Source organism: Botryllus schlosseri, chromosome 2, assembly GCF_051294905.1.
Source record: "Botryllus schlosseri isolate E-star chromosome 2, Bs_hap1, whole genome shotgun sequence".
Lineage (NCBI taxonomy): Eukaryota > Metazoa > Chordata > Ascidiacea > Stolidobranchia > Styelidae > Botryllus > Botryllus schlosseri.
The window spans coordinates 4131054-4239543 of record NC_137237.1 but is presented as its reverse complement, the minus strand read 5'-3'; the positions used below and the strand labels follow the sequence as shown (position 1 = coordinate 4239543).

Here is a 108490-nt window from a genome sequence, read left to right as displayed (position 1 = left end):
AAAATGAAAGTTCCATGGCAGCGGTTTTCAACCCGAGTGAATACACGGGAAAGTTGCGTCACGGCTTTCCTCTCTGCCGAATTGGGTCACTGGGTCGTTGATTCGAATCCTCGAATCTGAATCGAGCATTAATTTTAATGATTCGCGTCACGCAGTGAGATATGATATTTTCGAATACTAAAATTATACGTTTCGCGACGAGAACGGAAGACATCATGCTCTCCGCCCAACAACCAGAGCATGACCAATAGCGAACCCGAATAGGGGCGCAGGAGGGCTATTACACATGTATTTGGTATGATCGAAAAAAGATATCAAATTATCTTTGATGTGGTGTGGTGTGTAACCTGAATTGCTTTCTTTGTGATCGCTAATGATGTGATTTGCGATACTTAAACTTTCCAAATCATCGAGACTGTTGTGACCTCAGTAGGGTTGCATTTAAAATAAAAATAAATTTAAAACAAACAAGTTTAAAACAAGGCCCTTGTTTAAAACATGTTTTTTATTGTTTTGTTTGTTTGTTTTTCACGCCATGATGTCACGCAGAGTCAATTTTGACGTCATATTGGATTGACATTGACAATTGAAACTATTGGGTAAATATAGCTCCTTTGACGAAATATCTGTACTATTACTGTTGAACCGACTATTTTGAGGGTTTCAACCATTCCATATCGATATACGTCGGCTATATAGGGTAGTAATTGTCCGTACGCTCATACAACATGCTGTATGAGCAATTATGGCATAATTTTGCAATTAAAAAAACAAAAACAAAATTTAAATGCCTTTGTTTAAAACATGATTTAAACAAAGTGTTTTAAAACACCGTTTGTTATAACTGCAACCCCGGACCTCCGTTAGTGATACTCGAAAACTCGACTCGAATCGATTCAGAATCGAATCAATCGGGTATAGTTTGTCCAGCCCGTCCTTATACGTACTTTAACCCACGATTCTGTGAATCTGCGTATGTAACGCAGATCCAATACATTACTAATTTACCTAAATAATTTGAGTTAAGCCCGGTTAGATTCCACGGTTTCCCGTCCATTGGTGTTTGGAGCTCCGGGATTGCGAGGGGGGAAAATGATGGGACTGAGTCTGTTGACTCCATAATCCTGTGGCTGCGCCGTCAAAACACCACCACGGCGCAGAAGAAAATATACTGACTATATCACTACACCTCCCTATCCGCGTTATTTAATTGGCATCGCGAGGTGCGTATTTACAAGCCAAAATGTGCCACGGTTTTAAAAAAGTGTGGAGAGTCAACAAGCAGATTGGTCACATGAAATAAGTTCAGCACTGTACATTCTGAGCAAACTGGATTCTGTAATTCCACGATCTTGGAATTTTGCAACATTTTGAATTTATCGCGGGGACTCGAGCGTTAATGAGTTTTCAAAGGGTGCCCGTCGAGAGTCGATTTCTTTTCTTCGCGAAGATATACGCCTTCAAACAATTAGTAATATTTAACTAGCAAAAATCAGTTCCAGTACTCTATTCCCGTAGTTGGAGCCTCGAAACCTCAGTTGAACAGGACATAAGTCACAATTGAAAAACATGTTTCCCAAAGGCCATGAATATGTTGAATTTATTTAAATTTTAACGAACTGTGCTGGTATTTGAAAAAGCATGTAACATCGCGCTGTCATTGAAGAATCACCGCGATGAAAAACATGACCTAAATCACTTGGGAATAATTATTTCTTCGTAAAAACAAATTCCTTATTACTTGCAATTCCGTTGGAGGGAGGAACACATCTATACAAAGTTATGAGTCTTCTCTGGTGTTGACTGTGGGAAATTACGATTCTGCATTTCGTCGATGCACGGTGAACAGCATTTGACTAATGCGCCTGCCATAACGATACTACCGTGGGAAATTATTTTGGATGCGCCCTTCGCCACATGTGGAGCCTGTCGCTTATTCGTTTCAGTAAACTTGTGCAATATCGTTAACGACAACATCTGCATGAAAAGCGGCAAAATCAAACAAGGACAGTTTTCACAGGGAGTACAAATGGATGTATCACTGGTGCAAGGATGATGACTTACCTTGCGGCTAGCTTTCCCATCAAAGTATGAACAGAAAATAGAAAAACAACAGACACGAAGAGTATGACAAGGCTGGAGGTCAATTCAGCATTATGATAAGCAACAAATGAACAGCAATATGATAAGGACAAAATATGCCCTTTTCAGCGCAATCCTATCCCAAACAAATAAAGTGCTGCAGACTTTTGTCTGAATTACACTTTGGGTTGATTTTAAGTTTTAAAGGTCCTTTTATATTTTCTTCTTTCACTTTTCATTCAGTGTGCAATGTGCATGACTTCTTTTTATATCGCTAAGGCCAGGTGGGTGTCTGATTTCGAAGACTGCTCCAAGTTGTTTCGACACCTTCCTATCTTTCATTGTGTCTCAGGCTTGTGCCTTGTGGTGTATTGAAATGAAGAAATTGTAAGCAATAAATTGAATTGAATTGACGCCAACTAAATTTGTAGTTCTTGCTTCGTACAAATTGTTTAATAGTCCAGATTCATACGGTGGTGTGATTTGATGAGAGGTGATAAGTACCAAGGACGCATTTCACATGTCAAGCTATTAGCTATCAATGAGGAATATGCGATGGTCCAGGAAGTATCTCACGATGTTATCTCTTATCATCCAAATGGAGAATTACCAACATCACATTGATAGCAGCTGCGCACGAACAACTCAACAGTGCCGCAGTTGAAACGTATAGTTCACTGTAGAGCTTATACATGCTGGCACTCAATTCCCAACGCAATATATGATAGCAGGCGACCGTGTTCACACTTTCGTTGCAAGTAGCAGCCGTTGATGGGAAAGACTGCCGACGTAAGTTTTCACTTATCGGAACGCAAGTAGGTTACAAGCCATTAACAGATCACAGGTTGACAGGCGCTGGTGCATTGGACTACTTCAGAAACTATCGCGATTTGAATCCTCGCTTGACCGTACAACTTAATCATCACAGAACTATAGGGTCATTGCCTTAAATACGTGAAGCTAACTAAAGTGAAATGTAGTTTATTTCTCATTGCAGAATGGTAATAATTATTATTCTTGCACTGGGCGCGCGAAGTATAGACTGTCGATAACCTGGCCGTACAATAGGCAGTGCAGGTCAGTCAGGTCTAGATGGTTTTGAACAGATATTGGCTCAAAGTGATGAACGGGAGGGTATCAAATGACTGTATACATACAAGCAGTGACAATCAAATTAGTTTCAATTTAGACTTAACGACGGATCAGGCCGTGTTTCAATCACAAATATATCTATTGTAAATTATTGAATATATCAATCAATGTCACGTTTCCACTTCAGTGTTTGGTTTCCTCGCTGCGCGTACGTTCTTGTTATAGTACTATTTATTGTGACTTTTCTTGCGCTAACGTCCAACATACTTTTTCCCCGTCGCAACCATGGACGCACACCAACATTGATATCGGTGACAGGCATCAATATTGGTATTGTGTATATGAATATCTCAAACATTTTTTTATTATGTCGAATGTCGCAAAAACTTCTTAATTATGTCTTTTTTCGACAAACTCTGGGTTTCGGTACGATATTAAATGTCAGCCGACAAATAGTGTGCTATTCATTGAAAGTTCTTGACTGAATTGTGAATTGTCACCCAGATGATCTTTGGCGAACATATTACCAGTGACGACGACAGGCCAACTTCTGAATGCGATATCAAAGAAGTGGTACGCTCTATGTTTTCGGGCATCGGAGGAGCTGAAGAATCCAAACTCCATGTCGCCGCTAGACGAGGCAATCACGAACTGGTGGGCGTAGACATCATTTTGGGATTAATTTATACGTTTACAGACGTTGAAATTGGCAAAATATTCTTATGGTGATTAATGGTATTCTTACTCATATATTCGTGGCGATTAGTAAGTTAATTTTTCAATTGTGGTGACCATAGTCCAGTCGCCAGGAAAACGCATTTGAATAATGTGTTGGGCGAAACAATGGTATAATATAATAAGTGGATGTACGGTTGGCACTGCCATAACAAGACCTGTTTGTAACCCTGGTATATGCGGCGTCCCCACAAGGCGAAGTTTTTAAAGTCCGCTAAGTCTCAAATTATTGCGACTGCAGTTGGCATTTAGTGAACCGCTTTTTCAGGTTCGTTCACTATTATCTGGTCGACCAATCAAGCCAAGACAGTTACGTAAGTATGAGAAAGCAACTAGGGATAATAATATGCCGAATTCATTTCACTCGACACGGTCAGTCGGAAAAGATATAAACCCGTCACGAGGCACCATACCAACTCCAAATTGATTTGATAAAATCCGTGATTGATCCAAATTGATTTGATAAAATCCGAGATTGATGCTGATCGATCAAAGGCCATTAATTCTGCCATCGGCAAACATCTGTTGGATAATCCGATTTGTGCGAATAATTATCGAGACGACCGATTTCGAATCGTAGGGCGAGGTCGCTCACAATTCCATTTGTGTGCCTTGGAATCAACTTTTATCAAAATACACCAACCAAAACTCTGTCAACAAAAGGAGTTCGCGTACCACCTAAAAATAGTACATTGAACGCTCTCTCTTTCATGCTGGTGACGTCATATTTTGTGATACGATTGTTGATATACAATGTTCTTTCCAATTCTCTACTAGTTGCTGACGATTACCCCTGACGAGTGTCAGCCGAAAATATTCGGGTTCATTTCAATATGAATATACTATTTAATTGAACTGTTATACCACAACGATATGTTTGTTGATAGGAAAGTGGGTGAAAGGATCACGGTGCACACGGCTTGCTTGAAACTCATTCGTTGAGCATAGTCCAGGTTTATTAAACATCCGCAAGATGCCGACATGTGTTCAATTTTCAATTGGACACTATGCCCAATTGCCCAGTTTGCCCAGCCTATACGCCCATTACTGGACCCACAATAGCAGCATTTGTGTACATATAAAAGTTTCTTGGCCTGACGTTATATGAGGAATAGAGGATGCGGTCACTTCTAGAGAAGCACGCATTCGTTATTAAATTGAATGCGTTTATTGCGACATCGATGCCTTGACGAGGGCACGGGGCATGTTTTATTGCATATGCGCAAAGTTCCAGCCTAAAACAACCGGGTTAGGCAAATGGAAATGCCGTTGAATTCCATTCGGGCAGATATGCAATTGTGCAATTTGTAGGTTCAAAACTATAGCTTCGAACTTCCGAACTACCAAACTATAACAGGTGTTTAATCCAACTCACTATAACGCCCATACCGAGCCCAACCGCTCATATTGCATAGCAAGAGAGTTCGTTTATTTCGTCCATTATGAAATACATTATAGTCAATATTAACAACCATGCAAGTCATGAATGAGATAAATTTCTATAATTGTCAAACTTGTGTTTAAAAATATGTTGTTGAGGGAGAGTCACGCATATATATTTGTAAGTACCGTAGGCCCCGTAAGTACTGATGATCAACTTCTTCAGTTAAGTAGGAAAATAAAACGAGCTAGGAAATAACGAAAATTGAAATATAACAGCACAACACTAAAATGAAGGGAAATAGCTTCCACTGTTGACAGTGTGATCTTGGGTTCAGAAAATAACAATTTGACCTAAGGACACATATCTGTTTGTTGCATACTTTCAGACATTGACATGTCGCGACACCCAGATTTGTCCTTCGACCGGGAAGAGTTTTACGGCGAGATCACAGAAGCAGGCGAGCGTCTCGCCAGGGAGTCACTGAACAGGAGAGATAAATTCGGCTGTACTTCCCTGTGGATTGCAGCGTCCAGGGGTCACTCAGAGACCGTGAGAGTGTTGTGCGAGTCTGGAGCCGAGTGAGTAGACGGTTTACATATTATAGTTGCTCTTTCAGTTCTTGTAATTCTGATCTATATCTCACACTTCAGTCTTGAAATTCCTAATGTAAAGGCTCAGACAGCTTTATTCGCTGCTGCAAAACATAATCACGTCGCTTGCCTCAAAGAACTACTCGATGCAGGTACCGGTATACCTTTCAGCTTTCCTGATCTCATCTGTTCTCCCTCCCTGCCTGTATCTCTCCCTCTCTCTCTCTCTCTCTCTCTCACTCTGTCTATTTTGCTTGCATGGAATCATCGTAGCAAATGCTGCACTGCACGAGAGTTATACACTTAAAATATTTTCAGCTTCAAATTAGACTAGAATTTGCATTTTATCTACTTCCAAATCAGATCATAATTAGAATTGCTGAATTCGCAAAAACTTGGAAATTGAAGTAAATTCCGAATTATAAAGAAATACAATTAAAATTAAGTTCTGCTCATAACAAATCGTAGTTTATTTACATAAGCATGGAATGGCAACTGTCTGTACGGCAAGTTTGGGTCGTTTGGCACTATACAGTTCTTCTGTAGCATTTTCATGTAAACCAAAAATTAGATAGGAATTATAGAGCATAGAAACATTTCATCAGGCAACTAGACTCACCGTATCGTGTTATCCAAGTCTGCATTGCAATGCTGCTATTAGGACCGGTATGTTTCCTAATTTTTATGTTATACTTACTCGTAACCTTCAGGTGCTAATCCAGAAGGGAGCATTCTCAATCTATCCACGCCGATCTACATCGCCGCTCGTGAAAACTTTGTAGAAATCCTGCGTCTCTTGATAAAATACGGGGCTGACGTAAATGGACGAAACGCCAATTTGATAGGCAATTCTCCGCATTTCGGGAGCGTTCCTCTCTACATGACAGTTGGTACATGATTTGATCCTCGTCCCCGTATAAACACTTTGAACGTGTCTTTTCCATTACCACGCAGTCTACCGCAATTTCGAATGCTTCAAACTGCTAATATTGAATGGCGCTGAGCTTCAGACCAGCAGTAATGACAAAAGCCGTGGATCGAACGCCGTGAAAGCAGTGTTACGTCATCAATGCGACGTCCGCTTCCTAAAACTGATTGCGCTGTGTGGCGGATTTCAACACGGCGACAGGACATACATTGACGAGGCTGCAAAAGTCTTTGGTCAGTTCCGTCACGGTCAGTCTTCGATGAGGCAAGAATGCGTGGCATTCTTACAGGAGCTGTGCAGTAAGCATCTCTTTCTGGACTTGTTTAGTGTCATGCAAACGAGTGAAACGACCTATTCATTCTTTTCATTTCTAGAACAACCCATGAAACTAACGCATCTTTGCCGCATTTCAATTCGCCGCAGCCTGGGTCACAACCGATTGCGTTCCCTCAAAGATCTGTACTTGCCCGCTTCGATCAAAAGATTTCTTCTATTCACTGAACTCTTACGGGACGAAGTATCTATATAAAATAAAATATATGCATACTTTAGTATGCAGTTCGACGCGTATCCGCAAGTTCATGTGATTCACAGCATAAAAACGGTTTCCGAGTTGATACTTTTCAGCAGTAATCACCCTCAAGTGCTATGATATTGCAGGTGAATTTCAGTCTGCGCTATGGCCTAACTTTTTGCCATTATGGATCCCACTTTGTTTCTTACATCGCACTGTATACGTGACGTCACGGATATTTCGCGCCCATGCCTCTAAAAGACACTGTCCACCTGAGTGTCCAGTGTCCACATGGTCACATTGGCTAAAATTTGAATTTGCGTATGATTTCTCTCAAGTTTCATTGTCTGATTTTATTATGCTGAATAATGAATATAGGTTTAATCTCTCTATATACATTAAGTTATTGCGTTGTAAACTTTTGTACCTCCTACTTTTGTACCTTTGTTCAAATAAAGACACAACGATGCTACAGGAACCACGTAACATGGATAGTCAGAAGTGTCTGGGGTCAAACTTCGTATATGCGACATTGCATCGTCAAATATAGAGTGACACAAAACACCAATAGTTGTTAATTATAACTTTCATTGAATGCAGCCCTGTTTGTGTGATTCATTCTTGGTCAGATATATTCAATCAGGCCAACGAAAGTGTACTGGATCCACGCGGGCAATTATTGAAACGTTTCAGTACACATCGATGCACATTGCACATGCACACGCACAGCGATGATGAAGTATATCGTAAATCTCCAATTCTCCATATATGCCAGTATAGAGCGATCCGTAAGAGTCTTTGGTTTGACTTTGACATTTAGAAAGATAGGTTGGCTGCTGTAGTTGTATTTCCTTGGGGTCTGTAAGATTACATTCAATTTGACTATCGTTGGCATATACGTGTAATTGTTTTGAAAGTCGTACCACGGGGTTACAAGTTCACTAGATATAGTTTCTTGCTGCATTGTTGCCGCGTGGCTATATACCAGAACCAGAGTTTTAGGTAGGCCTATGTTGTCTGGGTAATTTAGACGCTATTAGGACTTTAGTAATGACGGCAACAATCTGTCTACTGTAACGGATGAGTTTTATGCTAAAAAGAAGCGGAAAATGTAAGAAAATGACACACCACATAATCACTATTTCTAACGAGCAGTACTATCGGTGGTGACCAATGAGCTTATTCGACATAACTGCACTTGGTGGCAGTTGAGTTCCAATTGATAAGCTGACACGAGTGATTCATTACAATTGGTCAAGACTGGTTTAGACCACGCAGATGGCCTTCGAGCAGTCTAGTTGAGATCTCGTTGATACTTTTTACATACAGAGTAACCGTATGGGCATTGGACATGGGAACATATGAGCCAAGATTCTTAAGCCATTATACCAGGGGCCGGCAACCTTTTGTATGCAGCGCGCCAAAATGTCGAAAATGTGAAATTATTACAAACTGGCGTGCCAAACATTTTAAATTTTGTCATACTTAGCGTTTCAAGCAAGGAATCCCATCAACCGGTTATCTGCACTTGGCAATGGCATCGGTTACGACAGTGATTCTTAAATTATTGGGCGCTGCCACACTATACATATCGCTGTACGTACTATTTGCACCGTTTATTTTTAATCGCGCAATTATTCTGTGGTTGCTTTGGTCATTTCCAAGCAAAATGCGTTCGCTATACCATATCCAATGAGTGACAAGCCAATCAATGTTGTTACGATGATATGTACTAACGATGAAAAATGTTTCTGCCCCTGTATCAGTGTATCATACAACTGATACAAGTTGGTTTGATGTCACATTAAGGTTGGTCTGGCACTAGGTTGACTGCTAAGCTTCAAAGGTCGCGGTAAAGCGGTGAAGGTTGCCGTTGCTCCAGATACATTGGAATCACTTACACATATTTAACGAAACTAAAATAACATCTACTTTCGTGAGATGAGAACGATTCCAAATCCGCATGGAGACACGGGGCTCATTGTTTTCCTCGGTGGGTATCACTTGATACGTAAGGGCGCTGGACTATTCGGCGCTGGTCATTTCCGACACTGGACAAAGAAATGTCGAACGTTTTGGCCAACATGCGGCGATTATTTTTGTTTCAAGGTTTTATTACCGCCAATCATTCAGCAGCACACACACCGCATGGAGTCGCGTGGTCGCATGTTACCAAAAACGTAAGGTCGATGTCGTGTCTTCTATAGCGTGAAAATGTCCTGCGTCAAAATGCCGGCTCGTATAATAGTCGCGCTCCCGCAAGCTGCACATTCCACAAGCACACTCCTAGCCTAAGCTCCAAAACGATTTCATGCGATGTTAAGTTGCCGTTCTTTCATAATTGCTAATACGGTTGGACTCATTTCTGTACATTATACATATTTTGGGGGGTTTGCACATTATAATTATGAAATCAGAGCCCAATAAATCGCGCGGAGCGCGGAAAAATATCAAGATAATTAAAATATGCCAAAAAAAATCTCTTTGATGTTGATTTACGAAATAATATTTGGTCGCCTACGAGGTTTGTACATTTTAAAAACTTATATTTCACTTTTTGCTAAAACATGGTTATAATATGACGTTTGCGTCAAATCATTTGGCGTGCCATGAAAAATCATCTCGCGTGCCACAAATGGCACGCGTGCCGAGGTTTGCCGACCCCTGCATTATACGATTCAGGCACTTTGAAATCAAAAGCGCCGAACCTGCGTGTGCACTGTGCAGGGTACTCCGCGCGGACCCTTCGATTTTTTAAAGTAAAAATTAGAACTAAATCAGTCAGTCACATGAAATTTCCCCCGTGGTCACTTTCAAGTAAAAGTCACATAGATCTGGCATGTTCAGCTGTGCAAGGGTTTGCAATTGGGACGCGAAAGCCATGTTAAAGTTAACCTGTGAGAATTTTGAATTGCTAGACTTGAGCAAAGATGTTGCCATCTGCACTGGACAAGTGAAGATCCACGTCCCAACGGCCTTTGAATGTATTAGCATATCTTAATCAGCGTGTGCTGAGAATGTCCGCGTGACTTTCTAACTTCTCTTTCCGCCGTTTCCTGAACTATCAAGGTTCGCATACGCCACACGCACGTGAACCGAGCTCACGCACCGTCCCTAGACGGTTTCCAATATTCCACATGACGATTGCACAAATCAAACATGCTTTTTGTTAACAAGTGTAAGGTTATGGGTTACTGTGGCATGATGTCGCGAAATGTGTTATTTACAGCATTCAAGGTGTACTTAGTACTTATGATATAAATAACGGTTGGCGGCACAATAGAGAGATTGGTTGACAAAAGATTGTGGCCATTTCGACAGAGCGAAAATTGCGAGCAAGTTTAAACTTGCGTGATTGATAATATGACAGCTTACAGTTTCGCATTCATAGCGACTCCGAATATCTTTTGAAATTAAAATGCAGTGACATGTCATCCGTCATATAAAATGAATTTCGGGTCGTCCCGGTAGTGTTTGCATTGTCAACTTCTCTCGGGGCTAGCAAACAATCTCCACCACTTCCGTCCTTATACGTATGGGATAATTATACGATATTTCAGAGGTACGGATGTAGTCGCAAGTCCATAACAGTAGACAACCTGGGACAAACTTTGATAACTAGAAAGTTTTCAGTTTTTCCAAATTAGAGTAGAATTAGAATTATAGCTACTCATTTTTCAAATTAGATTAGAATCAGAATTATAACTACACATTTTTTCCAAATTAGATTAGAAGTAGAATTACTGAATTCGCGAGAACCTGGATATTGAATTAAGTTCAGTTCATATCAAATGAAATCTAAATTCCTTCCCACAAGCACGATAATGGCAAATGTCTGTAGAGCAAGCTTGGCTCGTTTCGCACGGCAATGTTCAAGTTCAAGTCTCGCCTGGGATCGCGAGACACTAGATTTCTGGTCCAGATTTATCAGTGAAATCCGCCAATGACATCGTTTCAAAGCCTTTTTCTCGGCTCGCGTGTCGAAACACCAAGTCTCCAAACCGCGACTTCAAGACACCTAGCGCCATATTGGCGAGGATTTAAGATACTGACTGTCATGAAATATAGTGCCATAACAGCGAAGCATTCAAAATAGCGAGCGTCAAAACAGCTAGTGTCAGGATAGCCATTCACTCAAAATATCCAAGCTATAACTTTATCACAAGCTAACCTTATCTCTAACCCTAACTCGATTTAGGGAGGGCCCGGATGTCATTTGTTCAACCATTATGTGCTAAAGAAGCAGTCAGGTGTAAGGGGTTTAGGATTTGGTAAACGTTTGAATTGAGTGAAATGACTACTATTGGAGTGACTGTAATATTCTATTGATGACTTGATACGGAGATCAGCGGAGAAAACTACACGTGGTAGCTTATGAAAATGTGATGAATATTTTGCGCTTGAAAGACATCGGCACCTTAACAGCACTTTGTCAGCCCCTCCCTTAAAAGGCTTGGGATCGGTCTTGCTGATAAACGCAACTTCAGGGAGCTTATGCCACCAGAACACGCGATCGGTAATATCACACATATACAATAATCACATGTACCACGTTGGTATATTCTACCTGAAACTACATCTGACATCTTCCGCAGTAGGCTACTAAACAAATCGAACGTGCGTATACAAAACTCATTGGCAGTGATATAGGCCTACGCATAAGCAGTTCATTTCACGCATGCAAATGAATGTGCTTGGACTTTACTTTGATGTAGGTAATAGATGACAAATGCGCGCTATTAATTGTCTTCGCACCAGCGATTAGGACGAGGCAAAGTATTGCGATTGTCCGATTAATTATTATCGTCACTTGAAAGATATTAGAATCGCTGGTACGTAACATACTAAACTAAAAGGGAACCTACTTTCGTCAGGTACCGAATGGCTCAGTCTACGCCGGTCACAATCGATATTAAGATGACCCCACTTTTTGGTATAGTTTGAATCATTTCTATACATGTGCTTGTGCAGTTTGTGCACCCTACAAAATCGGTGGATCTGGTTACAGTGTTTTTTTGTGGTATTCATTGTGTTTTTCGACTGCAATGATCTATTACACCAGGCCGATATTCTTTATTTTGATTCCGTAGCTGCCGACTTGTGACATGGCCCACTTCAAGGCTTTTCAAGACAACGCTTAAGCGGATCAGAAGGCGAGAAGCCTAGATAACCTCTAACACTTGGGAAGGGATTTTTGAGTCGACCTCGACCGGACTCTATCCCGCCACTTAATCCAGTTACAGTAAATCTTTTGAAACGCGAAGACAAATTTTCAAGTTGAATATATCCAACCCTGTTGATTTATCTACTAATTTCCGACCCCAATTCGAGCTTGGGCTCCTCATGGGTGGGATTCGGTCGTGTCGGTTAGGGCTTTGAAACGCATATGTCTGTTGGAGTCTACATTTCGTGGACGTGATTCGGAAAAATTACAGTAAGACAGCTCTGCGAATAGTTGTATTCGGAATTGAGGAACTATTTGCTGTGATATCCATAAAAATCACGATATTCCTATAACTCCTTTGTATCGTAATTTTATGAAACCAATGTTGACGTAAGGAGTGACATCGTCCATTTGCTGGAATTTCACAGTAATGCATTTTGTATAATAGAACGGGTACTATTCCATTGAACTCTCGTCTCTCGTAAAACCTGAAAAAATAGGTGTATGTAATTGGTAAACCCAAAATAAAGTACACGCGTCACGCGTCAGACAGCAGAATCAAACTGGCTACCTAGAATCAGATATTATTTCTTGTGTTTGTTAATTTTTAGACTGTATCATACTCTCTGTTGTGAATGACCCCATACGCTTTTAATTTAAGGACATCTGGCCTACAGATTAAAGCATACGCAGCATGGGCGACGAGACGGTGAGAGGATTTAATATCGAATTTAGAAAATAATATATGATAAATTTAACTCGATTTGAAATTCCAGCTCACAAATCGGGAAGTGTATAGTTTCCATTCCCGCCTTGATCGCGATATTTAATGCATGTTGTTAATTTCGTTAGAAAACAGGGCCAGGTACTGTCAATGAGCATGAGGACCGTGGGAAGTGGGGAGGGCAAATTGAATTTCTACTCTCGTGCATCGGTTATTGCGTCGGATTGGGAAACGTCTGGCGCTTTCCATATTTGTGCTACAGGAATGGTGGAGGTAAGTATTTTCTCATCTACCGAAGCGGTTCGCTTGAAGGAATCATTATTATTATTATTATTATCATCAACAACATTTTTTGTTAACTTGTACCCCACTGGGAGATTGGTTATGATGATCATGTTTTCAGGGGCGTTTTTGATTCCGTACGTCATCATGTTGTGTTTGGCCGGTATACCGTTGTTTTTAATGGAGCTCACCCTGGGTCAATTCTCCGGTCTTGGACCAGTGTCGGCTTGGAGAGCTAGCCCTGCGTTTAAAGGTAAGAAAAAGCATCCAGCTACACATATCCATCGACGTGACTGTATCCGTGGTGTATTATCATAACTCATTCATCAATCAGCTCAATAACACACTCGTCGGGGTGAATACAAAATCTTGGAAATACCCTCATTCTTCCAGTGACAGGTCATGTTTGCGAAGTATTTCAACCTGACCTGGTGCCAGACACGTATATATTATCATCCTGATGATATAGCACGACAGTGGAATGAGTGATATACAAGCATTTGGCTTTTGTTATGATATTACGAATTATGATATTTATGCATCGATAGTCCTCGGACGTTTGCTGCTGCAATTCATATCTGCCTAATTATAGCACTCTCAGAGAGTCATTGCTTTAGCAGCTTCGCCGGTGATTAGGAGCCAACGAAAACCTTTAAGGCAATTGATTTTATGAAACTAACTACGGTTGGGCTTAGATATATGCAACTCGTCCGAGTTTCTAGACATGAATTTTTAACATTATACCAGTGGTTCTCAACCGGGGGTCCGCGAAACCCCCGAATTTGCAAAACTAGTTGCTAATTTTTATTTTGTTTTAAATTAAAGAAATCACGAAGAACTTTCGCTTCATAACTGCTAAAACTTCAGGACTCACATAAACAGAATGGCCATCTGAGACGAAATACTCCACTGTGCAAACTCATTTTAATTGCCTAATTGCCAATAGCTTACCTAGACTAAAACAAAGGTTCTCAACAGGGGTCCGTGAAGCATTTTCAGGGGGTCCACGAAGCCTCTAAATTTGTAAAATGAGTGACAGCCTAATTTTTAATAGATTTTTAATTAGGAAAAGCATGATCCAGTTTCGCTTCATAATAACTAAAACGTTAGGACTCACATCATTGAAATGGTCATCTGAGATGAAATATCCGACTGTGCAAACTCATTTTAATTGTCAAATTGCCAATAGCCTGCTGATGCAAACATATTGCTGTTTAGAGATGTTTTGTAGGGGTTTGTGAAAAAGAAAATGTCGGAGATAGCAAGGTAGAACAGGGTGACTTCGAGATGTTTGCAAAACATTTTGGATTTGGAATTGTCAGTCTCAGCAAATTAGTAAACGGTCGTTTGAAATTTGCAAATCTGTCCCAATGAAGAAGTTGAATCCTTGCCACGAAATACATTTTCTCCTGTAATAAAACTACTAAATGACTTTAATATGAGATGGTAGAGAAAAATGAATATATAGGCTGGACGTGATATGTTCATTAGAAACTCACCCCAACAGCTGTCGTCGGAAGCGTTACTCTAATATTACATTCACCACCAATATATCTTTGTGGAAGTGGATTTTCGACACTCATTCATATCAAATCGAAGACGCTGATTTTCAAGACAATAAATACAGCTGGAAAATTCCCTTCGAAATAAAAAAGTCTACCCAATTTTTACATATAGTGTGCTGTTATTTTCAAAACAAATCATTTTGTGGCTGTTATCACTAGTCTACATTTACACAAGACAGTTGACGATAATTGAGCAAATTTGGAACGAAAGCTCAAGGGGGTCCGCGGGGGTCCGTGACGGTTCAAAGGGTGGCCACGAAGACAAGAAGGTTGAGAACCACTGTACTAACATATTGCTGTTCAGGAATTTTGTTGGTGTTTTGGAGATAATGAGTCTGTGGAGATCTCCTATTTCTCCTATGATATACATGACCGCTATTCCAGAATATCTTCAAGATGAGATGATAGATAGAAATGACTATATTGGTAGCCTACATGTTGCGATCATAGCCAAAGGTGTCGTCGCAAGCGTTACGCGTTATTATTACATTCCCCTTCACTTAAAGGTTGCAGTTGCAACTTGTGAGCAAGGTTTTTTCATGAATGCGCAAATGTGTAGGACGCCGAACACATTTCGTGGCAGAATTTCCAAAACACTTCCAAGAATAGATTTACTCTTGGAGTAACTCCACGATCATCCATCACAGTGAAATGGCGTTTGAAAGTGTAACTACATAGTTTGTTATTGTGTTTTGTCATACAATTGCGTACTGTTTATGCAGCATTAGCTGTGAGAGGTACGCCGTTCATGTATGTAATACGAACGGTTACACAGTTTTAAAAAGTTTGGGAACCCCTGCTTTACGGTCTACTCTCAGTCATCTGGGTTCCGATCTATACGAAGGCGGGATTATTCTCGATTACAGTTCAATCATTTCAGGTATCGGGGTAGGAATGATCGCAGTATCCGCCTTGGTCTCCATTTACTACAACATGGTAATCGCTTACGCGTTGTTCTACTTGTTTGCGTCATTTCAATCCGTTCTGCCGTGGACGTTGACGTGTGAAGATTGGAATACGGATGCCGTTTGTCAACAAAGCCTCGGAGTGAGTGACCGTGGGTTCGTAATAACTTGAAATGCAATACTGCCTATTCTGGTACGTGAAGTTAAGCAAATACACTTATTACCACAGACAGAGGTATGAAAGTCTGAATAGAGCGAATCATTTCGCCAATAAACATCAGAGCTACAATTTTGACCTGCTTCATCCATACTGTCGATGAGCTAAGCCCGTTGACGACATCATGTTTAATGCTATAGGCCTCACACACGTGTTAAAACAGATCACGAACTAACTTGGCTTATTTCCCGAACGGAGATATGATTACTAACAATTTGTTATTAACAATCCCTTTTAGAATGATACTTTTGCAAACTCCACGACGGCGTCACCAGATTATACTACTACACTTGGCGTTAACCAAACGATCAACTCAACAGACGCACCAAAACGGGTTAGCCCAAGCGAGGAATACTGGAAGTATGAATGTTGCTCCTGTATTTAGCCTGCATAATAGTCGACATCGATGTGAATACTCTATATCTCTCAATCAGACATATATATATATATCGTGCGTAATAAATAGTAATGTGGTGTAAACCAGTCGTATTTTATACACCAGAACTCTTGGTGCTATTGAATATGCGACATAGGGACGGAAAAGGCAAATTGAATGGGGAACGCAAAATTCAAACCAACTAGGGCTACCATAAATGTCCTCCATTAGGAGGATTTAACCTCCGTTTTCAGGAAACCGAAAATGTGCCCCGGGACGCTTAAATATCCTCCATTTTGGGAATTCGTCCTCCTTTATAGCTTTGACAAATTTCAGAATCGTCAGTTTTCTATTCCAGTAATCTAAACTTTGCGATTTGAAAAAAGTGTCCTCTTTCCGACTCGCGAAATATGGCAACCCTAAAACCGATCCATTACTATATGTTGCATGTATTGCACGCTGTACAGATACAGAGTTCTGCGAATGGATAGAAGTACGGGCATTGATGACCCTGGAGAAGTTTTGTGGGATCTGTGTCTTTGCCTGTTGCTGGCATGGATCGTTGTCTTCGTGTGTTTGGCCAAAGGAGTAAAGTCATCAGGGAAAGTAAGTATACAGTCTGTCAGTCTCGTATCGTAATCTATTAAATTTTATTCTTTTGGGGGCATGATTCGCCTGTTTTCTGCGTTATTCCAGGTGGTATATTTCACAGCAACATTCCCCTATCTTATTCTCATTATCCTATTTTTTCGTGGAGTTACTCTCGAGGGAGCTGGAGACGGAATTTACTTTTATATTGTACCGAAATGGGAGCTTTTATCAGATGCTAAGGTGAGGCATTTCGTCGTACAGTATTTTCGATATTGTCGTGCTATCTCTAGCTATAGGCTTCATCAGATGTATAGTGAACCTTTCGAGTATTATGACTTTAGACAAATCTTTAGGGGGCCAGTCATATATTATTTTTCATTTTCAAACTCGGTATGCAAACCTAGGGCACACGAGTGATGTGATATCGTGGATGTTATAACGTAATAATAGTGTTCCCGTGGTGCTAATATTACAATGTTTGCTCTAAGCCAGTAGTTCTCAACATGGGGGCACGCCCTCCTTGGGATGGGGCGTGAAAGCATCTGAAAAAGGCGCGAAGAAGCGGTCAACTGAAAATATTTTCGCGCTCTGCGCGATTTACCTCCAATTCGCGCGTGTTTCTCTATATATAGACCGAATTTCATATTGTTTTATTATTTCATCAACAGTCATAACCTTCCATGCCATAAAACAATCTGTTGAGGTTGCTAGCATCCCGGTTGGATTTTGTGATATGAAGATAAGGGGGGCGCGAAATTTTCCACTATCATAAAGGGGGGCGTGTCTAAAAAAGGTTGGGAACCACTGCTCTAAGCGATCACAATGCTATTTGCAATTTTCATTTCAATATTTTCATTAGATATCCTCAGCGGAGCCTAAATCTGTGGTAGCGATGGAACTAGGACTTATACATCGGGTCCGAACAAGGTAGTTGATTACAGCATAATATTAGCCCGATTTGACGTCGGAAATCAGAACAACTTTTTTATCATTGCTGGGTCGAATGAACATTGGGCATTCGGCCCGATTGAATCGCGAATCATTTTCTAATGTCCTGCTCAAATTCCACGTCTACTCTGCGGAATCACGCTAGTAAGAATTATTCTTGAGATTCTGCTCCCAGTGAGGGTGTAAGTAAGTAATGCGGGTTCGATTTATTGTTAACAATTTCATCATTTCAACACACAACAAGACTGCGATACAATAATGAAAGATAGGAAGGTGTCGAAACGACTTGAAGTAGTCTTTGTAATCACCCACCCTCCTGGCCTAGGCGATGTAAGTAGGAGGCATTACAGTGTATACTGTATGAAAAGTAAATGAAGCTAATATAAAAGGAGTGGCGAAAAAATAGGTGGCATGTGTCGGAAGGCAAGATCGATATTTCCGGTCGTGGTCCGGAAAACTTGAGGGTTGACTAGTATTTATTCAGTAAAAATTGTTATCAAGAAAGAGCAGTTTTGCCATTACTTTTAGAAGACCCTCTCCCTGCTAATATATTTCATGGGGAAATTTATACAAACACACTAATGTTATGTTGGTTACATATACCAATACGTAATAACGACGCAGGCCATAGGCAAAAGCCGGCAGGTTATCCGACCCTGCTATAATCACTCCATAACAATATAGATAACCATATCACATATCCAATTATGCTTGCAGGTATGGAAGGATGCTGCAACTCAAATATTTTACTCACTCGGAATCGGGTTCGGAGGGCTACTAACCTTTGCTTCATACAACAAGTTCAACAACAACTTGTTCAGGTAGAATTCTTCTTATGTTATACTTATATATCAGCTTACCTTAAATAAAATCAGTGGAAACAATTGCGATACCCTTTCTCAATTTGTAAGGGACAACAATGCTGATAGTGCGTTGAAGAAACTGAAACTTCAGCAAGGCGGATAAACTGCTTCTTAATATACACACTATTCAAATTTATATTGCTGTCAAATATATAACTTGTTTGCCCCAAAGTAAATTGAAACCGAGATTAGAAATATGGAACGATTTATTATTATTAATTGTGAAAATGGGACATTGTGGCGCTTGTCACCTTATCGGTCAGGTGTGCCACGACAGAAATGTCGTATTACATGTCGCAAATCGTGTGCCTAAAAAACATTTGCTCAAATCAACACATTGCTGGCCAGGACTAACTCAACGAGAGGCGAGAGAAGTTCTGGTCGTACGAGAAGGTTATATGTGGTGAACTCGACTTTCAAGTTCAAGCAGAAATCAACCAAATATGCTCGGTGCCAATCGTATTTTGGGCATACGAGGAGGAAGTGATCCACATTCTCGGGTACGAGGCATAAGTCACACAATGGCGTGTCGATGCAGCCTATTTTAAATAAATGCCCTTTTAGGCGACAATGGCCGGATCGGAGACGGAATATTATCGTTTCATACAAACGCGATCTGTGCATCGAGGGAAACGTTGTTTGTACCGTTTGGTGGAAACGTTTGTAGTGGTTTCCCGTCTCTGTTGAACGGTACTCGGTCTGCCACTCAGTCCAGACGTATTTGCGTACTTCATTCTTGACATCTCTATAGGTAATTTGAGGTATTCCTTGACTGTCAAATGCGAAAGAGGCGGTGGAATGTGCAAGTTCATCTGCAACCTCATTCCTGAATGGGTCCCACAATAAGCATTGCAATGCGCAATGCACATTCATAATATTTTCACAATAGAACGCATGCCTCAACGCCAACGAATTCCATTCCTTATTGACCTGCATCAAGGCTGCTCAATGCTCATGCCGAGCCTTCATGGCATTTTGGCAGAGTGAGTTCTACATTGCGGATGCCGAAGATGCTACGATCTATACGCGCAGTGCTTCCCAACCTTTTTCGACTCATCGCCCACTTGTCAGTCTCGACACAAATTGTCGCCCTCCATACTTACGGATCCGAAAAGGAGGACATAAAATAGGAATATTTAATAACCTAACTCCGATCACTGACGAATCTACTAAAATAGGGCATTTTCTAAGGTAGTAGGTGCCAGGAAAACCGGTATATACGCGTCTAACTTCCGTTGAGTTGATCTTTTGTCGCATCATATGCAGAATAAGCCGTATTCGTGTGCATTTCTGACCGTGTTAGTTTAATATATCACACTGGACACTGTAACATTTTCGTCTCCTAGCGCCCCCTTTTAGATTTTCACCCCTTGTTTTTCAAAATCGCCCACTGGAGGCGATATCGGCACGTTGGAAACTAAACTGACCAATCTGCGATTTGAATACTTTAGATCATTGGCTGCGAAGAGTTCTCTGCCTTGGTTATGACCTCATTGCTCTGAAATTGAGGTTTGGATTTGGTGCCGACAACAATAATTTGATGTTTAAATTGCCCCTTTCACGTATTAATGGCCTTTGGATATAACTGCTAGGTGGTCTACAGAAACCGTCGCGATCGAAACGGTACCGCAATATACTAGGAATGACTGGTGACTGCGCGATCGTACTAATAGATCGCGATCAACAAAATGACCAATATACAATACAGGATACCATCTACAGACCTACATGCTAAGCACAGTGAGTAAGCAGGGTCAAAATCGGGCGTGGCCTACTAAAAGCTGTCCGACGTCCACTGTCCGTGTCCAGTGTCCAACTGTCCATTTATCGATTTAAGGTAGGCTCGGGTCACACATCTGAGCCTGAAAAATATTGTGAACCACGGTTTAAAAGCATGAAATAGCTTGTCCAAATACTGTACACATATTCACAGAGATACATTGATTGTAACACTGGGTAACTGCTGTACTAGCGTGTTTGCCGGATTCGTGATATTTTCTATCATCGGAAACATGGCGTTCAGACTTGGACTGGACGTAGAGGATGTCGCGAGTGAAGGTTAGACTCGGTTGACACAACAATATCATCTTCCTACGACTACATTGACATATTTTACACTCAGGCCCGGGACTAACGTTCATTGCATATCCTGAAGCAGTTTCGTTGTTACCTCTTCCTCAGCTGTGGTCGGTTTTGTTTTTCATCATGCTTTTCCTACTCGGAATCGACAGTCAGGTAAGGAGATAGTTGAGAATTTGTGACGATAATTGACTCAGTGACAACGTGGATCGGACGAATATATTCATTTAACGCGCAAGTCGGTGATTCCCATCAAACAGCAAATAGAATGATAGGCTGTAGACCTGTTAATGCAACGCCACTGCAAGGCTTATGACCGCTGCAACAGTAGAATTTCGATTCTGTAACATCATCTGCCACCAGAGGTATCATACGGTCTTACAGCCGATTTTCGTGCAGTGCGTAGTGCAAATATGCAGATGGTCATGACTTTACAGTAGTTCTATTTATCCACGATCACAATCTGGTTAATACTGTATGCATTTCAGTTTGCTACGATTGAAACCGTGGTTACCGGTATATCAGACGAATTCCCAAACTTTTTCCGCACCAGAAAGATTCACCTTATGGTCGCTGTGTGTGTAACCGGCTTTCTGTTGGGTTTACTGCTCGTGACTGAGGTTTGTATTGAATGCGATTGCGTCATCGTTGTCACTTTCCACGCCCGCTATTTTTGGCTAGGGTGGAATATACTGGTTCAATCTATACGAGTGGTATTCCTCTTTCTACGGGTTACTCATATTAGCATTCGTTCTGTGTGTGACACTGAACTGGGGTTACGGTAAGTTTGACGACCGTTGGTATTCCTGTTTCCCGGTGTGGATTTGCGTTGTTTTTCAGGGTATTTCTTTACAACTCGGTGGAGATTCAATCGAGATATTGAACTCATGTTGGGGTCAACACCGAACATATACTTCCGACTCGGGTGGATGGGTGTTACACCGGCAATGATATTGGTGAGATACGATATTGTCTCACTAACTGGTGCTATGCAGCTGCGGGGTGGGCTTCAGAAAAGAGAGAGATTCTGTACCAGACTTGGACAATAACATAATTCTATAGTTATATAGTTAGACTAATTAGAGCGAAAAGTCGGTAATCTTATTCTGATCGAATTTGTGAAATGTTTCTTTGCTCTCATTCTAATGGTATTGTAACTTCTGGTTGTCCCGAAAATGCTGTAGGAGAACCGTATTATACGAATCGGGTCAAGAATGATGTACAACTGTACATACATATATCATTCTCATGCTTATGAGCATGAAATCTGATTTGATATGAACAAAACTTGACTTTTGCTGCATTTCTTTCCAATTTGGAGTTCAATTGAATTTCCAAGTTATTGCGGATTCTACTCTGTACCAAGAGAGAGATGTTTCAGAGTGGTTTCCCAAACTTTTATCTGAACAAGTCCGAGTCGAGTATTCACGATGTAGCGCCCAAGTTATTCGTCCACACCCCTTACCCATGCACATTTAGAATGCAATGGTATATACCGTGTATCGTAATGCACTGTATACTAATATATTTCTTTATTTTCGTAATTCCGTCGCTACGTATGACAAAATCTTACCGAAACTGCGAGTAGAAATGGCCATGTTACTAACGTAGGTTACTGACTAGAGACAGACGAAAAGCTTTTAGTGAATCTATTCAACAATACAATGAGAAAGCGCTCAAACGAAAAAGTAAACACAGTAGTAGTAATATGTGCAGTTTTTCATATTTATCGTGGAGTAGTGCTCGACACACAATATACCCAATGGCTGTGGAAGTCACTCCAATTCTGTGCCTGAATGGGATATAATATGTTTGATTGTGAGTGAAAGTGACGATCGCTAAAAATAGCTCAAGGTGGCAAATTCTTTTATTGCGGTAACCAGCGCATCATGTGTTTGTTGAAAAACAGCTGTTATCAAGTAACGACCAGATCATACAGATTCTACCGCGCACATTTGAATGATGCGAATCGCTATATTCATCATCAAACCAACCCTTTTAAAACGCGGCCTTTCGTGTTTCAGTTCATCACGATATACTCTGCCGTCTACCACACGCCTATTTCGTACGACGGCTACGTATATCCTCAGTGGGCAGAGAACCTAGGCCTGTGCATGACATTTACGTGCGCAGCGGCTATTCCGATATGCATGGTGTACAAGATGATCGGTGCCTATCTCAAGGGGGAGAGTATAAAAGAGGTTAGACGTTTGATTTAACCGCAAGACTTCACGTTCAGCAAACCGAATCGTTTTCATGTCAGTTGTTCAAGCCCAGTCCGAAGTGGGGACCCTCTGATAAAAGCGTAGCGTACGACACCGCGATCGGATACGTTCCCGGCAGCGCGCGTACGATTGACTTCGAAAATCGCGGGGTTTACTCGATGAGAGTTGATGACGATATTCCGGACGCGTACACAAGCATATAGAGAATGATATGATTTCAACGTTTACAGTTGAGTGGTAGTACTTTGATCGCAATTACGATGTATATTTCTTGACTTCCCATGTAATCAATTAGATATTTCATTACTTCCTTGAAGTAACTTATTTCACAAGTGCCTGTGCGATTCCATTCTGAATTGAGTATAAGGCTTCGAGTCGTTACGAGTATCACGCTTTGTAACATCATAACACTACTAAAGATGTGGAAAGTTTAATATGTATCCATTTATGCTACCACAAAGAATATATCGCCTGATGGTATTTTTTCGACCAGCATGCCTATATTATTGCACTTTCTAGCAATGCCGTGGATTGAAAATGCCGCAATTAATGTAGCAATTACGCTGCGATTTGTGTGAAAATGGAATAGTTAAATTTTATTTTTCGCGAACAGTTCGTATTTCATCTTTCGTGTCGTTTACGTCAAGACTGATTTGGTTGTAAAAATATATAGACAAGTCGTACTATTGCTGTCGTAGGCGAGTGAGATATCTTTTGCGTAACGACACTGCGTTATAAACGCGAATAATGATTTATTAGTTCTTATAATTTGGCTTTTTGAGCGAGTGTAATGCTCGGGTGTAGTGCAAATACATTGGGCTATTGGCCCTTTACAAATACTCTGGTACGATATTGCTTTTTCACCGTAGTACTCAACAGCACGTCATTCGGCAGTTAACGCTAACGTATCCCAACCGTCAGATAGCGGACTTGAGGCGAGTTTCACCTTTGATTGTCCAGTTCATTAATACCCGGGATAATATTCATTTGGGAACTGTTCTCCGTGACCGCCTGCAAATTCGGTGGCTTGATGTCGTTCAAGTCAACGTTCGCGGGTCTGGCGGACGACGTGGCTCCGTTTCTCGCGCGCTCTGATTCTTCGCTGGCGTATAGCAATTGAGTGGCGTCCTCGTGACTTTTAGTGCTTTGTGCGTTGCTTCTTGCGTGGTTTGCCTGAAAAAATCATACCGTCTCCGTTCAGCTCAGTGCAGTTTATTAACAATTTCATCATATCGATACGCCACAAGATCGCGATACGATAAAAAGATAGGAACATGTCGAAACGACTTGGAGTAGTCTTTGAAATCAGACACCCATCTGGGCCTAGGCGATGTAAATAGGAGGCATGTAGCCTACACTATGAAAAGTAAAAAAAGAAAACATAGAAGGGCAAGCGACAAATGCCCGGGTGGTATTCACTAAAGATTTTCCTTTATCATCCGAATACGCTGTAACTAAGACCTATAATTTCCACGGAAAAGACACAAATTGTGAAATTCCCCCATCGCCTGTTCAAAGAGTGTACCGTAATACACATTTGTCACATAATGCTATATCTCAAGCACATATTTGGTGAGCGCGTAACCGACTATTAACGCAAGACGAGTATCTCGAGATCAGGGTTGATTCCGTTCTGAATCGTCATGCGGAAAGTCCAATATGTACCTGTTGAGCGACTGTAAAGAATATAATGACGGTCCTATATCAGATTAAAGGTAATTTGGTATTTCTTCGACCAAGCCTGTATCTCATTACACTTTGCTGCGACAATGCCGTGGGCTGATTACAACTTCACAGAATATGTTATTTCCACCAAAATGCGTAGCTTTATACTACATGTTCCGTATGTTGTGATACGCCCAATCAATCTTTCGAGGCTTCCACAGTGGAAAATACTATCGAAATTATAGTTTTCGTTTATGAATTTAACTGCTAGTGACGGGGAGCGTATAACTTCAGTATCGGTACTCCAAAGAATTACTACTCGACTTGGATCATTAAAATTACACTTCAGATCCAAGTACTAGAATCATTGTGACCAGTCCTACTCTATAGGCTACATTTCAGCAACGCATATGAAGTAGTGTATAGGAGACTTACCTTTACAATAGATAGATAGTCCTGCCTAATGTCAGCGCGCGACAGCCCGACCATAGACGCCATATCCTGACGAGATCCGGCCACTGAAAGCGTCGCGTTGGTAGTCTCGCTGTCCGGATACGTGACCGCTGTATCGGAATGATTCGCGGAGGATATAACCGCAACTCCGGTTCCGATTTCCTGCAAATTCGGAAGGAAGGCGCTGTCTTCGTGCTTTCGCAGGAAGCAAGAGTCGGCCATGGTAGACGCCGACTGGTTCGTAGTTTTGTAAGTCACCGGCCTGCAGTCGTGCCGCGTGGTGTAACCGTTCGCGTAGTCCGGTTTTGTGAGAAGCGACTGCTGATAGATGACGGGGTTGCTCTCGTCCGCTGATAGAGACTCGACTGAGCGCGAATTCGACATCGGGCTGACTTTGTCTTGGCTGCCGTGACTGTGGTGGGCCACAACGCTCTGTCTCTTCCATTTCATTCTACGATTTTGAAACCAGACTTTAATCTGAACAGAAATAGAAACGCGCTGAGTGCGATTCCGATCGCATACACATTGTCTCCAAAAAGCGTGATACTGTGCGACATGAAGCCGCTGGCCCGCATGTAACACTTGGACAACTAGATAATTCCCGTTCTCTAATTAAACTGCTTAGAAATGCCGGTAACCTATTTCCAATTCAAGTTTTGAAAAGTTTCTATACTCTAAGATAGCGTAATGGTGAAGCGTCCGGCCTCTTGATCAGTAGGTCGTGGGTTCGATGTCATTTCTGGTTTTCCAGAAACTGCCACAGGTTAGCTCAGGGGTGGGCAAACTTTTGAGCTCGCGGGCCGCATTCAACATCTGAATCCATTCGCAGGCCGCACCTATAAAATTCGTATTATACACCAAAACGCAATATTGGTATTTTATTATATAGTGATGACATGGAGATAACGCTTATTTAAAACAAACCAAACATTGCTTTATTGATATTGTACACGCGTCAGAAACAGTGGCGTGATTTCATAGGTTGGTCGACCTCAAAAACCAATTTGTTAAAATTGTATATAAAATATAAATACCCTAATTCTACGCATACAGAGAACGAAGACACGCGATATTCGGTTTTATAAGCACATCACTGAAATAATGAAAACTAGAGTGGCCAATCTGAAATCACGCCCGTGATCCGAATTATGTCAATCTCGTTTAGGATTTCTGTGATGTTTAGCAGTTGAAACCTTTCAAACTGCGTGGGCCTTGAGATCGGGCTGTCGCGCCAAAAATTGAACATAACAAGTAATAGAGCAAGTATTTACCTTAGAATAGTGGTTCTCGAACTTTTTAAGACACGCCACCCCCCCCCCCCCCCCCCCCCTTTATGATGGTAAAAGATTTCGCGTTCCCCGTTCTTATCGTCATATCACAATTCACAAAACGCAACCAGGATGCTGGCAAACCTAACGGATATAGTTTGATGTCATGGAAGGTTACGATTGTGGATGTGAGATTTTTAAATATGAAATTCAGACTAAATACAGAACAATAATTATTAGTTGTATGTAAATCGCGCGAAGCGCGAAATGAATTTCAGTCGAGCTCAGCTTCGCGCCCCCCATTCAGATGTTTTCATGCCCCCAACGGGGCCTCGCCCTCAGTTTGACAACCACTGCCTTTGGATGATCATGGTGAAATATAGTAAGAAAAAGTTTATTCAAGTCTCTGCATTAATTCGATTTCAGTACGCATTGATCAATATTTTTCTTTTGACTCTCGCGGGCCGTACAGAACGTCGTTGCGGGCCGTGGTTTGCCAACCCCTGGGTTAGCTGATCTACAGTACGAAATGAGCCAAGCTTGGTGTACAGACCGGCCGTTCGCCATCCTCGTGCTTGTGATAATGAACACTGATTTGATTTCATATGAACTGAGCTTTAATTTAGTCGTATTTCGTTCTAATCCGCAACCGAATTCAATTTCCAAGTTTTTGCGAATTCAGCGATTCTAGTTTCTTTTTAGCCATAACTCTTATCCTATAATCTAAATTGGAATAGCTGAAAACTGTCTAGCTGTCCAACTCTGACTCAGTGATTCGATCCCAGTATCAAGCTTACACACCATCTAAAGTAATTTTGTATTTCTGAACCATGACTATTTCGTAGCACTAACACAGATCTGAAAATTTTGTAGTCGTGCAACTCTGTCGCATACCTGTCTCTCCGATAAATTCAGCTTCATGGCGAGCTCATATCTCCGAAGCCGCGTCAGGTAGTTATTACGGAGAAAATCGTCTTCCAACTGCTGTACCTGGTCCTTGGTGAAAGACGTTCTGATCTTCTTGTGAGGTTTCGTTTGCGCGGTGGAGTCTGGCTGAGCTGATACTGCAAATAGTAAGCGTGATTCAAGTCGCATCGAAGTGCGTCCATCAAGCGCCATCTATCGGCCGGAAGTGAAAAACTGATCGCTGATTCTACGCACGTGAAAGCATCAATTGACAGTGCGAGCCATGGAGATCAATTCTTAAATTACAAAAGCGAAAAGTAATCATGATGTAAGTAAACGTCCATAGCTTAAAGTCTATTAGTGCCAACGGGCCCTGTACTTTAGTTAGTAAATAATAATATCATTAATATGTGACAACTTTAAAATCTAAAAGATGCTTATATCTGAAACTTTATAACGTGTTTAAACAGACCAAATTTATTTATGAACCATAGTGTAACAAATTTAGCTACTGAAGTCTTTGGCTTCGATACTACAGCACGTGATTAGAACAACTGCGGCGATTCGAATGGAAAATAAAGTCACTTTTTACATGGCAAAATTTATACTGCACTATTGGTATGTAATATGGATTCGAAAATTGCTCAAGTACGATGGGAAGTGTATTAGTCCTAGATTTGATCTTTAGTGAAAGTTAATGCTGAGAAAACAAATCGAGCACGCTTGAAAAAGTAAAAGCTTACTTCGTCACTGACTTTTGAGAATGGACTATTGCGATCGCGTGGCATCATTAGATTAGTGATACGCATATTTAATGTTAGAAAACGCCAAATGAAACATGGCCGTTTCAATGAGAAGTCAATTTGCAGAAATTACACTAAAAGTCCTAGATTTCAGAGGTGGAAATTGGAAAAACGAATTCCAAAAATACAGACACATACAGCACGCACACACAGCTCTATGAACCTATACACAATACACAGTCACGACTTCGCGACTCGCAGATAGATATCCTTTGCTGACAGTTTTTATGCATATCAAAATATTCCTAAACCGGGCTTGAAAATAGGAAATGCATATCCCGTCCTGCTTCGGATCCCATTTGCGTATTTCCCACATCGCATCCTTGCGTATAGTGCGTCACCAACCCGTTTAGGTACCAACTAACGAATAGGCCTACATGAGGTGTTTTGGCGACGTGATGGATTGTGTAAGAGTGTGCTTTTAGCTCGCAGCCGTGACTCTGAATCTTTTCTTCTTTGTAAAAAAAATAACTGCCCGGTTACGATCGATATAGATATTAAAATCCGGTGTATATCTACAATGCTTTCGACTTCAAAATTCACCAATTCTGAAGTGAAGGCAATTGCCGAGTGACACCACGGCCTTTTGAACTCTCGGATGCACGTCGATATCAACAGTTTGCGCCCAGCACGTTTCTCTAATTCGATAGCCGTTGTGGCGGAAGTCATTTCCTACTATTTATCCCGTCGCCTGATGCAAAAACAATGGAATCATCATATATTCAGCATATGGCGATAAAATAAGCTGTGACGCACGCGCGACAGGTATCATTCACATTGAGCTATTGTTCCGCAATGCGTATTCAAAGCCGCGGAAGGAATAGAAAGTGTCACAGTGTCTAATAACAGACCCGGTTATCCTAGTTTTGGCTCGTTCCGTGTCGAATTTAGATAGAATACATCAACTCTTGCTAAATCACCGGAAACAGCGACAAGCACATCGCATTGTGTCGCTGTTTTCGTGTAGACGTCACATACAATTTTACAATTCATTATGCACTGTCTCTGCCCATTGTCAAGCCATATTTTCAGCGTTTACTTTGTAATAGAAATATAGCAGTGGTTCTCAACCACCTCGAGGTTCTGTGATTTTGTTGCTCACCTCCAAATTAACGAAAACCTCAACTTTACTCAAAATGTATACATGATTATAAACATGGGCGGATTAAAAAATAAGTCAGCTTGGGAGATTTTAAAACAAATACGGTCCATGAGCTATAATCCACCCAACACACACGAACAAGACAAAATTATTGTGATAGTTGCAATTGTTTATTGTCTGTAAGCTGATCTGTGCGGGGTGCACCTGTGTCGAATGATGCACGAGGTATTGATCAGAAAAAATTCGTCAGCGCTTGGTGAAAACTGTAATTTTACTTGAAAGAAATGCCTTTACCGCGCACCACCTGGTATGAATTTGCGTATCACAGGTTGAGAACCACTGCAATACAGGAATATAATCCAATCGCCCGAAATCAGACTATCGGACATCGTCGCATTGGACAAAGTAATAGCGGGACTACCGGTTAATGCCGTGTGTCACAGTGCATACCATTGGTATATCGCAAACCAATTCTTTTTTATCATAGATTTCATATAATAATTGATTATTTAGGGTGTTGTGGTTTAGATTAAGAGCAAGCGCTATGTGTACTGAATATCTAGTTACCTACCATAAATTGTCACTGAATCCTCTATTTCATTGGCTTTACCCGATATGCAGGGAATACAAGCGTATAACTATAGAAATTAAACATGGAACGGCAACGACCGATTTTGTTTAATTTCTATAGTATAACAAAATCGAAGGTTATTGGAAAGGCCGCAAGCGATGTGAAAAACCGCATACGTCGCCTCAGTTATTACGTCACAATATACAGTGTCACCCGCGTCGCCACCGCTTCTGCTACTGCTTTCGGACTACTAGCTGGTAATATGTGAGATTACGCTGCCGTGGATATTGCGATATCCAGCGGCTGATAGATCTTCACTACAGACAAAATGGATTGTCAGCCAGGCCCTTGCGCAAGATTTGTAGCTAATAGGGAGCTGGTAAGTGCACAGATAGGAATAACATCTCCTAGATTTATACACTGTAGGTGGGTGTGAATATAGGACTTTCGGTAAAATTCTAATCACCCGTTATCTTTGATGCACACTTTCTACAGCCTCATGTAGAGGCGACTCGAATTCCTAGAATGTCTCGCTAGACACGTATGGAGGAAGTTGTGCGACTGGCACAAGTTTCCATACATATATACCTGGTTTGGTTTTGTGCTGAACAGACATGCGCAGTTTCGCATCGGCGTCGGCTCTTGTGGTTTCGTAATATCCTTCCGAGTATGAGCCGTAAGTCTGCTGCAGAGAGGGGGCGTACCCGTACCGGATGTAGTCGTTGGATTGGTAGTTCGGGTAGGAATAGGAATTAACTGGTAACGGGTGAGGGAAGCCAAAATTCGCGGCTGGTATTTGTGGCGTTGTTCTTGGCGAAAGCTCCAGACTGCCTCCAAACCTGGCCTGCGATAAGAACATAAGAAGGTATGAAACCATGACGCTTCCATGCCAACTTGTGCGACAACTGAAAAGCAAACAAGAATACAATGGGGCCCGCTCGTTATTTGCAATACAGAACTACACCCTACGTTATACGCTATCCGATTCTAGCAGAGGAAAGAAACATCCCACGCGATGGATATTGTTACAAATAAGAAGGATCTCAGTGTGATATATGTAACTAAACAGTCTGAGACGCAGAATACACGTCCTCAGTATCGATCTTAGGCAAAGAGAAATACAAAATCTGTTTCATGCCATAGAAAACTTGATCCGTCTTGATTGATGTGCAAATTGACACGCGATACAACGTGCACTGTAATAGCTCCTAAATTTAGTTACCACAATGTGTGATATATAGGGCTGTCAACATAGTGAAAGTGACAATCGCACGTCGGCTAGATAGCACCCATTAGATGCGACTTCAGTTGAACATATGGTGGGGGATATCAGAACACACATCGCCTGCAACGAATACAGCTAGTTTTGATGTTTGAATACAGCCAAGGGACGGTTGGATAGAGGAGTAAGCATGCTGTCTTTCGTTAAAAAACAAAGGCAAATTCTTGATTACTATGACGCGTCATCCTGTCATTAAAACGGCTTGAGTCTGTTCGCCATTTTGTAGCCGATCATCGGTCGAATGGAAAAATCAATCCCAAATTTCAGTAACTTCTATTGGGAGTCACAAATGAGCGGTAACAAATGCGTAAACAAGATTGGTAATTTATTTAATGCATGATGTAACCGTGTAATGCACAACTTCCAACAGTGAATAATTAAACGCACATCATTGTTGGTCAGTACAAATAATTTCTATATTGTCATCATGCAGCTTCCTCGCACAAACTAGATCGTGATGTACATATCAAGCACGACAATATAATAATGTTATCAAGTATATAACAGTCAATCGCATCCAGGGCCATCAAATTTGGACATTAGTAATTATATAATCGTGTAGATTGAACTACATTATATGGAAGTCTAATCAATATGATTAACTGCTATGGGACATTTTCATCGGGAAAACCTTGGATTTACGCCCTAGGTTGATTTTACACAATGTGCAAACAGGATTGAAGTCTTACATGTGAGTTGGTGGCCGATAATTCCCGATGCATGAGATCCTCGGATTGGCTTCCTTCCAATGCTAAAAAGTGGATGAAAAGTCACAAACAATGTAACCGCCCAGCCAACCTGTGTATTTGGGATTAACTCCGAATTTATATGTTACTAGCCACACTGCAACATGCGACTTTGTTGTCAAATTTTCAATGGGGGATCAAGTCACAAAATGCAAAGCTGAGTGATATCACCAGATTTGACAGACAGTTTAAATTCACAAAATAGTCGCCACAACCACCTCACCATTCTCTTTCGATAAAACAAATTATGTTTGAAGGTGGGTCAGGCGCCAATATTCAAGGTGGCTGCGCATACGCATACTACATACAGTACAATTATATATGAAGATACATTGAGGTCAAGTAAATACATAAATGAATTGAACCATTTACGCCAGCGTTACTTGGCGACCGTTTTGCGGGTTTTCCTTGCTATGGCATCGAACACAGTAATTCCCGCTGATAAATTATTGTCAAGTAGAATATATATTCAGTACTTGATAAATCATTTCTCGCTACTCGACTCGAATTATTCGAGTGAATACTCGGTTGAGTTTCGAGTAATCGAAGCATTGCGCCCAGCCCTATATTTGACCAATTGACCATAGTACTTGCTGGTTATGTGTCACGACATACAGTGTTATGCCGTGATCAAAAAACAATGTTCCTTGTCATATGATATGTTTGCAAAGAATTCGTTACCGGTACGTAAATATTACTAAAATGTATAATAAAGATCTGTACCAAAAAGAGTCACTTCAGATCAGATATGCTTGCTTTTTGACGATTCGAAGCGTAAAACTTACCGACATTTGTAGAATGAGTGACAGTCGGGGAAAGTTCGTGCGGATTTCGAATGGGCAGGCCGTGATCATGGAAACCCGGTTGCGCCGACCACGTAGTCTCCGTGACCGGGGCGGGATTGTGCTGACCGTGCACTTGAACTCGTTCCGGCGACGAAAATTTGTCCGGGTCTTCGTGAGAGTCTATGTCCGACGTTTTTTCTTGTTTCAGAGAGCTCAATTTACAAGCCACGGCCGAATCTCTGTAGCGCACATCGTACGTACTGTCTTTGGACCGCGCGATCTCTTGATCGTGGAGATAGTCGGGTTTATCTACCACCGGTAGTACGATAGAGTCTTGAGGTACGGAGGCAACGTTGTGTTCTTCGGCAGCGACGGCGTCCAAGTCACGGTCGCCGTTTTGTTCGTGTACTGGGACGTGATTCCAGTCCATGCCATGGTGGTATGTTCCGTATTCGGGGTGGTGGGGAAAGTATGAGGTGACCGGGCTGCCCAGCGTTCCTGTAATATCACAATTTGTTTTTAGTAATAGTAAAATTCTATTACATTATATATTATAGGGAATTCGAATCTAATAAATAAGTATACAACGTTTAGCCTTAGTGACATGGACTTCACATTAAATAAGCCAACATGATCCATGAATTACATATATATAACCGAAGAGCATATTTATATTGAAATGAACCCTAACTCGTCAGGGGTAATCGTCAGCTACTAGTAGAGAATTAGAAACAACAATCGTATCACAAAATGTGACGTCACAATCATGAAATTTCGAATCATCGGGGCGAAGAGAGCGCTTCAGCTTAATATACTATTTTTAGATGGTACACAATTGATACAACCGCATATTTACAGATATACAGACACATGCATGTGGAATATTCAGGGTGGTGCGGAATCTCTGCGGTGCGGAATGTGTGCGGGCTGCCTAGGTTCTTGAAAATTGAGAAATGATTTGTAAGCAATAACTTACAGGATTCATGTCTTGGCTATGCGAATTTGAAAAAGCGAAAAGGACGGGCGGAGCTTGAGAGATTGATTTCAACACAAGAAAGTGACTTCGTGGTTGCAGTTTTACATCTTGTGAAATGATATTCTATAAGTACGGGCATATTAGCTATACGCACGCATACCAACGAATCTATTCTCAAATGTTTATGCGAAATGAAATTCGTGTAATTTCGTACGTATGCCTCTTTCACTTCATAGTACTTTAGTGCAGTGGTCTCGACCTTTTTGTCTTCACGGACCCCCTCAAGTTTCCGTTCAAAATTAGCTCAATTATCGTGCAACCGTCATCTGTCTCGTGCAACTATTAGTTGTAGGCTAGTGATATTACAAAATGACTTTTCTTGAAAATGTCACCCCATGGGTAGACTTATATTATTTCGAAGCGAACTCCACAGCTGTATTTATTATCTTGGAAACACGCGTATTCGATTTGATATTAACGAGTGCAAAAAATCCATTTTCACAAAGATATTAACGCGAAACGCTTCCGACGACAGCCTTTGGTGTGTATTTTTAATGAAATATCACGTCCAGCCTAGTCATTTCTAACTAGCATCTTGAAGTTATTCAGTGGTTATATCGCGGGAGAAAATGGATTGGGACATTGGGAAAAAAATTCTGGAATTTGTAATTCAATCGATTACTTATTTATTTACTGAGACTGACAACTCTAAATCTAAAATGTTTTGCAAACGTTTCGAAGACACGCTGTTTGACCATGCTATCTCCAACAATTAATTTTCCCACAAACCCCAATAAAACAACTCTAAGCAGGAATATGATTGCATTGGCAGACTATTGGTAATTTGACAATTGAAATGAGTTTGCAAAGTCGGATATTTCACATCAGACGACCATTTCATTGATGTGAGTCCTAAAGTTTTCGCAATTATTAGGCGAAACTGTCTCATGCATTTCTTTAATTGATAAAAAAGTGAAAATTAGGTTATCATTCATTTTACAACTTCAGAGGTTTCGCGGACCCCCGGTTGAGAACCACTGCTTTAGTGCGTTTTTGTGTTTGAGAAACAGCCATCTCTTGTTTCCGCACCGTTCTGTCTTTCACTGGTATCGCAATCCTATGATGAAACATTTATAAACGATTGAATTTACGAAATAATCTTCTTCCAAGCCGGCCACCATGCAAATACCACGTACTCTGATCATTTTCTTGCTATTGAGCATCGAACATATGTGCTTAGCTATAGCTATATCTATAGATACCGTACGGAAATTTCAGATAGGCAAATGTCTAAAATGGCGGCGGATTAAGGAAGTCGATGTCCTGTGGAGAGCTACCACGTAACGTCTTAAATCATCTTTGGGATATAGGTTTGTTTTATTTTACCGTCAAATCATACGTTTCAAGGTCACTGGTTGGTAGCTGCCGCATAGCCGAGTGTACGTTTTAGTAATACGCTTCGAACGCAGTTTAGGTGATAATATGTAGTTCGGAGAAACTCGTATCACCAAATAGGACGTCCCAGGCATGGAAATACGGAGCCTACATCAGCAACACTTTATAGAAGAGATCACTATAAAGAGCCCTCAACCGAAGGGTATAAAAAGCGGACGTGACATCAGTTATATCTCGACACGCGTTTTAATTGTAGGTTCAATACACGGACAGTTGGCAAAAATACGTCGCTAGAAAACAAACTGAAAAGTGGGGCTCAGCAATAGTGTTCGCTAGCAATTTTGACGGCATGTACCACGTGGCGTCACACTGATTTCCACTCAAGATCAGACCGAGGGCAAGAGCACATTTTGCGTTTCGCCGCACCAGAGTCCGCTGCTAAGATGAAATTCGAAACTGCCAACTTCTTACCTGGAACAGATGGAGACTGATAGGAATATTGGTAGTAATATGGAGCCTGAACCGCTGGCGGCATCACACTCGGTTGGTAGACGACTGTTTCCGCGGCGGCCTCGTATGTTCTGTACGATTGGTCCGAAGTCAAATTTGGCGGGAAGGTGGTCCCCAGATATGCGCGAGGGGTGTCAGTCGATTCGGTCATAATCAAACGTTAATCCTATGAATAAGAGCAACATTTGCAATGCGCGGTTTCACTAAGCATCCATCTATTAAACTTTGCATGAACTAATTCACGCGTCTTGGAGGCTTGTATAGTCGCCAAACGACACACAGAAAATCCGTCAACGGAATATCATATCATTATACTTCCGACATTTTCACAATCAATCAAGATCAACGTCATCAAAGATGTTGTCAGTATTACAGGTTTGAGCTAATCAAAACATGATGAACTGGAAAACCAATGACAATTTGTGCTCCAGAGACTCATGTTTGGATAACAGAAACAAACCGGGCGTAATAAAACGGTTCCATTCGATTGACGCGCGTAGGTATTCAAATGCCATGCAATTCGTTTTGTATTGAGTCATTACCGGACATTAAAATTACGATGCTAGGACTTAGCATCTTCGTGAAGACATTAAAAAGCAATTTAGCCGGTGACACCACTCATGACAGTAATAAAAATCTCATTAAAACGCCACCCTGTAGCTTATAATTTCTCGATAAGCTATATAAATTTAACCTAGTGCTCCACTTGTTATATCATAGACTCCTGACTTCCTCGCGACGCAGATGAGCCCGCGATGTTTTAGGTTCGGCGCGAGCTGCAAATTTAGAGCTGGGTGTGCAGACGCGTTGAAAACGGAACAGTCTATTTTTTCACCATATGTTTTTCTTAATTTAGCAGCGCTTAAACGTCATCCGGTGTGGCGCAACGTAGCGTGTGGAATCAGAGGAGTTTCGCTCAGTCACGGAAGCTTTGGGACTGCTTTTTATGACGTTTCAGGATATGTGATAGATAACTGGGGACAACTCATTTGAACTGTTACACCGCGTCACTGTCAGTTGCTTGCAGTTTTAGCAGCATTTTTGACATAATGCATGCTGATTAATGAGCACTTGAGCAGATGTTATCATAAGTTAAATTTTCTAGTCCATAATTTCATCTATACGTTATCATAGATGCGTGCCTTTGTCGATACAAAATTGCGCGTTTCAAGTTATCAACGGACACTAGACAGCTACAGCAATCAGTGATTCTGTACATAATTTACGCAAGATATTTACAACGTCGCGATTCATATATAACTTCTTTGCACCAAGTAATTGTATCGTTAACCTGTACGATTTCATACCGTACTGTCAATTTCTATTTCTGTCTCTCTGTATTCAGTTAATTACCTTAATGCTCATAACTTCACTTCTATTGCCCGAAACTCGCAGAGCTTGACGTCCATTCCTTGCTAATTTGTAGCTTTTCGCCTTGACTTATTAGCGCGGTCTAGTATTTATATCGCATCCAAAGCGATCAGTTTCATCCGCGGTTGTTCAGTTAGATAGTGTTTAATTGAAATTGACGTTTCTGCTCGGAAACTGGTACGAATATTCCAGTGAATCGCGACATAGCTGTGGCTTATTAACGCGAAATGACGAGAAACCTCAACCGATTCTACTAGCAAGCTATTGATGCCTAACTTTATTGTCCAACCAACGCACCTCGCTTTGTAATTTAAACAAATTTGACACTTTTCAATTCGCAACTAACTTGTAAGCCTGTAGCAAGAGACATAATAATACAGAGACATCCACATTAATTCTTCGAAAGCAGCAGAAGTCAATTGTGGTAAAATTCTTAGCAGGAAACAACGCAGTGTCTATTACATCCGCCTACCCTCAATACTTCATTCTAGCCTCAAGAATTGTCAGTCACAGACTTTGAACTGTCAGGGCATAGCCTACCTCCAATTTACATTTCTCGAATATTATTTGAAATATAAATATCAGGTGCGCCGAAGAGCATCCACTGTAACCGAACGCAGATCATTAATCCCTTCGAAAACGACGAATCCAACGTAACGCGCAGTCGACCATTTTGTACTGCCCGAGAATGCATCAACTTAGCAGATCATCTAACCAACCACGTTACCGGAATATCATAGCGAATTTAAAAAATCAAATCATTGATGAAGGTGGCACTTTTGCAACATATATATATAACTAAACTACTGTATATTTAGTATTTGATCAAGGAGATGTGACCCGCTGTCAACGCTGTGTGTAATATTCGGCGCCGCGGCACCGGGTTTTCAGTATGAACCACTGGCAACCAACAACGGAATTCCTGCATATGGATATCTCAGAGATTACCGCGAATTCACACGTTACCGAAATTAGAACACAGAATATATATATCACTAATAAATATAAATATAGCATTATTAGAAGCAAGGGATTCAGTTATGGAGTGTACACTTTCTCTCGTAATGAAATATATACTAGTATTTCAGAGAAAGGGTTCCGTCATGTTACTAAGAGCTTACCCATCCACCTCTGATCATGAAACTTACCGCAATTTACGGGTTATTCCGAGCATAGCTGGCTCCTCAACCAGATGGCAGTTTCCAAATAATTATTTGTCCTGTTCTGTGTAATTATGTACCTGCAAAAAACGGCGTTTCTCAGCTTTCAAACAGGAATTGCTGCAGACGGTCGTGCCCTTCAGGAAGTTTGAAGTTCTGACACGATTGGGATATCAGTATTTTCGGCCAGTCGAATTCATGTTATGGCAAATCTACAGCGTTTACATCCCTGGTAAATGGTCGCATCTTCATACCACTATATCCAGACGCAGTGCGGTAAATTCAAACTGCCATAACTTATCAATACTGAAAACTGGAATGTTTTGGGTGCTCATTGGTAACTTCTCAGCTAAGATCTGCGTCTCGCGACACTGCGTATTTTTGCTGTGACAACATCTTAATCTTAACGCATGCAACACAGACAACAATCTATTTCCCAATCCCGCTTCTGAAATTTCTAGCGTAGTAATCAATTGACTACCGAAACAATTGTTTACCGGATAACCGACTAATAACTTTTACATCACCATCAAATTAAGCTTCAATGATGAAACTCATTTGATCGTAAAGTCATTGCGACACACAACGTATCTACTGGCTCCTCTTACGTCAGTTATTCTATCATACGGAGTGTGAAAGTCGTCGAGACCGCGCGCGTGGCGTAGGCATCGTAAATTCAAAATGGGGGCGTCGTTTTCCGAACGACTGGCGTGCGAACACATGCCGATGACAACCTTATAGAAAGATGACAGCTAACGACAGGCTTTGGGAACGTTACGCGCCCGAGAATGCGATAGATTAGCATGCAGTGACACGCGTCGGCAATATTATAGATGCAGGACTCGAAGGCTTATCTGCAATGTTGAATGCGTAGACTGCACCGGCTATATTTAGGCGAAAAGTCTGCACTTTTGATTCGACATAACAATCACACCTGGTCATAGATAAGCACTTTATATAGGATAGGTATAGCCCATTCTTAACAGAGTCGGGGCATATAGTGTTACTGTGGGGCAACTACAGTAAGGACTGAAAGCCGTTAAAGAACAAAGGCAAAAACTTTTCCCGACAGCACGATTGCTGGTAGCGTCATACTAAACCAGAATGTGACTTGTATGGTGCGAAAGGTCAGACTGGTTTTTTGTCCAGCTTTTCTATCATACACAATTACAACGTCACACGAGAATGCTCACTCCAGAGAGTGAGGACGACTCCATAATCCCAACCCGAGGCCTGAAGATATAGCCTATATAATTATGCTCGTCCTGGCCACCTGATCCGCGTAAGCGCGGTGTGTTGCAGAAGACCAAGTGGGCCGTGCTACAAGTCGTCAATTACGGAAACATAATGAAGAACATCGGTCTGGTGTAAATGACCATTGCAGTCGAATTGGTTGTTTACATCAATGTTCTGCGTGAAGTTGGACCCGACTAGTTTTTGCATTGTACCACCAATTCGAAGAATCCTTGATAGCAAACTCCAATGCATTATAGAGACGCAATTTGGAAAATATCGATCAAGGGGCCAACGAACGCGCTCAGAACTGAGCAGGATTATTTTTGGATCCGGATTTTAGCATTACCGATGGAAACAGGATCATGATTCCTAAAAACCATGACCCGTATATCCTAGCCTCTCGTCTATACCTATCTGCTTATAACTAGGGCGTTTTTTTTAACCTAAAACAAAGAAAATTTTGACCTAAAAAAACTGAATTTTGACCAAATTTTGACCTAACGTATGCAAATTAGGTGTTTTCCCACATAATGTTAAAATTGTACCACTTATCTTTATTTCTGGTTGGATCTGACTGTCCTAACGAAGTAGTTTGGCCTGAAAAGGCGCGTTTGGCTTAGAAACTGGCAACTTTTTACATGAAAAAAAAAACAATAGGCTATTTCAACGAAATCTGGCCCTATGAAGAATTCCAGTGGTCACAATACGTATTATGGTAGAAATAATTAAAATATTTTGTAGTACAACGAGAGATACTTTCCTACATTCTTGGGTAGAAAGTGCATGTCCTTACTAAGAAGCTTGCCAAGGACGTTCAACAGCAGCAGTTGTTGGCTGACAACACTCAAGTTGTGCGTACACTGCTGGTGCTGGTGACACACCGTGTTGCTTCACTCTGACAATGTTGTCTACATCACAAATTTCCATCATGCGCTTCTTAATATAAGAATGATGCAATGCACAAGAAGTCTTTCTTCAGTTAGGATATTGCGGTACGTTGACCATAACACCATGTCTACCTATTATTTGTTATATTTGGCCGTTTATGATTCACAATGAGCAGACGATTAGCCGTTTACAATGGTAGGCCTATCAAATAGGCTAACAGCGGTAAAATATCAAATTATAAGTTCACCGACAGTGCAAAATCTTCGATACAAACAAAATGTAGACGTCAAAAAATTTTTGACTTCATGAAAAATTTTGACAAATTTTGACCTAACGCTTCAATTTTGACAAATTTTGACATGTCAAAAAAAAACGCCCTACTTGTAACATTTCGCCTAATTGCATTGTTACGTATGTTATTGAAAAGTTGACAAATATGTATTTTCTCTCCTAATATAAAATATATCCGTAAATGCGCAGCAGCGATACCTGTCCACGATTTGACAGTGGAATAGCAAGCACGCTGAGGCTACAACATCAAAGATCCCCGTTTCAGATCCTCCACCTCCGCGAGTTGATTGAATAGCGTCGCGATGTCGCAGAACTCATCTCAATTCTGTAAACGCTTTTATTACGGTTCGTCACAAAGGAATCTCAAACGTACAGCACGAACATCTCCAGTTTATTGATACGCATGGTGCAGAAGAAGTCCGCGAAATCGCAACTCAATCACCAACTGTCGCTTAAGTATCGAAAAATTTTCAACTTGAGCCTAGATTGGCGGTAACAAGCGAGTGTCGCTGCTTCCGAAAATTGGAAGTATTGCACGCAACAAAACAAGGTTCAAAAAACGGTCGCTGAATTTCCGTGAAGGCAGCCGGTCACTGGATGGTTAACAGGCCGGTGGTTCTCAGCACGTCGATTCCGCGATGCAAGACCAGCACCCCTCTGTAGCCGTGACGCACCAGGCTTGCCGCGAACTGAAAAAGAGCGTACAGTAGTCCGAAGCAGGGACTTGGACAACTAGATAAATCTAGTCTAATTAGATTAATTTTATTACAATCTAATTTGTGAAAGGTTTCTATACTTCTATTTTAATTCAAATATAATATCTGGTTTACTGAAAATGTCACACAAGAACTGTATAGATTGGTGTGAATTCTGATTTGATATGAGCTGAATTTGATTTTTGATGTGCATCTTTCTGATTCAGAATTTCATTCAATATCCAAGATTTTACGATTTCAGCAATTCTTATTCTTATCCAATGTGGAAATAATGTATATTTTCTAGTGGTCAAACTGCAAGCTCATCGAAATCGACACATTCAATAAGCGCGAACGCGCACCGGGCTTGATCATTTCCGCAGTGATTATCAAACGCTAGATTTACAACAGATAGACGCTGTAAATGCGGCTCAAAGGTTGCGTTCGCTGAGAATTTTCGCAAAGACGGACACGCCGCAATGCCGGCGGCGTTCACTGCACGCCGAGGTGAAATCATAGTGGCAAGTTCACGGCGTAGGGCTCGCGTAATCGGAAATCGAGTACCTGAGCGATTCGATACTGAGTCGAATATTCGCTGCCGATATTGCATGTCAACAAAATTTCAAAAATATTGATCATGAAAATTAATTTACGTTTTTTCACCAATTGAAGACGTCACCTTTGAAGTAAGCCATATTGCCGACAAGATAGCGAGCGTAATGGTGAAGCGTCCGGCTTGTTGATCGGTAGGTCGTGGGTTCGATCCCCGGCCGGGTCAGACCAAAGACCTGATTAGTAACGCTGGTATCCATGACTTCCATGCTAGGTGCTCATGCATTACTGGGATAGCATGGAGGGGTAGTGCATGACTTATATCTGGCTATATCTGCACTTCCTTGTCCAACGGCATATGCACATCATGCACTCATGGTGTGCTATGCACAGATCGCGTGTATGTGTATCATGAGTCGGTATATATGCCGCAAAAACATCAAGGGCAAAAATAAACTACGTCCTTTCCTTTCCTGACTCATCTATTTCACGCGTAATTCCATGCATCTCGGTGCCGAAGGTGATAGCGGTATTGATGACGAACTATACCTATACCCCAGAGAACCCTTATTAAATAGGGCAAAAAAGGACCCACTTGCACGGCGGAAGAACAATAGTTCAATGTACAGACCGTTAACCAAAGTAGCAAGGTGGTATCTAACCCCGCCACCCTCATCTGTCCCCAGTGAGCGTGTTTTCATTGAAATTGCTCAGATTTACACTTGCATTGGTACAAGTTTACCGGGTGAGCATACAGAGAAACTATGCTTCCAGCATTACAATATACTGCCGCTGGACTGATCTGCAATTCTTTATCACGTCCTGCTTTTTGGGTTAGCCTATATTTCAATGAGTGTGCAGAATTCAGCAACAATTCATTTTGATTTCAATTCAGCCATCTTGCCGGATATATAATATTTTTTGGAAAATGGTTCTCAACACCTCCATAATAATATCGACCTATGTTATCAAATATATGTGCTATATGCATTGAGTTCACTGTTCACGTAATAATCACAGCGCGGAAACTCAGCAGAGATAGGATGTTACCAGATCCTGAAACGCGACTCTGTCGACGTGGGCGTGAAGGGTATTAGATCGACATATAGATACATCTAAAGTCCGGAATCTGACTACAGTTTAATATTTCCGGCCCGTGCTGATCTACGTGTCAGTTAACACTATATCGATTCAAACACTCGAAAAGAACCAGCGTCACGTACGCGGTCGTAAACGTTGCCCATATTAAAACGGTACAAGCTACACAGCATGGCCTATATCACACTATTCAAGGAATACCCGTATAGGCAATCAAATATCGGCAATATTCGTGACGTCACAACATGGTAGTAGGATGTCCACTGTCCAGATACAGCCTTTCTAGTAGGGCTACCATATTTTGGAAGCCCGAAAAAGGGCACTTTTTCAAAAATTTTCAGACTTGCAATACCGGAGGAAAATCCTGAAAAAATGGTAAATTTTTTGCACTTTGCCGTCGGTTGACTAAGAAAATAGGTCAACTTTCCTTCCGACTCAGTGCTTCAGTGCTGATTTACTGTATCTCAGTCGAATTTTGCCCTATATTTAATCGAAATTCTCAAAAAAGAGGACAAAATCATAATAAATAGGATATTTGGGCGTCCTCCGAGGACACTTTCAAAAAAGTCAAAAAATAGGACAAATCCTCTAAAAGAGGACGTATGGTAACCCTACTTTCTAGTGTATTTCATGTCGGAACAATATCAAAGAAAACCTGAAATAACTCCACTTCTACGGCTTCGAATTGAGTCAAATTTGTTTTGCATCGTTTTTGAATACAGTGCAACAATTTCATGGAGTAGGCAGAAAAAGTTGAAAAAAATTTTCAAACTCTACGAAATCCGCGAATATTGGTTGGAATGAATTCAAATTAGGTGTGCATCGTTTTTTAAGGCAACCTAACGATTTAATCAAGTAACCAGCAAGATTCAGGAAAAAAGGTTATTTTTGAACAGCCCTACGGAACATAGCAATGACTGCAACGCTGTCCGAACACGTGTTCCGAAGTTTTGAAATGCTGGTCACGCTAGACGCCATATCCTTTGAAAATATATAGGCTGAATATAACGGGTTTAACAGTGAAGGTGCAATTTTTCGGTTTTATCAGACATCGAAAAAAATTTTTTTCTGTCCGGGAATGCTATACAGCTACAAAACCATACTATGTCATATAGATATGGTCGCAAAGAACTGCAGCACTTTCCAGAAATGCGTCGCCTTTAGCAGAGAGATTTACATGCCGCGACAAGCACATCGAATCATCGCTTCCTTGTTGACAATTTTTGTTCAATAGTGGCGTTCAGGTTTGGAGTTGACTTTGCAAGCGCGGCTGGGTCGTTAACCCGAGCAGGAGTGGTTTATCCGAGCCAGAGTCGGATGCCATGTGGGATAACTTCGAGCGCTGCATTGAGTGTCGCTACTTATGACGTCATAACAGCAATGACGATTTGAAAAGTTTAAATATACATCTTTTTGGCGGTCACAACGAGTATGATGCCAATTGCGCGCAATCCAAAATATTTCGTACTGATCGTCAACATTTCGTAGCGCTTCGTGACCCTCGCTATGTGAGGGTCGATTCCGACATCCCCGGAGTGTCATTCTATGAATATTCGTAACAACATGCTTTTCGATGTTGAACGACGCCTGGGCGAGGTTTTGAGTCTCCGGCGATCGAAATGCATTATTGAATGGAAACTATAGTTTTCGTTGATCAAATTTTACTGTTGAGGTTTAGGCTTATATTTTCGTCACTCGAACCGGTACAATTGATACTAGACTCGGACTCATTCGGACTCGAATCACGCAAACTAGCCCGGCCCTTGCTAAGTGAGGTAGCCTGCAACAATTCGCACCTTGGCGTCGTCTTGGCTGTTACGATTCCCGACCACGATGATCAGCCTCGGCTTTTGCGACTCGATAGTTTGCGCGATCTGGGAGATCGCCGAACCCTCGTCGGCCTGGTAGGGAACGTTGAGGCTGCCGGGAATGGCGGCGCGCTGAAATTCATCCGCAGACCTGAAAAAAATTTACAGTAAGTAAATGTAAATGATTGCCGCGCGCATGCACGGCTTAAGCTCACGCGGCCCGGACAATGTCGCAATAGGATCGATCGTACACAATTACGAATGAGGCCTGACCATTGCCTTGTACTAAAATTATACGCTCCTTGTCACTAAGCGTTAATTTATCAATGAGAATTGTAGTTACGATACTTATTTCTCACTGCGGAAGGTCCCTGAACCTCACAGGGCACAGCATACAAAACATGCATTGCAGGGTCGGTGAACTTATCATTTGACATTTTACAGCTTGTAGCCTCCTCCATAGGCCTACCGTTGTAGACGGCCAATCGTCTGCTCATTGTGAATCATAAACGGTCAAATGAACACACATATGTTGACATGGTGTTATGCTCAAGAGCTCAACGCAACGCAATATCCTAACTGAAGCAAGACTGCGTGGGCCTGGGCATTGGTTCCTACATCAAGAAACGCATGATGAAAAATTGCGATGTAGACAACATTGACACTGATTTGCCGTTAATATTCATAATTGTTGTTTACGTGAAAATCATGCTACAATGGAATTGTTCTTTGACTCTGTTGTTGGTGAAAAGTTCATTTTGCGCCCACGTATTCCATAGTGATGTATGCGATTCGAAACGTGGTAAATTCTTGTTTATGCGACTATAGCGAGAATTCGGGGTTAACCGATGGCTTGCAAATTAGCGTATGTGTTCGCCAGGTAATTCAAGGTTAGGAACCACTTGCGGTGTCAGTGCGTGTTCCTGTTTCCTTAGTATTGCGAATAACGCATCTCCGCAGGCCTAGTAGAAATTCGAACGCGCGCATTACACGTTGGTATCGCAATACGCCCGCAATGCCAATAAAACATCACACGCAATAAAGCGCATCCCCGGCAAAGGATGACATATCGGATTCACTCGCGCAGTTAATTATCCGCAGCGCGCGATCGTTTCCTCGAAAGCGGACGGAAATTATGTTGCATTTCGTGATGAGCGTTTCTGACACGGCCGGATGAATGACAGGGCCGCGAAGAGCCTGCAAAAGGCAGGCCGCTGCGCCCCGCGGAGTCGGAGCCGTATCTCATCTTACGCGGTGGGGATGGATGCGGCGGTGCGGATGACAGCGCTATTAAAACGTATCCGGACAGGCGGGTTGCGAGACTCTGGTGAAAACTGTATCCTAGCAATTGCAAAATATGTATAGTATATATTGCACATATACTTCGACGTTTCATTGCACGCAACCGTTCGCCGTGGAGCAAAAGACCAGTTTGGTCAGAGTAGTCAAGTACTTAATGAGAAGTAGAAGTTGTGATTGCCTGTACTTGAGTAGATCGGAAAAGTAGTACTTCGCTTCCGACTACTTCCTATCTCGGTATTAGTGTATCTAACTCATATTTGTCCGTTGAAATTGGGGTGAAATCAGAGTTTAGTATCCGGAAGTGATGTTTACCTGTTCACACCCTTCGCCACGGAGGCAATCTGATAAATACACCTATTTTCCACCCATGCATTTACAGTGTAAAAATATTGTGATGTCGTCCTCGAAATTGCGACATGCTACAGCACCGCAACACACACTTCAGTCGAATATTTGCCTCTATCCAAGGCTTCCGAGACAAGAGACGAACCCCGCATTAAGACGGCAATTCAGTTTAAACGTTGTACGCTACTTATATCTTAGCGACGCACGAATGAATCACGGCGAAATTGATAATAATTCAGTGATTGACCGACATATTTACCGACGGATAATTATGTTTTGAGCAATACCGGTAAACAGCATCGTCAGACATCATACGAATGTCATAATTTCAACAGTTTCGGGGTGCGCGTATTATTCACCAAGAAGACAAAAGCTTGAAACCAGCATTCGATCACATTCGGCATTCTTGTCGGCACTTTGCACGATTACCGTCACAATAATACACACTCGGAGGAGAATATACTCTAAAAAGTGTGCGTTCCCACTCAAAAGATTGGTACACGACACGACAACGTAACCTAACTCAGGATTATATTGGAGTTATATATCCTAGTCCGTACGGGCAAGCACCATTTGGATTATAATGTCGTGTTTGTTTTATACCGTGCTGCAAGTCCGGGGTGATTTGTGGTTTCGTAGGCCACGGGTGTATATCTACACCCGTATATCACCGATGATACAAGGGTGTGAATGCACACCCTTTTCGCGTAAGATTGCAGGCAAATAGAAATGAATATCTTGACCTCATCCAGAAACAGTCGATAAAAATCACATGCACGAACGCCAAAAACACGCCAGAGTATTTCTTCGAAGTCCGACGCGCGCGCGGCGCCAACATATGCAGGCAACGCGCATCGACGGCGCCACGCTTCGTAGAAAGGCAGGCGCGCGTTGAGATTTTGCAAAAGATCGGCGGCATATGGACGGGTTTTGGGATGTGCGTGGAGAATTATGGAGGGAATATTCCGGGAATCCTAACGTGGAAGCCTTGAAACCACACCTGGGCAGCTAGATATTTCTAGTTGGCGAATTTCCCTAAATTAGAGCGAAATGCCGGTAAGCTAATTCCAATCTAATTCGTCAAATGTTTCCTTGCTCAAATTTTAGTTCTAATCTAATTCGTCGTTTTCCTGAATTCAGCGATTCTAATTAGACTTGTTATACTAATGAGATCAATAATTACACTAGATTAGAATGATAAAGACAGATTTTTTTCTAATTAGATTACAATTAGAGCTACACATTTTACCAAATTAGACTAGATCAGAATTATAACTACAGTTTTTTCCAGAATACATTAGAATTAGAATTGGAGCAAAGAAATACCGCGGCTCCAAGGTAGCCTTCTTGCGGCTCTTATTGACTTCTCAATATGCCAAAAAAATATAATAGACTACAGTTGTTGTTCGTTTCTATGAATAGTTATAGTAAATTTCTGTATATGAATGCTAAAATGAGCGTTATTAGTTAGGTCTAAAGCCGTCCAAGGCCGCTTCTAACGTCCGGGAAAGAGAATTCTTGCAGACTGACGTCAGACGCGTGGATGAATAGGCCTACCCGTCAGATAAGGACATATCTTGGGTTCTGCTGGTCACAAACCTTTCTATATCGTCTCTGTGAAGAGTAAATGTCGACACAATTTTACTAGCACCAAAATAACGGCTCATAGTCGAGTATCAATTGCAATAATTCCATTATTACTCAGCGTATAATCCCCAGCAAATTCGTGCATCAAGTGCTGGAATGTATGAAGAGCTATCACATAACGGCATAATAATATGTTGTAGTAACGATATGCATTTTCAGTTTATTTCAATGTATGTAGCACTCGCCAATCTGCATTAATCGATGCTAAAATAACCGATATAGAATCTATAGAAGTCTATGTCCCTGCTTTTGAATTAACTGGATGGTAAGATCCAGAGGTAGGCTAAATACCTTCAAATTTTCGTTATGAGTAGCCTACTCGAGTGTTTCCAAGCGGCTCCGTGCGTACTCTGAAGTTTGAAATGCGGCTCCGACATTCAAAAAGGTTGGGAACCGCTGATTTAGAAAGATATAATTATCTAATTGTCCAAGTCCGGTTCGGAAGGATGATTAAGTCGCTACAGTGACATCTAGCGGCACTAACGTTGCAATATGACTAGCCTTGTTTTGAATATGCGTGCAGTGAAGGATGATGCCGCCCGCTTAGTGGAATGTTCTTAACATGCTACCTAGATTCTAGCTAGAATATCAACACCAAGCAGATGTAACTCTGCAAATTTCTACTCGATATCTCATCGAGAATTGCGAATTAAAAGTAAGGCATTGCGGATACCTGACGTCTATGATGGTGATTTTGGGCTTCGCCTTTTTGGACGACCTTTTCGCCGGCGTCTTGGACTGCGTCGGGCCCCTCAGCTCGCAGAGTTGGATCATGTCGTCGGCCGATATCCTCGGACTGACCTCCTCTCGCAAAACGTGTAGAGGCACCTCGCTCATCGACTGCAAGAAAGCAGAATTGGACTATTAGATAATTCTAGTTGTCTAGTAATAGACTAATTTAAGCGAAATGCTGGTAATCTAATTAGTCAAATGTTTCTACGTTATAATTTTAATTCTGCACGATTTTGTGCTTTTTCGGAAAATGCGGACTTCGAGAACTAGATAATTTCTGTTGTTTAAGTGGACTAAATGAAGAAAATGTCGGTGATCTAATGCAAACCGAATTCGTGAAATGTTTCCCTGCTCCGATTTTAATTCTGATCGAATTTCTGGTTTCCCTTACGATGCTTCAGGAAAAATGTATAGTGCGAAACCAGCCAAGCTTGGTGTACAATGATTTGGCATGAAGAGAGCTTGAATTTCAAGAGTATATTTTTCTAATTCTGAACTTAATTCAATTTCCAAGTTTTTGCCAAGTCAGTAATTCTAATTTATATCTAATTCGGTAAAAAAATGTAGCTATCATTCTAACTGTAGGGGTCCAACTTTGGTTTGGGGCGGGGGCAGGGTGCTGTTAGGGTTCACTTTGTGATTATAAAGTCACCGCTCAACTGTCACTTTACATTGTGTCGCATGCTCAAACGTTGGGCGGACTAGCTAACTATGCCCCAGGTTTGCAACCAAGTCACAAGGTTCCGAGTCACAAGTCAATCTCGCTTTTATAGTTTCGACTAGAGTCAAGTCGAGTCATTTTCAATTCACCACCGAGTCAAGTCCGAGTCCAAGCTGGAGGGGGGTCGATTTCGAGTCACAGTGTTTTGAATCGAGTCTGAATCCAAGTCATTATATGGTCACTATTCAGTTTTCAGTTCAATATGGTGCAATTCACTTTTTCCAACTCCGTTATGAATGCTAACCATTCTATATCACCCGAACATAGTAATTTTCCTCAGTCTTAACAGTTTCTGGCCCTATTTTCCAAGTATCAGGACTGATAGACGAAATACCAATCGTGTGGTGACTTTACTATTCTCCGAAGTTACAATGAAATGTCCGTCTTGGACGCCCTAGTCTCAAGACATATGACTTGGTTCGAGTATTGTACAATGACTCAAGTTGACTTGAGTCGAGTCATTTTACGCATATGAAAAAATGACTCGAGTCAAGTCGAGTCGCCAAAAAAATCACAACACGAGTCGTTACAATCCTGCTACGCCCAACCCATTACGTGACTTAAGTCCCACAATCTGCCTGTTCGTTGGAAAACCTACCAGTTCGTCGTGCGCAGCCGTGTTATAATCCTCGCTGTAATAGGAGACGTTCTTCTTCCCGTCGGCCGCCTTTCTTTTCGCGTGCGTGCGGTAGCTGGCGCTCTTCGGGGTGGCGCAGAAGAGCGTTATCGAAATTTGAACCACGTTGTCGATGTTGATTTCTGAAATAGTTCGATATTAATACTGTCAAGGCAGGCCGCAGGGTGCATTTTCGTTACGGACGCAAAAATACTACTACAGTGGCTCTTAACCGGGGTTCAAGTGAACCCCAGGGGTTTGCTGCTAGTCGGGCCCGTGGGGGTTGAGGTTAAGACACAGACGCGACTCATACAGCAGAAGTTACACTGATAACTTGAGCGAATTTTTTTGCCTTGTCAAAATTTGTCAAAATTTTGTCAAAATTGTAGCGATAGGTCAAAATCTGTCAAAATTGTTTACAAAGTCAGAATTTCTTTGACGTCTGCATTTCGTTTGTATCGTAGATTTTGCACTGTCGGTGAACTTATCATTTGATATTTTACAGCTTGTAGCCTACTTTATAGGCCTACCGTTGTAAACGGCTAATAGTCTGTTCATTGTGAATCATAAACGGTCAGATAAAACAAATAGGTAGACATGGTGTTATGGTCAACGTACCGCAATATCTTAACTGAAGAAAGACTTATTGGGCATTGCATTATTCTTATCAAGAAGCGCATGATGAAAATTGTGATGTAGACAACATTGCCAGAATGAAGCAACACGCTGTGTCACCAGCACTGTACGGTACGCACACCTTGAGTGTTGTCAGCCAACAACTGCTGCTGTTGAACGTTCGTTCTCCATTCTTGACAAGCTACTTAGTAAGGACAGACACTTTCTACCAAAGAATGTAGGAAAGTATTTCTCGTTGTACTACAACAAATTTTAATTATTTCTACCATAATGCGTGATGTAAGTACTGGAATTCTTCATAGGGCCAGATTCCGATAAAATACTGTGAAAATGTAAAAATTTGTCTGTTTATAATCCAAAAACGTTCTTTTCAGGCCAAATTACTTCGTTAGGACAGCCAGTTCCAACCAGAAATGAAGATAAGTGGTACAATTTCAACATTATCCGGGAAAACACCTAATTTGCAAAAGTCAGGTAAAAATTTGGTCAAATTTCAGTTTGTTTAGGTCAACAAAAGTCAAAATTTTGATTTTTTAGGTCAAAATATTCCTCTTTTTAGGTAAAAAAAATCGCGCTACCGATAACTAATATTGTTATTCGTATGAAAGCAACTCTCAATAGTGCATGAATTAATTCGAGAATAAATGCTTCATTAAATATCAGCGTGAATTGCCATATATGATACTTCGCGAACTCGACATTAAAAATGTAATGACTATGAAAGAGATGCATCATTATTGTACTATCAACAAATTCCAAAACGAATGTTTCACTGAATACGAGTGTGGATTGTGATATACGGCACTTGGCATGTATGTGTTACTGTATTCGGGTTAGGGGTTAGGTCAGGGCTATGATTAAGTCCCACCAAGTGCCAACTTCAATGGTAACCAACGGGATATGTTCGCGTAAAGCCGCCGTAAATCCGTACCTGGCAAGTCGGAAAACATGAGGATGCACTCGTTGAAGTCGAATTCCATGAGCTGCGACTTGAGCTGCTTCAAGATGGCTACGCCCACGCACAACGGGAATGACGAGTTTCCCAGCAGCAGCGTGTCCCACAAATGCACGATCTTGTGCAGCGGGAACACGTCTGAAACACAGAGCTGACTGTGAATTGAACGCGGCGCAACCAATGTGTGTACAATGTACTTTGTACAGCTTGCCAGATTGGTACAACCAGAAAATCGTCAGCTATTACAAATTAGATTAGAATTATTGCAAGTTTTGTATAAATGAGATTGTAATTAGAATTGTTGAATTCACATAATTCCAAACTAGAACGAAATCAAGTTCAGTGCATGTCAAATCAGAACTCGTGAGCATGAGAACGGCAGATGTCTGTAGATCAAGCTTGGCTCGATTTGCACTATACAGTTCACCTGTAGCGTTTTCAAGAAAAAGCAGAAATAATATCAAAATGAGAGTGTAGAAAAATCTCACAAATTAGATTGTAATTGGATTATCGGCATTTTGCACTAATTAGTCTAATGTAGAATTATGTAATTAACCAAGTCTGCCACTCACGAGTGAACATGGTGAGGAACCAGGGTATGGAGTAGAGCTCGGGTATGAAACCGATCTCGTCTAGATGGTTGAAAAGGTCCGGTTCGTGGAACGCGATCAGGTGACGGAAGACGGCCAGATATTCTGAAATTATTGTTGCGGTGTTATACGTCGTAGAGCATGGTTGTAATGACTCGAGTCATGACTCGACTCGAGTCACCATTTTCTGATGACTCGAGAAATTTCTCAAAATACGGAAATGACTCGACTCGAGTCAATCTGTGTATTGGCTCGACTTGGACTCGAGTCATTGCGGATGACTCGAACCAAGTCATATGACTCGAGACTCAGACGGCCAAGACCGATGTTTCATTGTAATTTCAGACTCAGACTCTACCCACTTCTAGCGGGCTTGACTCGGTGGTGAATTGAAAATGACTCGACTTGACTCGATTCAAAACTATATAAGTGAGATTGACTTGTGACTAGGAACATTGTGACTTGACAGCAAAATTTTGAATCGTAAAATGCCAAATACCTGTTTTGCACCTTATGGTACTGTGAAAATCGAGGAAATACACGAATTTCCAAATATTCACCTTGAATAATGGCGGAATTGTCCTTCAAGAAGAACTCGTGAAGATACTTGTCGATGAACTGCGACATGGAGGCCCACGCCAGATGCTCCGCGTTGAAGTTCAAATGCAAGAACGCCGCGCATAGCGAATCCAGCCCTGAACAAGGCACCGCATACGATTTACTGCTAAACGTATGCTACAAATCGCTGCAAATTTTGAAAATATATACTGTTACCAAAATAAATGGGCTATTTTATCCAGTTGTAATCGTAATTTGACTCACAGATGATGCTGCGGTAATAAAGGAATTGTGGAGCAATATGTCACAGTCTCTGGGTTGATCTGTATCAGAATTGTAGCTAACCTTATGTCATAGGTTAGAGCTGTCTGAATACTTCATTTCGGTAATTCCTGTAACCTTGCGTAGAGTTCTTCGAGTCAGATATAATATCCAAGACAATACAGTTTATTCAACGTTATGCAAGTAGTTGCGTGTAAGTGGTGTGTAAGTGGTGCGTGGTGTAAGACCTTATCTATTCACGAGTAATTCACGCAGGACGTAATGCATTCATGGATGGATGATCGCTAAACTACACTCTACTACACAAAGATAGTTTTGCGCCAAAAACTGTCAAGTGGAAGTAGTCTGACCAACGTAACCACCTACGTTTGAGAGAAATTGATAATTGATTGTTACCAAAATTTTCAGGTAATCAGTGTGATATTTATTCTTCATTGAATGGCTGTTATCCAAACTATATCACAGAACCTTGTCAAGATGGAAACAAGCGGAAAAAGCATCACTTCCAGATAGGCATAGACGGAACACGATATCACGTCATGTCGTAGTGACGAATTTGCCACCGTAAATATTATTATTTCCCAAAATGGCCGGAATTTCAAATTGGTCTGCGGCGGCTTCCATTGGTTGGAATTGAGCCAAATTTGGCGTGTAACGTTTTCTTTAGACAACCTGATGATGTAACAAGTGAATCGCTAGAATTTTGGGAAAAAAAAGTTAATTTTGAACATCCCTACTGACCATCCCTGCGTCCATCCTACCTTGCCAGTAAGAAAGGTGTTGATGAGACTTTAACCACGCTTTCAACACGCGTTTGAATTTAGCGTGCGCCGTTGGAGAGGACAACACAGGGTCGTACTGATGGCATCGCGGAATATCAACTGCAATCTGTCGGTCTGAACCGAGAGGCGTGTCCTTGTCTAGCTTGATATATTCGGACTTGACATCGCCCTGAAAGATAGATAGATGGATAAATAGATGGATATGTTTTTATTCGTCACACCGGAAGACAAGGAAAAAGATATATAACAAAATGGCAATGTAGACTAGAAGACCAGGAGTATGCGGTGCAAGCTATAGCTCATTACATACACACATGGGCGCCGAACCTGGGCATGCAAGGCAAGCCAGGCATACCTAGACATTTTTTTAGGCATGCGGCATGCCTAGAATTCGGTTCGGCATGCCTAGAATTCGGTTCGGCATGAATCGGCATAATCCCTGATTGTGTTATTTAGAACGAATCGCAATGTATTTCCGTTTACGACATTACCTGCTACCGCTTATGTGAGCGAGGTAACCCGTTGCGCGCGGCCACTTAGCTACAAGCGCGTTGCCAATTAACGAGATATGTCTGTGCACAATGTAACGCGACACGATCTCCCGCTGAGATGATCGCGAAATTGTGTCATTGATTGCCGTGCGTTCGGCAATCATCGCTTGGGACGCTTGCCTGCTTTATCGCGTCTACCACAAGCCTAGTTTCACTCGCTTGAGCATGATGAACAATCACATCAGCAGTAGGCCCGGTGCCATCGCTGCCCGCACATTCGCATCTGCATTGGCGCACACGCTATTATCGCTTGCCTACACAATCGCATCTGAAGAGTTTCTTGGAGGTACAGAACTTCAATATACAATTAAATAGTATATTCATATTGAAATGAATCCGAATATTTTCGGCTGACACTCGTCAGGGGTAATCGTCAGCAACTAGTAGAGAATTGGAAAGAACATTGTATATCAACAATCGTATCACAAAATATGACGTCACCAACATTTATACAACAACACAACTGCTCCCTTCAACACGCAAAGACATGCTTCCTGCACTTCAACAAAGTAATGTAGTGTACGAATATAGGTGCCACTGTGATTGTGGCTACGTGGGAAGAACGTCAAGACGTCTGCAGGACCGCATAAACCAACATGTCCCCAGATTTATCAGAACACGCTCAGTGAAAAGCTCACCCTCAACTCATCCACTTGAGATTGATGCTGATCGATCAAAGGCCATTAATTCTGCCATCGGCAAACATCTGTTGGATAATCCGATTTGTGCGAATAATTATCGAGACGACCGATTTCGAATCGTAGGGCGAGGTCGCTCACAATTCCATTTGTGTGCCTTGGAATCAACTTTTATCAAAATACACCAACCAAAACTCTGTCAACAAAAGGAGTTCGTGTACCACCTAAAAATAGTACATTGAACGCTCTCTCTTTCATGCTGGTGACGTCATATTTTGTGATACGATTGTTGATATACAATGTTCTTTCCAATTCTCTACTAGTTGCTGACGATTACCCCTGACGAGTGTCAGCCGAAAATATTCGGGTTCATTTCAATATGAATATACTATTTAATTGTACAATCGCATCTGCAACAGGCCTGGTACGAAAGATATCATCGCTGGCTAACTATCGCGTCTAGAGCCGAGCATGCGTTGGCTCCCATCTCTCGAGCCTAGCATGCGCTAGCTCCAATCTTTCGATGGCTTGGTGACAATGCCGTTAGGTGTTTGTTGGTTAGCGATTGTAATTAAAGAGCGACATCGCTAACCTGAATGACATCGAATGTCCGCAGACATGTGCGATTGTGAGTGCGCCGTGCATGCGTAAGTGAATCCCGCTAATACCTAAACATAACCATCAGAAGATGTGTGTCAACTGTCAAGGCTTGAGTTGTAAAAGACGGGAAAGGTTTCAACAACCTGAAATCGGTGCCATTTTAGAACAGATGCCATAACAACTCAGACATTTTGCCTTGCGCAAATCGTCGCCGAGGTTACGTATTACGCGTTGATAAGCGGCGTATTTAATTGTTCGCTAGCGATCAGGGACTCGCTAATTGACAGCACTTCCGGACTCGTTGACAAGCTTATCATACGCGCAAGTTTGTTAACACGCAGATATTGCATAATCGGCACTTATGCAGGCACTTAACCCTCATGAATTGATGCTATATTATCCCTAATTATCAATTCCGTCGGATCATGACGTCATTCCTTTGTGACGTCATCGAACTCGCATGCCTAAGGAAAATGAGCGTTCGGCGCCTATGCATACACATTATACATTAAACTCACACACATACACATAGAGAAACGATTCGGAATAAATATGCTAAGAAAACAACTTAATATTGCGTATAGGAAATAATGTAGAAAAAATAAAAAATATACAGAATATATTTGTAAAAATCAATCCGAAGAGCTTCTGGGGGGGTACAGAACTTCAACACCCAATTGAATACTATTTTCATACCGAAACAACCCAATATTTTCGGCTGACACTCGTCAGGGGTAATCGTCAATTTAACATCAATCGCACATATTTTCACTAATTGTAACGAGTGCTAAGTAATCGAATCTGAAAGGAAATTTGCCATAATATTAGATCAGACAAAATATTTGTATGAAACAATAAAGATTAACATTGTGAAGAGATCATACATCGATATTAAAACGTATTTTAATACAGTGAGTTTGAGTAGGTAAATACCAACATATATAATATTATATTTATATATTATATGCAGAGAAAGAGGTAAGTAATATTTGACTTAGATCAAAAAACCAACTTACTCACCGTTACGTCAAGCAGTGCCGCCCAGGCCTTACCCCTTAAATGAGGAGGTATATCAATTCTCGATTCTTTCCATAATTTCTCCTTCAAATGAGGATATCCCTGCAGTGCAACAGTAAAGTTATAGGCTATGAAATCATGGGAGCGGTAGACGCGCATACCAGGAGTATTCGTTTGTACAATATAATCCGGTCCAGTTGATATTCGATGTCGTTTTCTTTGATAACAAGAGGTAAAGCGGAAGTGGGATCCTGGAGCATCAGAAAAAAGCTTACAAAGTCAAATAGTCAGAGAACTTTGCACAGCTTCGCATCTATCCAAACACAACCGGATTCAGCTTCAACAGCCTAAACTACATCCAGTTCCTTGACAAGATGACAGCCATTGATTCTCTCAATCTAGGACTAGTGATGAGCATTTTCACTTAATGTGGACTTGAAAACCTATCAGAAGATTACAGCTGGATTCACATCACACTGAGACTAACACTAAATGATTGATGACGGTACACGTAACACAGGCAGAGGTGCACTTTTCAAAAAGAAATATATCAAATCTGCGGCATGGAACCAATTTGAGTATTGAGTCTGTATAACTAAAAGCTATATTTACTAAAAGGCAGGGTTGTAATGACTCAAGTCATGATTTTTTGGCCACTCAAATTGACTCGACTCATTTTTTCGAATGCGTAAAATGACTCGACCCGAGTCAATTTGTGTATTGATTCGACTTGTACTCGAGTCATTGACTAGAACGGCCAAGACAGATATTTAATTGTAACTTCAAAGAATAGTAAAGTGACCAAATTATTGGTATTTCGTCTATCAGTCCTGGTACTTGGCAAATAGGGAGAGAAGCTGTTAGGACTGAGGAAACCTCCAACATTATGAATGCGAAATATTCTATATCACTCGAGCGGAGTTGAAAAAAGTGGGTTGAAACGCATTGAACTCAAAACTGAACAGTGAACAATAATGACTTGGACTCAGACTTGACTCGGTGGTGAATTGAAAATGACTTGACTTGACTCGAGTCAAGACTATAAAAAAGAAATTGACTTGTGACTTTGTTGCAACCATACTAAAAGGGCAAGATATGTAAAACAAAAGGTTAAAATTACCGGTTTAGCGAATGATAGTTAAATATCAGCTAGTACATCTAGATACCCCCACTAAATATATCAGTGGCGCATACCTTCATAGGCGTGACCACTTCTTCTGTCTCTTTTCCGTCATCCATGACTTCCACAAGCGGATAATAGGACTCTGGGGTGACATCCTGAAAAATAATTTAAACCAATCCGAAGACCACTAAAAACCCGTGCGTCTCACCTCTAAACGTTGCTTCAAGGCATCTAAAGTCAAAACGATTGTGGACGAGTCATACAAATGTGCGACTGAAGATTCCAGGCTGATAACTTCGCCGAAACGTGACATAGATCTGAAAAAGGCCCCCACGATTACGCATACAAGTAGACAGGAAGAAAATATGACTGGCATTGGAAGGGCGCTAACTAGCACACAATGTGACATCACATTCAGTGCATAATTTTACTATAAAAAAATCAGTAATTTGATTGTAAATTTTCTTCTGTACATTTTTAAGGCAAAGTTCTACGTAAATGAGATACCACTTCTGCAGCTTTCAAGCCGAAAACTAGCTTTCTAGCACAAACGATTATCAGGATATGGCAAAGCATGCTATTTTTGGCTCGCTCGGTGAGATTGTGTGTCCTTTGGAGGGTGCAGGGACCGAAAATCATGACACAAGTATTTGATTTGATATTTGAGGCTATATATCAAGACCACGTCTTGAAATTCAATTTTTTTATTCGTCACACCACATTTAATATTGGCGATCGTGTTATTATGATGACATGATCGTAGAATTCATTAGTAAGGAATTAGTTATAAAAAATAAATAATAAAAATTTTTTTTACGTTCCTCTGCAGTATCCCATTCACCGAAAGCATGTTACGAATTGCTTGAAGCTGGCCCAGAATGAAGTCGCTAACACAGCTATATTTATTCCTCCCCATAGTGGAGCTAAAATCCCAAAAACTAATGTTCGTGGATGCGGGGGTCATAGTGCTTTGCAACGGGAGTGGGACAGTGGATGATTAGGCTATAATGTAACTGGCACAAACTAGGTCGGTGTATTTTGATAAAAGTCGACCCCAAGGCACAAAATGGAAGTGTCAACGGCCTATCCCGAGTCCCAACGATGAGAAATCTGTCGATAACATTTTGCAGAGACAGAATTACCCATCTAATGTACCTATAGAGATATGAACAGCTTTCACATAAATTGCAATTTGTTTTCAAGACTGGGAGATATACAGCATACACACAACAGCACAGCTCCAAAAGTGAAAACACTCGGATACTCACAGGGGTAAATCTAAAATAGGCGGGACAGAATGGACCGTGTTGCTTTTTCGGACTTCTGTGAACACATCGCCACCGGCAAGTTTCCACAAGTGCCAAATTTCGGGGTATTCCAGTTCCAGGACTGGTTCTGTAAAAAATTTCATGCTGTCCAGTACATTTTCGAAAATGACACAACGAATAAGCGAATGAGCTAACCCATGTGTCTTGCCGCAGCTGTGTCCTTCGAAGTGGGTAATTCCAGGCCGGAACAATCGCACCCGTTTGTAAATAACGTGGACCGCTCACCGTGGGTCTTCATATTTTTCTGCTCTATTGTTGAGAACAGGTCGAAGGCAAGCAGCTGTTTGGCTGATGGTCTAATGATAAAATTTTACACTGCAGTAGACTATATTATTACAGAGAAAATATCAACACACAATTGAATGATATATTCATGTTGAAAAAAAAAATGAATATTTTCGGCTGACACTAGTCAGAGGTAGTAAATAACAGCAACTAGTAGAGAATTGGAAAGAATATTGTATATCAACAATCGTATCACAAAATATGACGTCCCCGGAATGAAATTTCGAATAATCTGGGCGAATAGAACATTCATGTTTAATGCATTATTTTAGATCACCATCCATTACTACATTAACCCAGCACAGTATCCAACATATAACATAGTTACCGTTTTGTCACATCAACCTCGAGGCAACTTTCAATGAACAATTTCAACTGATCAGGTATGGCATTGTATATCAGCTTCATTTGCTCATCTCCTGTACACTCTAATAAGTTGGTCACGCTGGTGCGATCGGAGCCAATCAAGCATAGCAATTCCTCGCACGTACGCTCAACATCTTCATCGTCAAAAATTTGCCGACCCTGAAACACACAACCGATATAATACATTTGAAAACCAGTGCTTTATAGCTCAGGAGGGGTCACTGGTCACTAACAAGGTAATTTCACTTGTTCCAAAAACTCAAGACTCAGTCGACCAATTGATATGACTTGAGACTAGGACTGCCAAGACGGGCATTTCATTGAAACTTCGAAGAATAGTAAAGTTACCACATTATTGGTATTTCGTCTATCAGTGCTCCTGTTTTGAAAATAGGCCTAAAACTCTGTAAATTGAGGAAAATTACTATATTATGAATGCAAGGAATTAAATATCACCCAAACAGTTGTAAAAAAGTCAGTTGAACAGGATTGAACAGTAAATACAACAACTTGGACTCGAGTCTCAACGCTGTGATATGGACTCTAACCTTTAAACCCCGACTTGGACTGGACTCGATGGTAGATTGAAACTGACTCGAGTCAAAACCAGGGTTGCAATGACTCGACTCGAGTCACGATTTTCTGAAGACTCGACTTGACTTGAGTCATTTACTCAAAATACGGAAATGACTCAACTCGAGTCATTGATTGCACATAACTTAAACCAAGACATATGACTCGAGACTCAGACGGCCAAGACCAACATTTCATTGTAATTTCGAAGAATAGTGAAGTAACCACACTATTGGGATTTCTTTTATTGGTGCTGATACTTGAAAATGCAACCAGAAACTGCTAATAGTGAGGAAAATTAGTATGTTATAAATGCGAACCATTCGATATCACCAATCAGAGTTATAAAAAGTGGGTGAACAAGATTTTAACTGGAAACTGAGCGGTCAACACAATGACTTGGACTCGAGTTATTATACCATAACTCAGACTCGACCCTCTGATCGCTGACTTGACTCGGACTTGACTCGGTGGTGAATTGAAAATGACTCAACTTGACTCGAGTCAAAACTATAAAGTGAGATTGACTTGTGACTCGGAGCCTTGTGACCTGGTTACAACTCTGGTTAAAACTATAAAACTAGAATTGAGTTGTGACTAGGGACCTTGTGACTTGTTTGACAACACTGCATTCAACACCAGATTATGCAGTTTGCATGTTGTGTTAACGGAAGTGTAATTTCCAAAAGCTAATCGACTTGCAGCATCGCCATGAAAGACTTACGATTATGAAATCAAAGTAATTCTGATGAAAGATGCAATATTTTCTTTGTCGGGCCAAACAATATATTTTTACGTGTGTGTGACAGTGTTGGGATCAAGTCACTACCTTCGAGTCACGAGTCAATTCGAGTCATTGAACATTTTGACTCGAGTCAAGTCAAGTCAATCGATTTTCGAAGGTGACTTGAGTCAAGTCAAGTCACTCGATTTTTGGAGGTGACTCGAGTCAGGTCGAGTCAAGTCAAGTCAAGTCACAATTCAAGTCAAAGTTGCCTTTTCGGAATATGAGGCATAATTACATCATTGAATTTTGCTAGATCTCTGAAATACATATTGAGTGGTCATTGATTCTGAACCGATGAACGGATATAGACTTAAATTTACACGCAAGAAGGGGCTGTATCGCTCACATATTCGTAGCACTGTTAAACTACGTAAGTAATTGCATAGCATCAGTTTATAGTTACCAGCCAAAATAGAGAATACAAAACCGAATGGATAAGATGCCATACATACCCCTTTACAAATTGATATGATACAATCCGAGCCTAGGCCAATGGTTGAGGACTATATAAACTATATTATAATTCTATTTAAATAAAACAAGAGGTTTGGAACAGAGAACAGAAATAGTCATTTTGTTAATTTCTTTACTATACTAGTTTTCGACAACGTAAGCTGTAAGCTTCGATCACTTCGTTTGCGGTCAATTTATTTGTGAGAGAACAAATAGTCATTTTGTTAAATTTCTATACTATATCATTTTGCTAAATCTCTATACTAGTTTTCGACAACGTAAGCTGTAAGCTTCGATCACTTCGTTTGCGGTCAATTTATTTGTGAGAGAACAATGGAGGCGTTTCGCGAGCAATTCGAACATATGGAAGATACAGTGATATTTATCGACACCGATTACTTGATGACTTGAAATTGACTCGTGAATTTTGCTCCGAGTCACGAGTCAATCCACTTTTCTGATACCCCGAGTCAAGTCAAGTCAAGTCATTTTAGTAAAGTGACTCGAGTCAAGTCAAGTCATACGAAAAAGGCGACTCGAGTCATCCCAACACTGGTGTGTGACGCATAGAAAGCAGACATTTCAACAATCTCACTACATGCGATGCCATAATGATTGGTACTTGAATAAATGAATCAATAAGTCACTCGATTTTACGAAGTCCTACTGAGATGGCATGGGCTCTTACCACTATGTTACGATCATACCAGTTACTTACCAAGCAGAGTTCTAGACATAGTATCCCAAGAGACCAGACATCAATTTTTCCCGATGCATATTGGCAAGTTGGATGATAGTGTCCGCCGATTCGCAAAATCTCTTCGGGACTAAGGTATGCCGGGAAACCAATTGGAAAAGACACCTCTTGTCCACACCCAGTCATGTAGTAGAGGCCATACGCATATAGTCGTACGGAATCCTAAATGTTTTGAGGATAATTTATGGTACCATTACAGGCAAGCGGACTTGGACAACTAAATAATTATAGCATAATGCAAGTAATCTAGTAATCTAATTTGTGAAATGTTTTTTTACTCTAATTCTAATCCAATTTGCAAAATTTTTCTGCGTTTCTAATCTAACTTCTGGTGATCCTGGAAATACTACAGGGGAGCTGTACAGTAGGGCTCTTCAAAAATGACTTTTTTTCTCAAATCGTACTTGGCTACTTGATAAAATTGTTAGGTTACCTAATTTAAGCCTACACACAAAATTTGGTTCAATTCCAGTCAGTAACCGCTTTGCTACAGAAGTAAGTTTCTATTTATTATATAAAAATAAATAATAAAAAATTTGAAAATTTTCTGTTCACCCCATGAAAGTGTTAGGCTGTCTATAGAAACGATGTTGACCAAATTTAGTTCCATTCCAACCGGTGGAAGCGGAGTTATTGCCGTCGAAAAATTTGGATTTGAATAACATAGTATTTACGGTGAGCACAGCTATAATATATAAACAAAGAATCGGTCACCGTAAATACTATTTTATTCAAATCAAAATTTTTCGACGGCAATAACTCCGCTTCCACCGGTTGGAATGGAACCAAATTTGGTCAGCATCGTTTCTATAGACAGCCTAACACTTTCATGGGGTGAACAGAAAATTTTCAAATTTTTTAATATTTATTTTTATATAATAAATAGAAACTTTCTTCTCCTGTAGCAAAGCGGTTACTGGCTGGAATTCAACCAAATTTTGTGTGTAGGCTTAAATTAGGTAACCTAACAATTTTATCAAGTAGCCAGTGCCATTTGAGAAAAAAAGTCATTTTTGGAGAGCCCTACTGTACAGTGCAAAACATGTCAAGCTTGCTGTACAGACATTTGCTATTCTCATGTTTAAGAGAATTGTGATTTCATATGAACTGAACTTTATTGAATGCCCCAGTTTTCGTGAATTCAGCAATTCTAATTCTCATCTAATTCGAAACACAAAAAACACTGTACATAGCTATAGGCCTGATTCTAATCCTCTAATCTAAAAAAAATGTTTGTCGTCATTCTATTTCTAACCTAATTTTGAAAAGCTGAAAATTCTACTTCACAACTCTGGTCTAGCAACCATTAATATTTAGTCATGACCAAATCTTATTTGAAAACAATTTGAATAAAAAACTATGAACATCTTTAAATTGTTGGTGGAAGTGGAACCATTTCCAGCTGAAATCCAGATTGATCGAAAGCTATGAACCTCAAGCAGCTCACATCTACATAATGATATTCTGACCTAACATTGAACTGCTTTAAAATTTAGAAAAATGTATGCCCTAGTGCAAAAGTGGATAGGACTCGCGTAAATTGTCAACATTTTGAATTCTATATCAGATGTTTCATTCATCTCTGAAGTCTCAGGCCTAAAGCTTGATGATTTGAACTGAGTGCAGGCAGTAAGACTAGAAATCATGAGTCCGGCCACTATGAATATTAAAACATAACCTCACCTCGGCATTAATCAGAATATTACTGGGATGTAGATTGTGATGCACAATATCATTGAAGTCCAAAAACACCAAAGCATCTAATATTTCATACGCAATTTTGGTGATTACACGATACCTGAAAATATAGGAATGAAAAAAAATAATGATGTGTTGATGATAGTTCAATTAACATTGAAACATACCATTCACTGAGGATTGCGGACCTTTGCTTTGGGATCAGTTTCAGCATGCTGTTTTCGTGATATTCGGAAATACAGAACATACGGTCATGCTTTCCTCGGCAGAAATCCAGATATTTGCATAAATGTTTGTGTCTGAAAGACTTGAACCTTTGAGCCCTGGAAAATAAGAATTGATGTAAATAATTAAGATGAATTAAGATGATGATTATTAGGACATAAGGACATCAACACAGGCACAGATAATTTTGTTAGCAATAGTATAAATGGTATGTTACCACAACTAAGAAGTAGAGACTTCATAAGACATTTATCGCTTCTGCCTGAATTAAGACTTCAGTCAGTTTAGTTACAAAACGATTCAAGACAATTTGTTTGAGTCGCCAGTTCCAGTTGACTGTTTCTTCACAGAACTAGATTACAGGTCAAGCAATATTAATCTAGAATAACACGAACGATAGCATATAACATGATGCACATAGGCAATATAATTAGTTTTCAAACCTTCCCAGAACTTTGATGGAATTCGGAGTAACTGGCAGTCCATCACTGCCACACTTGTTGTGCGGTATTGGACTTGTTGTAAACGTGGTAAGTCCGATTTTTCCCCGACCAACAGCATCGTGATCCATTTTGAAAATTCTATTAATCAACTCTTTGTTGACTGCAACACACAGCTGCGTTTCAGCATTTTACAAAGATACGAAACTGTTTTTATTGTGTTGGATCTGCCCTACACCTACAAAAAGTAAACACAGCCCCGCTGCATATCAAATTCACCCGACCGTAACGAAAAACGCTGGGGTGATTGATGAATGATTAGGACCAGAATATTGAAACTAGACAAAAATATGCGTATACTGTTTATATTCTGGTTTTCGGTTTCTCGCAAAATATGACAATTCTAATACGACTCGAGTATACATATCATTGTCAGATTTCAACACGATAATCGGCGGTTCCAATATTTTTATCCGCTCAAGACATACCATGCAGAACGCGATACGCAGGACACAATACGATGTAATGAAGAGACAGAAGGACTCTGCAATGACCAAATTAGGTCTCTTAATCTAGCATCCACCTCAGCCTAAAGACCGATGGAGCAGTGTTTGAAATTTATCTCTTCGGATGTTTTTTTTTGCTCTTTTTCATTCGTTCACATGCCACCTCATTTTGTCGCTGTGTCTTATATTCTCTGCATTACTTTTCATTCAGTGTGCAGTGCATGCCTCTTATTTACTTCGCCTACGCTAAGGTGGGTGTCTGATCTTAATGGCTACTCCAAGTCGTTTCGACACCTTCCTATGTTTTCATTGTATCGCAGTTTTGAAATGATGAAAATATTATTTAACTGATACGTCCTCAACCGGATCTATTGCCTGATTTTTTCTCTAAGAACAGTGATGGAGGGGGAACCCGTATAAACATCTGACAATCCGGAATGTGCTGCTGCCGAAAACTCACCGAGGCCTGAATTTACTACTACGCCAAGTTCCTTCGAAAATAAGAAACGATACAACTTTCAGACTGAGCCACAGCCTTCTCTTACACAACTTAGGATGCCCACTCAAAACCTTCGTGACAGATATTGCTGTCGTCCAACACCACACAAGGCATCATTCTACCTCGATCCAGTACAATCAAGAACACGAACTATTGAAACCCTGCAACTAGGCTACCTTACGGAAATTTTAAAAGTGTCCTCTTTTCAGATTACCAAAATATGGTAACCCTATGCAACTGTAACTGAGCCAATACAAGTTGTTAAACGTATTATATATATTTAGGGAACAGAAAATTCATGCGTCGAAGTAGTTACGGCTGTCAACCATTCGCCTTCCATACATTCAAGCAGCAAGCATTACATAAATGCAAGCCACCAAATATTGAACCTACACACACATGACAATACACAACATGATCAGTTTCGCTTGTATCATAGTGAGGACGTAGCAGTATTTAGAATTTCTGCTTGTGTGCTGAACCTTCCTCTTGGTCCGCTTCATTACTCTTAATTTCTGCGAGCGTGTGCACAAAACGAGACCACTCATCACTACGCGGAGAAGCAATTTGCTGTAAAAAAAAACAATTATATAGTGTAAATATATCTGGTACTGACATAGTCATTGGCAGAAGTGGTCAAGTAAAGTTCTTGAGCTTTTACCTATAGCACTTATCAAATGGTTGTTTAGAGTACTTCCACTTCACAATTTTTTGCAAAACTATTTGCTTTTAGTTAGTATAGGGATATGCTTACATCAGTTTAATGAGTGAAATTGTCACAACTATTGGGTGAATTAACCCATGTATCATGGGAACCAAACAATTGAACATAATTTAAAATATTGCACCTATCCGTAGTGCCATACTGCCATTAGCCAATTTTTGTCAGTCACGAAAATGCTTCCTGAAATTTCAAAATAAGCCCTTCACCAGGGTTGTAATGACTCGAGTCGCAATTTTTTGGTGACTCGAATTGTTTCTAGTCATTTTCTTGAAATACGGACAATGACTCGACCCGACTTGAGTCAATATCTGTTTTGACTCGACTTGTACTCAAGTCATTGCGCATGACTCGGACCAAGTCATATGAATCGAGACTCAGACGGCCAAGACAGGCCATTTTATTGTAATTTCGAAGAATAGTAAAGTTACCACACGATTGGTATTTCGTCTATTGACATGGTACTAGAAAATGCGACCAGAAACTGTTAATGTGAGGAAAACTATTATATGATGAATACGAAACATTCCATATCACCAAGCAGAGTTACAAAAAGTGGGTTTGACAAGATTTCAACTCGAAATTGGACAGCCAACAGAATGACTCGGACCACTGCTCGAGGACTTGGACTTTACTCGAGTCAAAACAACAAAAGTGGGATTGACTTGCGACTCGGAACCATGTGACTTGGTTACAGCCCTGTCATCTATGACTAACTGCTTAAATTATGCGACCTCTCAACCAAATCTACTTCTGAGACTACCTACTTTAGTTGTTTTGATAACTTTCGTTTTCAACTACAATTTGAAGTAGTTTTGATGTCTTGGATATGACTACTTCTACTTGAAATTCAGTCAAGTTTAGTGGCGTTACTTCTACCTTTACTTGAGTACCAACACTGATTACGTTAACAACCTCTGGTCATTGGTCACTGGTCAGCCGTTATATATGTCCTCGATACAGGAACGACATAGAATCTGAACGTCGATCCGACAGACTGGCTTATTGTCTATGGCAAATCTTTACCTCTCCAATGTCGAACACGTGCACAGTCCCCATATCGTCGCCAGCGGCTATTTGTGTACCAGCCGGGTTCCATCTAATTCTGCTGACGGCCGCGCCACTATCAGTATTCACCGAAACTGCCGGAATCTGCAGAACAAAACATGCTGTGTAGCAAACAAGTTCGAGCTCTTACATAAGGATCAACCCATACCCACAGTTAGGTAAATTAGGGTTAAAATTACAGCTATACAGCTTTTTGCGTAATTAGACAAGGATTTCAATTATTCAATTAAATTATTGAATTCCAGGCTAGAAAGAAATACCACGATATTGAATTTCAGTTCATATCAAATAAAAGTCATTCCCATAAGCACGGGAATGGAAAATTTCTGTACAGCAAGCTTGGCCGGTTTCGCACTATCCAATTCTCCTGTAGCATTTTCAGAAAAACAAGAAATTCGATCTGAAATTAAATCAGAGCATAGGAACCTTTCATAGATAAGAATAGATTACCGTCATTTCGCATTGCTTGGTGTAATAATGTCAGCCCCATACCTCTGTATCAGTATTCAGATTCCACAAATCAATGCGACCCGACACGTTCGCGCTGGCAAACATGGCAGGGTGCGTAGGCGACCACGCGACGTCCATTATGTAGTCGTTATTATCTTCAAACGAGTGCAGGCATTTTCTACTGTTGTTCTACACAAACACAGACATTTTTAAACAATGTAAGATGTTGACCAAACAACCGGGACATCTTACTTTCAGCGACCACAATTTCACCGTCCAGTCAAACGACGAGGTTAAAAATAAATGAGAGAAGTCCAACTGTCCCGTGGCGCGATGGAAATCCACCCCGGTCACAGGACCGTAATGACCGTCGAAGGCGTCGCTGATTCCGGTTTTACTAAAAATGTCAAGGTCGTTAGGATGAGCAGTAGTTGGTCTGTCGTTAGGATGAGCAGTAGTTGGTCTGTAACGAAGTACTCCCACTTTTCAGGATACTCAACTAGATTTTGCCTACTGACTCAAGTAGATTACGCCCACTTCTGTTCGACTAGTTTTTAGGCAAAACCACGTACTTTTCAAAATTTGGATTAAAAATTTTTTGTTTGGACACGGTCACTTCTACTGAACAGCTTTTTAGTTAAAACTACATACTTTTGCCCACTGTTTGCACACTGAATTTGCCGTAACAACTTGCGATATGTAGGGTCGCCATATTTTGACATTCGAACAAGAGGACAACTTTTAAAACTTTGAAAAGCTATAATACCGGAGGAGAAAACGGCTGTTTTGGAAACTTTTTCGAGTAATAGTATTGGGTTGACTTGAAAAAAAGGTGATTTTTCCGATCTCGCTCCCGAAATAGCCGTTCGGCTGTATTTTTCGTTTGTTTTTAGCCAACCCTGGCGTTCAGTGTGACGGAGTCCAACTTCGGCAAGAATTTAAACACTTTTTCCAAAAGAAGAGGACAAATTCCAAAAAAGGAGGACATTTGAGCGTCCTCCAAGGACGCTGTTCATTTATTGAAAAAAGAGGACTATTCATTCCCCTTAAAATAGGACATATCGTAACCCTAGCGAAATAGCGTCTGTAACACGGTATCCGAACATATTGCAAAAAAATTGCACCGATTGGCGAGTGGTCTTTTTGCATTAGTCGCAAAACTAATCTTGCAATTCTAGAAATGGTGACCTCGGATTAGATGCTAAAAGTATGCGACTTTATCTACTTCTTTTACAACTTCATTTTCTACTTCTACAAATTTGAGTCGGACAGGCCGACTTGGAAATGGCTACTTCTACTTTACTTGTACTATTACCCGAGTGTCAAGCCCGACTACTTTGACCGTCTGACAGTAGAGTAGCTGAGAACGCATAGAAAAGTGTCACCTTCCATGCCGGCAAGCGGAATACACCGAGCCGTCTTCGGCACCCACGGAAAAGTTATTGACGTTGTTGGGTTGGAATGCCATGCACGTGACTGCAACTGGTTTGGATTGCTTGTGCTGCAGTTCCATGGAATCCTAAACATGAATCGTTAAGTAAACAGGAGTGGAATAGCAATCGGCACAGCGCTGTGTCTTGTATATCGCAGTGTAAATTGTGTCTCGAGTTGATGAAGACAATAGAACCGCCTATTATGGTTACAATCTTAAGCCACTAAATATACTCAATTCTACTTAAATTATCGAGACAACGTGAACCTGATTAGTGTAGGTGGCAGACATTAGAATACACCCCTTGAGGGAAAATATCCCCGCATTCGCACCTTTCCTATGTCTCACAAACGAGAGAATTAACTGACGAGTAAATTCCTGTGGTCCTCGTCAGGGATTTGTAGAACTGGTCCTGGTCCTCATAAAGCTAGCACTAATGAAGACCCTTTCTCTTGTCGGAACAGTTGTACGAATGATGACATCACATGACTACTCAAAAAAGATCGCCTTGAGTTAGCCGATATAGAGATTTACAATTGAATAATGGTATGCATATTGAAATAAACCCAAATAATTTCGACTGAAACGCGTCAGGGGAAATCGTCAGGAACTGGTAGATGTTTCAAGTGAACTTTGAATATCAACAACCGTATCACCAAATAGGACGACACAAGTCGACACAGGCATGAAGTTTCGAATAATAGAGGCAAACAGGGGGTTTCGACTCAAAGTACTATTTTAGATTATACACAAACTCTTTCTGTTGTCACAAACTAGGTCAGCGTATTTTGTTAAACAACAACTCTGAGACACAAATGAAAGAGTGAACGACCTCTCCCGTCCATTAAACCAATGGCAGAGTTTCTGGGCCCGTTGTTTGTTCTGATTTCTAAGGAGACACATACCATCCCGATATATAGATTAGCCCAATATATTGGTCAGCGCCAGTCCCAACACCACAAAACAGTAACTTACTTGAGGTTGGGTGAGCATATCGAGGCTCCACGCGCACAGCTTTCCGTCATTCGAAATGGAAATGAGATTATGAGCGTTTGGCGTTCCCACCACATCGACACAAAACACAGGATGCTGAAAAGTGCTCGATATTCAACACATGAAGGTCGAAAATTCAATAGAGTACAATCCCATACCGTATGGGCAGATGCAGAAAGTTTGCTACGTTGCGCGGGCGTGCGTTTTTTCGTTCTGTTGTCCCACAGCACGATCTGGCCGCTGTACGTCCCACCTACGATCAGATTGGGATGGAATTTTGCGAAACAAGCAGCTGTGACCGCGGACTGGCAATGAAAAATGTACCTAAAGACAGCCGGTACCTGTTAGTCATATACAAGACTTAAAGAACAACGCAATAGACTCACTCGGGAGATGTTGTTTTATATTTACTGTTCCACACTAACGCAACGCCGTCTGGTTCGTATGGGGCTTCTTCGTTCGAGCCATAGGATGCAACACAAAGTTCTGGGTACTGCAAATTTTGGTAGGAAAAATCAGTGTTGAGACGGAAGCGTACCAGTTATTGGAGCAACCAGAGGTGGTCATTAGGGTTCCATACCAATACCGAGAAAACCATTACCGAGAACGGACATTACATAGAGTGCCATTACCGAGAATAGACACCATTATGGACATTACCAAGAATGGCCAATGCCAAGAATCTAACTTACTTGGACAGACGTTGTCGAGATTTATATCTGAGAATCAACACATATGCCTGCATTGCATATACTGTATTATCGGTAATGTCTATTTTCGGTAACGTCCATTCTCTGTGGTGTCCATTCTCATTTCTCGGCAATGGTTTTCTCGGTATTGACCGAACACCGGTCAGTCGGGTTGTTCAACAACACTTTTTTTACCAGATTCCGGGGATTCACTGATTGACTTGTTGATTTGCCTAAAAAAACGCTGTACACCAAATTTGGCTCGATTCCGACTGGTAGATGTGAACGCACAGGAGTTTGAAAATTTGTAATTTGCTACAAAAAATTTAAAAAAAAATTAAAAATTTTTACTGACAACCCATGAATTTGGTTAATTGTCTATTAAAACGATGCAAAACAAATTCGGCGCAATTCCAATTCGTAGAGGCAAAGTTATTTGAGTTTTTCATTATCAATGCTGGGATTACTCACCGTCGAGGCAATTTTTGCTATTCCAAAATTTCTAACTGCAATAACTTTGCTTCTACCAGTTGGAAGCGAGTTAAAATTGTTAAGCATCTTTCTTTTAGACAACTTGGACAATTTGGAAGAAAAGAATTCAAATTTTTTATAATAAATTCAAAATTTTCTCTCCTCTCCAGCAGGGCTTTGGAGCCGGAGCCGGAGCCCCGGAGCCGTGCATTTTCACCGGAGCTGGAGCCGGAGCCGGAGCTCTACCAAAAATTCAGCCGGAGCCGGAGCTGGAGCCCGTTATTTGAGGAGTAGCTCCGGCTCCGACGTATTTCATAAGATGCTATTATATATGCAACAACCACATCTGCTGATTTATCATAATTCAACAGCAGGCCTGAATTTTAATGCTGTGCACAGCAATGACACGGAGTAAAGTGCGTTCTAGTGCAACTATGATGTTATCGACAATTGACAAGTATTTATTATGACGTCACAAGCCGGCACGACGGCACCTATGTCTTCGTTGCTACATCGGATGTTACTGACGGCTGACAGACTCTAGATTACTTTACTATAGATAACTAACCTATGGGTAGATTAGTATTCTATATAGACCAGGAATGGCCAACCTTTTCGGCTAAAAGGGCACATGCAATTCACGAACGAGTGCGCGGTCCACTAGCCGCGCCAAGCGGGTAAAATTTTCAAAGTTTATAAACAAACTAGGTCAATAATATTATTACTTGAGTATATTGCGGGTCTACTGTATACCGCCCGCTAGGCTCAGTTTGCAAGGACACGACTATTCGGCGTCTGACCACATCGATATCGAAGGTCTCCGATAATATGCGACAATCATTTTGTGCCTACATTTCACCATCGACGATCGTTATGCGAGCGCAAACGCGAAAAGACTTTCTCCCGTAATTGCGAATACGGTTGGACTCAATCGGGTACTTTTTTCATTTTCAGTAATGGGTAGGCTACCAAGCAAGAAATCGTGTGACAATTGAACACGCGGAACGTGAAGAAAAATTTCACTACTATTTTAGTTTATTGTAATGTACGACGATTTACTGAAAATGTGACTGGACCCTGGATCTGCCAATGCGCCGGAACTGATTTTTTTGTCATCAACATCCCAAGTGTCGCAGCCATACTTGTAATATTTGGTTGGCGTTGCAATTTCACAATCTGAGCAATTCATTTTCGATAATATAATAGGAAATTACCTCTCGCGGGCCACGCAAAACTCTCTCGCGGGCCAAATTTGGCCCGCGGGTTGGCCACCTCAATTATAGACAGGCCCATTCGATAATTTCAGAGCCGGAGCCGGAGCAGTGGTAATAATGCGGCTCCGGAGCTGGAGCCGGAGCCAATGTATGATAGAAGAAAGCTCCGGAGCCGGAGCAGTTTAAATTTACGGCTGCTCCAAAGCCCTGCTCTCCAGTGCATTTACACCTACCAATTGGAATCGAGGTTTGCAGCGTATTTTTAGGCAACCTAACAATTTGATCAGTCTCCCGGAATCCGCAAAAAAAATGTTTTGACCCTATATCATGGTAACTAAATATACATCTGAAGAGTGCACCTATTTGTAGTGTTCTTAGTTGATTACTTTTCACCACCTATGGGGGTAATGTACTAGCTATACCTGCTCACTCCAATCCAGGCATGTCACCAGTCGATGTTTCGACCATCTCTCGTCAGAGAAAACACGATTCAACGACAATTTCGCGCCTTTATCCGCCTCGCTAAAAAAATATAATTGAAATAAACAACACAACATGATGACCCCGCAGTGTTACCACACCTCTCCTCGTCTTGCTGCAAGTTGTACTCGGTAAAGAGGTCAAACTTGTGCACCAGGGCTCTCTCCATAAACCTTGACGTGCGGTTCAAGAATGACATGTAATCGTCAGAGTTTTCGATAGTTCTCTTCTCCTCTTCGCTCAGCTCTCGTTGAACTAAGAGATAACGATTGTTGGTACACAAGTGTTCTTTCCAATTCTCTACTAGCCGGAAATATTCGGGTTCATTTCAATATCAATATACTAATCAAATAAGAGATAACAGGTAGGCTTAGGCTTTCCATCATAATCAAATACCTGTTTTCAAATATATTTCATGTCAATTCCCATATATCCCTGAGTATGACGTCAACACACTATGGAAAATGGGGAAAGTTAAGATATGCACCTTTTACGTGACCACAGACAATGCAACTCCAGTTATACATCAAATTAAAGATTATTCGGTATTTTTCCGACCATACCTATTTCATTGCGTATTGTGAAAACGCTGTGGTTTGATCACGACTTCAGTTCACCAATGTGCCTAGCTCTAATGGTTTTGTATGCAGCGATACAACCAATCGAGGTTTAATGTTCCCCAGATTGCGTAAAATAGTGCCGAAACTATAATTCTCGTTGATAAATTTACTATTAGTGGAAAGAAGCGTATAATTTCAATACTCGTAAAAATCATCACGAATCATTGTGCCTAGTTCTAACTCTCATACATGATCTCACCTTCCTCTTCTTTGGCGTCATCCTCCTCTTCATCTTCATCAGCAATAACGGGGATTTTCTCCTCCTCCTGTCCGTCTTCATCTATTAACAAGATACGTTGAAATAACACGAAAATTAAAATCTCCGAAAAAAGTGGCCTACCATCGGATTGCTGCGTTTCCTGCACCGGCGTCTGAGTTTCTTTGGCATACGACACCACCTCCTTGGGAGCTATCGACGTCACTGTTATTTTGCTCAAGTCAAGTTTTGCTTGTCGGCGCGGCCTGCGTGGATACGGAGGTCTCAAGATTTTTCTACGACAAAGACATTACTGTGCTGCTTGGCAAACACACCAATACACCAAATTAGTGACAATGACAAATGACAATACCAAACCTCTATCAAAGCTCATGGCTGCACGAACATCGGAGTATATTCGAAGGAATCCCAACAACTAAACACAGCACAACAGACCCAATCAACAGCATGCACCAAGACCAATTCTATTACATTCGCTACAACCTACAGGATTAGGTTTACAAAAGCATCAACCGGGGCCTATCGTAGGCCCCGCATCAACAGTATCATGCATGACATGACGGAATACAATGTGCGTTTTCTGTGCAAACTATTATGATCAAGTATTTTCTGTTCCGCAGATCTGAAATCGCATGTGATAAGATATAGCCGACCTGGAAATATCGTATTTCAAGTTAACAAGTCACTGGCAAAAAACAATGATGGCATATAATTTTACATAATTGGAAGAGCTCACTCAAATAGTCACCATTTATTGCAAAATCGTCGCTGAAAAAAAATCAACTCTGACAAATTGAATATCTTGCGCAATAGATTCAGCAATACAATGCCAAAGGAAGTCAGGTTATCAATGAAGCAGATCTACTTTTCTTGGGTAATCAAGTAGCTATTACAGATTCCTCCTTGCGCTGCTTAAATGATTAAATATTTATAGAAATAGCTACTTCTTAATTACATTCAAGTCAACACTTCAAGTAATTCTCTTTCGTAGAATTTAAACACTATTAATACTACTTCTGTAGGAATAATTCGAGCACCTCCAGGTGAGATGACATAAATTCATTTCCACTCCAAGAACTGCAATCATAGACAAGATTCTGCGCAGACCCCGTAACCATCAAGCACACACGAGCAATGTGGGACAAAAAACACCGCCATCTGTACCATGATATCATATTGTACCCTTGAAGTTCTACAAGGCTTGGCTCTTGATCCCAATCCAAACTGCTTTGGCGCCTCGGGGATAGGCAGAAGGGAAACGCAATTTGCAAATAATCCACACGTCCGCGATTCCAATGTTATCAGAACAAGGTTTGCAAAAAAGTAGAAGCTTATCAATAGCTTATCATCACGCAGCTATATACCAAAATATTGGCAGTGTTGGGATGACCCGAGTCCCATTTTTCACAAGAGCAGCACAAGATTATGTGTATCAATCTTCAACAACGAAAATACAACTATAATGCTCGACTACTGTGTATAACTGGCTGTTCAAAAATAAATATAATAAGTAATGAAAGAATGGCGCTTCTTTGTTGTACGATCACAGCAAGCCAGTGTTCCCCATGACACCAATCAATTTTTCCCATGAACACGTTAATATAAATTGTTTTTAACCTTGGGAGGGATGGATATTAGGGTTGCGGTGGGCAGGGTTGTAATGACTCGAGACATGACTCGACTCAAGTCACGATTTTTCAATGACTCGACTTGACTCCAGTCATTTTCTAAAAATACCAAAATGACTCGACTTGGACTCAAGTCATTGCGCATGACTCGAACCAAGTCATATGACTTGAGACTCAGACGGCCAAGAAAGACATTTCATTGTAATTTCGAAGAGTAGTAAAGTAACCACCTTATTGGCATTTCGTCTATCGGTACTGGTAATTTAATTTGAGACCAGAAACTGCTAAAAAGTGAGGAAATGCGAACCATTCGATATCACCAACAGACTTATAAAAAGTGGGTTTACCAACACTTTAGCTGGGAACTGAGCAGTCAACACAATGACTTGGACTCGAATCATAATACCATGACTCGGACTCGACCCTCTGCTCGATGACTTGGATTCGGACTCGACTCGGTGGTGAATTGAAAATGACTCGACTTGACTTGAGTCAAAACTATAAAAGTGAGATTGACTTGTGACTCGGAATCTTTTGACTTGGTTACAACTCTGGCGGTGGAAGATATCAGGGTTAAGGTTGGGGTAAGGGTATCCTAAGATTAGGGTTTGGGTGACTCACCCCAGTTGATGGACACGATACTCTCACTCAGCCCTAATATCCGTCACCCCCAACGCGAATCTTGGGGAAATCTTTCCTTACCCCAAGCTTAACCCTAATATCCCCACCTGTAACCCTTATTGGTGCCATGGGGGAACACTGGCTTGTTGCGATCGGAAAACGAAGAAGCGCTGAAACAATTGCCACTGTAAATAGGTAAGCCTACTATTTTTCCAAATCCAGAATTTTTGTACTTCAATACCTTCGCTTCTACTGGTTGGAATTGAGAGAAATTTGTTGCAGGCCTACATCGTTTTTCCACACAACCAAAATTGGTGTGCAGCGTTTTTTTAGGTAACCTAACAATTTTATAAAGTATCCAGTAAAATTTGAAAAATAAAGTTATTTTTGAAGAGCCCCAGTACATCGAGCTTTTCTAAACGCTACACCATGTTACTTCAACATAGCATGGTAAGTGAAGAAGCAAAAAACATGGAAAATATATATTTTCCAAGCAATCTTTGCCCGACTACTACAATCTTTTACCCATCATCGCATTCATCCTGTTCAGACATCGTAATATCGTTTTCTATGCATATCCAGCGATCCACACTAGCGGCGCTGCGCAAACACATTCAAAGTTACGTATCTCACATCTAGTATCAGCGGGTTAGTTTCATTGCAACTCACTTCAATCTAACAGTGGTAACAAACAAGAAAAGATAATTCTTAATGGAATCAAGAGTATGATATCCTGTTAATTCACTCAGTCCTAACCTGGTGAAGATTTTGCTTCTTCTTGACGTGTGCCTGATCGGATGTTATTTTAGTATATTAAAATCATTACAAATATATAAAGCTATTATCCAATAAACAAAAGGCGAAGAACTGATTGTTTATGAAGATAACATAAAAGTGAACCATACCTTGCTTTTCCTCCTGGATCAGCCGCAGCAGGAATCGCAGCGGCCGCAGACTTTGAGGGAGACACTTTCGAGGATGGAACTAAAATATGATAATATCACCGTCAAGGACAGCTAAAGTCACACCATCACTGTGTAGCCTAGGCCTACTAAAAATACTGTCACATTGTAATTTGAACCACTCAATGTTAAGTCCGTAGACCACCATTTACACATCAATTTAGAAATTTGGGTATTTGTGGCACGGTCACACCGGAACATACTCATTAGTCAGTGTAATCACTGTTACATTGTGACATCGAAATGATGACATATTGAAAAATTCTTCCTGAGCACGCTCTGATAACATGGCGATCTTTTCATTAAGTTAACCTACTATACAGTAGCAATGGCTGCGTTATATTTCATTTTATTCTGCATAATGATACTAGTTAGACTCGGACTAATTGAGAGAAATGCCATTACCGGTAATCTAATTCGTGAAATGGTTCATTCTCTCATTTTAATTCGAATGTAATTTCTTGTCTTCCTGAAAATGCTACAGGAGAACCGTATATTTTGTATATAATTTTGTTGCATTTCTTTCTAATTTGGAATTTGGCCCTACGCTCTCATAAATGCTGATCCTTCCAAGCAATTATAGATCTGTAGCCAAAATCTTACCGACAGGGGTATCCGCAACACCAATGTCCCTTAGAAGATTTTCTGTTTCGATCCTTTTCTTTTCCAAATCCGTCGCAACAGTCACCGCCTTCTTTTCCTCTTCATGCTACAATAAAAAGCGTGCGATTAGCTTCGTTTCACCTTATTAGCTGATCTGAGTCTTCTGTTCAATGATTCTTGTTGTAGGCTACTGTAAATACCATCTCTAATCCATAAATGATACATTGTATGCATTATAATACATACCAATCATAATGGATTAAAATTTGCTATTTCTAATGTAGAAGCAAGTGAGAAATCAAATTAAGATCGTTTTGTACTGTAGTATTACAATTTCCACACAAAATACAGAAACGTAAACAGGACAGCCAATGATGCTCCAACTATAACATTATATGTATAGGTAGAAGAAAAATATGGTAACTTATATTTACGAGTCTGATGTAAATTTGCGTAAAAAATGGTTGATAAAATGTTAATAAACTGATACTGATGGTGAATTTCAATATATTTATTGGTATTGTTAGTCAGTTAGGAGAGAGAGAGAGAGAGAGAGTGAATTTATTCGGTTCCACGAGCATTGAAAATACATGTATACATGACAAAGCAAAGTCTATATAATTTAATTCAGAACCAGGCTGTAGGAAAGGGATTGGGAGATCATCAAGTCAGCTACAGCCTGAAAGGATGGTTGCAATATGAAACTTGAAAAAAAATAGAACACGTTCACAGAGCAAAATATAGCATGTTCGCAATGTATCAAATCTGATGAAAATTATGTTGGAACATTCGCAGTAGGTAACCTAAAGAATGGTCAAGATAACACTTTGGCACTGGTTACGCAAACACAAACTAGGCAAAGAGATACTGATCACCGTAACAAGTTTATAAAGAATTTTCATACTTTCCTACAAGAACAAATCTATAGGCTACCGGTATATCCGACGATATAGATTACTAATTAAATGAAGTAGCATATTCAGAACGGTTGTTTCACGTTCAGTCTTTTGTTGCTTTTCTATTGATTTGATATAAGCCTACCATACCATTTTTTGTGAATATACCTCAATTTAATTAGCCAGTGAGTCATGGAAAATACCGATATGGTACCTAGCTCTATCACTTTGATATAATTATTCTTGAATCTTATAAATTGAGAAAATATACAAATCGCACCTCTTTCTTTTTCCTCAGTTTATCTTCACGTATCTTCGCCAGATAGGCTTTTTTCCTCTCTAATTCGGCTTTCCTATCCGCTTTGTCTGACATTGTGAGAGTTTTTAAAGTAAGCGTACTGGGAGAACAATACAAGCAAAGCCTAAGCTATACGCTGATAAAAACATGAATATGCAAAATGCTATATCATCAATATTACCAATTATACACATACAGACATACTGTAATATTAATCAATAAAAATATAAATTGAGAAATACATGAATAAGATCAATGATTTTATTATAAATTGTCGTATTGTCTGTCATTATGGATAGGTCAACTCATTATCCATGCCAACAACTTTTTCAATTTGCATATGGCACCAGTCGGCACCACTATATATATAATATAAATCGACGTAGGTCCTGACTCCTGTATATATAGTACCGTAAGTGACCGAGCAGAAGTTGGCCTACAAATTCTCAGCCTAGAAATTACCAAACGTTACCAACGGGTTAGTCACCACAAAGGCCATGGCAGCTACATTACAGCCACAAATATATTCGATAAATACTATCATTATGATCAGCTAAATATATGTATTTGATTGATCTCGACACGGAATAATCTATAACGCCCTGCAGTATGCCACATCACGGGCCCAACTCAATAAACAGAATTGCAAAATGTGACCGCTATACTACTATCCTGGTTCGCATATAGGGAATTACTTCCAGTCAGGATGCAATCCTTAAAGCGAGCCACTTTTTTTTAACGTCATAAGCTTATATCGTTCAATTGGACAAATCCTAGAAACACTTATTATTTGATCAAAAATCCTGGATGATGTCGAAATTAGAAGATGAATGTCCCCGTATATAGAGAATCCTCATACAATGGGGATGCAGGATGGATACAATCCTTGGGATTCGCAACTTTTCAACGTTACAAGGTTAAATAACAGCACTAGACAAATGCTAGAAACACTTTATGGTGGATGAAACGATCCCGGGCGATGTCCAAATTACTAGATGAATACCCCGTATATAGAAAATCCTTCTAAAATAAGGATGCAGGATGAATACAATCCTTGAGACGCGCAACTTTTCAACGTTACAAGGTTATATAACAGCACTAGACAAATACTAGAAACACTTTACGGTGGATGATACGATCCCGGGCGATGTCCAAATTACAAGATGAATACCCCCTATATAGAGAATCCTTCTAAAATAAGGATGCAGGATGAATACAATCCTTGAGACGCGCAACTTTTCAACGTCACAAGGTTATACAACAACACTAGGCCAATACTAGAAACACTTTATGGTGGATGATACGATCCCGGGCGATGTCCGAATTACAAGATGAATACCCCCATATATAGAGAATCCTTCCAAAATAGGGATGCAGGGTGGATACAATCCTTGAGACGCGCAACTTCTTAACATTACAAGGTTATATAACAGCACTAGACCAATACTAGAAACACTATAAGGTGGATGATACGATCCCGGGCGATGTCCAAATTACAAGATGAATACCCCCTATATAGAGAATCCTTCTAAAATAAGGATGCAGGATGAATACAATCCTTGAGACGCGCAACTTTTCAACGTCACAAGGTTATACAACAACACTAGGCCAATACTAGAAACACTTTATGGTGGATGAAACGATCCTGGGCGATGTCCAAATTACAAGATGAATACCCCGTATATAGAAAATCCTTCTAAAATAAGGATGCAGGATGAATACAATCCTTGAGACGCGCAACTTTTCAACGTTACAAAGTTGTACAACAGCACTAGACAAATGCTAGAAACACTTTATGGTGGATGAAACGATCCCGGGCGATGTCCAAATTACAAGATGAATACCCCGTATATAGAAAATCCTTCTAAAATAAGGATGCAGGATGAATACAATCCTTGAGACGCGCAACTTTTCAACGTTACAAGGTTATATAACAGCACTAGACAAATACTAGAAACACTTTACGGTGGGTGATACGATCCCGGGCGATGTCCAAATTACAAGATGAATACCCCCATATATAGAGAATCCTTCTCATTCATCCTGCATCCTTATTTTAGAAGGATTCCCTATATACGGGGTATTCATCTTGTAATTTGGACATCGCCCGGGATCGTATCATCCACCGTAAAGTGTTTCTAGTATTTGTCTAGTGCTGTTATATAACCTTGTAACGTTGAAAAGTTGCGCGTCTCAAGGATTGTATCCATCCTGCATACCTATTTTGGAAGGATTCTCTATATATGGGGGTATTCATCTTGTAATTCGGACATCGCCCGGGATCGAATCATCCACCATAAAGTGTTTCTAGTATTGGCCTAGTGTTGTTGTATAACCTTGTGACGTTGAAAAGTTGCGCGTCACAAGGATTGTATTCATCCTGCATCCTTATTTTAGAAGGATTCCCTATATACGGGGTATTCATCTTGTAATTTGGACATCGCCCGGGATCGTTTCATCCACCATAAAGTGTTTCTAGCATTTGTCTAGTGCTGTTGTACAACTTTGTAACGTTGAAAAGTTGCGCGTCTCAAGGATTGTATCCATCCTGCATCCCTATTTTGGAAGGATTCTCTATATATGGGGGTATTCATCTTGTAATTCGGACATCGCCCGGGATCGTATCATCCACCATAAAGTGTTTCTAGTATTGGCTTAGTGTTGTTGTATAACCTTGTGACGTTGAAAAGTTGCGCGTCTCAAGGATTGTATTCATCCTGCATCCTTATTTTAGAAGGATTCCCTATATACGGGGTATTCATCTTGTAATTTGGACATCGCCCGGGATCGTATCATCCACCGTAAAGTGTTTCTAGTATTTGTTTAGTGCTGTTATATAACCTTGTAACGTTGAAAAGTTGCGCGTCTCAAGGATTGTATTCATCCTGCATCCTTATTTTAGAAGGATTCCCTATATACGGGGTATTCATCTTGTAATTTGGACATCGCCCGGGATCGTTTCATCCACCATAAAGTGTTTCTAGCATTTGTCTAGTGCTGTTGTACAACTTTGTAACGTTGAAAAGTTGCGCGTCTCAAGGATTGTATCCATCCTGCATCCCTATTTTGGAAGGATTCTCTATATATGGGGGTATTCATCTTGTAATTTGGACATCGCCCGGGATCGTTTCATCCACCATAAAGTGTTTCTAGCATTTGTCTAGTGCTGTTGTACAACTTTGTAACGTTGAAAAGTTGCGCGTCTCAAGGATTGTATCCATTCTGCATCCCTATTTTGGAAGGATTCTCTATATATGGGGGTATTCATCTTGTAATTCGGACATCGCCCGGGATCGTATCATCCACCATAAAGTGTTTCTAGTATTGGCCTAGTGTTGTTGTATAACCATGTGACGTTAAAAAGTTGCGCATCTCAAGGATTGTATCCATCCTGCATCCCTATTTTGGAAGGATTCTCTATATATGGGGGTATTCATCTTTTAATTTGGACATCGCCCGGGATCGTTTCATCCACCATAAAGTGTTTCTAGTATTGGTCTAGTGCTGTTATTTAACCTTGTAACGTTGAAAAGTTGCGAATCCCAAGGATTGTATCCATCCTGCATCCCCATTGTATGAGGATTCTCTATATACGGGGACATTCATCTTCTAATTTCGACATCATCCAGGATTTTTGATCAAATATTAAGTGTTTCTAGGATTTGTCCAATTGAATGATATAAGCTTATGACGTTAAAAAAAAGTGGCACGCTTTAAGGATTGCATCCTGACTGGAAGTAATTCCCTATATGCGAACCAGGATAGTAGTATAGCGGCCACATTTTGCAATTCTGTTTATTGAGTTGGGCCCGTGATGTCGCATACTGCAGGGCGTTATAGATTATTCCGTGTCGAGATCAATCAAATAAATATATTTAGCTGATCATAATGATAGTATTTATCGAATATATTTGTGGCTGTAATGTAGCTGCCATGGCCTTTGTGGTGACTAACCCGATGGTAACGTTTGGTAATTTGTAGGCTGAGAATTTGTAGGCCAACTTCTGCTCGGTCCGTAAGTGCGGTGTGGTTATGGCTATACTAGAGTCGTAAATGCTATGTTACAATAGATTTACTATAGATCCATAATGCTATGTTACTATAGATTTGATATAAGTCAAGCTAGAGCAGATCTAACTTGAGTCTGAATTCACCTAGGTGCCCAGTCCAGTCCTTGCTGATAACATAAGTTGCCTGCTTGCCTCCGTACAAAACAAATGCAACAAATAATTCTCGGCGAAATGATTGATCCATTACATGCCTGAGTGCACACAACTATAAATGTATCACTTTTTCCCAAAACAGGGCAAGGAAACTACTCCGCTCGGCGAAATGATATATGTAATATGTATCAGGATAATTATCATTATGTAGATATTTGGCTCGTCGCGATTTTGTGTGGCCTGTAGACAGTTTCTTGTTTCACACACGAAATGTGGTATTATAAATATTCGGAGGAATATCAAGCCATAAACGGATTTTTGCGACACTCAATAAGTTCACGCTTGCCAACCAGAAAATATCGAATGCCACACTCGATACTGAAAACGACGTCGAAGAATATCCAGGCGTAGTTGAGTTGAGTATATATATTTAATCCTTTCAAAAACTAGCACTTTTCTCATCGAAATTTCCGATCATGAACGTTGACAAGACAATGCTGCATTCCAAACGAGATGGCCCGTCGACCGGATAAGTCGACCGCCCCTGCTCTAGAGATAAATATATGTGTCGCCTCGGTGGCCTGGTAGGTCTATTGCCCATGCCAATACGTCCAAATATCAGAACCATATCAGCTAAATCAGCATACTTCGACGAGATATCTTTTTTCGCGATTATTTTGACTTGTTGCTTGTTTATGATTCAATTCAATTTCATTATTTCAAGACACCACACGACTGCAATACAATGAATAGATAGGAAGGAAGATGAAGAAACGACTTGGAGTAGTCTTTCAAATCAGACACCCACCTTGCCTAAGCGATGTAAAAAGGAGGCATACACATTGCACACTGAATGAACATGTAAAAGGAGATAATGTAAAGGACAGGTGGCAAAAAGGGGTGGCATGTGTCGGAATGAGAGATCGATATGTCAGGTCCGGTAATCTTGATGGCTGACCAGTATTGATTCAGTCGAAATAAATTGCTCAATGCTTATATTTCGATTTGAATGTAGACAATCTGGGCAATGGACATGCTCGACGACTGTCGGATAGCCGGCGAGATGCGTTCCAATCTACAGGCCTGGCACGGTCGGCATACTTGATAGAGCGATGCGTTTTCTTGTATTCCGCGTGTTGCAGTTGTGCGCTTTTGATTCCGATGTGAAGCAGTCGTGGAAATTTGTGGGACCGTGACCACAGAGGAACCGATAGTTGAAGAGTATAAACAAAACCCAGAATAGGCGGGATGCAACTGCTCGTAACTCTTCCAACACATGTACAATTGTACACAATATACGTTCTTCTGCTAAACATCCCATACCAGAAAGGCACAAGTTAAAAGACAGAATCATTTATTGTATGATTCGGCATTATTATATAGAAAGAAAACGTGCATAGAGATATATTTTGAAAATAGCAATGACAACACACAACGAGCGTCTAACATTCTAAACAATGCAATGTGCTACAGAACCATGCAATTAACATATTTAACCAGATTGATGTGAAAACAGTTCACAAAATGTAAGAAACTGTTACAATGACGCTTTATAATCTTTGTAGCCCTTGCAGGCCGCTTCCATCTTACTGAGAAAATCCGGAACACCAGTGCTAGCAGCCCAGTTTATGAGCATCGTCGGTATATTACCTTTCGGATTATCGTAATAATGCATGAAGGCTAAAAGAAAAGAATAGTTCCTGGCAATGCCATTGTAATATACGCAAAAAAGGCAAACTTACCCTTAGTGCCTCCTTTTCCATTGCTGGTAAGCGCAAGCCCTTGAATGAAGTCATCAACTCTAATGACACCGGACTTCTCGGGGATCTCTCCAAGGGCTTTCATATCGTCTTCGGTTGTCGAGCATCCAAGAATTACCCAGCTTGGTGTCCCATTTTCATTGAACTGCATTTTTTGTCTTCGATAAACATACTAAATGACGTAAGTCAAGGGGCTAATCGCAATCAAAATATTGATAATGTAAATCAGTTAACGTAGTACAAAAAACGTTTTGTGAAATGTTGCCTGCAAAAGGATACATCTCTGTGTGACATAGGCCAGGGATACGCAACGTCCCAATAGATATACTCCGTTTCTCCGTTGGACAAGTGTTTCAATTCTGTAAAAAATACGTATAATAGTTTCATACTAGGAAATTACTTTGACAATGACAAGATACCTGATACATATTTATCCCAAGTCTTCCGGTATTCAAGATCCATATATACCTCGGCGCATGTTTCTGGTTCAACTTCTATCTCGCCAATCACTTTGTACTGATACAAACCAGACTCCTACAAAATATTAGGTGTATTAGGCAGGGTTGTAATAACTCGAGTCGCAAATTTTGCTGACTCGAGCCTTTCTATAAAACTGGAAAATGACTCGACTTGAGTCAGCTTGTGCATTGACTTGACTCGACTTGTACTCGAGTCATTCAACTCAAGACCTTCTATGCGAATTCATTCAGGTCTTAGTGTATCAGGACGGATACTTTGAAATATACAATAGTTAGCCCTCTAGTTTACCGGACCATGACCTAAGATATCGTGGTGTATTGAAATAATAAAATTTTTAGCAATAAATTGAATTGAATATCTAGGCACACACACGCAAAAACTGTCCTTTATCTGTGTGAACAAACATGTTAAGAGTTCAAGAAAAAATGAGTATATTATGATTGTGAGGCCTTCGATATCACCCAAGAGTTTCAAAAACATGAGTAGAACTAGTTAATGAAATGTGAACACTATAACTCAGACTCAAATTCTTCGCCAAGGTACGAGCGAGCAACAACCCGCCTCGCATTCCTGCGTCTGTTGCCTATTATAATATCCTGGGACCTGGGTTAAATGACTATACAGAAGGGCTGTTCAAAAATAAGCTTTTTTCTTGAATCTAGCGGGTTACTTGATTAAATCGTTAGGTTGCCTTAAAAAACGACGCACACCAAATTTCAATTCATTCCAACCAATATTCGCGGATTTCGTAGAGTTTGAAAATTTTGAATTTGCCTAAAAATGCAAAAAAAAATTTCAAATTTTCCTTCCAACCTTATGAAATTGTTGCGCTGTCTTCAAAAACAATGGAAAACAAATTTGACTCAATTCCAAGCTGTAGAAGTTGGGTTATTCAAGTTTTTTGATGATAATTCTGGGATGATCCACCAATCAAGGATAATCCCAGAATTATCAAAGAAAAACTGAAATAAATCCACTTGTACGGCTTCAAATTGAGTCAAATTTGTTCTGCATCGTTTTTGAAGACAGCGCAACAATTTCATGGGGTTGGCAGAAAAATTTGAAACATTTTTAGGCAAATTCAAAATTTTCAAACTCTACGAAATCCGTGAATATTGGTTGGAATGAATTCAAATTTGGTGTGGGTCGTTTTTTAAGGCAACCTAACGATTTAATCAAGTAACCTGCAAGATTCAGGAAAAAAGGTTATTTTTGAACAGCCCTACTATACAGCATGATTTTAGATTTTAAAAAGAGGCATCGACTCCGATGTGTGGTAACAAAATACAAAAAAAATCATGTAAAAGAGTGGCATATCATATAAATATTCATATATGATTATTTCGAGGAAAATAGTTCAGCAGTATAGTGCTATATTAATTGTAAACAGTGTGCGTTATTACATACGTACGTTCGAGTACTTTCGGTATACTTTTACATTGTGACTTTGCACAAAGAATTCATATTCGTGGAGGAGTGGTGAATCAATCTCTTTCAGAGTTGATGTGAATTCCTCGACGCTAAATCCCATTTCCAAAGTTCCTTCTTGATTGGTGCCTTATAACATAACGTGCTTGAGAAAAGAACGATTGTCATTGAACTAGACATAGGAAAACTGAGACCAGAAGTTGTCATAAAAGTAGCCTACAGAAGATCATTTCATAGCACAAAACAGAAGCAGGTATTCCATTATGGATAAGTAACCTACGGTATGCTAGATAACTACAGAAATACCGCAGATCAGTGAATCGACCGTGGTTACTGTGCTATGGTAGTATCTACAGGACGTCCGAACTGTGAAGTGACGTCGATAGTGACGAGAGCTCTGTAAGTAAAGGCGAAAAAACCGTAGGCCATGAAAAGAGGACGAAGAAATCTCCGAGAGCAACCGTGTTTCTTCCAATTATTTAGTCATAACCGAAAAACAGTATTATAGAAAAAAAATTGGAATGCTGAGTGCTCTGACGCCGCAGCTATTCTTTTTACACCATGGCGAAAGGTATACACTATACAGTTATACCAGTGTATTCTATTTATTAGTAGTAACCCAAGTGGTCCATATTTCCCTGTGCCGAGAGAGAGAGAGATATGATATTCTTTCTCGCCTGCACCATTGAGATGCTTTGGCGACGAAGTTGCGATACGTCCCCATGAGCTCATCTAGTCTGCACCCCTAGTCTTTGGTATGACCCGGCCGAAGATCGAACCTACGACCTACCGCTCGAGAAGCCGGACGCATAACCATTACACTATCTCGCTCACCGTATTATTTTGTTCACCAGGGCCAACGATTTATATTGTATAATATCCAAACTACACAAATTTACCGCCCGAGATGACAAACGCTGCGCAATAGAGGAACCTCACTAAGGATTGTGGTTTTAAAAGAGTGGGATGCATCATCACGACCCTTCATGAAGGGCCTTCATGTATTCCGAATATACATTTCTTCACTAGTCGTAAAGTTTTCTCTGTAGATCTGATTTGGCCCGCGGCACAAGGACAGGGATAGGTGGACGAGGCCACGCGTGGGTATGATCCATCTGAACACAACAGCTGGCATGAACAAAATTTGGGAGCTGGCGAAATTGATGGAGAGGAATCCACACTAACCGCGGTTTCGACCGCCACTTAATTCAATCTTTGACTATATTTGCAAGGCAAGAACACCAACCCTCCTCACGAAGAACGCATACAACATACAAGGGAAGAGCGAGGAAGCGTCAAATATCGTGTTGTCGGACGGGGCGCTAATATCAGTAAGCCCAGGTGGTTGTTACCTTGATACACCGCACATGGTCGTGGTCTCATGGCCGTTTCGCATTCTCATTTTGTTCATTACATCGCATTATACCACATGTGCATCGCTGAATAAAGATTAACATCGAGTGACTGCCGGACACTACGCCGAGGTGGATGCCTAAGACAGCAACTGGTCGTTTCGTCATCCGCCCTGTTCGTTACATCGCCTTGTGTGTGGCATTGTACATTGGGTGCTTTTCGGATGAAAATATATAATTTGACGGTTATTACAATGTGTTTATCGGCTGAGAATAATAGTACCGCCGATTATTGATCGGATACAGACTACTATATATTTTCATAGCCAATACAAAGGGCTACACATAATCCACCTTTATCATCGTGGTGAAACCTGATTGAATAACTTACTCTTTCTGCGAAAGTAGAAAAACTATTCAACAAAGACCAGCCGCTTCAGTCGGCGTTATAAGAATGGGATTTATCAGGCGAACTAAAAATTGCGCCACTGCAGGACGAAATAAACAAACGCGAAATGCTACATAAAGATTGCTTACGAGTCTTGAGATATTAGTTTCGTGCACTATATTTATATCGGTAGTCTCGACGGTTGAAGTAATGCACTAGAAATTCTGCATTATAACATATTTCCTGGGTATAAGGTGAGGTAATTGATTGCGCACCGTGGGTAACTATTGCGTGAATAATAATCTGATGGGTGTGAAATGCAGTATAGAATGAAATGAACCATCCTTTCTTACAATGTGCTACGGTTTCTGCAAGTCATTTGTCGATTGCCGTTCATGATGCACGATACGACTGGGGGAAAAGATTACCAAAACCTTGATAAATTGTTTAATGTATTTTGCTTATTCATTCTGTGGATTTGTCATCATACATCAGCTGATTATTTCATTATTAATGATGTTGTTTTGTGTCAGATTTTATATTGTAGAATTATATATATAAGTTGAAAGTTTACGTATAGTGACATATTATTCTCAAGTTACCGAAGGCACTCGATTATGACCCAAAGAGCTACTGCGATATATGATTTTGACGGAATACCCGGTAATGGAGAAATATGCTTACGAGAAGGTGATGTTGTGACAGTATTAAAAACTGATGTCGGAGATGGTTGGTGGGAAGGGACAACTCCAAGTGGGGAAACGGGTCTCTTCCCGGAATCGTATGTTGAAATGACTGTCGAACAAAATGAGATCGCGGTAAGTTGAATTTAAGATAATTTTGTATTTTATATCGACCATACCCATTTCATTGCATTTTGTGACAACGCTATGTGATCACTATTTCACAGATATGTTATTTCCACTAAGGGTCGTGGCTTAAAATTATATGTTTTATATGCTGTGATGCGTGCGATCGAGGTTTCACGAAACCGTGGAATAGCCTACAGTGGAAAATACTATCAAAAATATAATTTCCGTTGATAAACCAACTTTGTGACCAGCTGACTTGAAGGCCTGAAGGTCGTATCGCTGGCCACCATTTCACAGCATTACTTTCTTACACATGAAAATAAACTTCTGTCTGTGTCTGTCTGTCTGTCTGTCTTAGTTGCAACGAGCGCATAATTTTAATTTCAGTACCATATTCAAAGGAATTATTGTGACCAGCAGTAGGCTATAGTCTTTACCGAAACATAAGGCCTACTCTCAATGTGAAACGGAGCTAATTGTTACTGGTAATGAACTGAGAAGTTTCATTGTCTTCATTGATTGAATGCTAGATGAAACTGTTAGGCTCCTGTATGGAATCGGTGTCCTGTGCTCACACTATGTTTTTATCTTTTTACTAACATACTTTAACTTGTAGAATCATCGCTGCTCACCTTATATTAGGCAGTGGGGGTTAGGCTCTGTTCATCTTTGAGATATTTAAAGCTATTTGACATGGTGGAGGACAAATTCTCTGACTGAAAATTTCCTTTTATCCATAATAGAAATTAATCCAATGATTCTTGTACTCTGTGCAAATTCGATAACGTTGGAACTGAGTTTCTCTAAAAAAATAGAAGAAAAAAAATAGGCCTACTTGTTTGATAAAAATCTATGCTGATTTGAAACTGATAAAAACCTGTTACCGGTACCAACCTTGAGTGCTAGTGTGTATATCCAGTGACCAGTCGAAGACATATGTATCTAGTAAAGCCTGGTTCCTCAAAACAGTTACATACTAGCATATCATGGTAGGTTGCAATTGATTCTTCATATCTTACGATTTGAGCAATAAGCCGGGCACGTAATTTTGGAATATTATCAAGGGGGAAATGTCTCAAAAAGTTTTGGAACTGTCCGTCCTGTTGTATGAAGGACACAGTTGAGGCTGGCATGTCAACTCTCGGGTCACAGATAGACCCTTGGCCGTGATATTTTCTTGATTCCATAGTTTTAGCGAGTGTATAAGGTTGAGTCAATCAAGTTTCTTTATTATAATCCACAACATTCAACAAAATTAGTCAGTCCGATTTTATTTCAAATTTTCCAGGCTTACTCAATACATGAGCACTATTGTAGTGTAATGTATTATTTTGTACCAAAACAAAATTGATTTCTTCCATCAAGGCTTCAATGATGCGACAATTTTGCGAAATCTGCCAGCAATTGATTCCTGATTCCAATATTCGTAATTCAGAGTGGCTTTGAGTATATTTTTGATTACTTCCTACCTAAGGCACTAGGATGCTTTTGAATGCGTTCATCAAAAGTTTTGTGGGCATGATGGTTTTGAGACCACAATATGTCCAGGATATATCCTTATATTCTCTGATTTCATGTCAAAATTATTATAAATTGTCATCGAAAATTACTCAAACACAGCTGTAGCCTTTGGAATTGATTCTCAAAATTGATTGTGATGCCTTATATTTCAGCAACAAAATTCCTATAACGATTACCCTGCACCACCGCACGCTGATACATATCAAGACACAGCCACAGACGGTTATTACCAAAGTGAAACAAATAATCAAGGTTACGGTGATCAGCCACAAAACTATGACAATACGGATACATGGTCTGAAGATTGGGATGACGGACAATCAGATGTAACTGCAATTGATAATGTGAGTATGTTTAAGTGGCGGGTGTTTTTGAATCAGTATATCACAATAGGGGGATGTGTTTCTTCATGTACAGACGAGAAGGTTTTCAACATCGACTACCGTATATTCATATGGGGGTAGAAAAAATAGCCAAAGACATCAGAAAGATGAGGTTATGAATGTAGAAATTGGTAGATACTAATCAGACCCGTGTACAAATTTTGATTGTTGATTTATCACCTGTGTTTACTTTTTGTCGTGTTTTATCATCTCTCATACATAGAATGTCGTGCTGTAATGTGCAAATTTAATCAATAGTGCCGGAATCTCGCTCAGGACTTGTGTGATATCATCAAAACACAAAACTCCAAAACTTGGATTACGATGCAAATATCACAGCTCGCATTGTTCGCAGTTGATTCCTATAGCAGGAAGTATCAAATGATGTCATGACACGTGCAAAATGTTTCTTTATGACAATATGCTGTCGAGTAAACCCTGCCGGTGTGTCACGTTTTGAAAGGAAACATTCCCTATGAGTAGTCAAAAATTATGTATCTTATTTTGCCTGAGGCCTGTTGCGACACTTCCAGATTTTCTGATGCAAAGTTGTCTTTTTGTTTCTCAAAACGCTGTTGCTTCTTGCTTTGTTCTCGGGACTGCTTTTGTTTTTCAAAGGAGCTATAATCTATAGCTATAAACTATACCAAAATAATTCGACATGTTGCTATCAATATTTACTCAACCAACGCCGATTGTGACCATAAGTAATCAGTGTCCTGTTCCATGATAACCATCCCCATCATAGTTATGAAATTTGTCAACAAAGGCTTGGTTTGTAATGTAACTCATAAATTTAGGAACTTAGTAGTGTATATTCTCAAATTGGCTGAATTGAATTGAATATATCATGTTCCCATGTGTCAGTATAAAACTAAAAATATCCTTCATGATATTGAACATATGATATTTGTTATAGTAGAGTATGGGCCATTTTGTCACTAGGACTGCAATGAATCTTCTCAAAGTCAATGATGTGATATTATCCCTGTGCTTCTTACGTAACTTGCTTAACAGAAGACAAGATAGTGCCTGTAATGTCTTTGTACTAGAATTTAACCAGATCTGTACTGTTCAGATATTCATAAAGATTCCTCAATAGGCTTTCACGGGTATTGATGAAGTCTCTTTATCTGATTTTAGTTTGTTGTTTGAGGAGGTTTATTGTCTTCCACACAAAGATTTCATATGTGACAGATATTCCCACACAAAGAAAATAGTCCTTTGTTTTTGTTCCTCTTCTGCAAATCAATGACGTTAATGATAATTTATTATATTCAGTAACTATATTTGTGATTTATTGCAAGGCTCACCTACTGATGTTGGTGTCGTGTGTATCATCTACAAGTTGAATAGGCCAACTGGTACCTACCCTTATACAATAACCCCAGAATATGCCGCTTACTTACCCAAAACGCCACAATAAGGTCTACGGTAATATATCTGAAATAGTACCAGTAGATCACAATGAAGTTACCACAGTTGTAGGACCGCCTGTATATCAAATTCCATTGGTCTCTTTGATGAATAGTAGGCCTAATATCTCGTAACCATACCATTTACTATGAAATGACCCATTTTGAATGACACTGAAATATACTAGCTATAGTTTGTCTGGAGTGATCTTGCTCTAATTGTGTGCTCATTACCTGTCTTGTGTGTGGTCTTTTTGCTAACATTTGACTGTGTAGACAATGGAGTGTGCTGTGACCAACAAAATTTGTGTAATATAACCCAGTTAGTGTAGTAAGATGGAATGATACCAACATCACATTCTATTCCTCTATCCCTATGCAGCATTGTGTGCTTGACAGCATATGTAAATATTATGCATCACAGATTTAGAGCTGCACAAGTGCACAGTCATTGCCCGTGATTTGTAGAGAGAAGCTTTGTCTGTTGGTGTCTGAATCAAAATTTATTGAGATTCAATTGAAAATTGCAATTAGTCATGTGTTTGATTGTAAAATACACTCTTGCCATGGTGCGTACCGTAAGTGCAGCCCAATTTCAGCCATTTTTGCATGCGGCACTTGATCAAATTGATTACACAATGTGATTTGGGTTGGACTCCATTCATTCTGCTTTTCAACTCCGGTTGTTAACCTCTGTTTTCTCATAGCAGCCTGTCATGCTCGGCAGAAGGGCTACCGTCAGTGTCACTAATGTGGAAGATAGCAACCGATCTGGGGGTTCCAGCAAAGTAACAGGAACTGTGGGGAAAAACTTCAATCGTTTCTCATCGTTTGTTAAACACGGAGGGGAAGCGTACATCCTAGGGAAGGCAGATGCCAGAGTTCGCCAATCAGACCAAGTAAGGCAATTGTCAGTGATTTGAGAACTCGGAATGATCTAAAAATACCCTCTCATCGATGTGTGTAAAGTGTAAACATTGACTGTCCTTATTTTAAGCACTAGGCGTACTCGGTTACATTGCCACAGTGATATTCTTGCTAATAAAGTTACACGGAATCGCCTCCATATTATGCTTTATAATCGTTAGCCTATGGTGAATTCTGGTGTATTATGTTTACTATTATTCAATTGTTGGCTCAGGCAACTCATATCACGGATGTTATGGAAATGACTATTGTGTTCCGTGTAGTTTCTTGGGTTCTTCCTCACTGCTGGAATAGGCATCATAAATAGAGTTTCCATGTGTGAGAGAGAATCAATTTTCGCAGCTCTCCAATAGAGTTTCAATTCTACATGATTAGTAGCACATTCTGTTTATCCTTGTTCACCATGTACCATATGCTTGAAAAGTCGTTACCATTGTCACAATGTGAATTTCATGGATTGTAATTCTGATTGTAACATGATACTTTCGTATGTTGGTTTCACTTTTGAATCTGTTTTGAATCACATTAGTGTTCCGATAACCCTTGGTAAGAGGCACCTGAACGGTCTTCGAGTATGTAATGTATTCGTGCTTAATAGATGTTGTAATGAAAGTGAAAGCAATAACCAATAATAACCTCAGTGAACTTGTTGTTGTTGCTGTTTATGGTATTCATAGCTTTGTCAACTACTATGGTCATTTACACCTGGCCAATTTTCTTCATTTCTGAATCGAATATTTGACTTACGAGTCGAGTCCAGTCTTCGCGTATCTCTCACGGGGTTGTAATAACTCGAGTCATGACTCGATCTGATTCCGACTCGAGTCATTATATTCTGGTGACTCGACTTGACTCGATTCATTGTTTCAAATGTATTAACTCTACATGAACTCGAGTCATCGATCGTGACTCAGACCAAGTCATATGACTCTAGACTAGGACGGCCATGACAGACATTTCCTTATAACTTCGAAGAGTAGTAAAGTTACCACATCATTGGTACTTCGTCAATCAGTCCTGATACTTGGAAAATAGGGCCAGAAACTGTTGAAGAGTTAGGAAAATTACGATATTATGAATGCGAGCCATTGGATATCACTCGAGCAGAGTTAAAAAATATGGGTTGAACCGGAGTGAACTGAAAACTGAACACAATTACTTGAACTCAGGCTCGAGTCAAAATGCTATGACTCAGACTCGGCACTCTACTAGCGGACTCGGACTCGGTGGTGAATTGAAAATGACTCGACTTGACTCGAGTCAAAATTGTAAAAGTGAGATTGACTTGTGACTCGGAACCTTGTGACTTGGTTACAAGTTGTAACTTACAACCCTGAATCATTTTGCCCAGTTCTAGTTACAGATTGTGTTCAAAATGTAGAACAGACAATGCAAGTGTATGGTGCTTAATACAGCAACCCATTACAACCGCCAATTGACCACCCTTACATTGAACCGGAAAGATTACGAGGTGCTGCTTTTTCAGGTCCATATCACGTACACGGGCGACGGCACAGCATACTGGAAAACAAGCGGACATACGTTTTCTTGCGCCATCGAAGATCCGTCTGTCAAAAGCAAAATGAGAGGTGAACTGGAAGTTCAGGCATAAAATTTCTAGTTCAATTGCAATTGGAAGTTGCAATTTCAGTGTCACGTCAAAAATAATTCAAGTAGGAGCAGATAACGAAGGTAGCAAAAGTTTTCAAGTACGTAGTTTTGAAACTTAGATTTGGTTGACCGGGACTGATACTTTGAGCTTGTAATCAGAGGTGTCTGGTTTTGAAATAGCAGGGTGCCTCTCCGTGACTAACGCAAAATGACTGATGACTCTACGAATTATCGGTAGAATCTTGATAAATATACAAATATACACTGATACAAATGGTTTTTCACCCAGTTGTTATGACATTATCACTCATACATGTGATGCATGAATATTTATAATATGACGTTAAGCTGACTGTTTGATATACAAGGGCCTAACCGCCTAACGATTATTATTTTTATGCCACTATGCTTATTATCAGTACGATCCTTTTCCACAAACATCACAATTTATAGTTTGTCACACCAGCATGCATATCCCTAGATGAAATTAATTTGCATTTTACAAAATCCAAACTGCAAAATGTAAGTTGTCCTGCCGAAAGTTATCTATCAGTATTCTAAAAACGTTACCGATTGAGTAAGTAGTAGGCCTACAAATAGACAATTTTCTCTACTTCTTTGAAATTATGTTCTCGGAGTACCCCAGTATGTTTTAACTTCGTTACTGGCCAGTGGGCATCGATGAGTCACATCACATGAATAGTTTAGGCGGAAGTTGGATAAAAATACTTGTAAGAAGTCTTGATGCCTTGAGCCTGAAACCCGCTCTGTGGCAGTAGAAATAAGGCACTGTTACAAACAGAATGACTTTCTGACTTCACCTAGGATGGAAGAAATTAGTTGTTTATTACATTATATTTTAGTGAGGCAGCCAATTCTTAATGGTCGCTTCCAATTACGTTCAGGTTTAAAGAGTTTCGTCGCATACAAACTCACCCCCAGCGATACCAACGTCAGTGTCGAGAGGAGGTACAAACATTTCGATTGGTTGTATGACCGATTGGTGCAGAGGTATCCGATGTTGGTGGTGCCGCGGTTACCTGAAAAGCAGGCGTCCGGTCGGTTCGAGGAAGATTTTATCGAATCCAGAATGTCGAGACTGAAACTATGGGTAGGTGGTATTACGTTACATTACCTCGTTCTTTGTGACTGATAACAGTGACTATATTATATTTATATTGAAGTAGCCAAGTAGCCCTGAATATTTAGCCCGACTTTCGTCAGGGGTGGTGATTATCACTTGTCAGTAACTAGATCTGGAAAGAACATTGTATATATGAACAGTTGGTTTGTGGTACAGAACTTGAAGATAGTTTTCAATACAACATCCATTGTAGTAAAATATTTATTCAACTCGAAGACTTTTCGGGTGCCTCTTTTCAAGAGTTAACGGCACACTAAAGGGATTTAAACAGAATGAAGAGCAGAAAGGCGAAATATGACGCAACAATCAGAAGTTACATACCATGAAGTCCGCAATGTAACGATGGCAACAATAACAAACTTGAAGAGTACGATACAAGTAACATAGCATTTTGAAACCAAACAATAACAAACACGAATTAGAACGCACTAATGGGAAATTTGTAAGTTATACAGAAAATCTTTTTGTCTACATAAAATAGGCTTGGTCAATAGGGTCCATCAAACCACTAGGTGTCGCCAGACTTTAGGTGGTAACCGCCGTTGTTACGTACGCGGTTGCCGTTATCAGAAACCTGTAGGTTACTTCTCGATTGTGTAAGGGTATTTTATATGGAAATAATGGCTACAACATATTCTACGTGGACCGTGAGCTCGCTATAAAATGAACTAAAACTTCGAAAACTTCTTGTGCTGAGCTGGTAGCCGATATTTAGTTGATAATTTCACATTCTCACCTAGTTATCAAATCGGCCTTATTTCCTTACGTAGAAGCTTTCCGAAGCTTTAGTTCATTTTATAGCGAGCTCACGGTCCCCGTCGAATATGTTGTAGCCATTTTTTCCATATAAAATACCCTTACACAATCGAGAAAGTCACCTACAGGTTTCTGAATACGGCAACCGCGTACGTAACAAAGGCGATTACCACCTAAAGTCTGGCGACACCTAGTGGTTTGGTGGACCCTATTGGATGATTGTTGATTCTAGGGCTTTCAAATGAAACAAGGATCTGCCTCGCGCAATGACAGTAAACATTTGGTCATTATAGTTTTGATCACAAGAAGGGTTCTCACTTAAATGTTGGCCAATTGCCGAAGCATATGCTTGGTAATCGTCGTAACAGTCGGTTTTGGCGGCTGATTTGCATTGTCGTGCGAATTCCGTACGGTCATTTGCGCAAGTTTTTGAGCGAATCAATTTGGGAATGTGTTGCGTTATCCGTTCAAACAATCTTTGTCATGTACGTCCCACATACCTACTATCACAGTGGCACTTAAATTCGTAGACGACGTTACTTGCATTTAAAGCAGGAAGTACATCCTTTCGGAAGTTTGGCAAAAGTGGTTTGGTTGTATACACCACATGCGCATTTACACTATAATAACAACGGTGCACGGCCGATTTGATCAACTTTTCAAACCGATTCGACACATTGCCTAGCCAAGGTAGATGTAAAAATGCCGGGCATTTTTCCGGTCCATAATTGGGAGGTTGATCCGAACGTTTTAACACTCTTGCGAAGGAGCATTTCAATATATGCTCAGGATAGCCATTTTTTGATAAGATAGAATGGATCTCATCCAATTCACGTGGCAATTTTTCTGGCGAACAGATACGCAAGGCCCGATAAACCAGAGTTTAAGTGAGAACCCTTCTTGTGCTCAAAACTATAATGACCAAATGTTTACTGTCATTGCGCGAGGCAGATCCCTGTTTCATTTGAAAGCCCTAGAATCAGCAATCATCCAATTGACCAAGCCTATTTTATGTAGACAAAAAGATTTTCTGTATAACTTACAAATTTCCCATTAGAGCGTTCTAATTCGTGTTTGTTATTGTTTGGTTTCAAAATGCTATGTTACTTGTATCGTACTCTTCAAGTTTGTTATTGTTGCCATCGTTACATTGCGGACTTCATGGTATGTAATTTCTGATTGTTGCGTCATACTTCGCCTTTCTGGTTCTGCTCTTCATTCTGTTTAAATCCCTTCAGTGTGCCGTTAACTCTTGAAAAGAGGCACCCGAAAAGTCTTCGAGTTGAATAAATATTTTACTACAATGGATGTTGGATTGAAAGCTATCTTCATTGTATATATATATAAAAAAAATCGTATAATCGAGGCGAGTTGATGGCTTTAGCTGATTGTTTATGGCAGTGACGTGATCTTTAGTGATACGACTCTTGATATACTGGTATAAAGTTATTTGGAATAACATATTTGTATTGACATGAAGTTAAATATTTTCGACTGACACTCGTCAGGCCTAATCGCCAGCAATTAGGAGAGAATTGATACGATTGTCGATATACAATGATCTTTTCAATTCTCTACTAGTTGCTGACGATTACCCATGACAAGTGACGGCCAATAATATTCAGTTACATTGCGATATCAACATGTTATTCAATAGTCTATTGAAGTTCTGAACCTCCAACAGTCTATGCAAAGTCATTTTGAAATCTCTGGTAGTTGCCGACTATTACCCCTGACGAGTGTCAGTCGAAAATCTTCGGGTGTATTTCAACATAAATATATTACCGGTATTCAATTGGATATTAAAGTTCTGTTTCTCTGCCAGTCTCTTCATTGGTACTTATCCATCGCCGTATTGCGCAGATGTTCCATATATGCAAGCACCCGGTGCTGTCTATGTCGAGCGTGTTCCGAAATTACATAACGCTGACGGAGCAAAAAGCGTGGAAAATGGCGAAGCGGAAAGCGGAAAAAGACGAGCTGTTGGGAGCCAATTTCTTTTTGACCGTAGACATCTCGTCTCAACCCTCGCACTTTGACGGCCGCGACGCCGAAGTGCGGCTGGAACATTTCAAACGTTTCGTGAAATGTGAGTCCTCGTGACTAGCGGACTTGGACAACTAGATAATTCTAGTTGTATAATTAGACTGATTTAGAGCGAAATGCCGGTGGTCTAATTGTAGTCTAATTTGTGACATTTATCTATGCTCTAATTTTAATTCCAATTTAAGGGGACTAGCAACCCAAAAAAATCAAAATTTTTGATGATTTTTTTTCGTGTAAGAAATATCAACATTTAATCTCTGCTGTCACCTCATGTCCATTTTTCACCAAAACAATAACAAAAAACTGCAATATTTCGATTTTATTTTCCTTTGATAATTGGGGGGGGTAGTTTTTTTCAAGTTCCAACCAAAAGATATCATGTTTCGTCCGATGACTTTATGAAATATATGATTTGACAGTTATAAAATATATCTATCTGTATTATCTCCGGGTACAAATTTGTTTGATTGTTGTCAGTTGGCATTCTAGCATTCTGGCACTCGTTCGTATCGGTAACATTGGTAACAGTTCTTCATTGACTTTTTACGTTTCAAGTGTTTGATAGTCGTTTTCTCAATTGTAAAATTTTGTTGAGTTGCATCACGGCAAACCAAAACTTTGTTTGAAATATTTGTCGTAAATGCATCACTCAAGGTTTTTTGAAAAGCTGAGATTCATACCTGTGCTATGCTAAAAGTTCTTAGTCATAGGTATCATGTAAAGAGGTACAGAATGTCTGGGTAAACTTACAGCAAATTTATGATAAAAAGTTAAATTTTTTTGAATTTCGAAATGAAATTTATCCTAGGTGGGTTGCATGTAATGCTTCACAATATCGAGATTTTGCATTCCCCGTGTCTGTGCATTTTCTGTCATTGAAATACAAAAAAATCCACAATCTGCAGGGGAGAACGAAAGTTTTTGGTTTTTTGTTTATAGCATAGCGACATCTAGCAACTGTGAAAATTTCATGGTGATGGGGGTGGCCATCCGAAATTTAGGTTTTTGGGTTGCTAGTCCCCTCAAGTCCTGGTGTTCCTGAAAATTGTATAGGAGAACTGTACCGCGCGAAACGACCCAAGCTTTCCGTACCGGTACTGACATCTGCCATTCTCATGCTTAAGTAATTGAACTATGATTTGATATGGACTTGATTTTTGTTGCATTTCTTCCTAATTCTGGATTATTTCGATTTCCAAGTTTTTGCAAATTCTGTAATTCTATTTCCAATCCTGTTTTGTAAAGCTAAAAAATATTCTAGTGGTGCAACAAAATTTGGATGCTGAGTTATGACCAATCCTGGTTTAAAAGTTCCCAGGACGGACAATGTATTGAAACTATGCTTTTATCAGTTAAAGTTTGACTCTCAGCTTGAAGTTGTATATTTTCATCAATCGGCAGGATCTACTCCGACTGCTCGGCTCGATATAATTGAGCAGATTGTCACACCCAACCGTACTCTTGATTATTTCATGAAGTGAAGCTTTGAAGACATTTTTCGCACTTAAAAAACTTAATTTTGACCTAATGTATGTAAATTAGGTGCTTTCCCACATAATGTTAGAATTGTACTGCTTATCTTCATTTCTGGTTGGAACGGTCTGTTCTCACGAAGTAGTTTTACAAGAAAAAACTTTATTTTAGCGAAATCGCGATTTTATCAAAATCACACATTATAGTAGAAATATCTAAAATTTGTTGTAGTACAACAAAAGATAATGGGCCGTCCACAACGGTTAGGCGTATAAAGTAGGCTACAAGCTGTAAAATGTCAAATGATAAGTTCACCGACAGTGCAAACATCTACGATACAAACGAAATGCAGGTACCAAAAAAATGGATTCGGCGAGCAATTTTGACAATTCCTGACCTAACGCTACAATTTTGACATGTTTAAAAGAAAATTCGGCTTAGTGATAACAAACTATTGAAACTACATTTTTCGTAGATGAAATTTCATTGCTCAATAAGATCCACTGTCACTGCTCGAATGAAATCGTTTCAGTTGATTGTGGGGGCTTTTCTGACCACTCTGTCTAGTAACAATTGTACATTATCAACTCTTTCTCACCACAAAGGTATGGAGGAAGGAGTGTCACAGTTGACCACCACTTCCCGGGAGATGGCGAATAAACACATAACGACTTTTAAGAAGGAGTTTCTGTCGATGAGCAAATCATTTACGACGCTGTCCAACGCCTTCAACCAACATCAGACGCTGGAGTCGCAAGCGTTGACGGAAGCCGTACGATTCACAGGTGTGTGTGTTTGCTGGTTTGTATAAAATTTTAGCTTTTAAAAACAATAGTATTTACGGCGGCGAATTAATACTGATTAAACTAACCACCGTAAATAATATGATTGGAAATCCTAGATTTTGAACATCAATCACTTTGCTTCGACGGCTTGGAATTGAGCTAAATCTGTTGTGAATCAACAATTTCATGGGGTAGCCGGTAAAATTTGAAAATTTTTTATATTTATCTTTGTTCAACATTTTTTCTTATGTAGCAATGCTTCTATAGGTTGGAATTGAGCCAAAATTGGTGTGCAGCGTACTAGTAGGCAACCTAACAATTTTATCAAGTAGGCTAGCCAGTAAAATTTGAGAAACAAGTTGTTTTTGAACGGCCCTACTGACCATCTCTGTTTGAAGCACTGTGTGATTGACATGCAGTCGTCTTTCTGACTATTATCCGCATATTCTTATTCATCCTAGTGACATCTTTTATCAATTCGTTCACGTGAATATAAGCAGGGGCTAACTGACTTGGCTGCTTTTCAATGTGACATTACTATCCAGGTCAAACTTACGAAAAGGTCGGCGACCTCTTCGGAGAACAGCCCAAGAACGACATGAGGCCTCTTCTTCACAATTTGTGGCTCTACAAGGGAGTACTGGAAGTGTTTCCGGACGTGTGGCACGTAAGTCGACTATTGGTCACCGTGTGCAGTTCAACGCAATAGTATTATTTAAAAAGTTCAAAACACCACAAGATTGTGAAAAATGAAAAGATAGGGAGGAGTCTAAGCTGCTTGGAGTAGTCTTTCAATCAAACACCCATCTCGGTCTGGCTCATGTAAATATAAGAGGCATGTACACCGAATGAAAATATACATTTGAATATTATATTGATATTGAAACACACCCGAAATCTCTACTGCACGCTGACGATTACCATTGACGAGTGTCGGTATGAATATGGTATATTATTACAGTTATATTTTCAAAGTAGACGTTCAATTGTATATTGAAATTCCGTATCTTGAAGGGTCTCTTCAGATACAGAATGAATATGTCTACTTTGAACATAGCATATAAAGGTCAATCGATAAAAATAATTTGGCATATGTCTGTAGGCAAAGTTGATGTGGCAGATGGAGGTCCGGTAATCTCAAGAAGCACAGTAGAATCTGTTTGTATTTCAACTTGGATTGCACATACTCTACGGCTCTCTGAACGCCGACGGAATACTGTTTTACAGTCGTGGTATTTGTTAGAGCGATGTCGTCTCGTAATTCGCGCTTAATTGAATGGCGATGATTGTGGTCAATGCTCACGCTCCATTTCTGTTTTAGATGCAATCCGGCGCTTTGAGGAAAGTACGCGAATGCAAGAAGCTGCAGGAAGAAGGTCGCATGTCCGCTGCCGACGTGGACTCTGTTGAGGAGAGGGCGCAGAGAGTGACTAGCTGCATGCAGGTTTGTGGTCAACTTGATTTGCCATTGGTGATGTTCTGAAGTAGTTCGAGTCGAATGGGTACAAGCATTGACAGATAGTTGTTGTCAGCAACCTTATTGCGACAGCTCAGCACCCAATTCCAACTAATGATATTTTGTTAACTTCTCCGGTGTAGGTCGTCAGAGATGACATATATTTTAGAGACATATCTGGACTCTGTGTATAGTTATATTGTATGTAAAACATATTAGCGCTTGTGGCATGCTTACAAGATGGTATCCATGTTTTATAGCACAAGCTAATATAAGCTGTTAATGCTTAATAGAACATAATTAGAAAGGGAACTGAAATTCCCATGAGTGAAATGTCTCTTATGTTTGAATTTTTATGCCAATGACCTCATATGTGGTGATACAACAAAGTTATTTTGATATCTCTAGCCCTGACGAGTGACAGCCAAAATTATTTGGGCTTATTTTAATACGACCATATTATTTAAGTATAGATACTGGCATTTATCGTGAGTGCTCATTTTTTGTTACTTTTATGTGTATGTGACACACTTTCCTGAACTATTCCAGGCCGAAGTGACACATTTCCATAAAGAAAGAGTCCTGGACTTCAAGCACATGATGACGGAGATGTTGACAAGTCAAATCGAGTTCTACGAAGGCATTGCCGGGCATCTGCGACTGGCGAAGGCGAAATTCGAAGACATACCAGACGAACCTTGAAGAGCTCATGCCTCCCGAGGAGTGGTCTCCGTTTTCAGCTTGCTGTATAGCTAGTTCCATGTTCGGGCACGAAATTGGCATCGCAATTGTGCTTATTCTATCTATCGCTGAGCATAATTTTATCTGAGTTCATTATCGGTGCGCAATAACACCCTGCAATTTTGAAAGTGATGTTTAGTAGACTTGACGTATAATTTACGTGCAGTTACTGTTTTGCCAAACTAGCGATAGCAAAACGCATGTTACATATACATGCGCTTCATATTCCAAATTATCATACGATATCAGCATTTGATATCACAAAATGATACGTACTGGGCTCTTATCATGTGTGACTAACCATGCCTGGAGTTGGCAGTCTTGGTTGTTAAGATTACAGACACGATATCTACAAATCATACCGTTTGGTCGAGCTGATAGCCTTACCAGTCTCTCGGTGGCATCGTCCCTATTCCTCTTCATATCACTACATCATACAGCCTATTATCGGTAATGTATGCTGGAATCGTAGATTGCCTCGTTGCAATCTCTGATAATTGAGCTCTATGGGCATGACTGCTTTGGTAAATAAAGCATATAAATCACCTGTTCATTAGGCGCAGTACATGTCGTTTTGAAGCACATCAGCTGTAGACGATCAACTCAATAGTACTTCCAATGATAACTTTACTTTCTGTGAATTATTGAAACTTCTTCGTTATTCTAATGCTATATGTTTTTATTGCTGTTACCAGTGTTCTTTTTCTCTTTTGATGGGATTTTAGCAAGCTGTTCGGTTTGTTTTATCTTCATTCACTCACTTTGCCATATCAGTAAAGTCAGCCGCAATATAGTTAACAACTCCTATATTTCAAGTGATATATTGTCAATAGCATATGACTAGCATTTGTTGCTCTTACCGTCGATAGCTCAGGTTGTCCAAAAGCTATTGCATTGACTTGTGCTTCATTTTCGATTCCGATAAGCTTTTTTTATATGCATTTGTGGACTGGATTATCTGTACCATTTCTGTACTGCGGTGTGCCTTTGTTTGTTCATTTTTTTACCTTGTGCAGGCTGATTTCATGTGCTGGATCTGTTTTGTTTTGCAAAAGTGCCTCGCTCTCCGTTCGCAATTTCTTTGAGGCCCGTTACATGGTCTTTCTCTGATTAAACAATAAATATATATTACCGGTTTGACCGAGTTTGCATCCTCTTGGTGAACGGTTTTAGTCATTTCATGTATTTTAATTAGTAGCGCAGACGCGTGACCAAAATGGACCTTATGTTGAAGGATGAAGTTTGTAGGAGTTACTATACTTGTGTTCAGGTAGGCCTATTTATTTAGAGAACAGCGATCACCACTTTTATGTGGCTCTGTTGCAGTGTTGGGATGACTCGAATCACCGTTTTCGTATGACTTGACTTGACTCGAGTCACTTTGCTAAAATGACTTGACCCGGCACATCAGAAATCCGGATTGACTCGGAGCAAAATTCACGAGTCAATTTCAAGTAATCGGTGTCGATAAAAATCACTTTCTTCCGTATGTTCGGATTGTTCGCGAAACGCTCTTGTAACCCGTGAGAGACCTATCATTCAATGATGGTGTGTTTTACTGAGCCTTCATTGTTCTCACATAAATAAATTGACCGCAAACGAAGTGATCGAAGCTTACGTTGTCGTAAACTAGTAGTAAAGTAATATAATAGCAAAATATTCATATCAGAATCAATGACCATTCAATCTGTGTTTCAGACAGCTAGCAAAATGCAATCACGTAATCATGCCTCATACTTCGAAAAGGCAACTTGACTTGAATTGTGACTTGACTTTTGACTCGAGTCAAAATGTGAAATGACTCGTGACTCGAAGGTAGTGACTTGATCCCAACACTGGTCTGTTGTATCTTACATTTCTGAAAATAGGGTTTATTCAGCAACGTTCATAACATATGAACACTGAACAGGACAGTCCATCAACAATATTATGAGAGTATTAGCCCAAGCAAAACACTATAGTAAAAATAGGTGTAAAAATGTCTTGTCACATCAGTTGTCTTGTGGAAAAACACTGGTCACGTATTTTGGGCCGGGGAAAAAAGTACACATGATGCTATCGCATAAGGCTTTCATACAGTGCAGTAATTTTAGCCCGTTTCCCACGCCCCCGCCCCATGGAGGCACCGAAATAGGCCGGGTGATGAGTACGTCTGGGCGAATGTACAGACCCTTTCCCCAAAATACAGGTCGCAAAGGGTCTAATTTTGGATCGTGACGGCACCAGGAGGACCTTTTAATATGTATGTAATATGTAACGTAGCAATGTAGTTACTATGCAACAAGGATGTGCAGTTATTTCCCCCGCGGGCCAAATGAATAGCAGAAAATACGTTGGCGGGCCACTATATTCTGCAGCGTAATAATTGTACTACTTAATTGAAAGCAGTGAATGCCATTGTCAATATACATGCTGGTCATTTAATGTATTGATATAATGCAATGGGAAATTGACGGTGAATTAACAAAAATTATATTTATTTGCCGCCATAATTCAAAACAATGGTAAACACTATACATTTTGAATCTTTTTAATCCACAGACACGTTTTCCAAGACAGTAAAATGTATTTAGGATACTACGACGCTTGTCTTGGTCGCTGCCTCTCGAGCAGTGTGTGCAGGTTAGTGAAATAGCATTGTTGTTAGATGGAAACTAGCAGTGCTTACGAAATTCGCCTCCACTTAGCCGAGTGTCTGGCTTCACGTTTTTTTTTGTCCCGATACCAATTTGCCGATTAGTCCGTGATCGCCGAATAAACGCCAGTAATTGACCTTATTCTGTTGCACAGATGACGATTAGCAACTAATCGGGGAATTTTAATCGGCTAAATTTGAACCGCCGAATGAGGTGCTCCGATATTGTTTGAATTTCGGCCGTCGTCCCTTACCTTAGTTTTTTGACATGACCGCCCATTCATCGTCTATGGATGATGATGATGACTGGTAATCAAGAGCGCTGATTGACTTGATTTCCGAAGTCGGAATCGGTGCGGAAGTAGCTTTCGATCGAGACCAGATTCAGCGAATTCTGCGCTCTGGAAGATAACTTTGAGATTGCCAGAAATCCTACAGTCGCTCACGCAAAACAATTCTGAATCCAGCCTCAGTGAAGCGGAAAGAAGCTGTCGGTCATTGCAAAATCGGTCATTGCCATTCCATGGGCAACTCTAAACGGCGGACCGCGGAACATGTAATACTAAACGGCGGACCGAGCGGACCATAAGAAAATAGCTCAATACTAAACGGCGGAACGAGCGGACCGTGGAACTAGCGGAACTTGCAATACTAAACGGCGGACCGAGCGGAACTGCGGACCGAGGGGACCATAACAAAATAGCTCAATACTAAACGGCAGAACGAGCGGACCGCGGAACTAGCGGAACTTGCAATACTAAATGGCGGACCGAGCGGAACAGCGGACCGAGCGGACTACTACAAATACCACAATGTAAACAGCGGACCGCGGATCAGGCGTAACTCGCAAATGTCGCAATACTCCAAATTTCTGAAAGGGTGCCTTTCATTTTGGAAATAAGGAGCATACCGAACATAAGGACATCTTGCCTAGGGTAACTATGGGGTGTCTCCAAGTGTGGCAACGTAGTACCAACACACCCCAAACATACCCCAGGCTTGATGTCCAGGTTGCAATGCAGTACAAACACACCTCAGACATGATATCCGGGTTGTAACACAGTACGAACACACCCCAAACCTACCCCAGATATGATGTCCTGGTTGCAATGCAGTACTCTACTAACACATCACAGACATGGTATATAACGACTATCTCTGATCGAGGAGAAATTTCTATGTATGTTTCTACTTGAGTAGTAATTGTAATGAAATGTAACTAGCTAACTCTGATGCTCTCTTTTCGATGGATGTTTCCATCACGTCGGTGATGGTGCTCTTAGTCTATCTAGCTCAATAAGGAACGCAATTTTTATTTTGTAATATGCCAGTAGGTTTTCAGCTAGTGGTTACGTTTCTGGACTATATCCAAATTAACCGATTAGTTTAAAGCTGAAATACGAACTGTTTACTTTCTGACATGTAGAAAGTAGTTATTTTTTTGCCCGAACACGATAATTTGGCAAGGAAAAACTATAACAACTTCCGATACAAATTCCAGAAGGATTTCTCAATGACAACGACGGGCCAGACGACAGATTACACAAACGCAAATCGTGGACTGACTGAACAATTTGATAGCAGACTAAGATGGATATGATTGTCTCAAAGATTAAGCCATGCAGGTGTAAGTACGAACTGAACGTAAAGTGAAACTGAGAACGGCTCATTAAATCAGTGCTTGAAGATATGTCAGATTATGGATGTCACCTTACTACTACGCTGGTTAACTTCTTTTATTGTTGTCACAGTCTTAGTTGAAAAAGACTTAATGTTCCCACGGGCACATCAGATGAAGTACCTTTGATCTGTGTATTCTGGTGTAAACTGATTATAACTGCTCCCGCAGTGCAGGATAATAAGAGGATAATCGTTGGGTTATATTTTTCATATGGGCAAGTCACACATCATGTACAATGCGATAAGAAGTCACGATGCGATGTAATGAACAGATAGGAGGATGTCGGACGACACGCATGCAGTTGCGATCCTTTTATTCTAACATCCCCCTTGG

At 40.4% G+C, this 108490-nt stretch overlaps 7 protein-coding genes across 15 annotated transcripts; 3 read left to right on the top strand and 4 right to left on the bottom strand.

Annotated features, from left to right (window-relative positions):
- The first annotated feature begins 2461 nt into the window (after nucleotides 1–2461).
- Nucleotides 2462–7803, top strand: LOC145433076 (ankyrin repeat and SOCS box protein 1-like). The gene is made up of 8 exons (XM_080309983.1): nucleotides 2462–2871; nucleotides 3679–3828; nucleotides 4178–4223; nucleotides 5679–5871; nucleotides 5944–6035; nucleotides 6594–6773; nucleotides 6838–7110; nucleotides 7186–7803. The coding sequence occupies exons 1-8, from the start codon at nucleotides 2854–2856 to the stop codon at nucleotides 7338–7340; spliced, it is 1107 nt and encodes a 368-aa protein (XP_080166109.1). The 5' UTR covers nucleotides 2462–2853; the 3' UTR covers nucleotides 7341–7803.
- A 5233-nt stretch (nucleotides 7804–13036) lies between these two features.
- LOC145433080 (sodium-dependent proline transporter-like) lies at nucleotides 13037–24103 on the top strand. The gene is made up of 15 exons (XM_080309993.1): nucleotides 13037–13198; nucleotides 13342–13486; nucleotides 13617–13748; nucleotides 15941–16107; nucleotides 16421–16542; nucleotides 17026–17164; nucleotides 17255–17389; nucleotides 18815–18918; nucleotides 20894–21018; nucleotides 21083–21195; nucleotides 21528–21659; nucleotides 21721–21820; nucleotides 21880–21995; nucleotides 23064–23240; nucleotides 23303–24103. Exons 1-15 carry the CDS (start codon nucleotides 13184–13186, stop codon nucleotides 23465–23467), a joined length of 1887 nt encoding a protein of 628 aa, XP_080166119.1. The 5' UTR covers nucleotides 13037–13183; the 3' UTR covers nucleotides 23468–24103.
- LOC145433079 (uncharacterized) lies at nucleotides 22676–38479 on the bottom strand. Of its 4 annotated transcripts, none has more exons than XM_080309991.1 (8): nucleotides 38338–38479; nucleotides 35688–35892; nucleotides 32846–33343; nucleotides 32004–32065; nucleotides 30621–30876; nucleotides 27545–27714; nucleotides 25365–25859; nucleotides 22676–24437 (listed from the first exon to the last, which is right to left on the bottom strand). In XM_080309991.1, exons 2-8 carry the CDS (start codon nucleotides 35875–35877, stop codon nucleotides 24207–24209), a joined length of 1902 nt encoding a protein of 633 aa, XP_080166117.1. In that variant the 5' UTR covers nucleotides 35878–35892; nucleotides 38338–38479; the 3' UTR covers nucleotides 22676–24206. The 4 variants fall into 4 exon arrangements, with proteins under 4 accessions (XP_080166117.1, XP_080166114.1, XP_080166115.1 ...); XM_080309988.1 differs by having other exon boundaries at nucleotides 38246–38376; XM_080309989.1 differs by lacking the exon at nucleotides 38338–38479 and adding an exon at nucleotides 38175–38320.
- Nucleotides 38480–40995: 2516 nt separating this feature from the next.
- Nucleotides 40996–65070, bottom strand: LOC145433078 (TBC domain-containing protein kinase-like protein). Its single transcript, XM_080309987.1, has 19 exons — nucleotides 64836–65070; nucleotides 64335–64490; nucleotides 64153–64267; nucleotides 62431–62631; nucleotides 59862–60058; nucleotides 59384–59544; nucleotides 59189–59315; nucleotides 58129–58237; nucleotides 57992–58075; nucleotides 56959–57048; nucleotides 56801–56899; nucleotides 53971–54160; nucleotides 52930–53064; nucleotides 52352–52474; nucleotides 51756–51917; nucleotides 50171–50331; nucleotides 48793–48959; nucleotides 44814–44976; nucleotides 40996–41361 (listed from the first exon to the last, which is right to left on the bottom strand). Exons 1-19 carry the CDS (start codon nucleotides 64961–64963, stop codon nucleotides 41263–41265), a joined length of 2667 nt encoding a protein of 888 aa, XP_080166113.1. The 5' UTR covers nucleotides 64964–65070; the 3' UTR covers nucleotides 40996–41262.
- Nucleotides 65071–66095: 1025 nt separating this feature from the next.
- On the bottom strand, nucleotides 66096–79402 carry LOC145433074 (cytoplasmic dynein 1 intermediate chain 2-like). Of its 2 annotated transcripts, none has more exons than XM_080309979.1 (16): nucleotides 79183–79402; nucleotides 78007–78112; nucleotides 77347–77425; nucleotides 76967–77041; nucleotides 74316–74437; nucleotides 74175–74255; nucleotides 73457–73610; nucleotides 73298–73397; nucleotides 70888–70994; nucleotides 70660–70825; nucleotides 70484–70597; nucleotides 69462–69595; nucleotides 68329–68473; nucleotides 68119–68265; nucleotides 67585–67710; nucleotides 66096–66407 (listed from the first exon to the last, which is right to left on the bottom strand). In XM_080309979.1, the coding sequence occupies exons 1-16, from the start codon at nucleotides 79273–79275 to the stop codon at nucleotides 66294–66296; spliced, it is 1863 nt and encodes a 620-aa protein (XP_080166105.1). In that variant the 5' UTR covers nucleotides 79276–79402; the 3' UTR covers nucleotides 66096–66293. The 2 variants fall into 2 exon arrangements, with proteins under 2 accessions (XP_080166105.1, XP_080166106.1); XM_080309980.1 differs by lacking the exon at nucleotides 76967–77041 and adding an exon at nucleotides 75357–75428.
- Nucleotides 79403–84700: 5298 nt separating this feature from the next.
- LOC145433082 (phosphatidylcholine transfer protein-like) lies at nucleotides 84701–87601 on the bottom strand. Of its 2 annotated transcripts, XM_080309999.1 has the most exons (6): nucleotides 87338–87601; nucleotides 87015–87160; nucleotides 85543–85657; nucleotides 85403–85482; nucleotides 85106–85295; nucleotides 84701–85043 (listed from the first exon to the last, which is right to left on the bottom strand). In XM_080309999.1, the coding sequence occupies exons 2-6, from the start codon at nucleotides 87132–87134 to the stop codon at nucleotides 84901–84903; spliced, it is 648 nt and encodes a 215-aa protein (XP_080166125.1). In that variant the 5' UTR covers nucleotides 87135–87160; nucleotides 87338–87601; the 3' UTR covers nucleotides 84701–84900. The 2 variants fall into 2 exon arrangements, with proteins under 2 accessions (XP_080166125.1, XP_080166124.1); XM_080309998.1 differs by lacking the exon at nucleotides 87338–87601 and having other exon boundaries at nucleotides 87015–87301.
- Nucleotides 87602–89304: 1703 nt separating this feature from the next.
- Nucleotides 89305–104981, top strand: LOC145433081 (sorting nexin-33-like). Of its 4 annotated transcripts, none has more exons than XM_080309995.1 (11): nucleotides 89305–89589; nucleotides 91257–91448; nucleotides 91522–91599; nucleotides 93613–93801; nucleotides 95316–95418; nucleotides 96346–96551; nucleotides 99204–99429; nucleotides 101465–101644; nucleotides 102190–102311; nucleotides 102966–103088; nucleotides 103650–104981. In XM_080309995.1, exons 1-11 carry the CDS (start codon nucleotides 89389–89391, stop codon nucleotides 103800–103802), a joined length of 1773 nt encoding a protein of 590 aa, XP_080166121.1. In that variant the 5' UTR covers nucleotides 89305–89388; the 3' UTR covers nucleotides 103803–104981. The 4 variants fall into 4 exon arrangements, with proteins under 4 accessions (XP_080166121.1, XP_080166120.1, XP_080166123.1 ...); XM_080309994.1 differs by having other exon boundaries at nucleotides 93610–93801; XM_080309997.1 differs by lacking the exon at nucleotides 91522–91599.
- Nucleotides 104982–108490: the final 3509 nt, after the last annotated feature.

Excerpts from the sequence above, each read along its gene's own strand:
- LOC145433076 (XM_080309983.1), top strand. Across the intron at positions 4,224-5,678 it reads AATCAAGCCAAGACAGTTAC|ACATTGACATGTCGCGACAC; the intron begins GTAAGTATGAGA and ends GCATACTTTCAG. Across the intron at positions 6,036-6,593 it reads CAAAGAACTACTCGATGCAG|GTGCTAATCCAGAAGGGAGC; the intron begins GTACCGGTATAC and ends CGTAACCTTCAG.
- LOC145433078 (XM_080309987.1), bottom strand. The coding sequence starts at position 64,963 with ATGGATCACGATGCTGTTGGTCGGGGAAAAATCGGACTTACCACGTTT. Across the intron at positions 60,059-62,430 it reads TATGTCTAGAACTCTGCTTG|GGTCGGCAAATTTTTGACGA; the intron begins GTAAGTAACTGG and ends TGTGTGTTTCAG. Across the intron at positions 54,161-56,800 it reads CGGCACTGCTTGACGTAACG|GGCGATGTCAAGTCCGAATA; the intron begins GTGAGTAAGTTG and ends TCTATCTTTCAG.
- LOC145433074 (XM_080309979.1), bottom strand. The coding sequence starts at position 79,275 with ATGTCAGACAAAGCGGATAGGAAAGCCGAATTAGAGAGGAAAAAAGCC. Across the intron at positions 70,826-70,887 it reads TATAAAACAACATCTCCCGA|GTACATTTTTCATTGCCAGT; the intron begins GTGAGTCTATTG and ends GGCTGTCTTTAG. Across the intron at positions 68,474-69,461 it reads TCCGCTTGCCGGCATGGAAG|TAAAACCGGAATCAGCGACG; the intron begins GTGACACTTTTC and ends TGACATTTTTAG.
- LOC145433079 (XM_080309991.1), bottom strand. The coding sequence starts at position 35,877 with ATGACCGAATCGACTGACACCCCTCGCGCATATCTGGGGACCACCTTC. Across the intron at positions 25,860-27,544 it reads TGAATTTATCGGAGAGACAG|ATTAAAGTCTGGTTTCAAAA; the intron begins GTATGCGACAGA and ends ATTTCTGTTCAG. Across the intron at positions 24,438-25,364 it reads ACTATCTATCTATTGTAAAG|GCAAACCACGCAAGAAGCAA; the intron begins GTAAGTCTCCTA and ends TGATTTTTTCAG.
- LOC145433081 (XM_080309994.1), top strand. The coding sequence starts at position 89,389 with ATGACCCAAAGAGCTACTGCGATATATGATTTTGACGGAATACCCGGT. Across the intron at positions 89,590-91,256 it reads TCGAACAAAATGAGATCGCG|CAACAAAATTCCTATAACGA; the intron begins GTAAGTTGAATT and ends CTTATATTTCAG. Across the intron at positions 99,430-101,464 it reads TTTCAAACGTTTCGTGAAAT|GTATGGAGGAAGGAGTGTCA; the intron begins GTGAGTCCTCGT and ends CTCACCACAAAG.
- LOC145433082 (XM_080309999.1), bottom strand. The coding sequence starts at position 87,134 with ATGGGATTTAGCGTCGAGGAATTCACATCAACTCTGAAAGAGATTGAT. Across the intron at positions 85,658-87,014 it reads TATACCGAAAGTACTCGAAC|GAGTCTGGTTTGTATCAGTA; the intron begins GTACGTATGTAA and ends AATATTTTGTAG. Across the intron at positions 85,296-85,402 it reads GGCCTATGTCACACAGAGAT|TATGTTTATCGAAGACAAAA; the intron begins GTATCCTTTTGC and ends TACGTCATTTAG.
- LOC145433080 (XM_080309993.1), top strand. Across the intron at positions 17,390-18,814 it reads AGCTTTTATCAGATGCTAAG|GTATGGAAGGATGCTGCAAC; the intron begins GTGAGGCATTTC and ends TTATGCTTGCAG. Across the intron at positions 21,821-21,879 it reads GACACTGAACTGGGGTTACG|GGTATTTCTTTACAACTCGG; the intron begins GTAAGTTTGACG and ends GTTGTTTTTCAG.